The following is a 144,179-nucleotide window of genomic DNA, read 5'->3' on the forward strand; positions in this document are numbered from 1 at the left end:
ACCATTTAAGCCATAATTGCACAAGCTGTTTGTAAATAATTTCAGTGAGAAACCAAAAGTTTGTGAAAAAATTTGTAAAAAAGTGAACGATTTTTTGTTTTTAATCGCATTTGGCGGTGAAATGGTGGCATGAAATATACCAAAATGGGCCTAGATCAATACTTTGGGATGTCTACTAAAAAAAATTATATACATGTCAATGGATATTCAGAGATTCCTGAAAGATATTAGTGTTCTAATGTAACTAGCGCTAATTTTGAAAAATAATGGTTTGGAAATAGCAAAGTGCAACTTGTATTTATGGCCCTATAACTTACAAAAAAAGCAAAGAAGATGTAAACATTGGGTATTTCTAAACTCAGGACAAAATTTAGAAACTATTTAGCACGGGTGTTTTTTTGGTGGTTGTAGATGTGTAACAGATTTTGGGGGTCAAAGTTAGAAAAAGTGTGTTTTTTTTCAATTTTTTCCTCATATTTTATAATTTTTTTTATAGTAAATTATAAGATATGATGAAAATAATGGTATCTTTAGAAAGTCCATTTAATGGCGAGAAAAACGGTATATAATATGTGTGGGTACAGTAAATGAGTAAGATGAAAATTACAGCTAAACACAAACACCGCAAAAATGTAAAAATAGCCTTGGTCCCAAACGGACAGAAAATGGAAAAGTGCTGTGGTCATTAAGGGGTTAAAGTATTTAAAAAGTAGAGCAAATTCTTACCAGATTTAGCATTATTTTATATTGGTATTAAAACAGATTGATGGACTTATGTATGAAACACTCATATCATTTTGGCCTTTAACTGCATTCAATGTAACATCTTTAAACATATATTATCACACTAGCAATGATAATGAAGTTAATGACAAGCAGAAAAAAGATACAAACTTCATCCAAACAAATAAAGCCAGCCCTTTGTTACCACAAGCTATTTGCCTGACATAAATTTCCCAATAGAATGGATTAATGCATAGTTGAATCAATATGCTTTCAGACAGATGTTACATCAGTCAGCTTTCTCTGTTGGTCAATGTCTCTCTTATTTCCAGCATATGTCATCAGGGCATTGTTTTAATGTATTCATACCTGAAATTAATTTGACAACCTTACCATTAATGTTTAGCATGACAAAAACTGCAAGTGACTTAATATTTATACCATGGAAATATTAGTGTTAACTACATGAAGTTTTTGACTAAGAAGTCATATTTTTTTTATTCCAGTAGATTTTGATCCAGATGAGTTTGTTACAGTAATTTATGCTAAATTGCCCCATTACCAGTTAAGCAACATTGAAAAAATATATATGTTGATTGCATGCTCTATCTGAATCATGAAAGAAAAAATTTGGGTTCAGTGTCCCTTTAATATTTCATAGAAGACAGTAGGCACAACTTTCTATTTTTATTTATTTGTTGCAGATATAAGTACTCAGTGTTCTGAATGTGTTATAATATTGCGACTGTGCTTTAACAAATGTGTTTTATACGAATGTTACAGTGCGGTTGCAATAACATAAGTAAAACAAATTCAGAACAGTGAGAACTTATATCGGCAGTAAATAAAACTAAAAAGTTGTGGCAATGGTCTTCTATGAAAAAAAAAAAACAAGCCGAAAACAAAATACATGATTTTTAAAATTATGAAAAGACTTAAAATACATATTATAGCATTAAAAATTAAATACCCATAAATAAAACATTGTATATACATGTATAATATACTCACATCCCCATAGCTACTACAGATTTAATAGAAAGTTTAGTTTTTGTTCTTTATTAATTATGTGCAACGCAAAAAAAAATTGTTTAGTTTCGTTTTCATTAGTTAAATAAATAATTTGTTTCTGCAAATTAGTTTAGTTAACTCAAATCATTTTTTTGGATCTGTTTGTTTTTTCAGATCCATTCTTTATTAATATGCATTATTCTATTCTGAAGTTTAGAATAGAATAATGCATATTAATAAAGAATGGACCTGAAAAAACTATTTAACTAAACATAACTAATATGCTGGCGATTGCCGAAACAAAATTATCTAAAACCGCCGCTGCCACCCACATCACTGACACTAAATAAAACTATTAACCCATAAACCACCGCCCCCCCACATAGTCGACACTAACAACCTATTAACCCCTAAACCGCCGCCCTGCCACATCGCCAGCACTACCTAAACCTATTAACTCCTAAACCGCAGTTCCCTGACATCGCCGACACTAACTAAATCCCCAAATAAAGCTATTAACCCCTAAACCACAGTTCCCCAACATCGCCGACACTAACTAAAACTATTAAACCCTAAACAACCATTCCCAAACATCGCAGACACTAACTAAACCTATTAACCCCTAAACTGAAGTTCCCCGACACTAACTAAACCTAATAACCCCTAAACTGCCATTCCCAAACGTTGCCAACACTAACTAAACCTATTAACACCTAAACCGTAGTTCCCTGACATCACCAACACTAACTAAACCTATAAACCCCAAAACCGACTTAGACCCACATCGCCAACAACTAAAACACTAACTAAGCCTATTAACCCCTAAACCGCCGTACACCCACAAGTCCAACACTTACTAAACCTATTAATCCCTAAACTGCAAGCCCCCACATCGCAAAAACTTCAATTTAACTATATTAACCCCTAAACCTAACACCCCCCTAACTTTAACATAATTAAAATAGACCTAAATTAAAATTACAATTATTAACTAACTACTTATTTAAAAATAAATACAAACTTACCTGTGAAATACAAATAAAACCTAAGCTAGTAACAATATAACTATTTACTAACTACCTAGTTAAAATAAATACAAACGTACCAGTGAAATAAAAATAAAACCTAAGCACACACAATAAAACCTAAGATTACTAAAAATAAAAAACCTAACATTACTAAAAACAAAAAAACCTAAGATTACTAAAAAATTAAAACTACAATTACAAAAAATAAAAACACACTAAAATTACAAAAAAAACTATCATTACAAAAAGTAACAAACATAGGGCTAGATTACAAGTTTTGTTGATAAAAACTTGCGGAGCTAATGCTCCTTTTTTTTCCAGCGCACACTTTAAACAACGCTGGTATTACAAGTTTTCTGAATGGCTGCGTTAGCCTCAGAAAAGTGAGCGTTGAGCAAAATTTAGCTCCACTTCTACCTGTAATACCAGCGTTGCTTACGGTAGCGGTAAGCTGGAAAAACGTGCTTGTGCACGATTTCTCCATAGGATACAATGGGGCTGAGCTGGCTGAAAAAAAACCTAACACCTGCAAAAAAGCAGCGTTCAGCTCCTAGCGCAGCCCCATTGTTTCCTATGGGGAAACACTTCCTAAGTCTACACCTAACACCCTAACATGAACCCCGAGTCTAAACACCCCTAACCATACACTTATTAACCTCTAATCTGCCACCCCCAACATCATCGCCACCTGCATTATCCCTATGAACCCCTAATCTGCTGCCCCTAACATCGCCGACACCTATATTATATTTATTATCCCCTAATCTGCCGCCCCCAAAGTCGCCGCCACCTACCTACAATTATTAACCCCTAATCCGCCACTATAATAAATGTATTAACCCTTAAACTGCTGCACTCCCGCCTCGCAAACACTATAATAAATTTTATTAACCCCTAATCTGCCCTCCCTAACATTGCCGCCACCTACCTACAATTATTAACCCCTAATCTGCCGCCCCCAATGTCGCCACTACTATAATAAATTTATTAACCCCTAAACCTAAGTCTAACCCTAACCCTAACACCCCCCCTAAGTTAAATCTATTTTTAATAAATCTAAATAAAATTACTATAATTAAATACATTATTCCTATTTAAAACTAAATACTTACCTATAAAATAAATCATAAGATAGCTACAATATAACTAATAGTTACATTGTAGCTATTTTAAGATTTATATTTATTGTACAGGCAACTTTGTATTTATTTTAACTAGTTACAATAGCTATTAAATAGTTAATAACTGTTTAATAGCTACCTAGTTAAAATAATTACAAAATTACCTGTAAAATAAATCCTAACCTAAGTTACAAATACACCTAACACTACACTATCAATAAATTAATTAAATAAATTAACTACAATTATCTAAAATAAAATACAATTAAATAAACTAAACTATATTACAAAAAAAACAAACACTAAATTACAAAAAAAAAAATATTACAAGAAGTTTAATCTAATTACACCTAATCTAATCCCCCTAATAAAATAAAAAAGCCCCCCAAAATAATAAAATTCCCTATCCTAAACTAAATTACAAAGTAATCAGCTCTATTACCAGCCCTTAAAAGGGCTTTTTGCGGGACATTGCCCCAAAGTAATCAGCTCTTTTACCTGTAAAAAAAAGAAATACAATACCTCCCCCAACATTACAACCCACCACCCACACACCCCTACTCTAAAACCCACCCGATCCCCCCTTAAAAAAACCTAACACTACCCCATTGAAGATCACCCTACCTTGAGCCGTGTTCACCCAGCCGGGCATCGATGGGGCAGAAGAGGACATCCGGACCAGGAGAAGTCTTCATCCTATCCGGGCAGAAGAGGACATCCGGACCGGCAGACATCTTCATCCAGGCGGCATCTTCTATCTTCATCCTTCCGGAGCGGAGCGGAGCCATCTTCTATCCAGCCAACGCGGAGCCATCCTCTTCAATCGAAGTCCTAATGCTGCATGAAGGTTCCTTTAAATGACGTCATCCAAAATGGCGTCCCTCGAATTCCAATTGGCTGATAGGATTCTATCAGTCAATCAGAATTAAGGTAGGAAAATTCTGATTGGTTGATTTAATCAGCCAATTGGATTGAAGTTCAATCCGATTGGCTGACTGGATCAGCCAATAGAATTGACCTTGCATTCTATTGGCTGATCCAATCAGCCAATCGGATTGAACTTCAATCCGATTGGCTGATTAAATCAACCAATCAGAATTTTCCTACCTTAATTACATAGGTTACATAGGATATAGGCACTGATGCCTTAAGTGAATGACTAATGTTATACAAACAATATTACATATATGGTAATAACTATCACTAAGTGTCTTATTTAGAGCAATAGGTGCACACTCTAGTAAGTATATATATATATATATATATATATAGAGTAGACAAGAAAAAGTCTTAATGCATTTAGAAATAAAAGAGCACATAGAATATATAAGAGTAGATAAAGCTTTCTCTGATAACTAGGGTAGGAGTATAATAGATTCATAGCACAGACAACCAATCAAACAAGAGGGAGTGGAATAAAAGCCACACAGCTGATGCTGACAAGAAGAGTCTATGATTAAGGCCAATCAAGGCCGAAACATGTTAAACGTGTCTACCTGTCTGTGCCATGTTTTTTTAACTACAAGCTATGTTTCAAGCTGAAGAAATAAAGTCATATTTTAAGTTTTTAACCAGTGCCGTTTTTTTTCAAGGTTAATATTATAGTAATTTTATTTAGATTTATTTAAATTATATTTAATTTGGGGGGGGTGTTAGGGTTAGACTTAGGTTTAGGGTTTAATAACTTTATTATAGTAGCAGCGACGTTGGGGGCGGCAGATTAGGGGTTAATAATTGTAGGTAGGTGGCGGCGATGTTAGGGATGGCATATTTGGAGTTAATAAAATTTATTTAAGTGTTTGCGAGGCGGGAATGCAGCGGTTTAGGGGTTAATACATTTATTATAGTGGCGGCGATGTCCGGTCGGCAGATAAGGGGTTAATAAGTGTAGGTAGGTAGCAGCGACTTTGGGGGGGGGCCAGATTAGGGGTAAATAAATATAATATAGGTGTCGGCAATGTTAGGGGCAGCAGATTAAGGGTTCATAGGTATAATGTAGGTGGCTGCGGTGTCCAGTCGGCAGATTAGGGGTTAAAAAAAATTATTTAAGTGTTTGCGATGTGGGGGGGCCTCGGTTTAGGGGTTATTAGGTAGTTTATGGGTGTTAGTATACATTTTAGCACTTTAGTTAAGAGCTTTATGTTCCGGCGTTAGCCCATAAAACTCTTAACTACTGACTTTTAAATGCGGTAGGAGTCTTGGAGGTAGAGGCTGTACTGCTCACTTCTTCCAAGACTTGTAATACCAGTGTTAGGCAAATCCCATTAAAAAGATAGGATACGCAATTGACGTAAGGGGATTTGCTGTATGGAAAAGTCGCGGAAACAAGGGAGCGGTACACCTGTACCTGCCATACTCGTAATACCAGCAGGCGTTAAAAAGCAGCATTAGGACCCCTTGATGCTGCTATTTAAAGCTAATGCAGAACTCGTAATCTAGGCAAAAATTATCCAAAATAATAAAAATGATTCATTTTCTAATACCCCGTTAAAAAAAACACCCCAAAATAAAAAACCCTAATTTATAATAAACTACAAAGAGCTCTTAAAAGGGCCTTTTGTAGGGCATTGCCCTAAAGTTAACAGCTCTTTTGCAAAAAAATAAAAACAAACACCCCATAACATTACAAACCACCACCCCCCAAACCCACAAAATAAAAATAAACCTAATCTACCCATTGCCCCGAAAAGGGCATTTGTATGGGCATTGCCCTTAAAAGGGCATTCAACTGTTTTTCTTTTTCGTCCCTTTAAAAATAACAAATGCCTAATCTAAAAAAAAAAAACACCCCAAAAATAAAAAATAAAAAATTACAAAAATAACAAACGGAATTATCCAAAATAATAAAAATTATTCCTATTCTAATACCCTGTTTTTTTTTTAAAAAAAAACACCTCAAAATAAAAAAAAACGCCAATCTATAATAAATTACCAATATATTTCCCTAAAGTTAACAGCTCTTTTGCAAAAACCTAACTAAAAAAAAACTAATCTACACATTGCCCTGAAAAGGGCATTTGTATGGGCATTACCCTTAAAAGGGCATTCAGCTTTTTTTGGCCCAATAAAATAAAAAAAGCCCTAATCTTAAAAAAACAACAACAAAAAAACCTAACACTAACCCCAAAATTGGTACTCACAGTTGTTGAAGTCCGGCGAACGATCTTCATCTCAGTGGCGAAGCATCTTCATCCAGACGGCTCCATCTGTGTCCATCGCGGGACCGTCATCTTCTATCTTCATCCCAGCGGAGCGGTCAGTGGATGCGAGGAGGAGGAGGTCCAGGCAAAGGTCCATCGGTCTGATATGGAGGTCCTCTTCATGCGATCATCTGCCGCACACTGAGCATTTAATGCAAGGTATCCCTTTTATATTGGGGTACTGTGTCATTCTTATTGGCTGAAAAATTTAAATCAACCAATAGGAATTAGAGCTACTTAAATCCTATTGGCTGATTTGAACTGATTTTATTTATTATAGATTAGGGTTTTTTGTTTTTTGTTTTTTTTATAACAAGGTATTAGAAAAGGAATCATTTTTATTATTTTAGATAATTTTGTTTGTTACTTTTTGTAATGGTAGTTTTTTTATTTTTTAAAATTTTAGTGTTTATTATTTTTGTGATTGTAGTTTTAATTTTTTAGTAATCTTATTTTTTTTTAGTAATGTTTGGTTTTCTATTTTTAGTAATGTTAAGTTTAATTAGTTTAAGCTTAGGTTTTTTTTTTATTTCACAGGTAAGTTTGTATTTATTTTTAGTAGGTAGTAGTAAATAGTTATATTGTAGCTAGTTTAGGTTTTATTTTTATTTCACAGGTAAGTTTGTATTTATTTTTAAATAGTTAATAATTGTAACTTTAATTTGGGTCTATTTTATTTATGTTACAGTTATGGGGTGTTAGGTTTAGGGGTTACTAGTTTAATTTAGGTTGTTGCGATGTGGGGGCCGGCGGTTTAGGGGTTAATAGGTTTAGTTCATTTTTGGAATTTTTCGAGATTTTAGTTATGGTGCCGTTTCAGAAATTCGGATGCATTTGAATCTCCAAATTGGCAATAATTCATCCGAAAAACGAAATTCGTCTGAAACGAAATGCACATGTCTATTTATTAACAATGGAGATAGCAGACATAACAAATATATAGGCATTTTGTGGGAGTTTTATGGGCATTCCAAGGGAGCAACTTGTATTTTAATGGGAAAACATTGCTGTAAGTTTCTCATTTTAAAAGCACTGGAATCCATCTTGGATGCACCATTTAAGATATATCAGTCTCGCCAGCTGGCGATGTTGGCAGACTTTTACTAAAACTGCTATTCCTATCATTTCCTATGGAAGACACATTGAAATATCACACGTATTGAAAGTTAAAAATAAATGCGCTTGATCGAGCGCAATTCCGATTATCCTAGCTTTTTGAAGGTATAATCTAGATTTTATTAAAGAGACAGAGACGATTATTTTGCATAAGCCTTTTCCTTTACTACTCAACAGCCATTCAAAGTAACATAATACATTTTAAACATATAACATAGAAAGAATGGATATAAAAATAATGACAAATGAAAAGCAACGCTAACAGTTGATATTCAAAACAGACCAATCAGAAATGTTCCATATATTATAAATAGTTCACACACAATCCCAACTGCCTCTTTGATCTTTGGTGCTTGTAAAGGAAAGTGTGGAATTTTCGGAAATAAATCCAAAAACGAAAATGAAGAAAACAAACAGGAACCAGAAAAAATAACCAAAAAACTTGAAACATAGTTCATTTGGAGAAACTTGACTCGAAGGAAGAAATCTTGAAGAGGTGGAAGGTAGAACATCTGATAAGATCTGAAGCTGAATGGCCTTTTTTGAAGAATTCTGAAATTCAAAATCCGGATGAGGAAGGGCCTGGAGCTGAAAAAATACAATAACAGTCAATATTAAAACATAAGTAGGGTACGGGTATAGGGAGGGAAAATAACCGTCTCTGTTTCTTTAATAAAATCTAGATTATACCTTCACAAAGCTAGGATAATCGGAATTTTATTACAAGGACAGAGACTTATATTTTGCAAGTTTAAAGCTAACAAAATAAACATTAATCTAATAAACATTGAGGTAAAGAATGTATTGGTTTAAAATAAAATTGTCTAAATACAGAGTCTGAAAACCAATCTGCAGTGTTATTATTATTTTATTATTATTCTTTATTTATAAAGCGCCAACAGATTCCGCAGCGCTGTCCATGGGTACAAAGATAAAAGTACAGTACAATACAATATAGAAGACACCAAAGTTTAACAAAACAAATACAGGGGGAATTGAGGGCCCTGTTCCCGTGGGAACTTACAATCTAGATGGTAGGAGGGTGAGAAACAGGAGGTGGGGACTGCAAAGGTGAGAATGATGTTAGTGTGGAGTTAGATTGGGCAGCAGTTAGGCAGGTAGAATTCATTTTTTACTGATTTAGAGATAGGCTTCCATGAACAGAAAGGTCTTTAGGGAGCGTTTAAAGGAGGAAAGGTTAGAGGAAAGTCTAACATAAGAATTTCTTGAAGAGATGCTGATTTACAAAAAGCTTTAGAAGCAGCTGCACCTCTTATAGAATGAGAAGTGAAAGACTTATCTATTCCCGCTTCATTCATGACCCATTTTATCCATCTACTGATAGAAGTAGAAGAAACCGGAAGATGAGGAGGAGAAAAAGAAATCAAAAGTTGATTAGAAGAGGAGGTTCGAAAGGAGGAAATATGTTTCTCTTATTCTTTGAGACAATGTACAACACATAAAGAAGGATGATCAGAAAAATAAGGATAGAATATAGAAGAAGACATAGACTTGGTTCTTCTAGAAATATTAAAGATTACACCTTGAGGTGAAAACATTTTAGAAGAAAAATCTATAGCCTTGACATTGGAAACTCTTCTGCAAAATAAAAGACAAAGAAGAGAAGCAAGTTTACAGGTAAGCTGTTTAAGTGAAAGAGATTCATTTAAAGGCCAATTTTGAAAAAGAGAGAACATTAAATTAACATCCCAGAAAGAGGAATACTTAGCTGAAGGACGTCTCTTAATCTTTATAGATTTCAAAAGTCTGGAGACAGAAATATGTTGGCCAACAGGAGAATTGTTAATTAATTCATGGCCTGCCGAAATAGCAGATCTATAAACATTAATAGACCTATAAGCCAAACCCTCCTCATAAAGGGAAGAAAGAAAATTTAGAATTTCGTTTAAAGTAGCTGAAAAGGGATCCAAATGTCTTTGACTGCACCAGCTAGACCACCTAGACCAGGAAGATAAGTTAGATTTCTTAGTTCCTGGAGCCCATGAGTCTTGTAATAATGATCTAGCTGATGAAGAAAGACCCTCGGAAGCCCAAGATCCCCTGAAATTGTCCATGCAATAAGATGCAGAGAACTTTGAAGAACTAGGTCATGAAAATCTCCGTTTGGATCTGACAGGAGGTAAGGAACCGAAGGAAGAAGGATTGGAAATTGATATGACATCTACAACAGAGACGGGTACCAGGACTGGGTTGGCCAGACGGGGGAGATCAGGAGTAGCGAAATCTTTCTCCTCCTGACCACATTCAACACTCGAGGGATCATCGAGAATGGTCGGAAGGCATAAGATACTTGGCCAATATTGGAGAAATGCATCTATGGCTAGAGCTTCTGGATCCGGATTCCAACTGTAAAAGGGGAGAATCTGATCATTTAGACGGAAGCAAATAAATCTATCGAAAAGGGACCTCTGATAAGAAGTAATTTTTTAAAGAAATCTGGATGTAATTTCCAATCGCTTGAGTCTAAAATATAGCGGGAATCCCAATCTGCTGCAGTATTGGAGAGGCCCAAAATATATTCCGCTTGAATAGAAATATTGTTCCGAAGGCATTGATGAATAAAATTCTTTGTGATATCTGACAATTGTTTGGAATGAGTGCCACCCAAACAATTCAGATAACGAACAGCTGAAATATTGTCCATCCTTAGAAGAATTGAAATAGGAGAGTTCTGTTTGATAAAACTTTTGATTGTGAAAGATCCTGCTATAAGCTCGAGGCAATTGATGTGGAGTTTGCGTTCGGAAATGGACCATTTGCCCCCGGTTATTTGGGATCCACATCTTGCTCCCCAACCTGAATTGCTTGCATCTGAGCCTATTATAATATCTGGAGCTTTCCCAAATATAGCTTTGCCATTCCAGGCTTCTATATTGGAAAGCCACCAGATCAATTCTGTCCTGGCTTCTTCTGATAAAGAAATTCTGTGAGAATAAGAAAAACCCTTTCTTAAATAAAATATTTTTAATCTCTGTAAAGCTCTGTAATGTAAGGGAGCTGGAAATATTGCCTGAATAGAAAAAGACAGAAGTCCCACAATTCTTGCAAGAATCCTGATAGGGAAGAATTTCTTCTTTAAAAGGTGGGAAATTTCTAATTTTATTTTCTTTATTTTCTCCGAAGGTAAACGTAGGGTAGAAACTGTAGTATCGATTAAGAAACCGAGAAAAAACAACTTCTGGGACGGTATTAGAACAGATTTCTTGAAGTTGACTAGAAAACCTAAGTTCTTCAAAATATCTAAAGTCATCTCAAGATGAGTAGAAAGGAGAGAAGGATCTTGATTCATAATGAGAATGTCGTTCAAGTAAATAATTAGATGAAATTCCCTTAATCTCAACCATTCTACAACTGGTTTTAAAATCTTGGTAAAAACCCATGGAGCGGAAGATAAACCGAAAGGGAGACAAGTAAACTGCCAAATAGAATCTTTCCAAAGAAATCTGAGAAACTTGCGATGGGAAAAATGTATAGGAACTGTTAAATAAGCGTCTGTTAGGTCTAATCTTACTAACCAATCTTTGTCCATCAGACAATCTCTCAAGAGATGAATACCTTCCATCTTGAAATGATTGTACGATAGAAAGGCATTCAGATTTCTCAGATTTATCACTGGGCAAAGAGAACCTTCTTTCTTTTTCACAAAGAACATGTTGCTGAGAAAGGAGTCTAACATGTCTGGAGCCAGTTCTATAGCCTGTTTTAAAAGGAGATTGGAGATCTCTAGATCTAATAAATCTGAATCTGTTTTTGCAAAAACGATAAGTTTTGGAATTTGAACTTGAAAAGGAGGGGAAATAAAATCTAGAAGACCTGAAACCGCTTTTATTACCCAAACATCTGAAGTAATTACTTTCCAATTTTCTATGAAAAGGGATAATCTGCCTCCAACTTTGTGTGGAGAAAAATTAGTGCAATGTAAAGAAAATTTTTTTATCTGAGAACGATCTGGGACGAGATCTTGACCTTGAGAATCTAGGATTCCATGGACGTTGTCGTGAGGGGAAGAAATTTGAGAGTGAAGGGTTGGGAGGAGGATATTGTTGAAATTGTTGAAATTGAGGTCAGTTATTAAAGTTTGAATGACCGGGAAAGCAACCTCTTCCTTTCCCGGCCCATTCAAAAACACGATTGTTTGCATCAATCTCCGGGGTAATTGCAGTTTTTGAGGTAAATCTGGCAGAGGACGCTTGACTTTTAAAGTTGATCAGACTTTATTAGAGAGAGATTTTCTCAAGTAATGGTCCAGGAATTTAGCGACCCTTTTAGATGGTCTCCAATAGAAGATCTAGGGTGCTGAAGATCTTCTGGGTCCAAGTATTCTAAGCCTTCATTATCAAAAAGTTTAATTTTTGATTTCTTTATTGATTTTTTAGATTTTTTGAGTTTTTTGGCTCTTTTGGCCTTGGGGTAATAATCTGATGATGAACTCTCAGAAATTTCTGTAGAATAAATGGACTGCCAAGAATTCATATCTGAAATAACATCAGTTTCTAGATATGTGCATGGAGAAAAAATTTGGTTCGGTTTGGATCGATTCGGAATTTTTTGAATTTCGGTTCGGATCGATTCGAATTCTGAAAATTTTGAATCGATTCGGTTCGGATTTGTTTCGGATTCATTCGGATTCAAAGAAATTTGGCTGGATTCGGTTCGATTCAGTTCGGTTCGGTTCGGAATTTCGGTAAGTGTTAGGTGGGATTAGACTAGTATTATGTACTGTATATTAGGTGTAACCCATAGCAGAGTGATATTACCTAATATACTGTACAATACTAGTATAATCCATGGCCCTCCGAATTTACCGAATAAATCCGAACTAATTCGGATTTATTCTGTAAATTCGGCAGCATTTTAATTCGGAAATTCGGTTCGATCCGAATCTCCGAATTTGCCGAATTTTCTGAGTACTGAGTCAGGTAGTTCCCATGTAACTCTAGTTTTCTGCAAGGGCCTGTACCCACCCGTTAGCTCCATATTAGGTGATATCGGAGTGAGTGGAGATTGGGGTGAAGAAAGTTTTGGATAATTCCAAACTAAATAATCCAATGTATCGAATATGTGCCCATAAAGGGGCGATGTTTTACATAAGGGTGGTCTAAGGGTTTTGTTAATCCAACATATATAACTGGGTTTCAGAGCTCTTAAAATTTGGGAGTCTTTTGACACCCAGGCCTTTGCATCCCTCTTGCTATGCCAGTCTAATATGTGTTGTAGGTTTATTGAGTGGTAATAAGTTTCCAATTTCAGTACCCCTAGCCCCCACCACATAGTGTGCTATACATTGTAGCTGCGTTATAGCTGCGTTAATGCACAGTTTCATTCTACCCCAGATTAGAGAATTAATGGTATTTTGGAGTTGTTGAAGGTAAAGTTTTAATAGTGTGACAGGTATCGTCTGGAATATGGAAAGTATTTTCAGAAGGATCAACATTTTTATAGCTTGGATTCTACCCCACCATAATAACGGCTTGTCTTGCCATGTTTGTAGGGTATGCTGTATAGAGGTTTGTAATACTTTATAATTGGTGTTGAATAATTGCGATATCTTTGGGGTTAGTAGGATTCCCAAATACTTTAGGTGAGAGTGTTGTAGTTTGTAAGGGCATATATCCTTAAGAGATTGGAGTTCTTTTGGGGGCAGCGAGACATTTAGGATCTCCGATTTTTGTTTATTATTAAAAAGTTAGATAGTTGACCAAATGTGTCAAATTCATCCGTGAGTGCTGCCAATGATTGATTAGGAGATGTCAGTGTGAGTAAAACATCATCCACGAACAATGACACCTTGTAATGATTTGGGCCTATAGTTACCCCGTTATGTTCCAGTTAGCCCGGATATATGTGATGCAAGTGCTTCCATAATGAGCACAAATAGTATAGGGGACAACGGGCATCCCTGCTTTGTTCCATTTGTGATTGGAAAACTCTGAGACAATACAGCATTGACTTTTACCCTTGCTGTGGGGTAGGAGTAAAGATGAAAGATTCTATTAACCATGTTATTCCCAAAACCAAAGTGGTGCAGTGTGCGCCTGAGAAAGGCCCAGGCAAACCTATCGAAGGCTTTTTCCGCATCAGTGGAGACTAGGACTGTAGGAATTTTGTGTGATGTTACATATTCCACTATGTGCATGGTTCTTATTGTTTTGTCTCTGGTCTCCCTGTGCGGAATTAAAGCACGCCTGGGTCTAAATGGACAATAGATGGAGGACAGAGTTGATTCTTCTCGCCAATATCTTGGCATAGATTTTTATATCGGCATTTAGCAGCAAGATTAGGTGATAACTGCTTGGATTTTTCGTGGGTTTACCCTCTTTGTGAAGGACAGTGATATGTGCTTCTAAAAGCTGTGGAGACAAACAGCCTCCCTCATCTAAAGAGTTAAACAAATTTGTTAAATGAGGTACTAGGATTTGTTGGAATTGTTTAAAATATGTGTTGGATAAACCATCTGGGCCTGGACTTTTTTGGGTGGGAAAGCTTTTAATTGCTGTGATTGCCTATTGTTCTGTGATTGGTTCGTCTAGGGACTTGGCCAAAGCATCCGACACTGTGGGTAAGCAAGCTTCTCTTAGATAACCGTATGTGAGGGTAGGTTTGTGAAGTATCATCTGTGGGGATGTTGTATAGGGAACAGTAATAGTTGCTAAATGTATTTGCAATTTCTTTACAGTAAAAAAAATCTTTATTTGTGGTGTCTATCATTTTGTGTGTATAGTTTGCATATTGTTTTTTTTCTCAGTGCTTTGGCAAGTAGTGGACCTGCTCTGTTACATTCTGCAAAGTATCTTTTCTTTAGATAGTATGCTTTCCTAAGTACATCTCTAGCTAGAAGATTGTTTAAATATTTCCTGGCCTTAGTGAGATTGTTGGAGATTTCTGTTAAAGTTGGATTTAACATGTGTGCACGTTCTGCGTCATTGAGTCGGAGCAATAGTTGGGCATATTCTAGGTTATAAGACTTGTTAAGGATAGCTTTTTGCTTGATGAACTCCCCTCTAATGACAGCTTTGTGTACTTCCCAAACCACTGCTGGAGAGGATTGGGGGGGGCTGATTATGCTGAAAATAATCTAACTATGTTTTAGATATTTTATCTGAGATTTGGGGTTGCAGTAGAAGGGTTTTATCAAGTCTCAAACAAAAGTCTGGAATCAGTCTTTCAGGCCACTCAATGGTCAGTGACACTGAGGAGTGGTCCGACCAAGGGGTTGGTGTAATATTGGAGTCCCTAGCCAATGACAGTCCCAGCTGGTCTATGCAGATATAATCTAATCTAGAGTGTTGGTTTTATAAGGATATGAGGAGTACGATTTTTGGGTCGGGTGCTGAACTCTCCATAGATCTAATAGGGAGGCAGATCTAAGGCAGTAAGCTATTGTTTTGATAGTGCTCTGGGACTGTGAGCTTTTGGCCAATGAACAGTCAAGCTTAAGGTTGAGTGCAATGTTAAAATCTCCTGCTAGTATTGTGGTTCCTTTTGCTACTCCCAACAGTTTCCCTGTGATTTTCGTGCTTGACCTGTATTTGGGGCATATACATTTGCTAGTGTAATTGGCCTATTAAAAAGGTCTCCTACTAGTATCTACCTTCCGGATCAGAGTACGTGATGAGATTTTGGATGTGGACAGATTTGTGGAGTAGTATGCCTACTCCATTTCTCTTTTTGTGTGTGTGGGAACTAAAATGTCCAATTGGGTAGTGCTTAGACGAAAATTTAGGTTCTGCATTATGCTTCAGATGGGTTTCTTGGATAAAGACAATTTCACTTTTATGCTTAGAAAACCAACTGAGTGTGATCGACCTTTTTGCCGGGGAGTTCAGCCCTTTGGTGTTTTACGTCAATATTTTAAGGTTTCTCGCACTCATTTGGGCAGACATGAGGACTTATAACTCATTGTTATATAATACCTGGCTTAGTAATTTAGACAGTGAACCTCGTACCTCCTTGCAGACTATCTGAAAGACAATGTTAGACCTTACAATTTTTTAGCTACAGTTTCAATATTAACAACTATAACAGTGAAAAACAATAAAATAAAAATTACAAACACAACAATTGCATATATCCATATACAATACATAAAAATAATGGGGGTACTTCCCTGCTCACAATGAGACATGAACATGAGAGTATCTGCTACTTCATTTTGACTTTTTAATAATGTACATTCTAAATATAAGATAATGTTAAGCTATCTTGTAAAACATCTGTAGATTAAGTATACTCACACTGTCGGGCATATCAACAACAATTCTACTCGCTGCCAGAGTCCTAAGTAGGCAAGTAACAACATGGACTATTCTCTCCACTATGGAAAGAATACCTAGAAAAAGAAGATTGGACTTGTCTTTATCTGCCAGAGGGTCTCAGGTGGGGTTAGTGTCAGAGTCTCTGGAACTGGAGGCTGGTTGAGAACTTTTCCAATTCATTCTGGTCCAACTGCTTTGTGGTTTAGGATCACTTGGTGTATTTGTCGTTTTCAGGGATGCAGGCCTGTCCAGGGATGGCAGAGAGGGTTGGGGTATGCTGAGTTGCTTGCAGAAACTTTCCAAATCATCTGGGGTTCTGTAAGTGGTGATTTGTGAGCCTTGCAGGACTTTAATGCAAAATGGGAAACCTCATCTGTATGGGATTTTCAGATCTTGGAGGTGTAAGGTTAAATACCTTGCTTTTCTTCTTCTGTTCAAGGTGATGGTGCTTAGGTCAGCATACACCTAAATACTGTCACCTTCATACATGATTTGATGCATTTTCCTGGAAGCCTCCATTATTTTTTCTTTATCATAAAAAATTTGTAGCTTCAAAACTATATCTCTGGGGGGTTTACCATCTGGTGGCTCCAACCGTAAGGCTCTATAAGCGCTTTCTATGGGCATGTTAGGTGAATATTTAACTTGTAGCAGAAATTAGAACAGACTTTGTAGGTATTGAGGTATTTGGGTCGGGATTATTTTTTCAGATACTCCCCGTATCCTAATATTGTTCTAGTGCCCCCTATTGTCTAGATCTTCTAGTTGAAGCTGCATTTGTTGTATTAAAAAATCTTGAACATCAAGAGCTCTATTGCGCTGGTCAGTGTTGTTGTATATTTGATCTATGTCTTCTTCAAGGTGTGCCACTCTATCTCCTAATTCGGAGAGGTCTTTTTTCCCTTTGGTGAGGCCATCCTTGATCATTTTCCCTACTTGAGAGATAAGAGAAGCAAAGTCTGCCTTTGTAGGGAGGTTGTCGATGTCTGCTCTCGTAAGTGGGCTACTTACTGGTGGGTTCTGTGTAGTGGATTCTGTCTCCACAGGCATGATGTCTGAAATGGATGGTACTGAGTCTGGCATTTCAAGTACTTTGAAGAAATGATTACGTTTTGTTGACGCTAATGTGTGGCTCTTAGCTGGTTTATCTTGTTTAGATAACCTTCTAGAGGCCATTGCAATTCAAATATATAGTACTGGTCTTTTACCTTTTGGAGCGGGTAGTTATAGGTATGTCTCTTGTGCCCCTTAGTGTCTCCGCTGCTGGGTTCATTTAATTTTAGCTCCTCTCAACGTGTTGTTGTCTCTATTCATGCGCGGGTTATATTTGAGGGGCGACTAGCTTATATGAAGCTTGTGTGAGGCTGTGCTATGGCTTTAAGTGATAGCCAAATCTAGCTCATTTATCTGAGAATGTAGCTTTAGCCTCACTTGAGTTGTGTGGTTTGGCTCTGTTGTTGCGAGGTTCTGTTTTCATACACATCAGGCTTGGTGGATATAGTTATACATTTGTATTTATATCATCCCCCATTTGCGTTTCTGTAATCTTTAAATATTTGCAGGTTGCATTGGGAGACCCTTTGGCTATAATCCCTAATGCTGATGCCTGAAGAAATAGTGCTGTTAAATAAGTGTGGTGTGTACAAAGCAACCTAAAAGAAGGCAGAGGTGACTAAAAGTGAATAGCAATGTCAAATCGGATGCAATATTACCAGCAATGTGGAGTGGATCAAAAAAGAGACTGATGATGTCCTAGTCCTAATATTGAGCTGGTATGTAGAGGTGTAGACTTAGAGGTGTACAAATAAATTTGGTACGATCGACCTAGTCTTTGAAATACAGTTTAATACAATCACGAAATTGTGGATTAAAAATACAGTGGATAAAAATCGATGGATTGATAAAACTCAACAGACAAATAACAATATAAACAAATCACAATATAAAAAAAAATCACAATATAAAAATCATGGATCCATGATTTCTTATTCTAAACAGTATAAAACTTTTAATAGCAGAGAGATGACGTAAGACAGATGAGTACTTTTATAATATGGCTTGACAATTTAAAGTGGCTTGAGGATTGGAGTGACTCGCGCAATTATGCAGGAAGGGGACTGAGCTTACTCAACTCTTAACGCTGAGGTCAAATTATATACTAGGATATGTAGTACATTGAGTGGATTGCTTGTGGGTTGGTGGACCAGACTTGAGGCTGAATTAGAGGAAAGTAAGTGCTGACATGCCAACTTTAAACCTTGAATTGATTATAAACCTTTGTGTGTAAGTGCATATATATCAATCAAAACAAAAATGCAAAAAAAAATGTTTAAAGCACGTGCATACTCTTTGTGACTATTTAAAATGTATCCAATGAAATTAAGTCCAATATATTGTGTCCAATAATTGGGTCCAATGTAAGTGTATCAAAAAGTGAAAACACCAAATAAATATACCTGGAAAAATTAGTAAAAAATTAAAAATAAAAATCAAATAAAAAATGAAAAAAATTGAAAATTGTGGAAAAATTGTGAAAAAATTTAAAAAATTGGAGAAAATTCCTGAGAGCAAGTGTGAACAGTCAAGTGGACATCGAATCAAGTCAGTGAGATAAATCCAATGGTGAATGAGTAAATAAATAAGCAAAAAAAACAAGCTTGTTGTTTGATGGGGATAATTCTCAGGCTAGGTCCTGATGGCTTCTTGTAAAAGTTAAAATCGATAGTGTAGATTATAGAAATAAAGGAAACAATAATGGAAATGTGCTTACCAGCTTTTGTCAATGCATTTCGGCCCACTTTCAGGCCTTTATCAAGTCACTCCAATCCTCAAGCCACTTTAAATTGTCAAGCCATATTATAGAAGTACTCATCTGTCTTAACTCATCTCTCTGCTATTGAAAGTTTTATACTGTTTAGAATAAGACATCATGGATCCATGATTTTTATATTGTGATTTTTTTTTTTATATTGTGGTTTGTTTATATTGTTATTTGTCTGTTAAATTTTAACAATCCATCGATTTTTATCCACTGTATTTTTAATCCACGATTTTGTGATTGTATTAAACTGTATTTCAAAGACTAGGTTGATCGTACCAAATTTAATTGTATACCTCTAAGTCTACACCTCTACATACCAGCTCAATATTAGGACTAGGACATCATCAGTCTCTTTTTTGATCCACTCCACATTGCTGGTAATATTGCATCCTATTTGACATTGCTATTCACTTTTAGTCACCTCGGCCTTCTTTCTGGCGCTTTGTACACACCACACTCAATTGAATTCCCCAGCTAGGAGGCCTTTGTCCAGAGCTACAGGTGCAGCCCTTTGGCGCTTAGTCTTAAAACCATTTGAAATAGTGCTGTTACTGCTCTTAATGCATTTATAGAGCGTTTCTATTCCTCTGCCCTTTATTTATCTGCTGCATACATTTTTCTTTTCACCGGGCTTGTGCCATTGTGAACACAGTTCTGCCTTAATTTAAGATGTGTCACTTTGTCAGGCCTAGTGAAAGGGGCCGGTCTCTCACCTTGCTCAATGTAACTCTGACGTCTGTGACGTTAATCAAGCAGGAGTTGTTCCCATGTCTTATCTGAGTGGTCCGGTAGCTTATTCTCCGGTATGCGGTCTGGTTTGCACTCGGTGGGTGACTGAAATGTGGCCTGGAAGTACGTGTAGTTATGGAGCTTCACTTTTTAGCAGCCACATTTGGTGATGGCTGGCTCCGCCCCCTTCCCCTCTCCTTTTAAATGTTGCCATAGAGCCATTGGCAGTGTACCTTAGGCAAGAATTGAATGGAATTAGTTGTGTGTGCTTTCACTATATGCAGATGATCTATTAATTTATTTAAAAAATGCTAAAAAAAAACATTCCAACAGCCCTTAAGATCTTCAACCTCTTCAGTTCAATCTCTAGATATAAGGTAAATGTAGACAAATCAGAAATCGTATGGATACATAAAAACAAGGATAGCTTCACACAACATAATTTTAGAGAAGTAGAAAGTTTTAGATACCTTGGAATTAATTTACATAGAGATCCCAATATGTGGAATATGTGTGATATTGAGATTATCAGTTGGTAAGAACCATATCAACCTGTTATTATGTGCACAATGGTAGAGTCAGGAATTGCCTCTTGCATTGTGTGTGTGCTAGGGATGGGCAAATGTTTCTAAAAATTCAAAATTTAAAACAAATTTTGATACATTCGTTCGTTTGAATCAAATTTCGAATGTTTATATAACATTCTAACATTCTATTTTCGAATTTTCGTTTTCGAATTTTTCAATAAAATTTGAAAATATTTGTTTTAATAATAGAATGTTTAGCTATGTATTCATTCAATTTCAAAATGTAATATTCGAATTCGAATGTGACATTCGAATTTGAATGTGACATTCAAATTTGCAATAGTATTTCTAGTCTACAACTGTGTTTAATAAATGTAATATTCGAATGCCACATTCGAATTCGAATGTCACATTCAAATTTGAAATATTATTTTTAGTCTAATACTGTGTTTTAAATGTGATATTTGATTCAAATGTGATATTTGATTAAAATGTGAAATTCGAATTTGAAATATTATTTCTAGTCTAATACAGTACTGTGTTTTATAAATGTAATATTCGAATTCGAATGTGACATTCGATTCGAATGTGATATTCAATTCGAATGTGACATTTGAAATAGTGTTTCTAGTCTACAATTGTGTTTTATAAATGTAATATTCGAATTTGAATGTGATATTCGAATGTAACATTCGATTTAGAATTTGACATTCGAATTCGAATGTGACATTCGAAAACTGTAAATAACATTCGAAAATCGAATTTTTAAGAATATTCGTTATTATCAACATTCTATTATGTAAATAGAATTTCTACAATAACATTCGTTCTAACATTCGAATTCGGATATAAACACATTCGCCCATCCCTAGTGTGTGTATAGCATTCTTAATAAAGTTTATAGTTATAAAGACCTGTGCTTGCTCTCCTTATATAAATAAATAAAACAGTATAAACTTAATTACTCACCCTTTTTTTCATAAATAACCCCCAAATTGTGTCGCTGGAGTTTCTTCCCTATTTCATTAACAGCCAAAGTAATAATTATTAAATCTATTCTCTTCCCTCAATTACTATATATTATGAACAATCTACCCCTGTTTATTTTAGACAAGGATATCAAGATTTTTAATAGGGAATGTGCTAAATTTTTCTGGAGGAGGAATAGACATATGCTCTCTATAGCCAGACTTTCTCAGCTTGAATAATTCGGAGTCCTTGCATTTACAGATATTAGGTTGTATAATATCTCTATACTTGCTCGACATGGAGTGGACTGGCTCCTCTCAGCCAATTATTTAACCAACATAAAGATGGTGGAAAAGCTTATACAGCCTTTTTTCACTTAAAGCTATCTTACATTGCCCACATGCACAACTTCCTGGAAATATTAAAATAATGTCTAGTATTTACAATGTGGTTAAATCTTGGCAGCCCAACTCTGTTTTATATTAAAGATTAATTTTCACAAACCTGCTTTCTTACCAATTAGAGGTCATCCGGAATTTCAGCCTGGGTTCCAGTCCGAGGTATGTAATAGGTGGGCTGATAATGGTTTAACTATGGTAGTACAAACTCTTGATAGGGAGCTTAGTATGAGAACTTTTGAGAGTACAATCTGCCTAATAATAGTTTTTATGCATATCTTCAACTGCGACATTATATCCATAAAAAGATGCAGTCGGGATAGTGGTTGGAACAATTTGGTAAATTAGGTGATTATATTAATCTCTACAGGCAGGGGAATCAATTAATCTCATTATTATACAAAATTTTGCTGGCCAAACAAGGTCAGTTAAATTTGGAGAAGTTGTCTCTATATTGGATTAAGAATTTTGAAGATGTTGATACTGATATAATCAGTAAAGGTATCAAGTGGGTATGTGGTGCTCTCCTCTCCTCTTCTTGGAAGGAATCTCATTTAAAGCTTCTCAATAAAACGTATATTACACCGAAAAGACTAGTCAGATGGTCGCAAAACTATCAAGATTATTGTTATAAATGTCACTCTCCTGCAGCGGACCTACTCCATTGTTTTTTGGATTGGCCGAAAATAAGACAGTTATGGCAGAAAGTCAATTTCTGGCTAAATAAAAATATAACGGATTATTTTGTTATAGAGCCAAAAAATTTTTTTTTCTTATATCAGACCTCTAATATGCAGAGCCATAATTTGATTAATACTGCTATTATGATTGTACAAAATCTGATTTTAAAAAATTGGAAAAATTGGAAACCTCCACCTTTCGGACTGTTTATTGAGGCAATTAAATCACAGACTATGTTTGAACAGCATAATATATCTAATATACAAAATCGACAAATACATTCGGCTAGATTACAAGTTGTGTGTTTAAAAAGCAGCGTTAAGAGGTCTGCTTTTTAACGCCCGCTGGTATTACGATGTCCGGTTCGGCAGATTAGGGGTTAAAAAAATTATTTTAGTGTTTGTGATGAGGAAGGGCCTCGGTTTAGGGGTTAATAGGTAGTTTATGGGTGTTAGTGTACTTTTTAGCACTTTAGTTAAGAGTTTTATGCTACGGCGTTGTAGTGTAAAACTCTTAACTACTGACTTTAAAATGCGGTACCAGTCTTGACAGGAGAGGGTGTACCGCTCACTTTTTATCAGACTTGTAATACCGGCTCTATATAAATTCCATTGAAAAAAGAGGATACGCAATTTACGTAAGTGGATTTGCAGTATTTCAAAGTCTGGCCAAAAAAGTAAGCGGTACACCCTCTCCTGCCAAGACTGGTACCGCATTTTAAAGTCAGTAGTTAAGAGTTTTACACTACAACGCCATAGCATAAAACTCTTAACTAAAGTGCTAAAAAGTACACTAACACCTATAAACTACCTATTAACCCCTAAACCGAGGCCCTCCCGCATAACAATCATAATTTTTTTAACCCCTAATCTGCTGAACCGGACATCGCCGCCACTATAATAAACATATTAACCCCTAAACTGCCACCCTCCCGTCTCGCAAACATTAGTTAAATATTATTAACCACTAATCTGCCGTCCCTAACATCGCCGACACCTACCTACATTTATTAACCCCTAATCTGCCGCCCCCAACGTCGCTGCCACTATACTAAAGTTATTAACCCCTAAATCTAAGTCTAACCCTAACCCTAACACCCCCTAACTTAAATATAATTAAAATAAATCTAAATAAAAATTCCTATCATTAACTAAATAATTCCTATTTAAAACTAAATACTTACCTATAAAATAAACCCTAAGCTAGCTACAATATAACTAATAGTTACATTGTAACTAGCTTAGGGTTTATTTTTATTTTACAGGCAAGTTTGTATTTATTTTAATTAGGTTGAATAGTTATTACCTAGTTAAAATAAATACAAAGTTGCCAGTAAAATAAAACCTAACCTAAGTTACAATTACACCTAACACTATACTATAATTAAATTATTTCCCTAAATTAAATACAATTAAATAAAATTATCTAAAGTACAAAAAAAACACACTAAATTAAAGAAAATAATAAACGAATTACAAGATTTTTAAACTAATTACACCAAATCTAATCCCCCTAACAAAATAAAAAAGCCCCCCCAAAATAAAAAAAGCCCTACCCTACACTAAATTACAAATAGCCCTTAAAAGGGCCTTTTGAGGGGCATTGCCCCAAAGTAATCAGCTCTTTTACCTGTAAAAAAAATTACAAATCCCCCCCAACATTAAAACCCACCGCCCACACAACCAAGCCTACTCTAAAACCCACAAAATAACCCCTTAAAAAAACCTAACACTAACTCCTTGAAGATCACCTTACCGGGAGAAGTCTTCATCCAACTGGGCCAAAGTCCTCAACGAAGCCGGGAGAAGTCTTCATCCAAGCCGGGCGAAGTGGTCCTTCAGATGAGCAGAAGTCTTCATCCAGACTGCATCTTCTATCTTCATCCATCCGGTGAGGAGCGGGTCCATCTTCCAGACATCCGACGCGGATCATCCTCTTTATCTGACGGCTAAGACTGAATGAAGGTCCCTTTAAATGATGTCATCCAAGAAGGTGTCCCTTCAATTCCGATTGGCTGATAGAATTCTATCAGCCAATCGGAATTAAGGTAGAAAAAATCCTATTGGCTGATGCAATCAGCCAATAGGATTGAGCTTGCATTCTATTGGCTGATTGTAACAATCAATAGAATGCCAGCTCAATCCTATTGGCTGATTGCATCAGCCAATAGGATTGAACTTCAATCCTATTGGCTGATTGCATCAGCCAATAGGATTTTTTCAACCTTAATTCCGATTGGCTGATAGAATTCTATCAGCCAATCAGAATTGAAGGGACGCCATCTTGGATGACGTCATTTAAAGGAACTATCATTCAGTCTTAGCAGTCGAATGAAGAGGATGCTCCGCATCGGATGTCTTGAAGATGGACCCGCTCCACGCCGGATGGATGAAGATAGAAGATGCCATCAGGATGAAGACTTCTGCCCGTCTTGAGGACCACTTCGCCCGGCTTGGATGAAGACTTCTCCCGGCTTAGTTGAGGACTTCGGCCTGGTTGGATGAAGACTTCTCCCGGTAAGGTGATCTTCAAGGGGTTAGTGTTAGGTTTTTTTAAGGGGTATTGGGTGGGTTTTAGAGTAGGGTTGGTTGTGTGGGTGGTGGGTTTTAATGTTGGGGGGGATTTGTAATTTTTTTTACAGGTAAAAGAGCTGATTACTTTGGGGCAATGCCCCCAAAAGGCCCTTTTAAGGGCTATTTGTAATTTAGTGTAGGGTAGGGCTTTATATTATTTTGGGGTGCTTTTTTATTTTGTTAGGGGGATTAGATTAGGTGTAATTAGTTTAAAAATCTTGTAATTTGTTATTATTTTCTGTAATTTAGTGGGCTTTTTTGTACTTTGTACTAATTATAGTGTAGTGTTATGTGTAATTGTAACTTAGGTTAGGTTTTATTTTACAGGTAACTTTGTATTTATTTTAGCTAGGTAGTTATTAAATAGTTAATAACTATTTAATAACTATTCTACCTAGTTAAAATAAATTCAAACTTGCCTGTAAAATAAAAATAAAACCTAAGCTAGCTACAATGTAACTAATAGTATTTAGTTTTAAATAGGAATAATTTAGGTAATGATAGGAATATTTATTTTGATTTATTGTAATTATATTTAAGTTAGGGGGTGTTAGGTTTAGGGTAAGACTTAGGTTTAGGGGTTAATACATTCAGTATAGTGGCGGCGATGTTGGGGGTGGCAGATTAGGGGTTAATAAATGTAGGTAGGTGGTGGCGACATTGGGGGCAGCAGAGTAAGGGTTAATAAATATAATGTAGAGTTTGGGGATGTTGGGGGCAGCAGATTAGGGGTTCATAAGTATAATGTAGGTGGCGGCGGTATCTGGAGCGGCACATTAGGGGTTAATAATTATAATGTAGGTGTCGGCGATGTTGGGGGCAGCAGATTAGGGGTTAATACATGTAGGATTAGGGGTGTTTAGACTCGGGTTCATGTTAGGGTGTTAGTTGTAGACATAAATTTTATTTCCCCTTAGGAATCAATGGGGCTGTGTTAAGGAGCTTAACGCTGCTTTTTGTATGGTGTTAGACTTTTTTCAGTCGGCTCTCCCTGTTGATTCCTATGGGGAAATCGTGCACGTGCACGTTACACCAGCTCACTGCTGACTTAAGCAGCACTGGTATTGGAGTGCGGTAATGAGCAAAATTTTGCTCAACGCTCACTTCTAGACTTTTAACGACGGGTTTGTAAAAACTCGTAATACCAGCGCTGTAGGTAAGTGAGCGGTGAGTATAAACTGCTTGTTAGCACCGCATAGCCTCTAAGGCAAAACTCGTAATCTAGGTGATTGTTTTTTCAATAAATAGCTTAAAATTATTCAGACCTACCCTATATCAATACATACTCACTAAACAATTCCATAGGTCTGTCTACTTTGAAAGTTTAATATTACGTGAAATATTCCCATTATCTTGGTATTAAAACATGAAGAAGGAGCATTAGGGACGGAGGAGGAGAAGTGAGAGATGGTTCATTAGGGAGGTAAGGGAGTGTTTTTTCCCTTTTTTCCTTTTTTTTCCCTCCTATCTCACCTATTTATTTAAATAAATAATATAGCTTAAGTAACTGTTAATTATGTATGATTTATGCATGTGATGTATGTATGTGCAAATTAATTACATATATTATGTTCTTGTAAAAGACTTTTTACCTATAATTTTTCTTATTATTTTTTAAATATAATATAAAACCCCAGCAAGGTGATGTAAAAATGCCAATTATTATTATTATTATCAGTTATTTGTAGAGCGCCAACAGATTCCGCAGCGCTATAAACAAAGGGGAGTATAAAACAATTAAGGGATAAAGTGGGAAGAGGGCCCTGCCAAGAGTTGCACTGTTGTAATCCACTCTTAAGAAGGTGATCTACAAACAGCTGGGCTCTTAGGCTTACATGCTAAGGGGGTTCAGGGGATAGCAATGGAGGAGTGGAACTGGTATAAAGTAAGGTTAGCATAGGTTGTATGCATCCTTGAACAGCAGAGTCTTTAGGGAGCGCTTGACGCTTTCAAAACTTGGGGACAGTCTTGTGGGGCGAGGCAGAGAGTTCCACAAGATGGGAGCCAGTCTGGAGAAGCCCTGTAAACGGGAGTGCGATGAGGTAACCAGAGAGGAGGAGAGTAGGAGGTCATGAGCAGAGCGAAGAGGACGGGAGGGAGAGTATCTGGAGACAAGGTCTGAGGTATAGGGGGGAGCAGTGCAGTTGAGGGCTTTGTATGTCAGAGTCAGAATTTTGTGTTTGATCCTAGAGGCAAGAGGAAGCCAGTGAAGGGATTGGCAGAGAGGAGCAGCAGATGAAGAGAGACGTGTAAGGAAGATGAGTCTGGCAGAGGCATTCAGTATGGATTGTAAGGGAGCTAGGCGGCAGGTGGGGAGACCAGAGAGGACAGAGTTGCAGTAATCAAGGCGGGAAAGAATGAGAGAGTGGATTGAAATCTTAGTTGTTTCTTGTGTAAGGAAGTGTCTAATTTTGGAGATGTTTTTAAGGTGGAAGCGGCAGGTTTTATCCAAGGACTGAATGTGAGGAGTGAAGGAAAGATCGGAGTCAAATGTGACCCCGAGACATCGGGCATGCGGGGTAGGGGTAATGAAGTTGTCGACAGTTATAGAGATATTGGGGGTGGAGATTTTGGAAGAAGGGGGGAAAATGAGGAGCTCAGTTTTGGAGAGATTTAGCTTGAGGTAGTGGGAGGACATCCAGGAAGAGATGTGAGAAAGACAGTTAGTGACACGGGTTAGCAAGGAAAGAGATAGGTCTGGTGCAGAGATGTAGATTTGGGTGTCATCGGCATACAAATGATATTGGAAACTGTGGGACTTAATTAGGGAGCCTAGTGATGATGTATAGATTGAGAAGAGAAGGGGACCAAGGACAGAGCCTTGCGGTACTCCAACAGAAAGTGGTGACGGGGCAGAGGAGGCCCCAGGGAAGGCACACCAATGCACACCGGTTTATTTTTTGTTTAAATGTGAATGTAAACATGATCTGTCTGTATAAATTCTGTGTCGCCTTGCAAGGCATGGATTCTGTGTCATGATCACTTTGCTGGTTATAAATAAATATTAAAAAAAAATGGTATATGGTCTAGAAAACAAACATACACAGACTTGATGAACTTGATTAAAAAAATATACATAGTTTAAAGGGGAAAAGTGATATGATAGAAACTTTTAAGTATATTTAGGGCTTAATAAAACTGCAGCTGAAAGTATTTTTCACAATAAATATCAACAGCAGAACAAGGGGTCATGATCTCAAGTTGAAGGGTAACAGGTTTAAGAGTAATTTGTGAAATCACTTCTTCACAGAAAGGGCATTGTAGGGGACTTCCAGAATGCCTGACATCAGCATAAGGCTATCCTACAAACTAAGCTTATACAATATAGAAAATATGGGCAGAGTTGTTGGGTCTATGGTTATTATTTTTAATAAAAATCTACAGTATGTTTCTCTGTTTCTCTTATTAGAATCAGTAAACAAATTTATTTTTTCAATTCATTCTTTTTTTTTAGCAATAATAGTACAATATATGTGGGGATTTTTACACAACTAAAATATTTTATTAAAGGATTACTTTCTGTTATAATTTTTAAGCTAAATAACTAACATATTAAAGTTAATAAACATTAATTAAAACCTACTGACCTATATTTTCTCCAAAACGAAGTTTCATAACGTTCTAAAAGTTATATCTTTTATTCGCCGATGATGTCACGTTATCCTGCCCACTATTTTCAGCACTGCATGTTCAAAATACTTAAACCAATAACTTTGTGTTTAAAGCTCCATTTTGAAACCTAGGTATTGAAAATGGATTGGTACAGAGTAAAGGATACCCACAGAGTGGGCTTGGAAAACAATTAAATTTGCAGACAAGATTTCTGACATACGGTAGAGATATGTTAATGAAATGCTATTGATAAAAAGCATATTTGGGGTAGTTAGTTAGTAACAGGCATAGAAAATATTTACTTACAGTGGCCCTTTAAACTTAACTGTAAAAAAAAAGAAAATTATATTAAAAATAAATATTATCTAACACAAAAGGGCTGTATCATTAACCCTCAGCAATGATTTTTTTTCTGTAATTTGAGATTTATCTTTGAATAAAAGGAAGTAAATATGTAAACATTTCTACTTTAAATCCTGCAAGAGGAAAAAAAAAAAAAACAAGAAAAATCTTGAGCTTAATCATCTGCACAGTTTGTTTTTTTAAAAGCGAAGTGCATTTCCTTGAACTCTTTATTTGTTATAGCGCTGTTGATTACAGTGTTCTAACACTAACTTTCTAATAATGCTTTTAAAAAAAATAGTGTTTTGAAGGTTAGGTTCTACATAGATTATAAAGAACTACCTTCCCCATATGCCTCTGGATATATCAGGATTTCTTTAAAGTGGAGTTAGCAATAGAGAAAAGAGAGTGAGCTCAGGTTGACATGTCAGAGGAGAAAAAAAAATGACCATTTTAAGCTAAAAATGGGCTGGCTCCTAAGCTTTACATTCCTGCTTTTAAAAAAAAAGATACAAAGAAAACAAAGAAAAAATAATAATTGGAGTAAATTAGAAAGTATCTTATAATTGCATGCTCTATCTGAATAATGAAAGGAAAAAAATTGGGTTTAGTATTCCTTCAAGCAAGAAAGCAAGCAATGCAGGGATGATAGAAAAAACAAAAATCAGATTATATTTTAGCCAGGAAGATGGGTTGTAATATGTAGAGAGGAGAGACATGGATTATTTTTTATATGCTGGTTAAAGGGCCATAATACCCAAATGTTTAAACACTTGAAAGTGATGCAGCATAGCTGTAAAAAGCTGACTAGAAAATATCTCCTGAACATCTCTATGTAAAAAAGAAAGATATTTTACCCCAAAAGTTTCTCAGTAGCCACCTCCCATTGTAAAGGATTTCTAAGCAGCATTTTAGTGTGTCTGTCCTGGGACAGCTTAGGGGATGAGCCTTGTGAACTCTCATATTATTTCACCAATCAGGTAAAGGAAGCTTACTATGAAATATCATGAGAGTTAAGTCAAATCTCATGAGATCACAGTAAGAGTTCATGACCTCAGCACTGCTGATGCTGATTGGCTGCTGTTCATTTCTTCATTTCTTTTTTTTTTTTTACCTGCAGCTAGGAGCAGGTGAAGTATAACTTTTTACACAGCACTTACTCTGCTGAGCTGAGGAGATTGTGAGGTGAAATATCTTCCTTTTTTACATAGAGATGCTCAGGTGATATTTTCCTGTCAGCTTTTTACAGTTATACTGCATCAGTTTCAAGTGATTTATCATATGAGTATAATGTCCCTTTAAATGAAGAGGAGTAGAATATGAAAAATTACAGGTACAGATGAAATATGGGTTTTCCTTTGCATGCAGTAGGTTTCATAGCCCAAGGCATGGTCCTCAAGGAATGCAAATAACCATTCTGGCAATCTTATTCTAAAGAGCTTATTAGAAGCTAATGTAAAAATAAAATTATAGGACAGATACCCCATAAAGTGTAACTAGACCAGTGATGAGTTCCACAATACAATTCTCTTCTGGTATGCATGTTAAAGAAGATTAAAGGGACAACTACAATAGCATGTTACTGCCGGTCTTTTGTTATAAATCTTTATTAGTGGCAGTTGGTGAAGCTCCGCCTCTTCACATTGAGCAGAGCCGTCTTTTATCTTAATTACGTTAGTTTTTTTTATATACTGTATATAACTTGTAGTACGCACTTCAATTTAGTGTGCACAAGACGGCGTGGGTGCTATACATGTTGCAGTGTTACGTAGAGCTTTTTAAATATGTTATGTAGCTTTTAAACTGTGCAACAACAACAAAACAAATTGAAAAATATAATTCATTTGTTCTGTGTGTTGTGTGCTAAACTCCAGTGCAACATAATCCTGTGAAAAAGCTAGTAATTTCACTGATATGTAAATGTGCAACACTTCTTTTACTGAGTGCTAAAATACATGTGCTTCAAAATGGTAGCACCCAGTATGAAGAGGTGGAGCCTCTCCAACCAGTACTTCTAAAGGGTTAAAATAATAAAATGCCTCTAAACACAGCTGCTGCCAAAGGGGAGGCGCCTCATAGGGTAATATTGTCTTGTACATGACATGAATTAAATATAAAAGGAATCACTCACGTGATATAGAGCACCACAGGTAGTGCTCTTGATGCAAGCTGCATTATAAACCCTCTAGCTAGGCTAGCCTCCGGTTCTGCTTCAGCTTATTTAAGTCCATGGTCTTGGCCTCCAAGCTTGTCCCAGGACAGACCTCTTACTGATCGGTGATATTGCTATAAACCAGCAGATTCTTGCAGCAGGATAGAAACAATAGGAAAAAACGCGGCTTCATCAGGCTATCTATAGTGAGTAGTAACTATACTTATATAATTGTACACAGCAGTTTGATGTCCCCTAAGGAAGGGAAGATTAAACAGAAATTGATAATTGTGTTCCCATGAAATGTAATAGTTCCAAATTCTAGAGAACAGAGCTGTTGTCTTTTAGCATATGAAATACCCAGAATAAAACTTTTTTTTAAATTCAGGGTAATAATAACCTGAACCCTAAAGTAGTAAGTGGTTATGATCCTAGACTTATAGTAAAATAAACTTACATAAAGGAGAAAATATCTTGAGGATGAGTAATTGCTTTTTTTTAGATAGATTAAATAAATCCCCAGAATATGTGATATTAGGAGAATTTGCACTCAACTGCCAATACCCCCCCCCCCCCATTAAAAAAGGAAAACAATCAGATCTGATATACTGTGTCTGACTCTGTAACTATGACAAACAACCACAAACAACAGAGGTAATAGTTACACCGTCAAAATAGTAGAAAATCCAACTTCCAATCAGATTTCAGATACAAGCTAATTCCGCTGGTGGATGGTTAAAAGCATTAATAAAAAAGTTTTTTTCATATGTTTACCCAATATGAATGTAAGAAAGTTCAGGATTTATCATATATAAAACTTGGGATGGCTAATTAATTTAAATAGAAAACTAGGTGCATTTTAAATATATTGGGATATTGTCATAGGCAAAAAGAAGTTCTTTTACAGATAGGATAGATATACAGTAGGTTAAATCTAGGGATGGACGAATGTTTTGCAACATTCGAAAAATGAAACTAATTTTAACACATTTGTTCGTTCTAATCGAATTTCAAATGTTTACATAACATTCTAACATTCGATTTTTGAATGTTTGGTTTCAAATTTTACGATTACATTCGAAAATATTCTTTTCGAAAAAATTAGAATTTATATTTGTAATAGTATTTCTAATGCTTTCTTTAAATGTAATATTCAAATTATGCAATATTCGAATTCGAAAAATTTGAATTTATATGTTTGTAATAGTATTGCTAATGCTTTCTTTAAATGTAATATTCAAATTATGCAATAGTCTATATAGAAACATTCTAAATGATATATTTGTATCTATTATGTATCAATTTACTAGATTCTCTCCCTACCACATGAACTATTGAACTTCTGAATAGTATTTGTTAAATAGAATGCTAAATTTCGAATGTGGACATTCGATATAATTATAAACATTCAAATTTATAATTCGAATTTCGGTAATAACATTCGTTATAACATTCGAAATTCGGAAATTTACACATTCGCCCATCCCTAGTTAAATCCTGTGTGCACGTACATTTGCAGGATGTTGATTTAGCAAAGTTCTTGTGGGGCAAAATAAACATAACACAAAGCAAAGTGTTAAATGAAAAAGTTGGGGACAGTAGAAAATCAATTATCTCTATGTAATAATAATTTAATGCTTGCATTATCAAACTACTTTATTACTGTTTCATACAGAAAATCTTATTTTTAATAAGAATAGGGTCAATAGCAATCCTTTAGAAAATGTTCCAAAAAATTCACCATTAAACTTTATGGAATTTTATAGATAAATCAATTGCTATGCTTTTCTAAAGGAATGTGATAGACCAAAATACAGTACCCATGTCTAAAGCCAAATTATAATGAGTATTTAGTAATTATTATTTTTATTTCAAAAAACTATATTCAAGCTCTAAACAGTTATAGCATTGCAAAATCAATAATAGCTTTCTGTGTATTAAATAATAAAAACATATGTAATAAATAAATAAATAAATAAATAAATAAAGAAATAAATAAAGAACCAATTCATAGAATAGTGCACTTACTCATATTAGGTCTTAAATGTAAAAGGCATTTTTTTTTTGCTGCAATTTATGTTATTGTATTGCTATATTCTATAAGTACAAAACTACTGATGCATTCATTTAATACTTTAAAACAGCTGTAGATCCTCTCTGCTTTGCTAAGCAAAAATCCTTTCCATTGAATTTTGTTTAATTAAAATAATAGCAATTTTTAAATGGTTAATCTTTAATCTTAACACTAAAACTGTGAGTAAAAGTTGCATATATGTGGTAAAAAGTCGCCTTGGATATCTTTTTGCTTCTGATGACCAAACATAAATTGAGAATTTTGAGTTTAAAATACTTATACACATAATCATATGCAGACCCTTTAATCAGAAGGAGGCAGTCCCAAAAAAATGGAGTCACCTAAAGTATGGACAGTGTGATCTACGCACTGCAATACCCAAATAAGGTCTAGATTACAAGTGGAGCAATAACTGTAGTGTGCGAGTGATATGGGGTATTTCTCGGCTCTTTGATATTTGATAAATCAACTGAAATATCTTGCAGATTATGAGCTGAATGTGAACACGTTCACTTGAGCGCAATTGAATTTAACGATAATTGGGTTAGCGCCACTTTTGAGCTCTTTTTAATTAGTAAATAATTAATAAGGAATTATGAATATTTCACATTCCAATGTTCTTCACATAGAACAATATGTTCTATTTATTCTTAAAGGGACAGTAAATTCATAAATAGACATTCATGATTTAGACAGAGCATACAATTTTAACATCTTAACGTGCCAGGCATGTCCTACAAAAAGTGTCAGTTAATGACCAAGGATGTGTCTGGCATGTCCTCTGGGGTTTCAAGCACTGGAAGCAATCGTGATCACTTTCAGGATATTGCAGTGATGCCTCAATATTGAGGCATTGTGCTATACCCTTTTTAAGCACACCGATGCAGAGAGGCCCTCTCTGCATCGGCAAGTGATGGCGCAGATCTTTGGTGGGTGGAAGGTATACGAGGGAGGCGGGTGGGCAGCCTATCGCTGGAGCAGTTCCTGTTCCTGGCTCATGTGCATGGCAGTTATCGGGAGCATACACGGGGGTTGGGCACATACGTATGGGGGGCGTGCCCACGTTACACACAACTTTTAAGGTAGGAGGGACAGAGAGAGGAAGGGGGAATAACTTTTGGGAAAGGGATCTAGGAGGGGGAGGGGGGAGGATATTGAGGGACCAGCTACACTACAGAACTTTTTTGATTAAGCCCAAAAAATGCCTAAAATTTAGCAAACCGGGTACTGGCAGACAGCTGCCAGTACCCAAGATGGCGGCAAATAGGTAAAGGGGGGAAAGTTTAGAAAGCTGTTTAGGGGGATCAGGGAGGTTGGGGGCTAAGGGGAGATCCAACTCTGTAGTATATATATATATATATATATATATATATATATATATATAAAATAATAATAATAATAATAAAAAAAGCCTTTTAATTTAGTACTGGTAGTCTTTCTGCTACTATTTAAGATGGCGCTGACAATTGTGAGATGGGGGAGGAAAGAAAGCTGTTTGAGGGGGCTCAGGGAGGGATCAGGGGTGTAATGTGTCAGGTGGGAGGTTGATCTCTACACTAAAGCTAAAATTAACCCTACAACCTACCTAATTAACCCCATTCACTGCTGGGCATAATACAAGTGTGGTGTACAGCGGCATTTAGCGGCCTTCTAATTACTAAAAAGCAATGCCAAAGCCATATATGTCTGCTATTTCTGAACAAAAGGGATCCCAGAAAAGCATTGACAACCTAAATAAAAAGAGCGAAGCTGTCAACCTGAAAATAAACAATAGCGTAATAGTTTGTTCTATGGCTAATTACCACCTAAGAAGCAGCCTCTTTTTGCTCAACATGTGCCTTTCACAGAGAAGAACTGTCCTGGAGCATATTAGTCTGATCCTGACTTAACAGTACAGTCCAGCCCTGAAATACCAGGCAATCCCTCTCTGAACGAGAGAAATTGCAAAACCCCAGACGTACATTTCGGCCTAGTGTGGACCTCATCAGTGAGGTGCAGCCATATCCCTCTAGGCACACTGAGCAATGGGTACAAGTCTGTATTTCCTTATCACGCTTAAGGAGACTTCCCTAAGAGTCATAATTTGCATAAATAAAGAGAGAAGCACTCAATGTGAGAATGAACAATAGCATAATAGCTTTTCTATGGCTAGTTACCACCCAAGAAGCAGCCTCTTTTTGCTCAACATGTGCCTTTTACAGAGAAGAACTGTTCTGGAGCATATCAGTCTGATCCTGACTTAACAGTACAGTCCAGCCCTGAAATACCAGGCAATCCCTCTCTGAACGAGAGAAATGGCAAAACCCCAGACGTACATCTCGGCCAATCTCTGAACAAAACAACGAAACCCCAGATGTACGTTTCGATCTAGTGTGGGCCTCGTCAGTGAGGTGCAGCCATATCCCTCTAAGCACACTGAGTAATGGGTCCATGTCTGGATTCCCGCATCACCCTTAGAGAGACTTCCCTAAGAGTCATAATTTGCATAAATAAAAAGAGAGAAGCGCTCAACCTGAGAATGAACAATAGCATAATAGCTTGTTCTATGGCTAGTTACCACCAAAGAAGCAGCCTCTTCTTCTTCAACATGTGCCTTTCACAGAGAACAACTGTCCTGTAGCATATCAGTCTGATCCAGACTTAACAGTATAGTCCAGCCCCGAAATACCAGGCAATCCCTCTCTGAATGATAGAAACACCAAAACCACAAACTTACATTATGCAGGAATTCAGACGTGGACCTATTGCTCAGTGTGCCTAGAGAGCTATGGCTTCACCTCACTGACAAGACTCATACATGGCCGAAATGTTCATCTGGGGTTTTGCCGTCTCTCTCGTTCAGAGAGGGATTGCCTGGTATTTCAGGGCTGGGCTGTACTGTCAGGATCAGACTGATATGCTACAAGAAATTTCTTCTCTGTAAAATGCACATGTTGAGCAAAAAGAGGCTGCTTTTTGGGTGGTAGCTAGCCATAGAACAAGCTATTATGCTATTGTTCATTCCCAGGTTGAGCGCTTCTCTCTTTTTATTTAAGCATTTACAACCATTTGTGCGATACTTGCACAAGCTGTTTGTAAATAATTGCAGTGTGAAAATTAAAGTTAGTGAAAAAGTTAACGATTTTTTTTATTTGATCGTATTTGGTAATAAAATGGTGGCAGGAAAAATACCAAAATGGGCCTAGATCAATACTTTGGGTTGTCTACTACACAACACTAAAGCTAAAATTACCCTACAAGCTACCTAATTAACCCCTTCACTGTTGGGCATAATCTGTGCCATAATTGCACAAGCTGTTTGTAAATAATTTTAGTGAGAAACCTAAAGTTTGTGAAAAAGTTAAGAATTTTTTTTATTTGATCGCATTTGGCAGTGAAATGGTGGCAAGAAATATACCAAAATGGGCCTAGATCAATACTTTGGGTTGTCTACTAAAAAAAAATATATACATTTCAAGGGATATTCAGGGATTCCTGACAATTCCAAAAAGAGAATAGCAGCACCACCAACGTTTTAAAGTAAAAAATATTTATTTAAGCCAACATAATAAAAAGACAATGTTTTGTTTTTACTTTATATATACTCACTGGCCAATTTATTAGGTGCACTTTGCTAGTACCAGGTTGGAACCCCTTTTGCCTTCAGAACTGCCTTAATTTTTTGGGGTTTAGATTCAACAAGGTGTCGGAAACATTCCTTAGAGATTTTGGTCCATATTGACATGATAGCATCACGCAGTTGCTGCAGATTTGTCGGCTGCACATCCATGATGAGAATCTCCTGTTCCACCAAAACCCGAAGGTGCTCCATTGGATTGAGATCTGGTGACTGGGGAGGCCATTAGAGTACAGTGTACTCATTGTCATGTTCAAGAAACCAGGTTGAGATGATTTGAGCTTTCTGACATGGTGCATTATCCTGCAGGAAGTAGTCATTAGAAGAGCGGTACACTGTAGTCATAAAGAGATGGACATGGTCAGCAACAATTCTCAGTTAGGCCGTAGCATTTAAATGATGCTCAATTGGTACTAAGGGGCCCAAAGTGTGCCAAAAAAATATCCCCCACACGATTACACCATTACCACCACCCTAAACCGTTGATAAAGGGCAGGATGGATCCATGGATTCATGTTGTTTATGCCAAATTCTGAATGTCACAGCTGAATGTCACAGCTGAATTCGAGACTCATCAGACCAGGCAATATTTTTCTCGTCTTGGAAAGTAGTGGAAAACAGCCGAAATTCCACAGAAAAGGATGCATATATGGCACTTTAGGCCCAGATTAGTAGGTAGGAGTTACCAGAAAGGGTTAAAACATAACCTTTATTGAAATAAAATAAGTTAAAATAGGGTCACAAACAATTTAAAAGTCCAAGATATTAGCAATGCAATCATGTATAAGGGTGGTATGAGTGGACAGTATATAAGGCTTTGATGTAAGTATAGTCCTCAATATCACCCTCAACTGTCTAATTGCACAAATAGTCTCCTCCTCACGTCAAAAAGTGTAGAAGATCAATTACTATACAGATACTGAGAGTGAAATACATGTTTACATAAATAATTCTGGTAAAATAGTGCATAAGTATGTGGTGCTAGGATACATGTGTCCGACAATACTGTAATAGCATGCCAGTGAGTAAGTAGAAATAATGAATATCACATATTGTAGAAGTATTCTCCAAATGTGTATGATATAAGATCAAAAAAATACCCTTCTATCTCAAAATAACACTATGTAGTGTATATGATAGTGACTTCCTCATTAATTATAGGTTGTGATAACACAAGTGTATACTGGCATTCAATGATGGAACTGTGATCCCAGTATCTGTGTTAGTGGTCAAATGTGAGAAAGTTAAAGTGATGACCAAATAGTGAAACTGATTATAATGATATCGGTAAGGACGCTCTGAAAGCTCATAAGTAAAATGGTATATACATATCAAAAACTGTGTGCAAGTGTTCCAGCAGTGTAAAGTAATAGCATGCTGGATTTATTGAACTAATGCATATGAATAGAAAAGTGCATAAACCTACTACAGTTGAAATAGTATTCTCTTATACGACTGGCTGGTGGTCTTACAGGTGAAAGTATTAAGGTGTTGGATTTATGATGCTTAAACTCATATTTGATCACAAAGGTGATAGTGAAAACAATAAATGCGCTGTCAGAGCCAACAGGTATAGGAATGTTGCTATTAATAGTAATTTGCCGGTTATTGTGTGATATAAAATAAAGATGTGCTGTGTAGGAAACATTGATACCTAGGGGCCTAATTATCCTTGTGCGAGTGAACATGATCTGATATTGCGGATCATGTCCTCTGCACATCGATAAATGCCGACAGCATACGCTCTCAGCATTTATCACTGCACCAGCAGTTCTTGTGAACTGCTGGTGCAATACCGCCCCCTGCAGATTTGCGGCCGCTAGCAGGGGGTGTCAATCAACCCAATCGTATTCGATCGGGTTGATTTCCTGCAATGTTTGTCCATTGCCTCAGAGCAGGTTATGGAGCAGCGGTCTTTAGAACGCTGTTTCATAACTTGTGCTTCCAGCGAGCCTGAAGGCTTGCCAGAAACACGGGTCATCAAGCTCCATACGGAGCTTGATAAATATGCCCCCTATGAGTCACGCTGCATGAACCAAGTTCTGTTCTCATATAGTTGATCACATCCGTTAACTGATAGTCTAGTAATATGCAGTATTTGCGTGCTGTATATATTATGCTTTGAAACGTATTGATTGACATTAAATTGCCATGTCAGTTTCAGAACTGTGAAAGTAACATTGGTATGAGCGTTCTCAGAGCCGATGAAATAATTGAAATGTTGCTCTCTTGAAAAAGAACTCTCAGCTAATATCATAAAATGGCCCTCGGCTGATGTCATAAAATGGCCCTCAGCTGTTTCCTGGTAATCTTACACTATTAAATATGTGTTACTGAGTTAATATACTGGTTTATCATATTAAAAACAATGATGTTGTTAAGCAAGAATTCATCAGTATAAGAGTCAGTTATGTACACTCTATGATATGGGCTAGTGAGCGTCTCGTAGCAAGTCTATAATAATAGAGTTACAAGAAAGTATTATCTCAAAAGGCAAAGTGGTTATTGCCTGTGTAGTTTTTTTTATGTAAATACTGAATAGCTTGTGTTCCATGTAACTGCAGTAGCTTAGTGATAGTATTATCTGCCAACATAAGATCTTCAGCAAGTTTATGCGAACTCTATAACGGTTAGCAGATCAAGTTTCAATGAAAATCCCTCTTAGAGCTGTGAGATTAGTCATAAATTATTAAGTTAAATCGTGCTTAAACGGCCGTTTGTGCACGCAACATAGATAATAAATTATTAAGACAATCTCTAGCCTGGCTTATAATGCTCACTTAATCTATATCTGGCAATGTTTTTCTTGTATTGTCCAATTTTGGTGAGCCTGTGTGAATTGTAGCCTCAGTTTTCTGTTCTTAGCTGACAGGAGTGGCACCCGTGTGGTCTTCTGCTGATGTAGCCCATCTGCTTCAAGGTTCAACGTGTTGTGCGGTCAGGGATGGTATTCTGCATACCTTGGTTGTAACGAGTGGTTATTTGAGTTACTTTTGCCTTTCTATTATCTCGAAACAATCTGCCCATTCTCCTTACCTCTGACATCAACAAGGCATTGTCGTCCACACAACTGCCACTCACTGGATGTTTTCTCTTTTTAGGACATTCAACGTTCAAAGTCACTTAAATCCACTTTCTTCCACATTCTGATGCTCGGTTTGAAGTTCGGCATGTCGTCTTCACCACGTCTAGATGCATAAATGCATTGAGTTGCTGACATGTGATTGACTGACTAGCAATTTGTGTTACCAAGCAATTGAACAGGTGTACCTAATAAAGTGGCTGGTGAGTGTATATGCGTGTAATTTTTTTCCAATTTTCAACCAGCTCATATCCTCCTTTAAAGGGAAATTAAACACTCTAAAATGGTAATATAAAATAATAAATTGTATATACTGTATATATAAAAAGAAAACCTCTACATTAACATTCATTATTTTTTTCTCCCCTTTTTCAGTAATTCCATTCTGAAATTGTGAGCATTTCAGATCATGTTAGAAATAGAAGCATGGAACACTGTTTAATTACACACAGCCTTTATCTGCACATTCTAGTGACCTATTTATAACTGTTCCTAATTGGCCACAGCAGAGAAAGTAACCTAAGTTACAGCATGGCAGCTCCTATTGTTTTATAGACAGTAAGGGGGGTAGTTATCAAGCCGTCAACCTCAAATACGCTGGAATTCCGCAGTGTATTTGTGGCGAGGCTGATTCGCCTTAGTTATCAAAGGCCAAAGACCGGCAAAAGTAGAATTTTGTGACGTAAACTTCGATCCGCCGGACTCCGTCCAACACAGATCGATTCTTATGTCACTCCAGATGTTCCGCATACAAGTACGGCACAATCTCACTACTTTTGCTAGTTATCAAAAAACTAGCAGGTATGCTCGGCACTTTTACGACCCAGCGTACCTGGTTTTCAAACCGCCAGCCTGGAGGCGGCAGATCCCATAGGAATCAATGGGAGTCTGACTATAGCGAAAGTACAAGTTCGCTGCTGACAGACATCCCATTCATTCCTATGGGAGCTGTCTGCACCTAACACCCTAACATGTACCCCGAGTCTAAACACCACTAATCTGTCCCCCCTACACTGCCGCAACTAAATAAAGTTATTACCCCCTAAACCGCCGCTCCCGGAGCCCACCGACAGTATAATAAATATGTTAACCCCTAAACCGCCGCTTCCAGAGCCCACCGCAAGCTACTCTATACATATTAACCCCTAAACCGCCGCTCCTGGACCCCCGCAACCTATAATACATTTATTAACCCCTATCCTGCCCCCCACTACACCACCGCCACTGTAATAAAATTATTAAACCCTAAACCTAAGTCTAACACTAACCCTAACACCCCCCTAACTTAAATATTAATTAAATAAATCTAAATCATATTTCTATTATGAACTAAATGAATCCTATTTAAAACTAAATACTTACCTTTAAAATAAACCCTAATATAGCTACAATATAAATAATAATTATATTCTAGCTATCTTAGGATTTATTTTTATTTTACAGGTACCTTTCAATTTATTTTAACTAGGTACAATAGTTATTAAATAGTTATTAACTATTTAATAGCTTACCTAGCTAAAATAAAGAGAAATTTACCTGTAAAATAAAAACTAACCTAAGTTACAATTAAACCTAACACTACACTATCATTAAATAAATTAAATAAACTACCTACAAATAACTACAATTAAATACAATTACATAAACTAACTAAAGTACAAAAAATAAAAAAAGCTAAGTTACAAAAAAATAAAAAATAAGTTACAAACATTTAAAAACATATTACAACAATTTTAAGCTACTTACACCTAATCTAAGCCCCCTAATAAAATAACAAACCCCCCAAAATAAAAAAATGCCCTACCCTATTCTACATTAAAAAAGTTCAAAGCTCTTTTACGTTACCAGCCCTTAAAAGGGCCTTTTGTGGGGGCATGCCCCAAAGAGATCAGCTCTTTTGCCTGTAAAAGAAAAATACAACCCCCCCAACATTAAAACCCACCACCCACATACCCCTAATCTAACCCAAACCCCCCTTAAAATAACCTAACACTAATCCCCTGAAGATCATCCTACCTTTAGTTGTCTTCACTCAGCCGAGCCACCGATGGAACTGAAGAGGACATCCGGACCGGCAGAAGTTATCCTAAAAAGGGGCGCTGAAGAAATCTTCCATCCGATGAAGTGATCCTCCAAGCGGCGCTGAAGAAATCTTCCATCCGGGCGAGGTCATCTTCCAAGAGGCGCTGAAGAAGTCTTCTATCCAGGCGAGGTCATCTTCGAAGCCGGGTCTTGAATCTTCATCCCGCCGACGCGGAACATCCTTCTTTCCCAACGAACTACCGACGAATGAAGGCTCCTTTAAGGGACGTCATCCAAGATGGCGTCCCTTCAATTCTGATTGGCTGATAGGATTCTTTCAGCCAATCGGAATTAAGGTAGGAAAAATCTGATTGGCTGATGGAATCAGCCAATCAGATTCAAGTTCAATCCGATTGGCTGATCCAATCAGCCAATCAGATTGAGCTCGCATTCTATTGGCTGATCGGAACAGCCAATAGAATGCGAGCTCAATCTGATTGGCTGATTGGATCAGCCAATCGGATTGAACTTGAATCTGATTGGCTGATTCCATCAGCCAATCAGATTTTCCCTACCTTAATTCCGATTGGCTGATAGAATCCTATCAGCCAATCGGAATTGAAGGGACGCCATCTTGGATGACGTCCCTTAAAGGAGCCTTCATTCGTCGATATTTCGTCGGGAAAGAAGGATGTTCCGCGTCGGCGGGATGAAGATTCAAGACCCGGCTTTGAAGATGACCTCGGCCGGATAGAAGACTTCTTCAGCGCCTCTTGGAAGATGACCTCGCCCGGATGGAAGATTTCTTCAGCGCCGTTCATAAAGCTCTTAACTACTGTACTCTAAAGTACACTAACACCCATAAACTACCTATGTACCCCTAAACCGAGGCCCCCCCACATCGCCGCCACTCAATTTAATTTTTTTAACCCCTAATCTGCCGACCGCCACCTACGTTATCCTTATGTACCCCTAATCTGCTGCCCCTAACACCGCCGACCCCTATATTATATTTATTAACCCCTAACCTGCCCCCCACAACGTCGCAGCCAGCTACCTACAATAATTAACCCCTAATCTGCCGACCGCAAAGAGCCGCCACCTACATTATAGCTATGTACCCCTAATCTGCTGCCCCTAACACCGCCGACCCCTATATTATATTTATTAACCCCTAAAAATAACTACAATGAAATAAACTAACTAAAGTACAAAAAATAAAAAAGAACTAAGTTACAAAAAATAAAAAAATATTTACAAACATAAGAAAAATCTTACAACAATTTTAAACTAATTACACCTACTCTAAGCCCCCTAATAAAATAACAAAGCCCCCCAAAATAAAAAATGCCCTACCCTATTCTAAATTACTAAAGTTCAAAGCTCTTTTACCTTACTAGCCCTGAACAGGGCCCTTTGCGGGGCATGCCCCAAAGAATTCAGCTCTTTTTCCTGTAAAAAAAAACATACAATACCCCCCCCAACATTACAACCCACCACCCACATACCCCTAATCTAACCCAAACCCCCCTTAAATAAACCTAACACTAAGCCCCTGAAGATCTTCCTACCTTGTCTTCACCTCACCGGGTATCACACCGATCCGTCCTGGCTCCGATATCTTCATCCAACCCAAGAGGGGGCTAGACATCCATCATCCGATGGCTGAAGAAGTCCAGAAGAGGGTCCAAAGTCTTCATCTTATCCAGGAAGAAGAGTAGATCCGGACCGGCAACCATCTTCTTCCAAGCGGCATCTTCTATCTTCATCCGATGAGGACCGGCTCCATCCTGAAGACCTCCACCGCGGACCCATCTTCATCCGGCGACGTCCAACTGAAGAATTACGGTTCCTTTAAGGGACGTCATCCAAGATGGCGTCCCTCGAATTCCGATTGGCTGATAGGATTCTATCAGCCAATCGGAATTAAGGTAGGAATATTCTGATTGGCTGATGGAATCAGCCAATCAGAATCAAGATCAATCCGATTGGCTGATCCAATCAGCCAATCAGATTGAGCTCGCATTCTATTGGCTGTTCCGATCAGGAAGGAAGATCTTCAGGGGCTTAGTGTTAGGTTTATTTAAGGGGGGTTTGGGTTAGATTAGGGGTATGTGGGTGGTGGGTTGTAATGTTGGGGGGGGGGTATTGTATGTTTTTTTTTACAGGCAAAAGAGCTGAATTCTTTGGGGCATGCCCCGCAAAGGGCCCTGTTCAGGGTTGGTAAGGTAAAAGAGCTTTGAACTTTAGTAATTTAGAATAGGGTAGGGCATTTTTTATTTTGGGGGGCTTTGTTATTTTATTAGGGGGCTTAGAGTACAAAGTTACCTGTAAAATAAATATTAATCCTAAAATAGCTATAATATAATTATAATTTATATTGTAGCTATATTAGGATTTATTTTACAGGTAAGTATTTAGCTTTAAATAGGAATAATTTATTTAATAAGAGATAATTAATTTCGTTAGATTAAAATTATATTTAATTTAGGGGGGTGTTAGTGTTAGGGTTAGACTTAGCTTTAGGGGTTAATACATTTATTAGAATAGCTGTGAGCTCCAGTCGGCAGATTAGGGGTTAATAATTGAAGTTAGCTGTCGGCGATGTTAGAGAGGGCAGATTAGGGGTTAATACTATTTATTATTGGGTTAGTGAGGCGGATTAGGGGTTAATAACTTTATTATAGTAGCGCTCAGGTCCGGTCGGCAGATTAGGGGTTAATAAGTGTAGGCAGGTGGAGGCAACGTTGAGGGGGGCAGATTAGGGCTTAATAAATATAATATAGGGGTCGGCGGTGTTAGGGGCAGCAGATTAGGGGTACATAGGGATAATGTAAGTAGCGGCGGTTTACGGAGCGGCAGATTAGGGGTTAATAATAATATGCAGGGGTCAGCAATAGCGGGGGCGGCAGAATAGGGGTTAATAAGTGTAAGGTTAGGGGTGTTTAGACTCGGGGTACATGTTAGAGTGTTAGGTGCAGACATAGGAAGTGTTTCCCCATAGGAAACAATGGGGCTGCGTTAGGAGCTGAACGCGGCTTTTTTGCAGGTGTAAGGTTTTTTTTCAGCTCAAACAGCCCCATTGTTTCCTTTGGGGGAATCGTGCACAAGCGCGTTTTTGAGGCTGGCCGCGTCCGTAAGCAACTCTGGTATCGAGAGTTGCAGTTGCATTAAATATGCTCTACGCTCCTTTTTTGGAGCCTAACGCAGCCTTTATGTGGACTCTCAATACCAGAGTTATTTTTATGGTGCGGCCAGAAAAAAGCCAGTGTTAGCTACGCGGGTCCTTACCGACAAAACTCTAAATCTAGCCGTATATTTATAATAGAAATATTATTTAGATTTATTTAATTAATATTTAAGTTAGGGGGGTGTTAGGGTTAGTGTTAGACTTAGGTTTAGGGGTTAATAATTTTATTACAGTGGCGGCGGTGTAGGGGGGGCAGGATAGGGGTTAATAAGTTTATTATAGGTGGCGACGGTGTAGGGGGGCAGGATAGGGGTTAATAAATTTATTATAGGTGGCGACGGTGTAGGGGGGGCAGGATAGGGGTTAATAAATTTAATGTAGGTTGCGGCGGGTTCAGGGAGTGGCGGATTAGGGGTTAAACTATTTTTTTATTTGCGGCGAGGTGCGGGATCAGCAGGATAGGGGTTAATAACTTTATTATAGAGGGCGACGGTATAGGGGGGGCAGGATAGGGGTTACTAGGTATAATGTAGGTGGCAGCGGTGTCCGGGAGCGGCGGTTTAGGGGTTAATACATTTATAAGACTTGCGGCAGGGTCTAGGAGCGGCGGTTTAGGGGTTAATACATTTATCAGAGTTGGGGCAGGGTCTAGGAGTGGCGGTTTAGGGGTTAGTAACTTTATTTAGTTGCGGGGGGCTCCGGGGGCGCCGGTATAGGGGGTAGAACAGTGTAGTTTAGTGTGATTGCTTAGTGACAGGCTAGCAAGAAAGCTGTCAAACAGCCGAAGAGCAGCGAGATCGGATGAGTGATAACTCTCACAGTCCGCTGCTCATCGCCCCGCAGCTTTTTGACAGCTTTTTTTGATAACTTAGGCGTATTTTTTCAGGTCCGCGGCGGCGATGTGAGGCGAGCTTAGGCGGGCGTATTGGGCCGGCAAAGGCAGGAAAGTTGACACGTTGATAACTACCCCCCTAAAACTTTAAAAAATATCATCAACATATTATTCACTGTAAGAGCAAAAAAAAGTGTGGAACTCATTACCAAAGGAGGTAGTGAATGCCAATACCTTAGATACATTTAAAAATGATTTGGATAGATTTCTGTCAAGAAACAGAATTCAGTGATATGATTGCTTGTGTTAAATGGGTCACCTTTTAATTGGATTAATTTAAGCTCAACCAGAGTTTTTTTGTAAGAATATTATATTTGTATAGGTTGAACTCGATGGACGTCGGTCTTTTTTTCAACCGTATCTACTATGTTACTATGTATGTTACTATTCACAGACTAATCTTTTCTTTGAATGCATCATTTTATCTAGCATTTATTTTGGGCAAGATTACAAGTTGTGTAGCAAATCTATTTTTCGCAATTAGCATGTGTTATGTTTTTTTCGGATTTAGGGTTGCGCAGTTATTACAAGTTGCAAAATAACTTATTTTGCACGCTCGTTAACTCATGTAATCCAAAAAGCCAAATTGCATGCGCCTTCATGTATTCCCCAAAGACAAATATAATTTTTTTTTTTAAAAAAAAAAAACCTAATCTGTTGCGCAAAGCCCATGACATATTCTTGAAAAGTGTACTTCATGTACAATGTGAATATTTCATATTGCAAGAATGTTTTCTTAATGGCATACGTATGTTCTATTTATTTGTAAATAAATATTTCTCTATATATGTGATGATTTTTGGACAGATATATCTATTTGTAGCGAGATATGTATATGAATATATATATATAGATATATATATGTCTAGATATCTATACGTGAATATCTCTTTAAAAATCCCTCTGAGATATTGTTTAATGCACATAAGATTGTAATGTGAAATATTTTCATTATCTCCATAGCTAAACATATCTCCATACATATAAATCCATGTTTCTCTATGTATGTGTATGTATGTCAATGTAAAATCCCTGCGTCTGCTTTTTTTTTTCTAACACCCAAAATCTCCTTTCTTTGAGCCCTCATAACTTTTTGTGTGCAATATTTTTTTAAATAATTTTTATTAGTGTTAATATGAGTGTAACTGTACTTTGTAATGTATTTTTGAAGTGTTTTGTGAAAGTTTTATGTTGCGGAAAACTGCTAACTACAGCTCTTTGAGTGCGGAAAGGATTGTTGCGTAAAAGGCGATAGCACGAGGATAATAGTGATTTTTCAAAAACGTAATATATACGCAGTAAAAACTTTTACCACGTGACTTCTAATCTTGCTCTTCTTTATTTTAGATAAAACATCTCACCAAATTAGGAAATAATATATTATTGAAAAATTAACTAAATAAATAAACAAAAATAAATTTTCAAAATATTAAAAGTTAATAATGGAATTAGGGAAACATGTTCAATATACCTATCATACAAATATTTAAACCCTTAACAACCACAAGGTTACAAACCTCCTCCCTCCAGCAGGTCTTCTAGAATAGCGCGGTCTTGGTGCTGGCAGTGAGAGCCGCGCTATTAAAAAAGCAAGCTCCATTAAAAGTCATTAAGGATTTAAATGGCTTTCAGTAGACATGTGCATGGCGAAAAAATTTGGTTCGGATCGATTCAGATTTTTTCGAATTTCGGTTCGGAGCGATTCGAATTCGGAAAAATTTGAATCAGTTCGGTTCGGATTTGTTTCGGATTCAGTTGGATTCAAATAAATTTGGTTCGGATTTGTTTCGGATTCATTCGGATTCGAATAAATTCGGCTGGATTCGGTTTGATTCGGTTCGGTTTGGTTTGGAAATTCGGAATTTCGGAGTGTTAGGTGGGATTAGACTAGTATTATGTACTGTACATTTGGTGTAACCCATAGCAGAGTGATATAACCTAATATACAGTACAATACTAGTGTAATCCATGGCCATCCGAATCTACCGAATAAATCCGAATAAATCCGAAGTAATTCGGATTTATTCGGTAGATTCTGCACTATTTTAATTCGGAGATTCGGTTCGATCCGAATCTCCGAATTTGCCGAATTTCCGAATCGGATCAAACCAAATTGCACATGTCTAGCTTTCAGATTGTTGAACACTTATCAGAAACAGCAAACACGAACATTCACCTCATTAACCCATCTTGGTTTTCTGTGATCAAGAAACATTATTCTTTAATAATCTTTTTATAAATTTTTAAAGAAACTCTCCATAATTACAAATTCCACAATTTGTAGGTAATTAACCCACTCAAAAACAACATTCTTTCAAACTACTACTAAATACAACGCCAAGATACAGTCCAGTGAAGTGTATCATACTTCACTGGCTCACAATTCATAATCCCAATATTACCAAATCATTCGGGCGCCAGGACCCGGGGAGAGAAGAAAAAAAAAAAAAAAAAAAAAAAAAAAAAAAGGGGGGGGGGGGGAAAGGAGAGGAAGGGAGGGGGGGAAGAAGAAGGGAACATGCAATGACACCCCGACTTGCCATAACCTTATTCAGATATCCAGGCTCTAGGAAACCCTCCTGCTTGTATTTGCTGGAGAAACCACTGGGACTTCTTAAAGGCTGCCACTATTTGCCTCTGGGTAGTTAAGGGGAGAGATATAATCATTAGCTTCCATTTAGTAAAAAATAGTCGTAATTGCTTGTTGTTACCACCTTTTATATTATGCTGATCCAATATTATTTGATACTGAGCTTTCCTGAAAAATTCAGAGAGCTTAAGGTCCCCCCTATTCTTCCAGTTGGTAAAAATCACATTCCTCCCTACTAATATCATTGTATTCAGAAATTTATGGTTAATTCCGGGTTTAGTGTACTGGAATAAGAAGAAGACCTCGAGCTGTGAAAACTCAATCTGGACTCCCATAACCTTATTACACCAATAATTAACTTTCCTCCAAAATTGCCTGACTTTAGGACCACAGACAGTGGATTAAGTCTGCCTTGTCTTGTCTGCACTTAGGGCAATCCCCTGAAGTTGCACTACCGCTCCATTTGGCTACCCGGGCGGGGGTAAAGTATGCCATATTGAGTAATTTGATATGGGATTCGTGCCAGGTAACTAAAGTCGTTGCTTTCATTGATAACCTGACACTGATGGTAATCCGCTCTTTCTCCACTAATGGTGTCACCTTACCCCATTTTCCAAGTAATTTATGTATATGGATTTTCCCTTGAAAACCAATTAAAGTTTTATACACATGCGAAATTCTATTAAATCCATCTGTATAAAGTTGAATTACTTTACCTAGTTCTCCCTTTTCTAGATCCATTCCTGTTTCAGTTCTTAAATTCGAGATCCAGTGACTTACTTGCAAGTAAGCATAAAAGGATGACCCTGCTATGTTATATTTGCCTTTCAGCTCTTCAAAGGACCTTATTACTAACTTGTTTTCCTGACATAGTTGACCCAGTGAGTGTAAACCCGCTTGCGCCCACTTCGAAAAGACAGACATGTTCAGCCATGGCGAGAAGCTTGGGTTTCCTATTAGCGGTAGAAACACAGACTTACGAAAGTTAGTTTTAGATCCTATGCACACTTTCTGCCATGTCCTCACAATATCTTTAATAGTGACATATTGTGCTATGTTAGCAGGTAATTCTGTCACTGGATTGTGTAAAATAGCTTTTAAGTCAAAGGGGGAGATCAGGTGCGACTCCAGGTCATACAATGTAATAGATCCCCTCTCAGTGATCCAATCCAACGCATACTTACATACAGCTGCGTAGTTATAAAATTTGTTGTTTGGGCATGCTAAGCCTCCAAAGAGTTTCGGGAGTGTTAGAGTTGCAAATGCTACTCATGGCTTTTTCCCTTGCCATATAAATTTATTAAACGTCCTCTGTAACAATAGAATATCTTTATTATATAAGAGCAATGGAAAATTTTGGAGAAAATATAGCAGTTTAGGAAATACAATAGCTTTTATCAGCATAATTCTAGCCGAAATGCTGAGTGGTAAGTTAGACCAGGTTTGGACTTTTTCTTGTATCCCCTTAATACATTTAGGAAAGTTCAGTCCGTACCATTCTCTAGGATTTCTACTTAGGTTTATGCCCAAATATTGGATACATAAAGTTTCTTGGAATGGATGGCTTATTACCTGTGATGGTTTATGTATCCATAATAATTCTGATTTACCATTATTAATTTTGAAGCCCGAAAAAGAACCAAACAACTTGAGTATAGCTAAAACTTGAGGTATGGACCGGACCGTATCACTTAAAAATAATAAGAGATCATCTGCAAAAAGTGATACCACCATATCCTGTGAACCTATTCTGATCCCTTTCAGCTCCTGTCTTAAATAGATTGCCAGAGGTTCTAAGGACAGATTAAAGAGTAGAGGGGAGAGCGGGCATCCCTGTCGTGTCCCTCGCCCCAAAGGAAATCTTTCTGATGTTTCGCCATTCACTATGATGGCTGATAGTGGGTTACTGTAAATTCTCTGTACAAACTGCTGGAATGCCCCTAGCAGGCCAAATCCATCCAATGACCTGAAAAGATGCTCCCACCCAATCGAGTCGAATGCCTTTTCGGCATCGACTGTAAGGATTGCCATATCAGGTTTGGAATGCGCAGCCTTGTACGTTTTATTTGCAAAGTAGTCTAGTATCAATTGTACTCTTCTTATGTTCTTAACTGGATTGCGTCCTGTCATAAAACCTGACTGATCTGTGTGTATAATATAGTGGAGACACTTTTTGAGTCGGTTGGAAATAATAGTCGTCATCAACTTGTAGTCCTGATTCAAGAGGGAAATAGGTCTGTATGACGCAGGGGAGCTAGGATCCTTTCCCTTCTTTAAAATCAGAACCACATTCGATGCTGTGAACAGTGGAGATTGTGGATTATTCCCACTAAAATAGTCATTAAACAACACCTGTAAGAGAGGAAGGATTGGCTCGCGTAAGAGTTTATAAAATTCAGCTGGCAGGCCATCCGGGCCTGGAGCTTTGCCTCCTTTAAGATTGGTTATGGCGTCTGATATCTCTTTCAAAGTGATTGGTTCGTTCATCATTTGTAAGTCTTGTTTTGAGATCTGTGGTAGCTTAATCTTCTGCCAGAACTTCTCTTGTCCCTCCTGATCTACTACTCTAGGGGAATATAGCCTTTGATAATAGTCTAGAAAGATCTGCCTAATTTCTGAACTCTTAGTATACCTTACATTCTGAAAATCAATGGCTGAGATAACATTTTTCTGTTGTCTGATTTTTGTAATTTTAGCTAATATCTTTGCTGAAATACCTTGATTCCCCCCAAAAAAAGCTTTCTGCTTCTGATCCTCTTCTACCATCTTTTGTTTGAGAAAGAGATCACGTTCCCCTCTAGCCTTTCTATATTTGTTCCAATTAAGTGTCGAGGTATCTTGAATATAGTGCGCATATGCTTTTTTAAGTGTATTGGCAAGTTGTTCCTCTCTCTGGTCCCTTTTTCTCTTCACCTTAATTAAATATGATTTTATTTCCCCCCTCAGGACCGCCTTTGCAGTTTCCCAGAGGATTTCGGGCTTGTCCAGGTAGTCTTTATTATGGTTAATAAATTCCCTCCATCTTTCTTGTAGCCATGACCTGAATTTAATATTCTGATCAAGGTTTTGTGGAAAATAAAAACGTGCATTGGTACTCCGTATGGGAGCCCTTTGTTGTATTTCTAGTGAGATAATTGCATGATCTGATACCAAGATTTCTTTGATATCTGCTTTCATGTCATACTTCATCAGTTGGTTAGAAACTAAAAAGAAGTCTATCCGAGAGAAAGATTTAAATGACCTGGACTCGCACGTATATCCCCTCTGATCTGGATGTTGCAGTCGCCACACATCTTTAAGAGCTAGTTTCTGGCAGAATTTGTGTAGGATCCTAACTTCCCTAGTCTTTTTATCCGTTGACCTGCTATTAAACCTGTCTAGAATATGAGAAAAGGTCATATTGTAGTCACCTACAATTATTATATTTTTACCCACAAACTGAAAGAGTTTCAGACCCAATGCATCCCAACAATCCCTATCGGTTTTATTGGGGCCATAAAGATTACAAAAAACGTATAGATTTTTGTTTATTTCAATTTCTAGGATTTGATACCTTCCATCAGGGTCATTATACGTTGTTATAATTTGATAGTCTAAGTTCTTATTAAGAAGTATAGCTAATCCTCTTTTCCTCTGACTGTATGATGTAAATAGAACCTCTCCTACCAATTTGGATTGTAGTTTAGCTGCCTCTACCGGGGGGAGGTGGGTTTCTTGGATGAAAGCTAAATCTGGTTTATGGGAGCCCAGGAGCTTTATCCTAACTTTACGTTTAATAGGTGAGGAGATCCCTCCTATATTCCAGGACAATATATTAAGTTTATTCATTCTTGTTCATTTATCATATCATATATTAGGTTATGGCAGAGAAGGGGGGGGGGGGGGAAAAAAAAAAAAAAAAAGGGAGAGAAAAAAAAAAAAAGGGAAGAGGGGGAAAAAAGGGGGGGGGGGGGAGAAAAAGATAGACTGGGTCCTAACAGGGATCCTCGGGTCCTGGTCATCAAAATAGTAGGACAATAAAACTTAAACTTAACACTCAGCTGGCTAAAACAATTGACATATTTCGATATTTGTTTCAGCATATACCTAAAAAAAAAAACAAGATTAACAAGAAAATTATACAAGCAAACTAAGCAATGGAGCACCATAGACATAAAAAAAACAGCATTCTCATCATTAAAGCTGGCATTAAACCAATTTTTCCGTAGTCTCGTCTAAGGCATCTAATAACATCACAAGGCCCCATTCCTTATCCTTTCTGGAAACCCTTTGCCCACTAATCAACCTAACACAGGGCATAAACAAAAACATGGCAAAAAAGAAAAAACCATCAACGTCCGTAGACCTAATAGCAACGACAATCTTAATATTGAAAAAAAAACATCTTTCCAATAAAAACAGATTACTGTCTTAGATACCTAGTGATCTTACTGTATTCCATTCTTATGACAATAGGCTTTAATTTCCTCCACTTTCAAAAATGTGAGTATGAAGCCATCCTTCTCCAGCACTATTTTGGCTGGATAAACTAGTCTAGCCTTCAAATTAGCATTAATCAGTCTGGGGCAGTATGGCGCCATTTCTCTTCGCTTTGATTGAGTTTCCATCGAAAAGTCTTGGAATAATAATAATCTCGTTTGGCCTATCTTAATTCCATTGTTCTTGCGGTACAGTCGCAAGATATGGAACTTGTCTTGGAAATTTAAAAACCTTATTATTACTGGTCTAGGTTTATAGACAGGATCAGATTTATCCCGGGCTGGTCCTAATCTGTGTGCTCTTTCTACTGGGATCACTAGATTTTCTATATGGCTGCCAACCATTTGTGGGAGCATAGTAGAGGCGAATTTTAAGAGGTCAGAATACTCAGCCGTTTCAGGGAGCCCAATAACCCTAAGGTTATTGCGGCGCGACCTATCTTCCAAATCTTCAATCTTGGCTTGTAGTGTATGTAAGATCTTATCCTGTCCCTCATTTCTCTGTTCCTGATTGGAGAGTTTATCCTCCACATCAGAAACTCTTGATTCTAGCTCCAGAAGTCTAGGGGAGAATTGTTTGACTTCTGTTGATAGATTACTAATTTCTTGTTTCAAACCATCAAACTGGGGCATTAATAATTCAGATATTTGGTTAAGTAATGCTGCGGTATCAATGCTGCTAAGACTTATATCACTACATACTTCCGGCTCGCTGTTCTTGGTCTTTTTGTCCTTCTGTCTGGGTGGCATCGCTGGTGAATTAGATTTAGAGTGAGACATATATTTGTCCATGGGTGAGGAAATTTAGAAGAATCGAGATCCAGTGCACTGTGTAAAAAAAATAAGACCAGAGGTGTCTAAAAGTGAATCTGTGATATTATAAAATATATAGAGAGTGAATAAAGTGTGTAAATAGTGAGGAAAGGAGTGAACAAAGATAACAAAAAACTCGAGAAGAGGGGGAGAGAAATGCAAGAAGACCCCCACGTAGTTACCCCAAGTATCGATTAGTGAGTGCTTTTTATCGCGTCACCACCCAAAATCTGGACCTATAATTTCAAGACCTCCTGGCGCCGTTGTACTAGATCCCCAACAGTTTTGTCTGCAGCCTCGATTAATTTCTGAAATTTTAACAATCAGCACAGAAACAAACAAGGAGGAACAACTCTTAGGGAATTGTGTTATCCTGTGCCCACCGGGCCGTAATTTTACAACTTCTAAGCACTATTCCTAAGTAGCAGTCGACCAAGCACTTATTCTCACTTATGAAGCTTATGACCTGTTAACCTATGACTGTGCCTTCCACCAGCATTAAATGCAGATAGCTTTATCTCTCCTCTTCTCCTTAAAAATGGAGAGGGTGTTCAACCAATAGAGGGGGCTTTGTCAATACCTAATAGCCCCTAGATTACGTATTCGAAACCTCTAATTGGGTACATACTGGAAACAACCAAGTACACATATTCCACATCTGCAAAGCCTATAGAAGGTTAATTTGTATTCGTAAGGATATAACATATATCATTAAGTAGCAATCAGTCCAGGTAAAGACAATATCCCATAAAGTCTATCTGGTCAGTCCAGCCTCCCAGGGTAGGGTGCCTGGGCTCACACCCCAAACCTGGCCAGATATTGGCCCGCTGATAAAGGAATAGACTCTGAGTCCAGTGTGACTTCACTTATAGGTTAGGTATGTCAAAATGGGCCAGTAACCCTACTCCTGGCTGGTTTGAATGATTTGAATGGGGTCTGTGTCACCCAGTGCTCCACATCCAAAGATGGAATTCCCAGCTCCTGCTAAGACTTGACCAGCCCTTATCAGCCTGTCATATCCCACTATGTTATAGGGGAGTCCCTCAGGGGCCCTGTAAGAAGGTGAGGCCCAGCAGTCTAGCTAAAAGGAGATTTCAACTGCAGCCCCCATCTATGCTCCACAATTTTTGTGCCCTCTTATTATCGTACCCAGGCTTGAGACATATGGGCAACACACTTATCTTATGGTTACCTATCCACAAGAGGACCCTCTTTTCCTTGTTTTTATATAGGGTTGTACAGAAATATTCGCCTGCTTATACAGACTTCTTATCCAGCCTGTTTATACGACTTTTTATCCTCCAGCCTTGAAAGAAAAAGTTAATAATTTTTTAGTAGGCAGCCCTGGATAGTTATCAGTCCCGCTACAAGTCCGGGTCACTGCCACTCTATAATCACTGAAAAGGCAGGCAGGGTTCTTCAAGTTTGCAGAGATGTATTAAATATGGTAGTTATGCACACTCTTCATAGTATTGGCCTTACCTGAAGCTCCCAGCAACGCCACTGATATATTACTCACTGTCCACTCCTATGTCGCCTCGAAGCTGGTGGCTGCAGTGACTCAACGCCCGCCCTTTTCTCGGCTGCTGTTCCGCTGGGTATCGACCCTTTTGTATACCGGCCAGTGTGGTACCACCAACAGGGATAGTATCTGCCTTTGTCAGGGAGCGGCACCTACAACTCCTAGCGACGCTCCTCCGGGGAGTTAGCCACGGCTATGTTGTGTGCCGTCTATAAGCACCTCTGTTGTTTTCGATACAGCTCCACCATCTCTTGCAGTCCCGCAACTGGTCCGAATCACTGCAACTCTATAATCACTGAAGAGGCAGGCAGGACTCTCGAACTTGCAAAGTTGTAATAGATGGGGCAGTTATGTACATTCTTCGTAATATTAGCCCGACTTATAGCTCCCAGCGAGGACAGCGAGGTCAACGGTTTACTACTCACTGCCCGCTCCTGTGTCGCCTCAGGGAAACTGTAGTGGCTCAGCGCCCGCCCTCTTTCTCGGCTGTCGTTCCGCCAGGTATCGCTCCTTTTGTATACCGACCAATGCTGCAACCAACTGGGATAATAGCTCTCTTTGTCAGGAAGCGGCTCCTACAACTCCTAGCGACGCTCCTCCGGTGAATCAGCCCCGGCAATGTTGTATGCCGTCTATTGGCGCCTCTGTTACTTCCGACGCAGCTTCACCAACGCTAGCTGTCCGCTTCTTCCCAGTCTCCACCAGTTACTTAACAGTCGATCTCTGCCGGTTTCTGAAACAATTACTCGACCCTCACCTCCGGACCTTACATCTGCTCTTGACAGGCTTGTGCGGGGTGAGTGTTGCTTGTTCCGGTCTTGAATCGTTGCCGGCTCTCTTAGAATAGCTGCGGAAGGGTAAGTCATTAATCGAATCCAATGCTGTGCCCTTGCCGATAGAGCCTCTAGGCAGGATTTTGGCTTCTCGGGGGCAGTAGTTATATTCCGAATCCGAGGGTTTTCGGATTAAGGAATCCAAATGCCTGGGGTCGATGAAACGCTGCTCTTTTTCCTTAGAGCATGCAGCGAGCGTGTTCTCTGCTAGCTCCTCCCCAACCGGAAGCCTATTCCAATGAGCAGAGCAAGAAACATTATTAGTTGTTCCGGGTCTTATTGTGGGAAATGGAGATCAAATCTCGTGGCAGCTATCAATCTTGGTCGTGTTTGACACAGGAAGATTCTGATTGCTGTGTTTAAAAAAAAACTGCCAATCCTGTTTTTTGTGGGGTTTTTTGACAATGAAAGAAAAAATCAGAAAGATTGGAATCTAATGGAATCGGTCACTATGATAATAATGCAAGTTATGATTACCTGTCAGCAAGTATCTGCTGATGGTGTATAGAAACCCAAGTCAGGGTCAGATTATGAGTGGCCCGATATAATAGTTGCTTGCAAGTGATATTGGGTTTATCGCAAATGTTTAAATTAATAAATATGAAATTAAAGTTGTTTTCATGCTCTTGATGTTTTAGATATCTCCATGTATGTCCAGAAATCTTAGGATTCATTATCAATGATGTAATTTCATACTTTTCCTGAAGCTTAATAATTGAATTTATATAGCTGGTCCAGTGTGTGTAATGTTAATGAAAAAACAAAGCATACGGTACAAAAGAAAATAACAACTAAAATTACATAGTTGTACAGATAAATACTTAAAGACTTTTTTGCTCATATGTTAACTGTGCTCGAAGTAAAAATGTATTGCAGCCATCTAATGTGCATATTACAAGTTGAAAGTAAAAAGGTAGCATGCAATTAATAGACTGATGTGTACTAACTTCAGGACTTTGGATATTATGGCCTCTATTTAACAAAGTCTGGCGGACCTGATCTGACAGTACGGATCAGCTCCGCCAGACCTCGATGAATATGAAGAGCAAAACGCTCTCCATATTCAGCATTGCACCAGCAGCTCACAAGAGCTACTGGTGCAACGCCGCCCCCTGGGCCGCCAGCAGGGGGGTGTCAATCAACCCGTTCGAACTCAATCGGGTTGAATTCCGGTGATATCTGTTCGCCTGCTCAGAGCAGGTGGACAGGGTTATGGAGCAGCGGTCTTTGTGACCGCTGCTTCATAACTGCTGTTTTTGGCGAGCCTGCAGGCTTGCCAGAAACACGGGGCATCAAGCTCCATTCGGAGCACCACATTAGACCAACGGAGATGCATTAGACCAATTGGGATGCCAAGTTGACCCGTCAACACTTCGAAGAAGCTTGATAAGGAATGGTCCTTGTGGAAGGGTATGTGTGTGTGTATATTTAAAAATAAAAAGGACGTTTTCTATATAAAGAACATAGAAATTTCTAATATTTCTATTTAAAACACATTAAAAATAAATAAAAAAGATATTGCATGTTTTAAGGTAATTGACTGGTAAGGGCTCAAAATTTTATATATATATATGTGTGTTTTCAGTGCCCACCTCTAATATTGGCACCCTTGGTAAATATGAGCAAAGAAGGCTGTGAAAATGTTTATTTATTGTTTGAGCTTTAGATTTTTGTTAAAAAAAAAATCACAAAACTATTCTGCTCTCATCGATATCAAACAATTGCAAACACCCCTATGAATTCATATGAGAAAAATATATTTTAAGTATATTCCCATTGATATTTTTTTTTTTTTTAGTACACCTAGGTGGCTAGGAACAGGAAATTGTTCAACCATGACTTCCTGTTTCACAGTGGTATAAATATGCGGTAATACATAGGCCAAATATACTTAGTAATTCATCATAATGGGTAAGATCAAGCAATATAGCTGTGATGTGCGGCAAAAGCTTATTGACCTTCAAAAAATGGGAAGTGGCTATAAGAAAATATCAAAAGCTTTAAAAATGCATATTTCCACCATCAGGGCAATAATAAATAAGTTCCAGTCAACTGAAAATGTTATGAAGAGGACATGTGTTGATATTGTCTTAATGCACAGTGAAGAGGATGGTTTGAGTGGCCAAAATATCTCCAAGGATCACAGCTGGAGACTTGCAGAAGTTAGTTGCTTCTTAAGGTCAGAAAATCTCTAAAACTACTATCCAACATCACCTGCATCATCACAAGTTGTTTGGAAAGGTTTCAAGAAAAAAGCCTTTACTTTCAAACAAACTCAAGCATCTTCAGTTTGCTAGACACTACTGGAACTTCAAATGGTTTCAGGTTCTATGTTCAGATGAAACCAAAATAGAGCTTTTTGGCAATAAATATCAAAGGTGGGTTTGGTGCATAAAGAGAGGTAGCCATATGGAAAAGTACCTCATGCCCTCAGTTAAAGTGGTGGCTCATTAATGTTTTGAGGCTGTTTTTCTGCCTGATGATCTGGGCATTTTGTTAGGATACATAGAATTATGTACTTTATTAAATATCAACAGATATTAAATGAACACCTTACTGTCTCTGCCAGAAACCTTAAAATGGGCTGTAGCTGGATCTTCCATCAGGACAATAATCCAAAACATACATCACAAATCAACACAAAAATAGTTTACTGACCACAAAATCAAGGTCCTGCCATGGCCATCCCAGTCTCCTGACTTGAACCCCATAAAAAACCTGTGGGGTGAACTGAAGAGGAGATTCTATCAGCGTTGACCTCAGAATTTGAAGGATCTGGAGAGATTCCGTATAAAGGAGTGGTCTAACATCCCTTGCCATGTATTCTCCAACCTCTTCAGGCATTACAGGAGAAGACTCAGAGCTGTTATCTTGTCAAAGGGAGGTAGCAAAAAGTATTGATTAAAAGGCTGCCACTAATTATGGCACAAATATATTTAACACCGATTTTTTATTTTTGGATAAACCTGTGTTGTGTTTGCAATTGTTTGACATACATGATAGAGTATTTTTGTGTATTTTTTTTAACAAATGATCAATAGTTTAAACAATACAGACAATTTTTCACAGCCTTCTTTGCTCATATTTACCAAGGGTGCCAATATTAGTGGAGGTCACTGTATTTGTGTTTATATGTGTATATATATGCATGTGTGCACATACATATTTACACATAAAAACACACAAATACCTATATACAAATAAATATAGATATAAAGACATGTACACAAACACATATTTAGACATGTACATACATAGGAGTCCTTCCTGGTCAAACACTTTGCCATAAACTATATCCCTTTTCAACAGTTTTTTTAATATTATTGATATATTTATATTAAAAAGTGTATATATGTATATATTTATTTTAATGTTTTTGATGTGTTTTATAGAATTTTTGTTTAAGTCCTTTCAGTTTACTTCGGCTCTGAAGTCGAGCTAAATATTTTAGTGCAGTTGTGGCTTTTTCTCCAGTGCAAACTAAAACTTTCAACTTGAAATACCATTTAGCGTGGTCGAGATATCCATTAAAAGTATAGGTTGCAATTGAGCGATGTTCACCCCACTAACTCTTCTCTGATTAACATGCTTTACCATGGACTTGTAATATCAAAGTTGCATGCTAATGGTAGTGTGGTCAAGTGATATTAGTTAACATGTGCATCTTCATTAGTGCACCACTTGTAATCTGGGCCATAGTCTGTATCATGTGCAACATAAACTTTTAAAGCCTTTATAGAAATAAACAAATAAATAAATAATTTCCTAAAATTATTATATACTCCATAGCTAAATTTTAATGAGTGCTAAAGCATTATCAAGAAACAATTTCTACTAAATTGTAATGCCTGTAATGGATATTTGCCAATGAAAATTTAAAGAAAATCCTTATCCCCTTTTCTTTCTTCTCCATCTATACTCTTCCAGTGGTTTAAGTGCTATTTGAATTGTGTTTAATATTAAATGTCTGTAAATACATACATACATACTTATGTACACACATATAAATATATATATATATATATATATATATATACACACAGTCATGGCATCCCTGCATTTCTGTCAGATGATGCACCACAAATGCAATTACAAATGTTTAGGCATTCTCATGTTTATTTTGGTATGACACAGAAAAGTGGAGGAAAAAAAAGCCAAATCTGACACATTCCACGCAAAACTCCACAAATGGACTGGACAAAATTATTGGCACCCTCAATTTAATATTTGGTAGCACACCCCTTGGAAAAAATAACTGAAATCAATCACTTCCTTTAACCATAAATACGTTTCTTACACCTCTCTACTGGAATTTTGCCAACTGCTCCAGGTCTCTCAGATTGGAAGAGTTTCTTTTTCCAACTGCTGTTTTGAGATCTCTCCACAGGTGCTCTATGGGATTGAGATCTGGACTCATTGCTGGCCAGTTCAGTACTCTCCAGAACTTTGTCTTAAACCATCTGGGTGCTTTTTGACATGTGCTTTGGGTCATTGTCCTGCTGTAAGACCCATGACCTCTGATAGAGACCCAACTTTCTGACACTGGACCCTATATTACACCACAGAATTCTTTGGTGGTCTTCAGATTTCATTCTTTGCTGTTTTTTCTCTTCTCCATAATCAGTGTGGCACACAGAGACACACAACAGAAAGGTTGAGTACATTTTTCAAAATTTTAACTGGTTGCCGGTGTGATTTCTATATTGTCAGCACCTGTTAATTGATACAGGTGAGTTTAATTACAAATTACAGGACCATCACAAACTTAAAATACAATTATTTCTTATAATTTTGAGAAGGTGCCAATAATTTTGTCCAGTCCATTTTTTGTGTTTTGCATGGAATGTGTCAGATTTGACATTTTATCTCCACTTTTTTGTGTCATACCAATACAAACAAAAGAACAACAAAAATAAATAAACATGAGCATGCCTAAACATTTGTTTTCCGGGCAAAGTGTTGCATTATCTGACAGAAATAATGGGGTGGCCATGTCTGTATGTGTGTGTGTGTACAAAATTGCATATTATTATTATTATTATTATTATTATTATTATTATTATTATTATTAAAATTGTAATAAACAAAGTTTAGAGTTTTTTTTTATTTTACATTTTTATAATCCTTATAGTGAAAGGAAAAGGGGTGTATTTTCATATTAAAAGGACAGTCTACTCCAGAATTTGTATGGTTTAAAAAGATAGATAATCCCTTTATTACTCATTTCCAAGTTTTGCATAACTAACCCAGTTTTATTAATACACTTTTCACCACTGTGATTACCTTGTATCTAAGCCTCTGCAGACTGCTCCCTTATTTTAGTACCCTTGACAGACTTGCATTTTAGTCAATCAGTGCAGACTCATAAATCACTCCATGGGAGTGAGCATAATGTTATTTATATGCCACACATGAACTAGCGCTGTCTAACTGTGAAAAACTGTCAAAATGCACTAAGATAAGAAGCAGTCTTCAAGCTTTTTGAAATTAGCATATGAGCCTACTTATGTTTAGCCTTTAACAAAGAATACAAAAAGAAAAAAGCAAATTTGATGCTGAAAGTAAATTGGAAAACTTTTTTTAAAAATTGCATGTCCTATATGAAGCATTAGAGTTTAATTTTGACTAGACTGTCCCTTTAATAAGGTCCTTTGGGTATATTTATATAACTTTGATCTACCCATAGGGGGTTGAATAAGACTGGTGAAATGAATGCACATGTATTCATGCCAAGCAATCAATATTACTAGAGTAAACACTTGGCTATTCCAACCTATATAGGGGCTATATTTAAAGAGAGTGTTCAAGGCTTTACATCAAGGTGTCTTGGGGATCTCTTTCCTTTGATGACTGTTATAAGTGATAAGAGACCACCAGCCTGTGAAAAAGGGGCAACAATGTGTGTGTTTCTAATTTTGTAAAAAAGCTGTAAACATTTATACCATCAACATACACACAGTTTAAAAAAGAAATTTCAAGCAGTGGGTCGTGAGGGTTTCCTGGCCTTAAATGGACAGTCAACTCAATTTGTTTAATCCCTTTATTACCCATTCCTCAGTTTTGACCAGAAAACATGGTTATATTAATCCACTTTTACCTCTGTGATTACCTTGTTTCTAAGCATCTTCTGACAGCCCCCTGATCACATGACTTTATCTATTGACTTGCATTTAAGCCACTTAGTGCTGTGTTGTTAGAATCCACGGGCGTCAGCACAATGTTATCTATATGGCTCACATGAACTAGCTTACTGTGATGTGAAAAGCAAATACAAAGTATGTTGACTGTCCCTTTAAGAGATGAAGGGGCTTTTAAACTTGCCTCCAACTCCATTTTTCTGCCTTCAGCGGGGGCGTATGTTGGCCTAGGCAAACAAGGCACTTGCCTAGGGCAGCAGATTGGAAGGGAGGCATTTTTGTGTCTATAATTTTAAGAAGCTTGCAGTTATTTTAGAAGTATTATACAGGTATATAATGGGAGATTTTGCCCAAGGAGGTACATTCAAGGGGAGTAAAATAAGAGAGTGCCCATCAGTTTAGAGGTAATGCAGAAGCTTTCATTTATTTTGCTAGCTATTGCCTTTAGTACTGTTGGCTTTCAGCACTCAGTATTGTGTTTGGGGAAGTATTGCTTCAAGAAATCTGTGTTTGGAGGGTTTTATGTATACTGCAGCAATAGATAGATATGTGTGTATGTGTATATGTTTGTGTGTGTGTGTGCATGACCACGTGACCACATGTATGTGTATAACTCTTTGTGTGCATGTGTCTATGACAATGTGTGTGTGTGTGTGTTTATTTATATGTGTGAGCGTGCCTGTGAATGTGTGTTTGCAAGCACTGGTGAACATTTACTTTGGAAATACCATAAAAAATAAAATAGAAAAAATCACGTTACTCCATGACTAAAAAATATTATGTGCAAAAAGGCCTAAAACCTGGACGGGGGGCAGCAGAATTTTCAGTGCCTAGGGCAGCACAAAACCTAAATATTCCTCCCAGCACTTCCGAGTTTCATGATAGTGGTTATATTTTTGGTATCCCCAGATTCCTCCTAAAGGCCTCAAGTGCTATTATGCAAAATATTTTTTTTTATCTTTGAATCCTAGCATTTTTAAATTATTTGACAGTATTAATATTCTAATATTTGAACATTAAGCAATATTCTATTATAATTATTATTATTATTGTAACAGTAAAACGTATGTAACATTGGAAATATCAAATAAAAAATAAAAACATTTACTATGCAGAATTTAGTAAATAATAAATCTAAATACAGGTTTCTAAATTAGCCATTTTTTATTTTTAATATTAATTTTAAATATATTGTTATTGATTTTTTTTTTAAACTAACTATTACTATTTGCTTGACTGAGCACTTTTCTTGGCTTATAAAATCAGTTCCTAATAACATTAAACAGTATAATAAGATCATAAAATACTGTATAATGCACATAATATGGTTTAGGAGCACTTCTGTATTGAAAATGAATGAAGGAAAGACTATTATTAGGCAAATAAATGATGTAATATGATTTGCTGTGGTTACTAAAGTCTAAGCTTAGAGGAAACTGCTACTGAATGCAATTTAACCTAATTTCATAAAATCCTTAAAAGACAGTTTTTAAAAACAAATTATTTTACTTTTTTGAAAACTTGTGGAATGCATGCCTGTTAATTTCACATTCTTTATTTATTTATATATTTGTTGGACTCTTTTGACTTGAAAGGTCTCTGGTTTTATAAACTTTTTAAAGATGACCACCATGCTTTTTTAAGACTTTTTCTATTATAAAACTTCATATAATAAACACAAAGGGGTAGATTTATTATACTACAGCGAAACATGTCCGCTCGACATGCTGTTGGCATTTAACATTGGACAGCCGCCCCCTGCTCACTGGTGGCCAACCGGCCGCTAGCAGGGGCTGTCAATCATCCCGATCCCATACGATCGGGATGATTGACAGCCCCTGCTAGTGGCCGGTTGGCCACTAGTTTGATTTCAATCTGCCACCTAAAAGGACAGGTAAGGAGCAGTGGTCTTAACTTACGTTTCCCCATAAAGTTTTTATACTAATTGACTACTCTAATTGCTCTTTCTTTTTGGTCAATTCTTGTCCTTAATGGATCATTAATGTGTTTCCTATAGTACATTTTACCTGCTGGAGTGTATTTAATTGTTTGCAATGGTCCAATTTACCTTTATTTGCTTTTTGAAATAGCTACTTTTGCCCATTGTTTTCCCACCTACATTGAAAAATGAGTAACAAATGTTTTTTCTTTAGAAATAATATGTAAATTAGAGACAATACCACTGATTGACCTCCAAAAGGGGGGCATGATAAAGTTCGATTTTGTATTTGAAATAGATGCTTGTGCTTATTCAAACACCCAGCCATTATTAGCTTTTCAATAGTAATATAAATACTTGTAGGCTTGGCCTATTGTTATAGCCATGTCCTAGGTGATGGTTTTAGTGAAATAAAACATATATTTCAAATACAGAAATAAACATTTCAACATTTGTCCAGATCTCCAAATCTCTATGTTTTTTTTTACTCATCAGATGTTTAGCATTTAATTCCAAGACAATGGGGCCTATCTATCAAGATCCGGATGGAGCTTGAGGGCCCGTGTTTCTAGCGAGCCTGCAGGCTCACCAGAAACAGCAGTTATGAAGCAGCAGTCTAAAAACGGCTGCTCCATAGCTGTTCCGCCTGCTCTGAGCAGGCGGACACACATCGCCGAAAATCAACCCGATCGAGTATGATCAGGTTGATTGACACCTCCCTGCTGGCGGCCGATTGGCCGTGAATCTGCAGGGGGCAGCGTTGCACCAGCAGCTCGCAAGAGTTGTGGGTGCAATGCTGAATATAGAAAGAGTATTGCTCTCCGCATTCAGCGAGGTCTAGTGGACCTGATCCGCACTGTCAGATCAGGTCCGCCAGACCTTTGATAAATATCCCCCAATATCTTTTCCAATCCACCTACAATACAGTTATGGGTGCTTTATGCACAAATAACTACATTTTTTTTTATTAGTACCTCTTGAAACATCCTTTCCCCTTTAGGTTAAAAAACAATGGAATATGAATTGTATTCTACATATATGTAAAAAAAAAATCACTCATTTAATGCACATTTTAAATTGCATGTGTTTTAACAATTGCCAAGTGTGGGAAACATTGCAACAATAAATAAGGGGAAACCTTTGTGGTTTTCATACATCTCTGTAGCAGCCTATCAAACAATATCATAGATGTCAATCCAAAAAGTCATATTGGTATAGTTAAAATTTGTATTGATTTTTCTATAATATAAAAGGGATCATATCACTGCAGTTTTTTCAATTGTTGCATTATTGCTATCCAAGATGTGAAAATTGCAATATCCTTATTATTTCTTGCAACAATATACAAGTCTCAGTAAGTGTCGTGGGCATGACTGTGTTGTGTTATTACTGCCTTAACATTTGATTTCAATTTCCCCTGTAAAATATTGTACACAATGTGAATGGGATACTTACTACAAAGCCCCCAGCGCTTCATCCTCACTCTTACTAATTTCATTTGTAGTTAAACTTCTATCCCTGCAATGCACACTTACTCATTAAAGGACCACTCAATGCAGCAGATTTAAATAATTAACAAGTACATCATAAAAATACAATGCAAAAGCACTTACTCTGTTTTTCATATAAGCGTTATATTTTGTTCTGAAAAAAAAAAAAAAAATTCTCCCATTTTCCAGCCCCTGTATTATGTGACTGACATCAGCAAATCACAGACTAGCATACATTTACCCTGTGAGCTTGTGCACATGCTCTGTAGTATCTTGTTCCTAAGATATTGGGCGCCATGTACTAAGCTTCGAAGTGACCGTCCGTCTGTATTTCCGCGTCAAAATTCGCTCACGATCTGCTTCTCGTATGTATCAATCTGCGATCTGCTCGAAAAACCACTATTTTCATCAGCGATCGTAATTTTACTCAACTCATCGTTCCGAAGCCTTTTTCCACTTACTACATGTTCAATCGCACGTAAATTTGCTGTAATCGGAAATTATGAATGTTACAACTAATCCTCCCGCTCCAACTTTCACTGTAACTTCGCGTGATTTGCTTCACAACCATTTAGGTAGCGAATACAATAGAAAACTATAGGGGGTATCAACCTGACGCCAGGTAGAAGTACTTAAGTGAAAGGACTAGACTACTATTGTAGCATTATTGGTTTTTGGATCAGTGAATGAAGATGGAGACACTTTTACACATGTTTCTTTTCCGATTAATTCAATTACGAGGAAGAAGGGCTATACAGGCACCGGTTAACAACTTGCAAAGAAGGAGAGGTAGAAGAATTAGAGTCCCTAGAGTTTTCCTTCCACGTATGGGTTTGGAAAGCATTTCTGATCAAGAGATTATCCAGAGATTCCGTTTGGACAGAGAAGCTATTATGCAACTTTACAATGAAATAGCAGAATACCTTGAACCAATGACAGTGCGTTCACAAGCCATACCCGGACTATTAAAACTGTTGGCAGCCTTACACTTTTTTGCCACCGGTTCATTCCTTGCTGTGTCAAGAGTTATAATTGGCATCAGCGTCACTAATTTTCTCCCAAATAATCTTCTTACGAGCGCCTGGGGTTTGCTTGACTCGACTACCATAAATATTGTCATAATATTCGAGTACTAGATCAACAAGTACAACATTCTGTTGATGCGAGAAGTTAGGGTTGCGAGTCTTCTTAGAAGTAGCAGAATCTCCGGAGCAAGCCATCTTGTCAAAGTGAATACCGAAAAGTAAATAAACAATATTCTAAGATTTCTGGGAAAATGCACATTCTTATACATGTCAGCAGCCAGACATTGCCGCTTGTCTGGCGATTATGACACCTAGATCGTCACGTGGGTAAAGAACTAAACCAATCAGGTCGCAGACTGCTTCTTAACTTTGCTCTTTCGCGCCGAACGAAGTTTCAAAGTTATCAATAATCCGATTGTCTTCGACACACAATAGACGCGAAATTTTATGGCTTGGTTTTTAGTACATTCATGTAACGAAGTGCCATCCGCATGGTGCGAATGCCGGCGGGTTATTTCGATACGGTCTGTGCGAAAAAATTGACGCCTTAGTACATGGCGCCCATTGTGAATATAAAATGACAAAATTTCATAATGGAAGTAAATTGGAAAGTGTCTTAAAACTGCACGCTCTATCTGAATCATAAAAGTTTATTTTGACTTGAGTTTCCCTTTAACCAGGTATCCTTTGAAATTCACATGTTGCAAAGATAACTTTATCTAAATGAACTCCTTAAAGGGAAACTGAACCCAATTTTTTTTCTTTTGTGATTCAGATAGAGCATGAAATTTGAAGCAACTTTCTAATTTACTCCTATTATCAAATTTTCTTCATTTGGTATCTTTATTTGAAATGCAAGAATATAAGTTTAGATGCCGGCCCATTTTTGGTGAACAACCTGGGTTGTTCTGGCTGATTTGTGGATAAATTCATCTACCAAAAAAAAGTGCTGTCCAGAGGTCTGAACTTAAAAAAAAGCTTAGATGCATTATTTTTCAAATAAAGATAGCAAGAGAATGAAGAAAATTGATAATAGGAGTAAATTAGAAAGTTGCTTAAAATGGCATGCTCTCTCTGAATCACGAAAGAAAACATTTGGGTTCAGAGCACCAAAGAGGAAAGTGTAGATATTTCTAGAATTCAGAGAATATTGCATTGATGTTCATTTAGAGGAAGATTTGTTTGCAGTGGGAGGAAATACCAACATTTAGGAGCATAATTAGATTGGTCATTCCAATCAAAGAGGGTCGGGAGATAAGTAATAGTGTCCATTCCACAGCAGCATGTAATCATCCCTCCCAACCATCACATATTCTGTAGGATTGTCACAGGTTCAGAGGTATGGCCTACTTCCTTCTCTCATATCCTAAGTGTCTAAAGTTTTGATGGACTAACAGAGCCAAGTCCACATCCTGCCCAGACACAACCAAGCCACCCACAGGCACACCCGTAACTACTCTATTCCACAAGTAACTCTGTTATTCTCATGCATAGCCTATAAAATACTGGTGGGCCATTGCCACCAAACCTTTGATCTACCACATCCCAAAAATCATCCAGGAGATGTTGAGTGTTTTGTGTAATTTCAAATCTTACAGTGCTCTTTAATAGCTCCTTGATTACTTGTTTAAGATATCTCTCAATACAATGCTTTTCCAGTGCTAATAAAGGGCTAGATTACAAGTGGCTTGCTAACGTTAGCACACACACACGATATTGAAATATTGCGGCCATGCTAACTTGCTTGCATATTGAAAGCAAATGCACACCGCCAAACACAATCTAAATTTGTGATTGTCAGGTTAGCACGACTAATGGCCTTGCATAAAGGGTAAGGGTTATAATTTAAGTTGCCCTAAACACAACATAAATACATTAAAATAAGTGTTACACTCATATATACACAATCTAATAAAAATATTCATAAAATAATAATTTTAAAAGTTATATGGGTTAAAAGGGGTATGATAAATTACAAGCTATTTGAATGGAAAATAATATATATATATATATATATATATATATATATATATATATACAGTCGTATGCAAAAGTTTAGGCACCCCTGACAATTTCCATGATTTTCATTTATAAATAATTGGGTGTTTGGATCAGCAATTTCATTTTGATCTATCAAATAACTGAAGGACACAGTAATATTTCAGTAGTGAAATGAGGTTTATTGGATTAACAGAAAATGTGCAATATGCATGAAAACAAAAATAGTCGTATATATACGACTGTATATATATATATATATATATATATGTATACAGTATATATATATATACAGTATATATATATATATATATATATATATATATATATACATACATACATATACACATAAGCAAATACAGAATACACACATGTATACAAATATATACACATGTATATGTACTTTGAAGTACTTTCCACTCAAATAGCTGAAAACAACTATCAGTATGAATCATGTTTTTACCGTGTTGTTATCGTAAACATTTTACATTACATTGTTCTTCACTTGGAAGTTTTAAAATAATAATAATAATTAAAAAATAATATATATATATATATATATATATATATATATACAGTATGTATATATATATATATATATATATATATATATATATATATATATATATATAGGTATCCAAAACACCGGATCTTGCCCACAAAGGAAAACTGCCTGGGTGCAACTTTGTAAAGAATAATACCCAGAAAAAATGCACTCTCAGGTCTTTCACAAACAAGTTACTTTTATTCCTGTAACGTTTTCGGAGGTCTTGCCTCCTTTATCAGCATAGTTAAAATACAATCAAATCAATACTTAAATAGTGACATACTCCCTCAAAACCACTTCAAACAATTAGACTCACTGGCGCCAAAACATCGGTGTTGGACCGCATACTGCGTTCCAATAGCACTATGTGCCGGAAGTTGTGCGCCACTGTACTTCCGGTTGTCAAATCTTAGCCCATAATCACTCGGCTTCAAAGACAAATAACAAACTAACTATAAAAAAATAATGTGATGTGTTATATGTTCTAAGTACAATTAAATTTAAAGGTACTGTGCAAAACAAGTGTATATGTGCAGTGAATAATTAACATAACGGCCGCTCATTGTCATGGCAACGCAAAAAACAATGTACCCCTGTCTTAATGCAGGGACAAAATACTAAATCTACCGATCTTCAAAAATGTATCACAGAGTATATCTATATCGGTATTGTGACCCGCTAAATCACATATACATCTGTTATCTATAAATGTAAATAGAGGATAAGTTAATCTTGGGATCTGTTTCTTAGGGAAGCAAGATAATACGCTGCAATGTATAAGCCTCACTTTGTTACATTGTGTATCAGACACAAGGCTACCCTACATCTTTTTTTCTTATTTTCAATATCAAGTGTTGGAATTGAATTATTTAACTGTGATGTACTGCCCTTAATGTGTGTATAACATTTATGTTCAAACCAAATGTTAGTGATTTCCTGTTAACTCGAACTAATTAAATGCATGCCCTCACTCAGTTGGGCTATAAAAAGGAAACACTCTCAACATGATGCCCCCCTTTTTTTTGGGTGTTCTTGGGGGAGAAAAAAATGCATCATTATTATCCCTTTATTCTAAGGGGGCTATACATTATAAGCATACTCTACTTCCATACTGATGCTAACAACGCTCCCATTCTAGAGCCACTCTGGATACCAATCACACAAAGTGTATATGAACATACTACTAAGAAGATCCAAAAGAACATATAAAAACAATTGATATAAAGGTCCTTCTATTCACTGCTATAGTTCCCCTAAGGGAGTGATTCAGCTCTAAAAGTCCAAAGTTCGCATATATAGAATACCAGGAGCACCAAATTATTTTTTCTCTCTTCAAAATTGCTTGCTCTTTAATTTCTTTTATGTATTCTTCAGTAACTGTGGTCTCAATCTCCTCTCATGGATTAACATGGCCTGTAGATCAAATGCCATATATGCACTGTATTCCCATGGATAAATAGCGATCCATATGCTATTCCTGCTGTGGTATTCCTTCTTGGTCCTCGTCGGGAGTGTCTTTACCTTCTTTAGAAATATTAGGACCAAGTCCCCACACTGTGGATTACTATCCAAACTCAAGTGTAGTGTAATGACCTATAGGCTCTGTGTGTTAAAGAACTGGTAACTCCAAGGTACCACTACCTGACTTCCACACAGGTATTAGAAATACCAAAGCCTCCTAAACCTGGTGCTGTATGCCAACATGGTTAGGCGGTCCCCTATGTCAGGACATAGGGGACCGCCTAATTTAAGATTTTTCCAACCACTTCAATAACAAAATTGTACTCCAGCAGAAATTAAATCAACTCTCGACATACTACCAGTTTTCCACCCCCTTAAAAGCTAGCAATCATCCAAAGCCCACATAGCCAAAAATGTAGCTCCACTTCTCTTCTCAATCTACAAGTCATCATTAGGTCCCACAGGTTTCAATATCATTTGTATGCCGATGACACCCAAATCTACCTCTCTGCCCAGACCTATTTCCTTCCTTGCTAACCCATTTCACTAACTGTCTTTCTCGCATCTCTTCCTGGATGTCCTCTCATTACCTTAAGCTAAATCTCTCCAAACTGAGCTCCTTATTATCTCCAGCCCCGTCTCTTTCTATAACTGTTGACAACTCCATCATTACCCCTACCCCGCATGCCCGATGTCTTGGGTCATTTGACTCAGATATTTCTTTCACTCCTCACATTCAGTCCTTGGCTAAATTCTGCCGCTTCTACATCTCTAAAATTAGACATTTCCTTACACAAGACACAACTAAGATTTTAATCCACTCTCTCATCCATTCCCGCTATGACTACTGCAACTCTGTCCTCTCTGGTCTCCCTAGCTGTCGCCTATCTCCTTTACAATCCATAATGAATGCCTCTGTCAGGCTCAACTTCCTTACTCATTGCTCTTCATCTTCTGCACAGCTCTGCCAATCCATTCACTGGCTTCCTCTTGCCTCCATAATAAAACACAACATTCTCACTCTGACATACATACCCCTCAACTACACTGCTCCCCACTACATCTCATACCTGGTCTCCTGATACTCTCCCTCCTGTCCCCTTCACTCTGCTCATGACCTCCTAATCTCCTCCTCTCTTGTTAACTCCTCACAATCCCCATTTACAGGACTTCTCCAGACTGGCTCAAATTCTTGTGGAACTCTCTGCCTTGCTCCACAAGACTCTACCCTAGTTTTGAAAGCTTCAAGTGCTCCCTAAAGACTCTACTGTTCAGGGATGCATACAACCTACACTAACCTTTTTTTATACCAGTTCCTCTCCTCCATTGCTATCCCCTTGAACCCCCTTAGCATGTAAGCCTAAGAGCCCTACTGTTTGCAGGTCACCTTCATAAGAACTGACTACAACAGTGAAACTCTCGGCAGGGCCCTCTACTCATTTTATCCCTATAAATGTTACCTTGTATATTGCCTATGTATATAGCGCCACGGAATCTGAATAAATGATAATAATAATAAGTTATGTATATCAAATGTTTCAATATATAGAAATTTCCAATTAAATGTATATACTGCATATTTTAAATAGCAAATAATTTACACTATGTATAAGATTGCAGGATTAACACTAAAATGTAATGTATCCCTATTTATCTGAAATATATATATATATATATATATATATATATATATATATATATATATATATATATATATATAGCAGCTTGAGGATTATAAATGACCTTACGCACTCTCTGATACAACTTTACCGCTCACATGAAAGTGAAAGATTACATAATTGCTAAACATGACTTGGAACTGATGTGGAACATTTAGAATTGCATTAGTCTACTAAAGAGTGATATAGTTTTTTTGTATAATGATGATAATAATAATAATAATAATAATAATAATAATAATAATAATAATAATAATAATATTAAAAATGATAATAGTAATAATAATAATAGTCTGTCTGTAAAGTACAGTCTAAAACAACTCAATCCAACTTGTAAGCATTCAAAAACTGAAAATAAGTTAAAACCTCTTTATGAAATTCTAACTTTTAATTTAAGCATAGAACATATTTTTTATACACTTGTAAGCTTTTCGAATGAACTCAGTATAATATTAGCTTCTGAAATTTCCAGAACAGTTCTCAGTTAGGAGTTTGACTACCAATAACTTAAAGGGACAATAAACTAATTGAGAGTTTAATATAAAATGTTTATTTATGCCTAATAAAACAACATTATAATATATTTTCATTATTTATTTTTCCCTCTTTTCAATTGTTAAAATGTAGTTTTAAGGAGCTGGAATTGGACCCTGCTTAATTCAAAAGGCAACCCCTGCTACATATATTTTCTTAATTGGTTTTAATGCATAACAACTATAAAGTTATACACTTTATACTAACATAACAGCTGTGTCTAAATTTGATGTCCACAGACTCAATCACAGATTTGTTCCTCAAAATTAAGTGTTGGATGGAGTTTGGCTATTAAAAAAAGATGTTTGTTTTAAAGAAAACTTTATACTTTGCTGATATGTAATTCTATAGAAAGATAACAAAACTGTCTAGTAATTACAAGATGTTCAATTTTACTTTAAAGATATACTATCATTTATTTGAAAGAACAAAATCTAAAGATTTTGAATATTGTTTTGCATGAAAAAAATGTGAAGTAAAACGTTACTAAATTTAGATTGAATCTAATAATTATTAATATTTTGCTTCCTGCTAATGCTCATTGGCTGATTGCCACTTTCTACTAATGCTTATTGACCAATAGGTACTTGATGCTAATGGTCATTGGTTGATAGGTACTTCTTTATAAGTCAATGAAAATTAGTAGGAATATTCACAGCTGATACTATGAAGCTTGTTTAAACAGCTTTTTCATATTGATTAATTCAATAAAAATAGCAACATGTTTAATATCTGCTATTTGAAATGGATAATAGAATATTTTTACTTGTATTGTCTCTTTTACCTATGTTTCTAAAACAATGATTTCTCTCAAGGAGTGATCAGTTACAAGAGTGAAACCCATTTGAAATTACATTATGCCATTTTTAGAGTAGACCTATGAATCACAGGCTGCGCGCGCCTCAATGGTGAATCCAGTTTGTAACATAAGCATTTCTGGGCCTGCAAGATTCTGTAGGAAATATTGCCAGTGCTTTACACCCCTTGGTGGAATTTTCTAAATGCAGATTTTACCTTGAAAACAATGCATCTCACAAAAGGTGTTCCCTGAATTGAAAAAAAAAATAAAACACTGTGAAATTGCTTATAATACAAAATTCAAAGTTTTTCTTATTGTAAAACAATATTCCCAGCCCCTGCTTGTGGGCTGAACAAAGATGATCCAGGCGGGTCTGTGGGGTCTGCTGTATACTCTAAACATTTTCCCTATACAGGTTTATAATCTAAAATAAAACACATGGTTATGAAAATGGAGGTGACTGTAGGTACTATACACTAAAAAAGATAATCTGATTTATATTGGCTGCAGTATTTAATTTATAAAAGCATGCCCCATTCAGAGAACTTATTTCATTTTACAGGACAGTCTGTAGAGAATCCCAGAACAAAATTCTGTGCCAACCCCAATTCTAAAGTGCAATCTCCATGTCTCACTATCATTACGTTTTAAATCAAACACCCACAGAAGCACCTAAAAACACAACACATGCACACACATACAAGCACCCATAGGCATCCACATGCAGATGATTACACAGGCACCCATTGACACCCACATGCACATACACACACTCTGCCATCTTCTCTTGCAGACCACATTTTTGAAGCTGGGTGTGGCTAAGAAAGAGAAGCATCATGGCGAAACTGCCCACAGTCACACCTTCTATCAAAGCAAGACAGCTTATGTTCTCACTGCGTATCTGCTGTGTTAAGTTAATCTTTACTCTTCCCTGCAACTAGGAAGTCAGTGACACAGTCACTCCATACATCAAGTCCTCCTGCTCTCTTACAGTACTATGTTACATCTGCACCACAAGAGGTTATAGATATGGTTTAAGTGCCTCTGTCTCCCCAGCAGCTGCCCTGTTTGCCCCACCCCCATCCTAAAAACTGCTCTTACTTTCTATGGGAAAACAAAATTTGCAGGTGATTTCCTGCAAGTGTCAGCATAGTTCTTCACATTTGCTCTGGTGAATTTAGATAATCAGACCCACAGTATTACCACAGTAATAATAATAATTAGTACTACAGTAATAATAATAATTAGTGCTTGTTCCCAATGGTATGTTACTTCCAGAATGTTTCATATTTAATGTAGAAAAAAACTGCTTTAGTTTGATTATTTAAAAATTATTTTATTAGAATGTTTCAAAATTGTATGTTAAATGGACAGTAAAGTTCAAATTAAACTTTCATGATTTAGGGGCGTGTCCAGGCAGTGGCCATGTACGGCTGCAAAATAAATAGCTCCAGGTGAAGTCTAAACAATCCACTGATTATCTAAGATGCCTATTAACATCCAGTTAAGTTTTCAGTCACAATGAATGTATTGCTACACTAGGAAAATAATTATGTCTTTACTGGTGTTCCTATAACCCTTGGACTCTGAACTGGGCCTCTGAGGACTCTGGCAGAAGCCATTATATGATACTTCAGTACCCCCATGGTTTTCCAGGTAAAGCAGTCAACACTCGACTGTATTCTCTCTTTCTCACCTCTTTAGTGCCCACATTTCCAGGAAGATCTAATACTTCGGAGGCTGCCTAAATTGTGCTTTTCTCAACATACCGAAAACATGGAATACATAGCCAGGTGGGAAACCGGAATCCTACAGCTCCTAGACCAGCACTACAACAATCTTAAAAAGTTGATCTCTGGGGTATTGGAGACAGCTGAACAGTCTCCACAAAGTGATTTGATCTCATTGGAACAGCGTTAAACTAGTAACCTGCACGCATCTGAAGGAGCTGCTCCTGAAGAAACCGGCACAGACAGGCTTAAAGTGTCAGCAGTAATGGCGGTCTCCCTCACCCCAGTGAAATTCAGTACCTCAACCTCATCTTAAGACACTGCTGGTAAAAGACCCCTCTAGTCATCAACATAAGGATCAGGCTAACTTCCACACTACTTGGTTGTCTACTGTCCATAGCTTGGTAGAACTTTGTATTTCAGGGCAGTATATGAAGACCAGAGGCATATTAAAGAAGAAAAGCTGCTCATCCTCTAATATATTCGGGACCTTTCTAATGCCTCACAATCTTTTCTTCCCTGAGACACAGAGAATCAGGTTCCTCATAAACCAAGAATATTGTGAATCAATCCTCAAAGATGGTGTAGGTTAGACTTACAGTTATTCGCCACTATGTGCCTGATAACTCATTATATAAACGAGAAACTCATTATACAGCAGTATAAACTAAATAATGTTTTATTATGCTTTAACACCTTGCATTATCGCTTATTTTTGCAGGTATACAAGGTTTTTTTTTCTTGTTTTTTTTTATTTCTAAAACAGTTTATATCTGATCATTAAACGTAGGTTTAGTATGTCAAAACAGACCTGCCACACAGTTATTCTTAGGTGTAGTATTAATTTGTTAATGTTTCTTATACCAATAACTCTATTGTGTAAAGCCACTTGTTCCAGTAATAGGACATTGCATTGCTCTTTACTTCACAATCGTCCCTGTCCTGGGACACAGAGAAACAGGTTCCTCATGTTAAGCCCAGAGTAATGCAAGTTAACACACAAAGTTGGTGTAGGTTAGACATACAGCTGTTCACCACTATATGCCTGAGAACTCCTATATGCCTCAGGAATTATTATAGAATTTGTTTGTTACCATGTTAAAGGACATTGCCAAAATATTGTTTTGTCGAGAGACTCTTTATACAGCAGTATGCACTAGGCTCTTACACCATCATTTACAGTTGCAGCTGCACATATTTAGGTTTTGTATGCCTCTACAGACCTGCCATGTGGTTACACTTAAGTGTAGTTTGAAATTGTTATTGATCCTTATACTAATAATTCTGCTATGTAAAACCAACTGATCCATTTTTAGACAATACCCTTTGCCCATGCTGCTGTGCTGCCTGCGGTCGAGGTGGTCTAGTAACATTCCACATGGGTGTCTCTCTCTCTATATAGTAGTCTTTGATGGATCCCTCACACGAACAGTATAAACAGGATGCCTTGGACCACTTACATTAAAGTAAATAATAGAATCACAGTGATAAATACATCTTCTAATTAGTAACAAAACTATATATTTTCCCAAACAGCAATACCCTCTATAAACTATTTTATGCTATAAAATAATTATTGGAATACCACAGGGTTGATGAGTTCAAAAAGAGACCTAGCAGTAATTCAGTACTCATATTCATGTAAAAGAGATTTATTGCAAAACGAATATGGGGTCACTTCGGCATATAGAGATACTGTCCTATATGCCTCAGGAATTATTATAGAATTTGCTTGTTACCATGTTAAAGGACATTGCCAAAATATTGTTTTGTCGAGAGACTCTTTATACAGCAGTATGCACTAGGCTCTTACACCATCATTTACAGTTGCAGCTGCACATATTTAGGTTTTGTATGCCTCTACAGACCTGCCATGTGGTTACACTTACGTGTAGTTTGAAATTGTTATTGATCCTTATACTAATAATTCTGCTATGTAAAACCAACTGATCCATTTTTAGACAATACCCTTTGCCCATGCTGCTGTGCTGCCTGCGGTCGAGGTGGTCTAGTAACATTCCACATGGGTGTCTCTCTCTCTATATAGTAGTCTTTGATGGATCCCTCACACGAACAGTATAAACAGGATGCCTTGGACCACTTACATTAAAGTAAATAATAGAATCACAGTGATAAATACATCTTCTAATTAGTAACAAAACTATATATTTTCCCAAACAGCAATACCCTCTATAAACTATTTTATGCTATAAAATAATTATTGGAATACCACAGGGTTGATGAGTTCAAAAAGAGACCTAGCAGTAATTCAGTACTCATATTCATGTAAAAGAGATTTATTGCAAAACGAATATGGGGTCACTTCGGCATATAGAGATACTGTCTTATAAATAATAATATTTTTACATCCTGATCTATTCGAACCTGTTTGGTCCTATAAAACCTATTCTGGTATACTCCCTAAAGCCTCAGTTTACAAGATGTGGGTTATCTAAATCCACAGTTTATTTATTTGTCTGTTAGAATGTATAGTCCTAAAGTTCCAAGAGTGGCCCTATATATTATATTTCTACTGCATGTCCCCTATCAAGCTCCCCTATTGGTAGCAGTTAAAGGTCCAGGTCCAAGAGAGGCCATTGTTTTTCTTATGGGGAATCTATACTCTATATGAGACATGTCAATTGAAAATAGGGGTTAACTGTATTATATTATAATGAAAAAAAATGTTTAAGAAGGTTCATCACTTGAGACCCAACAGTGGTCTCTCTACCTATTCTACCTTCTATAGATTTGCATTCTACCTGTTGTTAGGGAATCCAAGAGTGGCCCCATATATCAGCCAGGAGGTATACAGTTTATATGGGCAAGTGTTATTTCTATGTATATTCTTAAAATTTGTCATATAGACTTGTACTATACTTTTTATTTTCCTATTGGTTATATGTTCTGTAACAAACTGTTTGTGGATCCTCTAATGGCAGTCTGTATGTATGCCCTGATTTAAACCTCAATAAAAATATATATATAAAAAAAAAAAACCTTTCATGATTTAGATACGGCATGCGGTTTTAAACAACTTTCCAATTTACTTTTATCATCAAATTTGCTTTGTACTCTTGGTATTCTTAGTTGAAAATTATACCTTGGTAGGCTCATATGCTAATTTCTAAGCCCTTGAAGGCCACCTCATATCTGAATATATTTGACAGTTTTTCATAGCTAGATGGCATTAGTTAATGTATGCCATATAGATAACATTAGACAAAGTATATTATATAACAGTGTTGGTTATGCAAAGCTGGGGAAAGGTAAATAAAGGGATTATATATCTTTTTAAACTATACAATATTTGGTGTTTACTTTATTTCATTATTTAATTTAAGCTGACATTCTAATTAAATAAAAACATTTTGGACCAGATTGCAAGTGGAGCGCTAAATATCGCTTTCAAGGAAGTGCTAATGTGCGCTGGTATTACAAGTTAACAGCAATTGCTCGTGGTAGCAATAACCAGACACTTGTAATGGCTGGTTAATTATTGCACGCCTGCAAACTTGCAAATTTGCCTATTTGCGGGTGCATGATAATTTAGCACTCCACTTGTAATCTAGCCATAACTCTATCCTCATCTGGAGAGGTACAAAAGGAAAAGTATAAAGGGGCTTAACACAAAAGTAAAAAAGAGAAAATGTGTTGAAACATAAAATATCAAAGTGAAACCAAGCATTTTATTTTTACTCTAGAATGCCCAATAATGTGTGTTCATTCCTAGCTTCTAAAACATTAATTATTTTGATGTTCTTTCTTCATTAGTATATTCCTTTTACACAATATGCAACAGACTTTGTTTAATACAAACATTTAGAAAAAAAAAATATTGAGTAGACCCACACCATATATTTTAGTTTTCATTTAGTTAAGTGGCTGTTGCTGTGAACAGCAGACACCCCTTCAGTAGAAATTCTCTTTTAATCATTTGCAGTGATTAATTTATGTTCATTATTGTGCTTTTTGTTTCATGACTACCAGTGCTCCTACTGTGAATATCTTTAATGACCCCAAAATGGAAATTTGTTTTGAAAACATGCCTTATACATTTTTACTTATTATATAATTAGAGGTCACTTATCTGTCAGTGAATTTATAAGAATACTATATGTATAATATTTTTTATTTATTTAATAATGTGTACTGTTTACACATTTATCATATGTGAAAATGCAATTTAATGGATAGAAATGCCTTGTTTATGTCTTCTGTAATAAATGTGTCTTATGAATTAAATATTGACCACGTTTATTGAAAGAACACAGGGTGCTTTTGCCCAATGGTATCAATTGTCAACTGCACCATAGCTAAATCACAAACACATATTTAGCTGTCAAATAATATCCTATTAATGATGTCACTTATGTAATAATACCATAGGTACATTTGCAAAGTTGCATAACATTTGAACATGAGCATGGCATCTTAGACTTAGGAAATGCATTGGTTCTGTATTTCAACCCTCTCTAGAATAAAAGACAGATTTCTGTAAGAATGGGAATATTGGTTATCCCATTACAGCTGCAAAATATGAATTCCTTTTGTCTAAGCAATATTATGGATGAGAATAATGCTCAGTACATCTGTGTCTCTAAAGTGGCAGAAGACACAAGTCCAAGAAAATGTCACCTCTAAAAAGGTCTACCTTAACAAATTTTCAAATTTTATAGGCATTCAGCCTGTTAACAAGCTGGTGAATAAAACAAATCTTAATATTTAATAGAGCTTCTGCTAAAGAATAGCATAATCTGAGTATGAAAGAGGAATTAAATAGTAAGTTTGAATGTAAAGCAATGCAGTATGATGGCAGAGGAAAATTAGAAGCAACACTGAAAATTGAATAAAGCATATAAGTGAAGTAATTATGCAATAAAATAAAAGGCTTAGGTGATAAAAAGGCTTGTGGACAGTCTTTAAAGGAGGTTAGTAAAAGACTACTGTATGGGTTGCTACTGGACAGGCTACAGGATGGGTTGCTACTGGACAGGCTACTGGATGGGTTGCTACTGGACAGGCTACTGGATGGGTTGCTATTGGACAGGCTACAGAATAGGTTGCTACTAGACAGGCTACTGAATTGGTTGCTACTGGACAGGCTACAGGATGGGTTGCTACAGGACAGGCTACTGGATGGGTTGCTAAAGACAAACTGCTGAGAACCAAGACCTAAACTGATTGTTGTTGAAACTAGAGGCTACAGCTAAAGACCCAGGTAACAAGCTGCTACTGAAAACCAAAAGAGAATGTTGCAACTCAGAAATAGAATCTCAGAATAGAAAACACAGAAGCTTCCAAATCGCTGATCAGAACAACTGAGTGTCAAGAAAATACCCTTCTGTTCTTTAAAGTTTTTGTAATCAAAACCATTACTTCCGGGGGCGGAGCCTACAGCTGTTGCGGAAGGTCATGTTTTGGAGGAGTTACTGATTCTCACCGGGCTTTACAGACTATTTTTCCCCAAAAATTGAATTTTAACAGCAGAGTTTTGAACTACATACTCTTAAGAGACCCTGGGAGAGTTTGGGGGCATAACTCGCAAAGGTGATTCTTCCTATGCTCTTCAGCTAAGCGACGTGAAGACGGACTGCATGGCCTGTGCCAGGCCTCTGTTCACCTACACTGCTAAGGCTGCTGCACCCCCCCCCCCAGGATTTGAGTGATCCTGGGTTATAAGTAGTGAAAAGGGCTACTCTACCTATACTAAGCTATATTGCTACGGACTGCACATAAAATCGAGCCTGCAGCCACATATAAACTTTGAGGATAACACGCTTGGAACTGCCATAGAGAGGAGGGTGCTCGAAGACGCACTGAGCCACACATTTAGTTCTTGACATGGCGGTTATGGTGCAAGGATGGGAAACTTCAATGCTAGAAACACTTTGTTATCACTTCCAGGCACTAGAACAGGAACTGACTTTTGTTCTGTCTGATGCCTTTATTGGCTACCCCCCTGGGCCAGATCCACAGTATGTCTCAACCGGGAATGCCACCAAAAGCCACTACTCTTTTGACCCGCTAGAGGAATCCAAGACCCATTGCAGCAGAGAGGGGACCGATACTGTCGACCACGCTCCCCTGACTTCAAACTTACCCACTGCGACTCTGCTGGGAGAGGGGACTCTTGGTCGGGAGTCTCAAACGCCTATGGAGCATGAGGGAGATGCAACACATGCACAGAGAAGGCAGCCGTACCTTGCTTGTGGAGAGTGGAGTCCTAAGAAAGCCGATAGCAAGGCCGGGATTGTGTATCTCATTGCCGGTCCTAGTGATCCTGGGACACAGATATCTGGGCTGATGGACACATTTAAGGATCCAAGGGGCAATAATTCCACTCCTATACTGATCAGTGGGCTTCCCACAGATCTGGATAATACCGCTTTAAAGGTCCCCTATACTACTGATGATCTCATACAAAGTAACCTTCTCAGCTCTATACCCCCTTTGCGACAACAGCTAACTGCCATTTTCACTGTCAATAGATTAGGGATTGGCTAAACTCTGACCTAAAGTATGATTCTGCTCCTTCCAGGTTCGAAACTACAGCTGGACGGACATTTACTATAAACTTATTATAATGAAGGACTATCATTGCATTAATCAAGGACTATCAGTATACAACTCACTTTTGTCAGTTAACCACTTCAACATTCACATATGTATGTTTACATAATTTAGCCCTGTCTGCATATGTCTGTTTCTACAATATGTCCTTATATCTCCGCAAAATAATTATCACTGCTACAGCTTATACTGTTTATTATTTAATTTGTATAGTCTGATTCAGAGGGACTAATTTGTAAAATATGAGAGATAAATTTTATATTATCTAAGCCATGAGGTATTCCTCTTATATGGAGCAATAAATAAAAGTAGCCCCCATATGTATTTTTATATTTCAAAGCTGGGATTGCCTATGTTTTTCTCTACAAGATATGCATGTGTCGCCATAAGAACGTCATTTTAGTGTAATGTGGGGCTTGCTATGTTTTACTTGGCTTTAGTGCTATAACTGATGGTTCTTATTATTATTAACCATATGTAATTTGAGTGACTGAACTTTCAGTTAAGAGAGACTTTTACTAATACTATTTTACAGTCAGGAGTATTCTTACACTATGGCGCTGAACATAGGAGTTGTTTGCAGCAAATATTTATGTTAGTATAATACGTGGCTTAATTTTATCCACTAGTCCTTAGCGTTATAACTGCTTTGGTGTTCTAGTTAACAAACAGTTTCTAAATTCGGGTTACTTGGCTGCAGGTCAAGGGAGATACATCTTACTAACTGAGTTATTTTTTTTTTTGCATATTGGAACCTGTTCTGGGCCATTGAGAATAACTCTCATATGCTTTCTTTGTATTTATACTTGCCTTATATGACGGTATTATATTCTATAAAATGAAGCAACAGAACTGTTCTTTCAAACTAGTTCTATGGGTCTAATGGTGGCCCTATATATTTTATTGTATTCCTACTACATACCCCCTACTATGCTCCCCTAGTTATAGAAATTAAATTTTTAGAAGATGCAATACCTATAATACATTCATTGGAAATAGGAGATAACTAGATTATACTATAGAGACAAAAAAAAAAAAAAAGATTTTATCATTTCAGACCCAGGAGAGGTCTCCCTGGTCCCTATCTACTATATCCTCTGTTGATTTATATTTTATATGTTGTTAGAGGGTACAGGAGTGGTCCCATGTGTTAGTCAAGAAGTACAAAATTTGTTTGGGCAAATGTTATGTCTACTTACCTTTTTTACAAAATGCTATATAGAGTTGTGTTGTACTTTTTCTCCTCATATTGATTTATTATAACAAATTTTCTGTATAATTTTCAAATGTTACAGCTTGTCTGTATGCCCTATTTCATACCTCAATAAAAATATAAAAAAACAAACAAAACAAAAAAAACAATAGAAATTAAAACCATTACTTCCATTCTTAATGCAATTATTACAACAAAACATTGAGCACATTTTTCACATAGGTGTTCTTGGATTGCAACAAATGGAATAAATAGAGAATAAGGATCTAGCAAAGAGTTAATTCAAAGTCATTGTGTCCATGTAGTATCCATGTAGTATCCAGTGGGAGGAAGGCAGTTGATGCTATACGTCCGCTGTTTGCCTGTACTATTACACAAGGACTACCTTGTGATATGCCAGACCCTGCTCTTGCACAAGAGCAGTGTCTGTCAATCATCCCAAATGAGCGAATGACCACTGATTCTTGCAGGATCTGCTGCTTAGTACATGGAGTCCATTATGCTTTAAAAATCTATTTAAACATTAAAATAAATTAGACTGTATTTTATTTTTATAACCAATTTGTTATAATGGTTTCATAATGGTTACTACAGCTGTTCACAACATTTGTAGGAATTATTAGCATTTGTTATGTTTATATACAGTCTTATAATGGGTGAAACCACTTGCTAGCAAATTGTCAAAATATTAAGGTCCAGATTATAAGTGGAATCCAATATATACACATATTGACACATAAATATATAAATGTATATAAGCATAAACAAATATATTTACTGGGAACACTCAGTTCCCATAGACAACAATGTAAAGTTACTTTTCAGTGCCGTTTTTCTTCTAACAACCCACTCCCACCAGTTTTAGACCCCAAAAGTGCAGTTGTTGTTTATTTTAAAAAAATTTAAAACATTTTAATAAAAAAACTACAATGCCCTCTATTTTGAGGGCATTTGGGGTACTTTTAGAAAATTAACCAGAGATCAGATCTCATTCTCTGGTTAATTTTCTGAGTGCTAATTGCTACCGGGGTACATAGGGGTAGCAATAACCAGCCACTTGTAATGGCTGGTTAATTATTGCGCACCCGCAAATGGACAAATTAGCCTGTTTGCGGCGGCGCGATAATTTAGCACTTCACTTGTAATCTAGCCCTCTAAGTTTTTAATTTAAAGAAAAAAATAGAAATAGTTGAATTATATGTAGTTCTCACTTGCATGTATAAGATTTATTTTTATTCAATGGAAATGTTAAGTAAATCTAAATCCAAAATACATATAGTACCAGATTAAAAGTAAAGTGCAACTGATAATCTGCGGTGCATTAGTTGTTGGTTAAGATGTTTACCCAAACTATTCTAATGCATCTGTTGCTTAAATAGTGAGCCCTATTCTTTCAAAGGAAGCATTAGTAGCGCACTCATTGTTTCATAAGACGTCGGTTACATTTTACACTTGAACACAATCTGCAATAGTGCTTGTTCTTTTAACCTAGGTATAAACTGTTATTTCTCGCTTCCATGCATTAAAAAATATGGAAGGTGTATAGCAAAGAACTTAACCAAAATATCCACTACTTGACCAACATTTTTACTTTGCACTTCAGCATTATCCAACATAAATTTTAATTAAATCGATTTTTTGGAGGAATTTTTTTTTGAGTTACATACCTACGCTATACAACATGAATAGTGTAGCGCACAGTATACATATGGTAATACTAGTACAAAAAATGCACTTTCACTCAACTTTTAATCTAAACCTATCATTTTAGAAACAAGTTGCACTATTCATTGTTTTAAAATATATAGGGATTAAAAAGATTTATAAATCTGTGCAGACATTATCTTATGGTGTCCCTAATACTACTCAATGAAGAAAATAAAAAGATAAAGCAATAGAACTGAATTTCAAATAAGCCAATCACAGACTAGTATACATATACCCTGTGAGCTTGTGCACATGCTCAGTATGATCTTTTTCCCCAGAAAGTGTGTAGATAAAAAGACTGTGCAAAATTTGATAATGGAAGTAAATTGGTATTTAAAGACTGTTCCTAATATTAGTAAAATATGACAGGATTGGATAGCGGACGATGGACACATTAAAGGACCACTCAATGCCGTAGAATTGCATAATAAGGGCATAATAAAAAGACAATGATTTAACACCTACTCTAAATTTCAAATAAGCAGTAGATTTTGACATTAGCCAATCACAGACTAGTATAAGTATACCCTGTGAGCTTGTGCAGTAGGATCTTGTTCCCCAGAAAGTGTGAATATAAAATTTGATAAAGGAAGTAAATTGGAAAGTGTCTTAAAACTGCATGCTCTGTCTGAATCATAAAAGTTAATTTTGAATTAAAGGGACAGTATACTACAAAATTGTTTTTCCCTTAATGTGTTTGATTTGCTTTTTTAAGGCTTATTTGTGTATATGAATTAGCTGATTTTGTGTTTTGAAGCTACAACCTAATAAAATGGGTTGAGCTTGTAGGTATAATCAGATCTGATTACTTTATCACATTGTGTACATATACATGCTTCTTTATCTTATATCTGTCCATAAACCAATCACCAATACTTGGAGAGAACAATGGAAAAATAACATTTTATTACCTTATCTCTTCTATAACCCACTGGGAGTGTAATTTCTTCTACTGGCTGTGTTAATACAGCTTGGCCTCGTGGCCAAAAACTTTCAGGATGGGTGGGGATACCACAGGCTAAATAAACTAATTTAAATGCCAATATAAGGGTAAAGGAACTACTTGTAAACAATTTAATAGACTCCAGCAGGTAAAGTGGATCATTGGGAACAAATTAAAGGAGAGACATTTTTGAGTAAACTGTCCCTTTAAGTGCCCCTTTTTATATATGCATGTTTTTTGTTTTATAACCGTAATTGCTTCAACAAATTTATTCTTTTACATGCTCTACTCATTGATGTTTCATTTAATACAATGTAACACCCATAAATATGTTCATAGCCAGGAATATGCTTTCGTTAATGGAACAGTTGATTTTTTCAGGTTGCATCAAATTGTTTAATCTCTTACAAATTACCAATATGACCTAATAATCATCAATAAACATTTAACAAAAAAGGGCAGATAGATCCGAACTATTGAAAATGCGGTTGTATTTATAAGAAATAGCTATTATTAGAGACATTGAAAGCAGCGAGTAATTTTAGTCTATTTCCAATGGAATAGTCATGTAGAGTCTAAAAGAATCACACTATGATTCCATATTCCCCATGGCTTTCAATAAGTATTAGAAAAAAAATCAGTAATGCAATATAGTTTTCCTAACTTAGTTTATGTCTTGGTTTTGTCTGACTTCGACTTTTGCTCAAATATAATTGCTGAAAAAAATACAAGAGAAAGAGATGCTACTAACAAACCTCTGCTGCCCTCTTTTGGTCAAGGTGAATAATCAACACAAATTGTATCCATTCAGAAACTAAACTAGAATATACTAATACATATTCAAGCTTTCTTTTTCTATTTGTTGATGTATTTTATAAAATGCTATGCAATTAAAATTTTATGTCTTTAAAAGTACATTAAAAAAAGGAAATTCATATAGCTATAAAATTTTGTAAACAAGCATAAATGATTGCTTAAATATAAAGGTGTATTTTAGAAAGAGAGTTATTTGTATATTTGTTAATATAATTTATTTTATAAATGTGCATTTTTACAGAAGCAGATTTGCCAACTATTTCAAAGTGTACACTAATTTGAATAAATGGTGATGCCACAGAAAGAAATGTACTATAATATAGACACTGGTTCCTCCCTTGTTTCATTTATATATGAATCTAAATATATATTCAGTATATATATATATATTTATATATATATATATATCAGTATACATGCAGATCTGCATATGTGAATTAATATACATACATGATTCATTTAAGGCATATATAATATAACACTTCACACTTAGCGCTAGATTACAAGTGGAGCTCCACTTTGTAAAGCCAGTGCACGATAATGTGCACTGGTATTACAAGTAAATCGCAATTGCTTGGAAGCATTGCGCTCACAAGAGTGCGCTTCCATATGCTCCTATGGGAGCCTCGTTCTATCACAGGTGGCATCAGAACCTCACGCAGCGAAGGGGGTAATAGCACAGCGATGGGCAGCATTTTTAAATAGAAATGTATATACACATATTAACACATAAATATATATGTATATAAGCATATACATATATATTTACATTGAGATCTCTGAGAACACACAGTTCCCATAGACCAGCGGTCGCCAACCAGTGGTCCATGGACCACTGGTGGTCCACAACAAGATGTTGGTGGTCCTTGACACCATCAGCAGGAATTAGTCTCCTCTGATGGTGTCACCCTGTCATGCCTCAACTCCCTACAGTGCCTGGCTGGGCATCAGTGAAAATGGAGGAGGAGTTAAATTACAATCTCCCTACTCATTAGGAAGTATTCTCTCAGTTTTGTCATTCAGTTAGTTAATTCCAAAAAATAATTCTTAAACATGTAAATATATACATAATGTAAACTTAGCTATGGTTATACTAGTTATGTACAGTATGTTTGTTTGTGTATGTATATATATATATATATATATATATATATATAAATAACAATTATTATTATGTTAGTGGTCCACGGGATTCAAAATTGTGAGTTTAGTGGTCCCTGAGGTCCGAAAGGTTGGCGACCCCTGCCATAGACCACAATGTAAAGGCACTTTTCAGTGCCGTTTTTTTTTCTAACACCCCCCTCCAACCAACTTAAAATGCCCTAAACGGCCTAGTGCAGTTATTTTTTATTTTAATTATTATTATTATTTATTATTATTATTTAAATAAAAAAACTATAATGCTCTCTATTTTAAGGGCATTTGGGGCACTTTTAAGAAATTAACCAGAGATCTAATCTCTGGGTAATTTTTGCAGTGCTAATTGCTACCGGGAGCTCGTGGTAGCAATAATCAGCCACTTATAATGGCTGGTTAATTATTGCGCTAATTTAGCGCTTCACTTGTAATCTAGCCCTTAATTGTTTGTGTGATATAACAATCAGGATTGTTTTCACCACAATTGCACTGGCAGTTAATTTAACTACAATTTAAAGAAAAATAAAGCAGATTTTAATCACAAGGCTTTTCTGTAATTGTGCAGTAAATTACTGACCAAGTGTTAACGCTTTCTGAATATACTAACTTACGGCTAGATTACGAGTTTTGCGGTATGGGGGAAAAAGCAGCGTTAAGGCTTTTTTTCACTACCACTGGTATTACGAGTCTTGCAGGTATTTCTGTACAGCACACTTTTTTGGCCGTAACGCAACGTAATTACAACAGCTTTCAAAAAGTCCTTTTCAATGGGACTTCCATAGTGCCGGAATTACGAGTCTGTCTGGGAGGCCAAAAAGTGAGCTGTAAAACCTATACTGTCAAGATCCATACTGTAAACTGAAAGTCAGTAGTTATGAGTTTTGCGCTACAAAGCTGTAGCATAAAACTCATAACTAAAGTGCTAAAATGTACACTAACACCCATAAATAGGGTGACCATATTGCAGCTTTAAAAAGGGACACATATGAAAAATACATATGTCAGGGTTCTTATACAAAATATTTCTTTAAACAGCCTTGAAAACAGCCTTGACATGTATTTTTCATGTGTCCCTTCTTAAAGTGGCAATATGGTCACCCTACCCATAAACTACCTATTAACCCCTAAACCGAGGCCCTCCCGCATCGCAAATAATATTTTTTTATTAACCCCTAATCTGCCGCTCCGGACATAGCCGCCACTATAATAAACATATTAACCCCTAAACCGCCGCACTCCTGCATCACAAACACTAGTTAAATATTATTAACCCCTAATCTGCGGCCACCGCCGCCACCTACATTATACTTATTAACCCCTAATCTGCCACCTACTAAATTTATTAACCCCTAAACCTAAGTCTAATCCTAACCCTAACACCCCCTAATTAAATATAATTAAAATAAATCTGAATAAAACCTACTATCATTACCTATATAATTCCTATTTAAATCTAAATACTTACCAGTAAAATAAACCCTAAGCTAGTTACATTGTGCCTTTCTTAGGTTTTATTTTTATTTCACAGCTAAGTTTGTATTTATTTTAACTAGGTATACTAGTTAGTAAATAGTTATTAACTATTTACTAACTACCTAGCTAAAATAAATACAAATTTACCTGTAAAATAAAACCTAACCTGAGTTAAACTAACACCTAACCTTACACTACAATTAAATACATTACATTAATTAAATACAATTACCTAAATTACAAAAAAAAACCCACACTAAATTACACAAAATCAAAAAAGAAATTATCAGATATTTAAACTAATTACACCTAATCTAATAGCCCTATCAAAATAAAAAAAGCCTCCCAAAATAAAAAAAAACCCTAGTCTAAACTAAACTACCAATAGCCCTTAAAAGGGCCTTTTGCGGGGCATTGCCCCAAAGAAATCAGCTCTTTTACCTGTAAAAAAAAATACAAACAACCCGCCAACAGTAAAACCCACCGCCCACACAACCAACCCCCCAAATACAATCCTAACTAAAAAAACCTAAGCTCCTCATTGCCCTGAAAAGGGCATTGTTAATGGGCATTGCCCTTAAAAGGGCATTTAGCTCTTTTTCAAGTGTCCAAATCCCTAATCTAAAAATAAAACCCACCCAATAAACCCTTAAAAAAGCTTAACACTAACCCCCGAAGATTCACTTACAGTTTTTGACCCGACATCCATCCTCAACGAAGCCGGCAGCAGTCCTCAACGAATCGGCAGAAGTCTTCATCCAACCGGGCAGAAGTCTTCATCCAGGCGGCATCTTCTATCTTCATTCGTCCGGCGTGGAGCGGGTCCATCTTCAAGATATCCGGCGTAGAGTATTCTCTTCAATCGATGTCTTCTTCCGAATAAGGTTTCATTTTAAATGACGTCATCCAAGATGGCGTCCCTTAGATTCTGATTGGCTGATAGATTTCTATCAGCCAATCGGAATTAAGGTTGAAAAAATTCCTATTGGCTGTTGCAATCAGCCAATAGGATTGAGCTTCAATCCTATTGGCTGTTCCAATCAGCCAATAGAATGCGAGCTCAATCCTATTGGCTGATTGAAACAGCCAATAGGATTTTTTCAACCTTAATTCTGATTGGCTGATAGAAATCTATCAGCTAATCGGAATCTAAGGGACGCCATCTTGGATGACGTCATTTAAAGGGAAACCTCATTCAGAAGAAGGCATCGATTGAAGAGGATGCTCTGCGCCGGATGTCTTGAAGATGGACCCGCTCCGCGCCAGATGGATGAAGATAGAAGATGCCGTCTGGATGAAGACTTCTGCCTGGTTGGATGAAGACTTCTGCCCGGTTGGATGAAGACTTCTGCCGCATCATTGAGGACTTCTGCTTGCTTCGTTGAGGATGGATGTCGGATCTTCAAAAACTGTAAGTGGATCTTCGGGGGTTAGTGTTAGGCTATTTTAAGGGTTTATTGGGTGGGTTTTATTTTTAGATTAGAGATTTGGGCATTTGAAAAAGAGCTAAATGCCCTTTTAAGGGCAATGCCCATCCAAATGCCCTTTTCAGGGCAATGTGGAGCTTAGTTTTTTTTAGTTAGGACTTTATTTGGGGGGTTGGTTGTGTGGGTGGTGGGTTATACTGTTGGGGGGTTGCTTGTATTTTTTATTTTACAGGTAAAAGAGCTGATTTCTTTGGGGCAATGCCCCACAAAAGGCCCTTTTAAGGGCTATTGGTAGTTTAGTTTAGGCTAGGTTTTTTTATTTGGGGGGGCTTTTTTTATTTTGATAGGGCTATTAGATTAGGTGTAATTAGTTTAAATATCTGAAAATTTCTTTTTTTATTTTGTGTAATTTAGTGGGGTTTTTTTTGTAATTTAGGTAATTGTTTTTAATTAATGTCATTTATTTAATTGTAGTTTAAGGTTAGGTGTTAGTGTAGGACAGGTCAGGTTTTATTTTACGTGTAAATTTGTATTTATTTTAGCTAGGTAGTTAGTAAATAGTTAATAACTATTTACTAACTAGTCTACCTAGTTAAAATAAATACAAACTTGCCTGTGAAATAAAAATAAAACCTAAGATAGCTACAATGTAACTATTAGTTATATTGTAGCAAGCTTAGGGTTTATTTTACAGGTACGTATTTAGTTTTAAATAGGAATTATTTAGTTATTAATAGTAGGTTTTATTTAGATTTATTTTAATTACATTAAAGTTAGTGGGTGTTAGGGTTAGACTTAGGGTTAGGGGTTTATAACTTTAGTATAGTAGAGGCAACATTGGGGGCAGCAGATTAGGGGTTAATAAATGTAGGTAGGTGGCGGCGATGTTGGGGGCGGCAGATTAGGGGTTAATAAGTGTAATGTAATTGGCGGTGTGTCGGGGGCGGCAGATTAGGGGTTAATAAGTGTAATGTAGGTGTCGGCGATGTTGGGGGTGGCAGATTAGGGGTGTTTAGACTTGGGGTTTATGTTAGGGTGTTAGGTGTAAACATAAATTTAGTTTCCTCATAGGAATCAATGGGGCTGCGTTACGGAGCTTTACGCTCCTTTATTGCAGGTGTTAGGCTTTTTTTAGCCGGCTCTTCCATTGATGTCTATAGGGAAATCATGCACAAGCACGTAAAAGCAGCTCACCGCAGCTTTCAGCAGCGCTGGTATTGGAGTGCGGTATGGAGCTCAATTTTGCTCTACTCACTTTTTGCCTGCTAACGCCGGGTTTTTGTAAACCTGTAATACCAGTGCTGTAGGGAAGTGAGCGGTGACAATAACTTGCAAGTTAGCACCGCACCCCTCATAACCCAAAACTCGTAATCTAGCCGTTTGTTGGTTTCAGTTGTTTTTAAATAGCCAAACAATGTAGACTTGCTGCTTTAGTATATAAAGCTTGCCACTGTTATTTGTAAGAAGAATGTGCATTGTTTTTTTTTTTCTTTTCACCTCTGCTAAGGTATATTAGAAACATATAACTATTAGGGTTAGATTTGTGAAGTCTGCATTGTGCAATTCCAATTAAATTAAACTTTCTTGATTCAGACAGGCATGCAATTTTAAACAACTTTCATATTTACTTTTAGCATCAAATTTGCTTTGTTCACTTGGTATTCTTTGTTGAAGGCTAAACATAGGTAGGCTCATATGCTAATTTCTACAACCTTGAAGACCTCCTCTAATCTCAGTGCATTTCGACAATTTTTCCCAGCTAAACAGCACTAGTTCATTTGTGCCGTATATATAACATTGTGCTCACGCCTATGGAGTTAGGCATGAGTCAGCATTGATTAGCTGAAATGCAAATCAGTTAAAAGAACTGAAATAAGGGGTAGTCTGGAGAGGCTTAGATACAAGGTAATCACAGAAGTAAAAAGTATATTAATATAACAGTGTTGGTTATGCATAACTGGAGAATGGGTAATAAAGGGATTATCTATCTTCTTAAACAATAAAAACTCTGGAGTAGACTGTCCCTTTCAATGTATTTTTAATGTACAGATTGTAATGCCTTAGTATTTGAAAAAAGGTTTGAGTATGTGAACCCATGTAAAAAGACAATGGCAAGATCGGTATAGACCTAGTGTATGATGTTGTATCCTGAAGACAGGTTTAGTCGCTAAGATACATCAGGTTATTATTAAATACATTTCCCTCACACAGATAACTGCTGGTCCTCATTTGACTGCAAATTACTTTCCAGGGATATAAGATACATTTCTTTATGTCTTGTTTCTTAATGCTACATTAAACACTAAGGGCTAGATTACAAGTGAGATTACAAGTGGTGCGCTGTGTAGCACTCCTACTCGAGCAATATATTCACTAAAGGTAAGCTTTTTGCTCACATTGGGTAGTGCACGTATTGCAAATTGAAAGCAAAAAAAGCTGAACCTCGAATATTGTAACCATGCTAATGTATTCCTCCATAGACTTAAATGGAGTAAGAAAAGTAAAAAAAAAACTAAAAAGAAACCTAACACCCTTCTCACGTGCTAACCTCATCACGTTTCACCAAAGTGCGCTAACCAAACAAGAAATATGAATATTCCATATTCCAATGGTATTGGTAAAATATATACCTATATCTATACCTATATTTATAGAGATGATTATAATTAGGTACAGATATATGATAATTACAGATTTATATAGGAATATCTATTTAAAAATACTGAGAACATATTCCCCTACGTGATGAACATTGGAATGTGATATATTTACAGTACAAACACAGTTAAACATTTTATTAAATATGAATATTGCATAAATATGTTTTTTTATGTTTTCAGCTACTTGACTGCAAAGGCTCAAATTCACTTATATGTATGTCTATATATGTATACATTTGTATTTATGTGTTTATATGTAAATATATGTCTGGAAACACACATATAAATACATATGTACTCCATGTTAAAGCCCTTTGCCTGCCTTTTTTTCTGACACCTGAGACCTCATATCTTTGTGACCGTATAACTTTTTATGCAATTTTTAAAAAAATATTTTTATTAGTGTTATTATGAGTGTAACTGTACTTTTAAATGCACTTTTGATGTGTTTTGTGCAACTTTTTTGACTTGCGTAACAGTTAAACAGAGCTCTAAAGTCGCTCTATCCCGATGGACGTTAAATTGAATTGCTCTCAAGCTAACACATTTACTTTGAACATGTAATACACACGCTAATTCCGGCACGCAAACAGCTGCAATAAACCCCTCTTTGCTTGCATGCCACAGTTAGAGCGCCACTCATAATCTAGCCCTTAGTTAATTTTAGAAGCATTGTATTGGGTGCTGCCATTTTGAAATCTATCTTTCACTACATTCCAGTACTGATTTGTATGCACATGTGCGCTAACTCAACTTGAGTTACCTGCGTTGTAATTTAGGGTAAATAATGGCCGCACCCATGATTAGAGGAAGGTGCATGAAATATATTGTATTCCTTTAATGCATTATATTGCCTATTTTAAAGGGGAAAAATATATATTTTTTATATCTATGTTTATTTCTAATGAAACATAACTTTAAAGATATATGTAATTAACACATCAGTGTTTTTTTCTTTGATGGGAAATTAATTCTAAAACTTGACATAAAACATCTGTTGTTTATGTTTAAAATAAAGTATGGAAATACATTTTTGTTGTGTAGTTAAAGTAGTATAAAAAAGCGATGTGCAAGACTATATAAGAAGTCAACTAGATGGTCAAAGACTTAAGGGCAGAATGTGAATTAGTAGGTGTTAATTTTTGTCAGCTAGCTAGATTGTTAGAATAAAAAAGGTGCTAATAGTATGCAGCTGTTCATGAGTCTGCAAGAACATAAACAGGGAAAACTACCAAGATGAAGAAAAAGAGAATGATATAAAGGAGTTGTCTATTTAATCCCAGAGAGTGTTGGAAACACAGAACAGATGTTTTGTTTCAACTATTGATCGACAGTAGGTGCGCTGAATCATGCAACCTGATCCAACCGATAGCCAGTTTCCATCTTCTTGCAATAACGCTTTCTGTACAGTACACATAAAGTTCAGTTAAAAATAAAAAGATTTATGTCGCCACATGGTTGTTTTTATGGACAGTATAAGTAAATCATAGTTAAAAAGAAATACATGAAAAATAGAAAAAGAAATGTGGATTAATCTAAAATGTATTGTTTTATTGTTTAATACTATAGTTGTATAAATTGTTACATTTTTAGTTATCATAACTTAGGTTCCTATAAAAAAAACACTAAAGTTAAAGGGACGTAAAAGGGGCAATATGAAAATACAAACACAGAGATTACGAGTTTTGCGGTAACAGGGGTGCGTTGCTAACGCTTAGTTTCAGCTCACCGCTCACCTAAAGTAACGCTGGTATTACAGGTTTTTTTAAACCTGGCGTTAGCCGCAAAAAAGTGAGCCTAGAGCAGAATTTAGCTCCACATCTCACCTCAATACCAGCGCTGCTTACGGTAGCGGTAAGCTGGCTAAACGTGCTCATGCACGATTTCCCCACAGGAATCAATGGTGCTGATTCAGCTGAAAAAAACCTAACACCCGCAATAAAGCAGCGTTCAGCTTCTAACACAGCCCCATTGATTCCTATGGGGAAATAAAATTTATGTCTACACCTAACACCCTAGCATGAACCCCAAGTCTAAACACCCCTAATATTACACTTATTAACCCCTAATCTGCTGCCCCCAACATCGCCAACACCTACATTATATTTATTAGCCCCTAATCTGCCGCCCCCAATGTCGCCGCAAACTAACTACATTTATTAACCCCTAATCTGCCGCCCCCAACGTCGCCGACACTATAATAAAGTTATTAACCCCTAAATCTAAGTCTAACCCCCCCTAACTTAAATATAATTTAAAGGGACAGTCTACCATAGAATTGTTTTTGTTTTAAAAGATAGATAATCCCTTTATTACCTATTCCACAGTTTTGCATAACCAACACAGTAATATTAATACAGTTATATTAATCCAATAGGATTGAGCTCGCATTCTATTGGCTGATTGGAACAGCCAATAGAATGCAAGTTCAATCTTATTGGCTGATTGGATCAGCCAGTAGGATTGAACTTCAATCCTATTGGCTGATTGCATCAGCCAAAAGGATTTTTCCTACCTTAATTCCGATTGGATGATGTCATTTAAAGGAACCGTCATTCGTTGTGTAGTCATCGGTCTAGATGGATGCTCTGCGTCGGCTGGCTTCAAGATGGACCCCCTCCACTCCGGATGGATGAAGATAGAAGATGCCGCCTGGATGAAGACTTCTGCTCCTCTGGAGGTCCACTTGTGCCCGGCTGGGTAAATACGTCTCAGGGTAGGGTGATCTTCAAGGGGGTAGTGTTAGGTTTTATTAAGGGGGGGATTGGGTGGGTTTTAGAGTAGGGTTGGGTGTGTGGGTGGTGGGTTTTAATGTTGGGGGGTATTGGTTTTTTTTTTACAGGTAAAAGAACTGATTACTTTGGGGCAATGCCCCGCAAAAGGCCCTTTAAGGGCTATTTGTAATTTAGTGTAGGGTAGGGATTTTTATTATTTTGGGGGGCTTTTAATTTTATTAGGGGGATTAGATTAGGTGGAATTAGTTTAAAATTCATGTAATTATTTTATTTTTTCTGTAATTTAGTTGTTTTTTTGTACTTTAGTTTATTTTATTTAATTGTAGTTAATTGTAGGTAATTTAGGTAATTATTTTAATGATAGTATAGTGTTAGGTGTAATTTTAATTTAGGTTAGGATTTATTTTACAGGTAAATTTGTCTTTATTTTAGCTAGGTAGTTATTAAATAGTTAATAACTATTTTCTAACTATTCTACCTAGTTAAAATAAATACAAACTTGCCTGTAAAATAAAAATAAATCCTAAAATAGCTACAATGTAACTATTAGTTATATTGTAGCTAGCTTAGGGTTTATTTTAAAAGGTAAGTATTTGGATTTAAATAGGAATAATTTATTTAATTGTTGTAATTTTATTTTGTTTTATTTAAATTATATTTATGTAAGGGGGGATTAGACTTAGGGTTTGACTTAGGTTTAGGGGTTAATAAATTTAATATAGTAGCGGCGACGTTGGGGGCGGCAGATTAGGGGTTAATAAATGTAGGTAGGTGTCGGCGATGTTAGGAATGGCAGATTAGGGGTTAATAAAATGTAACTAATGTTTGCGAGGCGGGAGTGTGTCGTTTTTGGGGTTAATATATTTATTAAAGTGCCGGCGATGTCCAGTCGGCAGATTAGGGGTTAAAAAAAAATTTATTTAAGTGTTTGCGATGTGGGGGGGACCTTGGTTTAGGGGTTAATAGGTAGTTTATGGGTGTTAGTGTACTTTTTAGCACTTTAGTTAAGAGTTTTATGTTACGGCGTTAGCCCATAAAACTCTTAACTACTGACTTTTAAATGCGGTATCAGTCTTGACAGGAGAGGGTGTACCGCTCACTTCTTCCAAGACTCGTAATACAGCATTAGACAAATCCCATTAAAAAGATAGGATACGCAATTGACGTAAGGGGATTTGCGGTAAGCTCGAGTCGCGGAAAAAAGTGAGCTGTACACCTGTACCTGCCAGACTCGTAATACCAGCGGGCGTTAAAAAGCAGCGTTGGGACCTCTCAACGCTGCTATTTAAGGCTAACGCAAGACTCGTAATCTCGCCAATAAAATTTTCGTATTACACTTTTGCTTGTTTATACCTATGCTTTTAACCTCACAAATGATTATATTTTTACTTTTACCATTAATAAACTACTGTTTCAGAATTGAAGAAGGCAACTGAGCCAGTCAGGGGTGATGTGTGTAGCCACCAATCAAAAGCTATGTTCAGCTCTGGACCAGCAATGCATTTCTGATTTATGTCTCTTGTTATTGGTTCATCAGATGTGGTTAGTTAGCTCCTAGTAGTGCATTGCTGCTCCTTCAACAAAGTCATTTGGAACCTTGTTTAAAGGGACAGTCTACACCAGAATATTTATTGCTTTAAAAGATAGATAATCCCCCTTTATTATCCATTCACTAGTTTTGCATAACTAACACAGTTATATTAATACACTTTTTACCTCTGTGATTACCTTGTATCTAAGCCTCTGCAAACTGCCCCTTATTTTAGTTCTTTTGACGGATTTGCATTTTAGCCACTAGTGCTGGCTCCTTGGAACTCCATATGCATGAACACAGTGTTATCTATATGAAAAATATGAAGTAACACCCTCTAGTGGTGAAAAACTGTCAAAATGCTCTGAGCTAAGAGGAAGCCTTCAAGGGCTTAGAAAATAGCATATGAACCTCCTAGGTTTAGCTTTCAATTAAGAATACCAAGAGAACAAAGCATATTTAGTGATAGAAGTAAATTGGATATTTTTTTAAAAATTGCATGCACTATCTGAATAATGAAAGTTTGTTTTGGACTAAACTGTCCCTTTATATCTGTGTTCTGTCTGAATTATGAAAAAAACATGTTTTATGTGCCTTTAATTGAATATGACAAATTTCTTTTTTAAATTAAGTTATTTGGGAAATTATTCATTGCAAGTTTGTTTTTGTTTGTTTTTTTCTCTTTTTTTTTTTTCTAGACAGTTCTGTTTCAGTATTTCATCTTATAAGACTGGGACCTAAATGTAGCTTGATTCTTTCTTTGGATGTTGTGACAAAGTTTACATCACAAACTATGTGAAGCAGAAAAACACTTCAGCACACTGACCTAGAAATGCACATTACCCAAGGACCACTGCCCAAGTCCTCAAAGAATACATGAAAAATAGTAGGCGGGTAACAGCAAATTCAATATAAATTTATTATATTAGACAAAAAAGAAGGTGACGTTTCTGGACCTTATCCCTTAATCATACCATGTCTCCCACAAACAACTGAGTGATTTATATACAGGTGTGCCACTAGGTGGTGCTAGAGAACATTTAACCCATTATTTCTATATATTACAATTTAACCATTTCATTAGTAACATTATTATTTATTTATTTGTAACCAACAAGTGGTATTGTAGGAAAAAGAAAAAGAAGAAGACAACGTAACAACAAACACCACGCAGGGTGTAATAATATGAAATACAATTGGTAGAATTGTAAGATACCCCAGCATACATCAATGCACATTTGTCAAGTACTATATCAGTTTATAATGAACATGTTTGTATTCGGGTCTATACAACACTTTTATAAATTGCATTAAATACTCTTCCATATATTCAATGACTCATTGATACCACAATGTTGGGATTTTTATCTTTATTTAAAGACACACTTAGCCAACCTACACCAAACTTTACCAAAAAGACAGACAAAAAAAAAAAAAAATAGGAAGAAAACAGAATGAACTAAGTGCCGCCAACTATTGCTCTATCCGAGTGCTATCCAATCAGAAGGAAAGTCCCCTAATAGGGCCAAATCCATGAAACTTTCTGAGCTCAAAAAGGGAAAAAGAATAGATTTTTGGATTTTTGGATACCAATTGGGTAAGATTTAATTATAGGCAGCCATCCAAATAAGAATTGTTTAATTTTTTTCTCTTTAAGAAACCTAGTATGATAAGATTCAAAGATGATCTGATTTTGGATTTCTTGGATGACAAACTTTAATGAGGGGGCTCGCTTTGCCTTCCAGTTTTTAGCTATTAGATGTCTTATTAATAATATTATAGTATTTAGTATAGTCACACCTAGAGGAGAGACCGGGATCTGGGTATTTAACAAGAATATATTCTCTGGCTCTAGGGTAATATTTAATTGATAGTGCTTATTGAACCAAAAAAACAACTTCTTCCAGAGCTGTGAGATCTTTGGGCAATACCAGTACATATGCACCAGATCTGCTGCCACCGATGAACAACGTGGGCACACAATATCTACAAAGACAAGAGAAGACAGATGCGCCACATGGCCCAATATTGTTTGGTCCAGATACAAATTGATAGGTGTACAGGGATTGAACTCACATTTGTATAAGCACCTCAATTAATGCTATGGAGACAGTCTGGGATCTCTTACAGTCACCCAGGGGACCAACCTCCAGTATTGGTATGATGTCTGTAGCAAAACGACATAAAGAAACACAGGTGCCTATATGGCCTAGTATTGTCTTGACACAGGTAATCAATGTGATAAAATTAAATGGTACTCACAATAGTTGTAGCATCTCCTTTGATGCTATAGAGGCAGGATGGGATCAATATAGTCACCCACCAGACTTATACTAAGGCCCACTGGATACAGATGGAAGTCAGGAACCACCAAATATCATTTTTAGCAGGTATATCCTGATTATTACACTTATGAATACTCATATGATTTGCTTGAGTCTTTATTTTTATTAGCAAATATTACTCACTAATTATCACTTCAGTACCCCCAGTCCTCATATGCCCCTCCTCCTCATGTAGATATCACACCTGGGTTTAACACCTTCTCTAGTTCTCTATCTACAATAGCATTGTAGTCCTTACCCCTATATAGTCATTATAGAATTATTACACTACTTTATAGATATCACATTGAGATAGACATCCCTATGAGTTTTAGATTCACACTCACACATCAAGTTAGTGTTATCATATAGTTACAACCCCTACCAAATTGTATCTGGTTATTTAGAAGAGGATTTTTGGCTCACTAGCTAAATTGATTTCTCTGGATCTGGCCTATGTCACTTCATTATTTATTTACTCACAACCATATACATTTAAATTCTTTTATTATTATCACTTTCTTTCAAATTTATTATTATAGGATCATATTATCAGTAATTCCGTCACTTATGTTTTCCCTCCAGATGATAGTAATAGAATAAAATTTTCATTTGTTAGATTCTTTTCAGCTATCAATAGTACCACACATTTATCCCAGCGCGACTATCATTATAAAAAAACATAACATATATATTTACTATTAGCGAGCACCTCTCTTAAAGGAGAAAATCAGCCGTGACAGGATTATGTTCCCAGTAATTTAGATACATATATTGTTATTGTTTTACAGCTTATCACATAGAGACTATGCAGCCTAAGTCGATACTTTCTTCAATACTCCCAGTCACTCAGATATATGTATTGTTATAGTTTTTGGCTTATTGCATAGAAATCATACAGCTATCTCTGTCAATATGAATAACAATGGTTTAGGATCGTTATGGCTCGTTTTTAATACCGGTCATATTTGTATCACTTATCATGTGTTATCAATAACATTGAGGCATTTGAGAATGTCAATATCTAATACGCCCCCTACGAACGTAAACAAATATTGTTATGCATTGTCTAGTCTTGTTGACAAGCGTCAGCATCTTGGGCTGGTACTACATCTGGTCCGCCCCATCATGCCCCTTTTTTTCTATCAAAATAACTACTTGCATCCAATTACTTGGTCAAACGTCAGAGCCAATGGGCGTACACTCAAATCTGTTGGCCGCTATTGGCTAAGAAAGTTTTTTTTTTTTTTTTTTTTTTTAATTTATATTTTTATTGAGGTTGCGTAGATTATACATTTTATATTAGACATCATAAAACATAATTAACATAAATAAAGTAGCTCTTCAAGATAACATAGTACAAAAGCAAAACATTGCAATGGTTGTTTATGAGTCAGAAATTTGAACCTCTTTTTTATGTTATTGCTTCAGGAGATTCCTCATTGACTCAAAGGGTCACTTTTGGACCTGTATAAACTAATATAGACAATACTGAGGAAATTAGCTTCTAGTATGGTCACTTTTGGACCTTAGCTTAGGAGGGTGGGGGGAGGAAATCAGCAGACAAAAGCTGCTCTGCAAAATGAAGGAGGGGGGGAGGAAAATGGGCCATCATACATTACTCAATATTAGATACAGGATGGAGTATTGTCTAGTAAGAGTCCAGCACATAGAGTTCATTTACACCAAAAACCATACCAATGTGTATAAGTAAGACTTGGATTGTAACGGGGGGATCAATGGAGTAGGGAAGTGAGTGAAGTAGTATTACTCTTATAGAGAAGGGAGCTTTCTTTGCTGTTGCATTCAATATAGAACAGTAATGTAACATAAGCAGCTGCCATCAGAGCTTAGATAGAAACCAGGAGCATATTGTGAAATAAAAAACAAGCGACTTGTACCTCTAGTTATTATATATCCTTATATGTGCATTTCCAGAGCACTTACCACTTATCAACTAGAGGGGTGATTCTGAAAGTTTTGCAAGGTGTGAAGGAATATTAAAGACTATTTAAGTCTAGGGGAGCTTGTCGTCAGTGCTACTGTAGGGAAACATGCAAGGGGGGTCTTTTGAAGGTGGGAATGGAAGTCTATTTGGTGTAAAAGCGGATGAGAGCCACTACTAAACATGAGGGGCGTATATCCCAAACCATTCTAGTTGCTTATGGTGTGTATGTGAAATATCTAAGCGGTTAGAGTGAACAATGAGACCCCATACTCTAGCCTCTCCTGTGAATTTTAATTTTCGGGGGCAATCAGTAGGAAAGCTAAGTGTGGTTCTAAAGATGTATTCTAAGGGTGCAACAAAAAAAAACAATAAGGGTGTGTGTAGACTTATATTAGTAATCTATATGCTCCATCTAATAGTAGGCTTGTGTGCAAAATAATCAATTAGTTCCCCATCTAATATTTGCAGGGGTTTTTCTCAAGGGAGTCACAACTAGATTAAGCAAAAATATGTTAGGAGGTAATCTTCTAATCCCTCACAAAATAAAAAGCATGCAAGAATCAGCAAACCAATAACATGGTATTCTCTGCTCCAGCTGCCCCTGTAATGCATAAGAAGCTGAACGTAACTCCATTTGTTACACCTAATGGTGCATAAAATGAAATAACTAGAGTAGAGATAAAAAAATAATAAGTAATAAGAGTGTATAAAAATCCAGATAGGCTGGCCGTGAGTTCCATCTTATGAATATACATGTAAGCTAAGCAACCGGTTCTGTACTAAGTTCATACAATAAATTATCCCCTATAAAGGAAACTTATAAACAATTACGTGTTCATGTAAAGAGGTCAACTACTAGCCCACCACATTACCAATACATATCAAGGCAATAACCAGCTAATATTCAACGAACATATCTAAATAAACATGAGCAAACACTAATGTCCAGTGGCACATATCTAAACAGACGCTTATTGTGCGTTATTCTCTCTTCACTGTGTCTAACCCACACCGGATCGATTCAGAAGTGAACCGCTTGTATTCAGGCCCTTTTCTTCATTGGTGGCAGCACAGATATCTAAGGAGAATGCCCGAAAAACCTCAGCTGTAATCCGCTTCAGGGAGATAAACACAATAGTCACCTTTTTCTCAACTTGGGAGTTTGGGGCAGAGTGTTTGTGCAAAAACTCAGGATGTCCCGCGCGGGAGCCGGCCGCATCCCCCGACCAGAACACCGGAGGTGAGAGAGATAGCGCCTTTGTCTCAGTTATGGCTGAAGTGGAGAAAGGTGGTTGGGAGGGAATCAGGCGCTTCGAGGCTGGGAGCAGGATGACATTCAATCTCCATGATTCCCGTGGAGTCACAAAAGAGCGGTGCGGGTAAGTTGCGGCAACTGTCTCTGAGCTGTGTACATAGAGATCAGGAGTGGAATCTTCTGGTGTGTATGTATGAGCCTCCGGACAAACAGCTAAGGTCTTGAAAGTAGGAGGGTTGTGTTTAGCTGGCTCAGGAGGGCTATGAGTTTCTCGTGAGTGCCAAGCGCCATCTTTTGTGCGGGCTTCCAGTATGCATGCTGTAAGTTCAGCGAACTCTGCGTCCATCTTCCGACCCAGATCAAGGAGGATAGCCTTCATAGTTAGTTGAAAGTCCTCCGTCCTATAAGTTAGCAGTTAAGCAGGCCTGTTATACCCGGAAGGCCGGGGTAGGGGGGTTAGAGAGAAAAATACAGGCCATCACCTCACTTAATTCAAGATAGAGAGCCTAACTCCAGGTTGATAAGTCTGTGCATGAATATTCCGTAAGGAGGGAGCTCATTCAGTTAACCCTCGTGGGTTGCGAATCTGCTAGGCTTGTTAAAGCTGTAGGAGATGCGGATGACGGCCTAAAGTCATTGCTGGCTATTTCAGGTCCTGGGCAATTTTCGAAACCCTTCTTAGGTCAGTTCTGGATTGCAAAATAAGTAGCAATAGATTGCTGTAGTTAGCGGATGGGTTAATGTCTAAATATCTAGTAAAAGTTATGAATTAGATAGAAAGTCCCAGGAGCTTCATGAAAAGCGACCGATCATGGCCACCTCTTAGCCACGCCCCGGCTAAGAAAGTTTTGATTCACAACATATAGCGTCTAGAGAGATATTAGCAGATTTGTATAGTGGCGTATCTGTGATCATGTTGAACATTTAAAACATTAGTATTATTTTTATATATAATTTATGATAATCTCATATACTCCCGACAATTTATTGTCTAAATTCACATTCCCTTTTGCAAGTTTTTTATATATTACTCGCGCCAATCATATAACCGAATTCTACCTGAATGACATGTCCTTCTAAGACATGCGCAATGAGTTTTTCAACACGCCAACCACTTAGCCACTATAACAGTGTGTCAACAGCTTCAATGTTTTAATATTTTACTTTTATATAGATCTAGTTGCAACTAAGTGTCACACTATCTAAGAACTACACGATCTACCAAGGTGGGCTTTATTACGTTTATTTAATTTGATTAATTCCATTAACAAACACTGTGGGTGTCTATTTGATAAAAATGCTCATGTCTGAGAGGTTATAGTCTGTTTATATATGAAATAGTGGATATACATTATGGTTTTATATATATATATATATATATATATATATATATATATATTAGGTGGATTTATATTTGTACACATTTAGTTCTAAGTTATGAAATTGCCTTAGACCAATTGTTGTATATTACTAAATGCCAGTCACCAGTGAGATGTAAGTCCATTATCTCATTAATTTTTTGAGATGTATTATGCTGAGTTTTATAAGCAAAATGTCAATGTTAATGAGATATATGTTGCCTGAGTTTTTATTATTTTATTATTTATTTATTTTGTACTGATTTATTTTATTCTGTATATGACAGAGGTTGTATTATGTTAACTGCAATATAATTGGCCAATAGGGCTTCAATGGCCACTTAGGCCCCTCCTGTTACCATTTGTTTTGGATTAAGATTAATTAGATATATGGTGTATATATAGCAAGTGTTCTCAAATGTTTTTATGAAGTCTGATGAGACAGCCTAGAGCTGAGAATCGGGTTGCCTTGTTTTTACTATTTTAATAAAACTATTTTATATCCTGAACACTTGCTATCATCCTGTATGCTTGCCTTCTATCCCTCTGGTTGAGAGGGGAGTTATTTCCTGGGTCCTCTTGACAACTGGTGGTTCCTGACTTCCATCTGTATCCAGTGGGCCTTTGTATAAGTCTGGTGGGTGACTATATTGATCCCATCCTGCCTCTATAGCATCAAAGGAGATGCTACAACTATTGTGAGTACCATTTCATTTTATCACATTGATTACTTGTGTCAAGACAATACTAGGCCATATAGGCACCTGTGTTTCTTTATGTCGTTTTGATACAGACATCATACCAATACCGGAGGTTGGTCCCCTGGGTGACTGTAAGAGATCCCAGACTGTCTCCATAGCACTAATTGAGGTGCTTATACAAATGTGAGTTCAATCCCTGTACACCTATCAATTTGTATCTGGACCAAACAATATTGGGCCATGTGGCGCATCTGTCTTCTCTTGTCTTTGTAGATTGCTGCTTTGGATCCCGGCCTGGATCTCTACAGATAGCTGCCTTGCTCTTCACCTCAGTGACTCTTCATTTTTATTTTTATTATCAGAGACTATTACACTATATGATTATATTTTATTTATATAATTTAGTGCATTGATTAATCAATCTCCATTGCGAGGGATTGTTCATTGAGGTCTAATTACCTGCTTATTATTATTGTACATTTTTATCCTTGTCTTTCTCTTAGGAGGTTGTGCTTTATATCTATCTTGCTGCTACAAATGTTATATTAGACTGTATAGTCTCTGCACCAGCATTCCATCTTTCTCTTATGAGGTTGTGTTATATATATTTATATCTTGTCTGCATTAATGGTTATAGAAGACTGACTAAGTCTATCACTTATATACTTATTAGGATTATAGATTATCCACCATTAGGGCGCCCCCTCCTTTGTTGTTGTTTGTAATTGTATCCGTGTTTATATCTGCCAAATAAGGTAACCAAGAATCACAGGTATTATTCAATAAGAGTAGAGTTTGTTTGGCAAGCATTATGTCATACATCAGGGATACAGATGTGTTTCCAGCCCTGAAGATTTTCATCCAACTCTTAACCTCAGCCCACTCACCTTCCCTGCTGACATCCCAATTCCATTCCTATATATAATGTCTAATTTGTAAATACGCATAAAAATTATTACTATGAAGACCAAACTTATGCCTAAGATTCTCAAACGATAATATATACCCCTCAGCCAAAAGAAGCTGTTGAATGACTATGAGGCCCTTTCCAGCCCAGGTCTGAAATTCTAACTGGTGAATCCCTGGGGAAAAGTTTACATTACCCCTTATTGGCAAGAACTCTGAAAAGGAAAAATCCATTTCTAGTATAGTACACAACTTCTGCCACCCTATTACCACATTCTTTAATGACACAAGACCAGTAATATTTACCGGGAGTTTCTTAACTGGCAATGTAAAATGGCTTTTAGAGAAAAAGGGTGAGACAGATAGCTTTCCAGATCAATGGTAGAAAAAATATTAGCATCCGACAACCAATCTATAGCGATCCTAGCCAAAATAGTAATATTATATAAATAAATATTAGGTTAGGCCAGACCTGCCATTCTACAGGGTTGCATTAATTTTTTCAATGAAATGCGCGGTTTCTTATTTTTCCATATAAATTTTGAAAAAGACGTATAAATAGCTCTAATATCACCAGTAGGGATCAAAAGAGGAAGATTTTATAGAAGGTATAACAAGCGTGGAAAGGCAATTGTTTTAATTACATTCACCCTTGCCGTTATTGACAACGGGAACTCCACCCACGCTTCCAAGTCAGATTTAATTTTCTCAATAAGAGGGACAAAATTAATATTGTACCAAGTTTTAGGGTTGGAATTAAGATATATACCCAAGTACTTCAATGTAACTACTTCTTTAAAAGGTAACTTTTGTAGACTATATCCTGACCTTTTTATCCACATCAGCTCACTCTTTTCACAATTAATTTTATAACCTGAGAAAGAACTATATGTCTCCAGACATGTTAGGATGATTGGGATTTCTTGAGATGTATTCTCAACGCATATCAACAGATCGTCTGCATATAAGAGAGTTTTAAGATTGTGCTCCCCAAGACCAATCCCCTTGATAGAGTTTCTTAGCCAGATTGCCAGTGGTTCAATAGCCATATTAAAAAGTAGGGGTGACAGTGGACACCCCTGTCTCGTTCCCCTACCAAGCTTAATCTGCGGAGAAAGAACCCCATTAATTAACAAATATGATATTGGGTGTTTGTATAAATTCTGTATAAATTGAGAAAACTGATTTTTAAATCCAAATTCTGATAGTACTCTAAAAAGATGTTTCCAAATAATAGAGTCAAAAGCTTTCTCAGCGTCCAGTGTGATAATAGCTGAGTCAACTCTACTATAACTTGGATTTTTCTCAGAATTCCACACAAAACCCAGGTAATTAATTACTTTCCGGATGTTCTTAGATGAGTTTCTTGTCATCATGAAACCTACTTGATCTGTATGAATGAGCTTGTCAAGGCATTTAGAAAGTCTCTCTGAAATAATAGCCGTAAGGATTTTATAATCAGCATTCAAGACTGATATTGGTCTATAAGAAGCTAATTCCTCAATAAGTTTATCTTTTTTCAGAATCAATGAAATATTTGCTGCTGAAAAAAATCTAGACAGCTCCATATTCATGCTATAATAACTATTGAACAGTTTCTCTAGTGTGTATTTAATATCATCCGCTAATATTTTCAAAAATTCTCCCGGAAGGCCATCAGGGCCAGCAGCTTTATTTAATTTAGCCTTATCTATGCCCTTGACAATCTCTTCTACTGTAATTGGACTATTTAATGCCTTCAATTCTGTTTCAGATACTTTCGGCATCTCAATGTCTGCCCAGAAATTTTCCTGATTTAACACATTAATACCTGGAGTTGTATAGAGCTTCTGATAATAGCTATAGAACGCTTTACTGATATCTTCCATCTCTGTATATATATGCTTATCATCACGGATAGCAAGAATATAGTTCTTTCTCTTTCTATTTCGTACCAGTCTTGCAAGATATTTCATCGAGGTACTGTGGATGCCACTATAGAGAAGACTAGTCTTTAACTCTTCTTCTTGTGATTTGTTTTTCAAGAAAATATCTCGTGCTTGCCTAGCTTTGATATAATTATCCCAATTAGTGTTCCCTTGCTCTGCAACAAACTTTCTGTAAGTATTTCTCACCTGGTTAGAAAGTTGTACTTCCCGAGCATTCATTTTTTTTCTTTTTATACAGAGATATGCCTTAATTTCCCCACGCAGGAAAGCTTTCGAATCTTCCCAAAATGTCTCTATTTTATCGTAATAGACACTATTGTAACCAGAATACTCTTTCCACTTCTGTCTTAGCCACTGTGCAAATCCTACATTATTAGAAAGATATTTAGGGGAAAAAAAGCCGTATTTTTGTCTGCTGAGAGATGGAATCAAAAGAAACCGAAATAATAGCGTGATCTGAAATCATTATATCATTTATGCAAGACTCCATTTTTAAAACAGATAAGGACTTAGCAATTAATAAAAAGTCTATTCTTGAAAAGGTTTTGTGAACTTTAGATTCACATGTATATGTACGAGAATCCAGGTTCTTTACTCTCCAGATATCTACTACCTTTAACTTGTGGCAAAATCTCTTGAAATATTTAGCTTGTTTATTATATTCTACAGAGTTTCTTGACCCATGTCTCTCCAATTCAGGACACAGTGACATGTTGAAATCTCCTCCAATAATCAAATTTTGACTAATATAAGGAAACAGCTTAATCCTCATTTTTTCCCAAAATCCGATAGAAAACCTATTTGGGCCATAGATATTGCACAGTACTAGTCTTGTGTCATTAATTTGAATGTGTACTAAAATATATCTTGCATTCTCATCTCTTTCTATATTCACCACTTTATATGTGAGATTTTTATTAAAAAGTATTGCTACCCCATTTTTCCTAACCGTGCAGGGTGTGGCTAAAACCTCCCCCACCCATTTAGATTTAAGTTTTGGGATTTCTTTATCTTTAAGGTGCGTTTCCTGCAAAAACACTATGCTCGGGTCTAATTTACCCAGTCTTTTGATTATTAGTTTACGTTTAATAGGGGATGTAATCCCTCCCACATTCCAAGATAAAATCTTCCTATTACCTATAGGTATCATCTCAACACAGACTTTATTAAAATTCCCAGATCCCTGCCATGCAGATCACTCCACACCAGGTGGCATATATATCAAAAAATTAAGAAGGAAACTGAGGAAGGAAGCCAACAGCGGAGAGGGAAGAAAGAAGGGGAAAAAAAAACAAAACAAAAAAAAAACACCCCACCACAACATCCATACACTAAAACATTAAAAAAAATATATTAATCCTAACTAACAGCGACATCCTGACTAGTGGAGACATCTTTATAACAATTCCAAGGAAAGAAAACCAAAAACACTTCAGGACATATACCATAATCTGAAAATCTTCAGAAAGAAGCATAAAAAGCTAAATTCGGGCCCCTAACACTGTTTCGAATGAATATAATTCTTCACCTCTGAGACCTCAGCAAAGGTCAGCCTACTGTCTCCGTCCTCTACTATGATCTTAGCTGGATAGATCATCCAGGCACGCAGTCCAGACTTAATGAGTTGGGAGCAGAACGGGGCCATCAGCTTCCTCCTCGCTGCTGTCTCAGAGGAGAAATCTTGGAACAATAAGATCTTACGATTCCCTATCATAAATGGGGCCCTTTTCCTAAACATTTTAAAGATTTCCACCTTATCTTGGAACTTTAAGAGCTTGAAAATAACCATCCTATCTTTTGTCCTACCATTTACCGGGGAATTTCTTGGGCCCACTCTATGGGCTCTTTCTATAGATAGAGGTATTTGCTGGGGGGGGGAACCCTAATGCTTTGGGCAATATAACTGCTGTGAATTGCATAAGATCTTCAAATTCAGGGGACTCAGGCAGGCCTACAATTCGGATGTTATTACGCCTTGAGCGATCCTCAAGATCCTCAAGGCGTAAATTGCAAGGTATTAATTTTAATCTGTACATGGACTCTGTCTTCTAATATAGAAATTCTGTCCTCTGCCTCCTGCATTCGTGAGGCAAATTGTCTCACCTCAGCAGATAAGATATTCAAGTCGGCGGAGATAGTCCCCAACTCTTTTTTTATACACTCAAATTGGGGGGTAAATATTTCTGAAAGTTGGGAGATCAATGTATGAGTTTCAACAGAGATATTATCAGGCATATTTTCTGCACTGGCATCTGCCAGTTTAGATTTTTTATCCTTCTTAACAGGCATTCTAGGTAAATTAACCTTTCCTTGTGTCACAAATTTTTCCATGTGTCTATAATACAGTGAATTAGTATTATTCTAATAAATGTGTTTGAGAGAAAAAAAAAAAAAGGGAAGGGGTGTAATTAAGGGACACAGCGGTCCTGCCTAAAACCTTAAATATTGAAGGAGTGTGAAAAACAAAATAAAGTGAAAAGCCGGTACCACAACCGGAAATACTTAAATGAATAAAGCAATAAGTGAAATTATTATACACAGCAAACAAAGTGAAATTTAAATTAAGGCCTGATACCCGGAGCACTCTCTGAAGCTACCTTTATCTGTACTCAATTACCAACAAACATTAGTCACAATGTGGTTATTGCCCTTTCCCTTTGAGACCCTTGCCTAATACTCTTGCATAGTGGGGCATTTTTACAATTTATTCAATACAACACAGCCCTCTCATAAGCCTACCCAAAATCAACCCACTCACAGGTACTATCTAATGATACAGGCTATCTAGAATTCCTAGTATTGCTTTAACAATTTTTCAACCTATATATGCAATTGACTTAATCACAGAGTAGGTTCATTATTTGCCAATATAACCCTATTTGACAAAAACATTTTTAGCTAAAAATTAAGCTACCCTAGATATACTCGGGGGCACATATAGAATACAGTTAGCCCATCAACTAATATTGTCCATACCAAGACAGGGAAGTCTTTAGAGAAGATATTGGTCTTTTTGGCGTGACGTTAGCAGGACTTTAGCCTTCCTTTTAGCCTTTATCTTCTTTTTTTTCTCTTTTTTTTTTTTGGCCCTAATTACAGGACACAGTCAGATTTCCAAAAACAAAAAAGGCCCCAGATTATAGCCTGTATCAACTATCCCAGTAAACCAATAGGACTCATTAAAGACTAGCGGCCAGAATTTTGAAGAAAAAGTACTTGCTTTTGCCGGACTCCTGTCCTTCCACGCTGTTGCGGATAAGCAATATTCTCTGTGAATCAGTTTACTCCCAGTCCCCCCGTAGAGAACACAGGATGAGAGAGAAAAAGCTGTAATTTCTGTGACCACAATACACTGCTGACAAGTATACTGCCAGAACCCACACACAGCACTCTGCAACCTGCTTCAGCCGCTCTCACCTCCTCCACTACGCCTGTATTCTCAGGGGTTTGATATATTTGAAACAGGGAATCCAGCAGGTTGTAGCATAAATTACTCATATAGATCATAAAAGTACTTAAGCAAGTAAAAAAACTTTTTATGTCATATTTTTTACCAGTATGGGGGTGATAAAAGACTGCCCCTTTGGTCATGTTACTGCAACAAGAGCACCCCAAACAGGGGTAGTTTTTTACTTGCTTAAGTACTTTTTATAATCTATATGATCAAGTGCCCATGTGGTTGGGTTTACATAGGTGAATCGACCATGGCTGCCAAGGATAGAATCATCGAGCACAAGAGTAATATTCGCACTGGCAACACTAAGGCCCCTTTAGTAGCCCACTTTTTAAAGGCAGGAAACTCTATCAGTCAATTAAAATTTCAAATTATAGATAGCATCAGTATTCCATGCAGAGGTGGGGACAGGGAAAGTTTGCTCAAGCAAAGAGAGTCCTATTGGATATATGAGCTTGAATGTCTTGAACCAAAAGGATTAAACAAGGACTGGGATCTTTCTGTATTTTTATAAAATATTTTTGTAAAATATTGTTTGTAAAATATTTTGACAATGTACTAATTATGAATATGAAATTTGTTATAAGTTTAATACAGTGGATTTGGGTACTGTATCTTGCTGTTGTACATATTGTGAGTGATTAATAATGTTACTAATGAAATGGTTAAATTGTAATATATAGAAATAATGGGTTAAATGTTCTCTAGCACCACCTAGTGGCACACCTGTATATAAATCACTCAATTGTTTGTGGGAGACATGGTATGATTAAGGGATAAGGTCCCGAAACGTCACCTTCTTTTTTGTCTAATATAATAAATTTATATTGAATTTGCTGTTACCGCCTGCTATTTTTCATGTATTCTTTGAGGACTTGGGCAGTGGTCCTTAGGTAACGTGCATTTCTAGGTCAGTGTGCTGAAGTGTTTATCTGCTTCACATTGTGTATAACCTTTTTCCTACACAGAAATGGAAGCAGCAAGAATCACTACTTTAACTAAGGGCTCAAGAGATTTTCTGAAAACTGCTCCATCTGAACACACAGCCCAGGAATATATGAAACTATCTAAAAAGAATTTGGCATTTAACCTACATGCAAACACTTTGGCTGAATACCACCGTGTTAAGCGAATCCCTAGAGGATTACGAATGGGAGCAAGACCTACATTGATGAAAGATAATCAAAATTATTGCAACAGATTTGAACATACATTAAACAAATGTTCAATGGATATTATTGTTTTGACCGTAGAGTGCCTGAATCAAGAGATTGAAGAGCAGAACGCCAAATTATCCGAAATGGAAAGTTATCTTAAAAAATCCTTACCATCAGATGAGCTGGATAAAGTGCTGCTGGAAACTAATACCAAGATAGCAGAGCTCAAGAAAGTGATTGAGGAAAGGAAACGTACAAAGTTCGCTCGTGATGAGCAGGATTACTCCTCCGGTAGAGTTTACAGGTGGCGCTATGACCCAGAGGGTGCCTGGCGGAGATACACGTTGCATACTCAAAGACGTCAGAGCCATGGGCTGACGCATAGCAGCAGTAGTACTGAGTCGCAGGATACCTCGCCGGGGGAGTCAGATCAGGAAAGAGACATGGCGGACGTAAACACCGCCGGCGGCAGTTCCAGCAAAGATGTGAAGAAGAAGGCAACCAGGCAGCTATGGTCAAGACGTGGACACTGAAAGAGGTCACTAGAGGCGTTGAAGCACCGAGGGTAAGCTCTTGCACTATGGGCTATAATGATGGGGCCACCCTTATAGAAAATCAGCGTAATAATGTCATTAACATCTCTAATTACGAACTGTCTCAATCTGAAATGGAATTACTTAACAAAGGACTTTCCTTTTGTCCGGATAAAAACTGTAATTGTTTTCAACTACAAAAAGACCTATTTAGGTTTATAAGACATTTGAAACTTAAGACTTTAAATTGGGCTGAGAGCTCGGCCCCTGCTAATGAGAGTCCAACAATTCATTTAAAAGAATTGGGTCTTAGAAATAAAAGCAAATATAACCCTAACATAAATAATCACAGTATTGGAACTTATACTTCTTTAGTTCAAAGGGATATTGCTAAACTCCAGATGAAAGTTGAAAAATATAAAAATATGGGTAAAAACTTTAAACAAAAAGGTAACAACATTTCAGCTGACCAGCATACAGCACTACAGAAATTACAAAATCAATCTGACATTATTCTAAAGAGAGCTGACAAGGGCGATGCAACAGTTGTGCTTGATAGAAACAGTTACATTAAGGAGATTAGAAATCAACTTAACAATAACTTAGTATATAAAAAACTTAACTACAACCCTATATTTTTGCTACAAAAAGAAATTAAGCAGATAGTTTTAAGAGCAGAGAATAGGGGGTTAATCAGTAAAGATGTTGTTTCTTTTCTAATTGTTGACAATCCCTGCACTCCTGTGATATACGCTCTTTTTAAAGTGCATAAGAGTGTTACCAATCCCCCCGGTCGCCCAATTGTGGCCTCCACTAATTCTGTATGTTCTCTATATTTTTAGATAAAATCTTGCGCCCCTATGTTGAACTCTCCAGTTCTTTTGTTAAAGATACAGGGGATTTCATCTGTAAGTTAGACTCCCTTGACCTGCCCACTAATAAATTTATAATATTTAGTTTAGACGTGGAAAGTCTTTACACTAACATAAAACACACTAGCGGGATTGATGCAGTGGACTCTTTATTAAGAACTGATAATAAATATACTTCGGTACAAGTTGATTTTTTCGTGCAGCTTCTCACTATTGTATTATGTCGCAACTATTTTCTCTTCCAGGACGACTAATTTCTTCAACTCCAGGGTACAGCCATGGGTTCCAACGTCGCCCCCAATTACGCAAACATTTTCATGAATTTTTATGAAGAGAAATTTGTTTTTTCAAATGCTCTATTTGTTCGGTTTGGCGCCACTTGGTGGCGCTATATCGACAATATTTTTGGTGTTTGGTTGGGCGACGTTGGAACCCTGGAATCTTTTGTGCAAGATTTAAATTTATCTACTAATTACATCAAATTTAAACTCACCTGGAGTGAAGAACAGATAGACTTCCTGGATGTGAGGGTAATTAAAATGGGCAATGGTTTCAAGGCTGATTTATTCCAGAAAAAACACAATTTATGCTTACCTGATAAATTTATTTCTCTTGTGGTGTATCCAGTCCACGGATCATCCATTACTTGTGGGATATTCTCATTCCCAACAGGAAGTTGAAAGAGGACACCCACAGCAGAGCTGTAATATAGCTCCTCCCCTAACTGTCATAGCCAGTCATTCGACCGAAAACAAGCCAAGAAAGGAGGAACCATAGGGTGTAGTGGTTACTGTAGTTTAAATTTAAAAATTACCTGCCTTAAAATGACAGGGCGGGCCATGGACTGGATACACCACAAGAGAAATAAATTTATCAGGTAAGCATAAATTGTGTTTTCTCTTGCAAGGTGTATCCAGTCCACGGATCATCCATTACTTGTGGGATACCAATACCAAAGCTAAAGTACACGGATGAAGGGAGGGACAAGGCAGGAACTTAAATGGAAGGAACCACTGCCTGTAAAACCTTTCTCCCAAATATAGCCTCCGAAGAAGCAAAAGTATCAAATTTGTAAAATTTTGAAAAAGTATGAAGCGAAGACCAAGTCGCCGCCTTGCAAATCTGTTCAACAGAAGCCTCATTTTTAAAGGCCCAAGTGGAAGCGACAGCTCTAGTGGAATGAGCTGTAATCCTTTCAGGAGGCTGCTGTCCAGCAGTCTCATAGGCTAAGCGGATTAAGCTTCTTAGCCAAAAAGAAAAAGAGGTTGCCAAAGCCTTTTGACCTCTCCTCTGTCCAGAGTAGACAACAAACAAAGCAGATGTTTGACGAAAATCTTTAGTAGCTTGTAAGTAAAACTTTAAAGCACAGACCACGTCCAGATTGTGTAACACAAGGATGGAACCACAATCTCTTGATTGATATTCTTGTTAGATACCACCTTAGGTAAGAACCCAGGTTTGGTACGCAGGACTACCTTATCCGTATGAAAAATCAGATAAGGAGAATCACATTGTAAGGCAGATAGCTCAGAGACTCTATGAGCCGAGGAAATAGCTACCAAAAATAAAATAAAAAAGAACTTTCCAATATAAAAGTTTGATATCTATGGAATGAAGAGGTTCAAACGGAACTCCTTGAAGAACCTTAAGAACCAAGTTTAAGCTCCATGGTGGAGCAACAGGTTTAAACACAGGCTTGATTCAAACTAAAGCCTGACAAAATGCCTGAACGTCTGGAACATCTGCCAGACGCTAGTGCAAAAGAATAGACAGAGCAAAAATCTGTCCCTTTAAGAAACTAGCTGACAATCCTTTTTCCAAACCTTCTTGGAGAAAAGATAAAATCCTTAGGAATCCTGACCTTACTCCATGAGTAACCCTTGGATTCACACAAATAAAGATATCTACGCTATACCTTATGGTAAATTTTCCTGGTGACAGGCTTTCATGCCTGTATTAAGGTATCAATAACTGACTCGGAGAAGCCACGCTTTGATAAAATCAAGCATTCAATCTCCAGGCAGTCAGCCTCAGAGAAATTAGATTTGGATGGTTGAAAGGACCCTGAAGTAGAAGGTCCTGTCTCAGAGGCAGAGACCATGGTGGAAAGGATGACATGTCCACTAGATCTGCATACCAGGTCCTGCGTGGCCACGCAGGTGCTATCAGAATCACAGATGCTCTCTCCTGCTTGATCTTGGCAATCAGTCGAGGGAGCAGAGGAAACGGTGGAAACACATAAGCCAGGTTGAAAGACCAGGGTGCTGCTAGAGCATCTATCAGTATCAAATTTAAATGTAGAAATATTAGAATCAGGTATCTTTCCTGAGTCATTAACATCACCCACTGACTGAAGCTCTCTTTCCTCAGCTTCTGCATATTGTGAGGCAGTATCAGACATGGTTCTTAAAGCGTCAGTATGCTCTGCATTTTGTCTCACCCCAGAGCTATCTCGCTTACCTCTAAGTTCAGGTAGTCTGGCTAATACCGCTGACAGTGTATTATCCATGACTGCCGCCATGTCTTGTAAAGTAAACGCTATGGGCGCCCTAGATGTACTTGGCGCCATTTGAGCGTGAGTCCCTTAAGCGGGAGTCAAAGGGTCTGACACGTGGGGAAAGTTAGTCGGCATAACTTCCCCCTCGTCAGATTCCTCTGGTGATAAATTTTTTAAAGACAGAAAATGATCTTTATTGCATAAAATGAAATCAGTACATTTGGTACACATTCTAAGAGGGGGTTCCACCATGGCTTTTAAACATAATAAACAAGGAGTTTCTTCTATGTCAGACATGTTTATACAGAATAGCAATGAGACTAGCAAGCTTGGAAAACACTTTAAATCAAGTTAACAAGCAAATATAAAAAACGGTACTGTGCCTTTAAGAGAAACAAATTTTGTCAGAATTTGAAAAACAGTGAAAAAAAATGCAGTAAATCAAACTTTTTACAGTGTATATAATAGGCTAACAGAGCATTGCACCCACTTGCAAATGGATGATTAACCCCTTAATTAAAAAAACGGATCAAAAAAATGAAATAGACGTTTTTTAACAGTCACAACCAACTGCCACAGCAAGCTGTGGCCCTACCTTCCCCAATAAACGACTTTGGAAAGCCTTTGGGCCCTTTAGAGATGTCCTATAGCATTCAGAGGGCCTTTGAGGGAAGCTGGATGTCACAGTTTGTAATTTTAACTGCACCAACTGTAACTTTTATACTACAACAGTGGAAATTGTTTCTAGTCAAAAAGCCAGCCATGTGGAAAAAACTAGGCCCCAATAAAGTTTTATCACCAAAGCATATATAAAAACGATTAAACATGCCAGCAAACGTTTTATATTGCAATATCATAAGGGTATTACCCCTGGGAGTAAGCATGATACCAGTCGTTATTAAATATTAAATCACTGTATTCAGGCTTAACTTACATTAATCCGGTATCAGAAGCATTTTCTAGTGTTTTCCATCTCTAGAAAAAATTATAACTGCACATACCTGATAGCAGAATAAACTGCACGCCATTCTCTCGCTGAAGTTACCTCATCTGTGTAATCCCCTCAGACATATGTGAGAATAGCAATGGATCTTAGTTACAACCTGCTAAGATCATAGAAACCTCAGGCAGATTCTTCTTCTATTTACTGCCTGAGATAAAATAGCACAACTCCGGTACTATTTAAAAATAACAAACTTTTGATTGAAGAAAATAAACTAGCTATATTTAACCACTCTCTCCTACAACGTCCTAGCTTGTTGAGAGTTGCAAGAGAATGACTGGCTATGACAGTTAGGGGAGAGCTATATTACAGCTCTGCTGTGGGTGTCCTCTTGCAACTTCCTGTTGGGAATGAGAATATCCCACAAGTAATGGATGATCCGTGGACTGGATACACCTTACAAGAGAAATTACATGATGTATCTGAATCATGAAAATTTAATTTAACCTGAGTGTCCCTTTAACCAGAGGTCTGAGTTTGCAGTGTTTACCAATGCACAAAACCCAATTGCAACCTCACAGCTACATTTACTACCCACTTGTAATGTGAGTAGTTTTCAGGTGTGCATGAAAAGGCGCATTTTTGACCCAATCCGAGCACACGGGAGCGTTGTGCTCCAACTGTAATCTAGCCCATTATTGTTGTGCTTATAGGCATTCCATACATTTAAAATATGGGTAAAAAATGTAGCATAATTCTTTGTGAAATTGTAATATTCCCTATGGGAGAATAAAACATTTTCAAAAGTCATTGTGAAACTCAAGAAGAGGGTTACCAATCTAAAGGAAAGAATAGAGATTTTTATAATTCTTTGCAATGGGATTTCAATAGCAAATTAAGTATTAAGTACAAAAAAGAGAAAAAAGTAAGGGTCTTGAATAGCACGCATTCCTATTATATATAGTAATAACGTTAAGACATAAACTTTTATTCAAATTATATTAAAACAGAGAGATACCCCGTCCCAGTTACCTAACACCCACACACTTAAAAATCGTGGGTCACTCCCCTGTATTCCTGTCCGATAACTGGAAGCGTCGGATTCAGGTGTCAGGAGTGACCAACATGGTAAAAAATAAGAGCAAAAACGTTTTCGTCCACCATACCGGCCTTTTTCAATGTTTGAAAATTATGGACAAACAGAAGTGACACAATCGACTGCCTTTTAAACCCTAATGCTCCTTCCCCAAAACCAATCAGAGTAGTGCATGTGTAACATGCCTTCTCTGAAGCCGGTGTGAATACCTTGCCTGAGGGGGCATGAAGTGTAATGCCTATTCCGATTGGTGTGGGTAATGCACAGGGGCAGCTGTAATTGTGAATGGCTTAAACTCGTCATAGATAAACAAATGTCACACAATGTAAATATTTACAACTTGTCACATAAGATATTACAATCTGCACTGATACTGAAGATGGCTTCAGCGTAAAATACCAAGCCATCATAATCAACTGCCTTGTAAAATCAGTGTATATGTCATAAGTGACATCCATATCAGAAAACTGTACTATGATAATGGAGTGTGTTATGTAGTGACCAACTGTAAACTATCAGTACCTACCCCTAGTTTTCACTTTATATTGGGACTAGTAGCGTCACTAGTACTATACTAATACACATCCCAGTCTGTACAGTGATTTGCATAAGTTTATCATATGTAGAATAGGTTTCAATATTATCCCATTCTGTTATAACCACTACTGGTTTGTACTAAGAGATGATATGTTAAGGATATACAGGGAACAAATATTAAGTGGCTGTTATTAAATATCAGTTCTAAATCTAGAGCAAAATTTATAGACCCTGTATCCCATTGTGTGTAACCTCACTGATATCTTACATCATTACAGTGTCACTTCCATTTGTCCATAATTTTCAAACATTGAAATAGGCCGGTATGACGGCCGAAACGCGTTTGTTCATATATATATATAATAGGAATGAGTGCTATTCAAGCCCTTTACTGTTTTCTCTTTTTTATACTTAATATATAGCCTTAAAGGGGCCGCACCACATCTTCAGCGTGTCCTATTCTTCCACTTTCATAGTGCCAGCACTCTCATTATTATTTTTTTTAAATGAAGTATTGAGCCAGGGTTATCTTTAATACAGATTACAGGTATTTTGTTTAAGATTATAATTGTCTTCTTCCTAAAGACCTTTATCTCTGGACAAGATCACTTATTATGGATTAGGTTCCCAGACTTCCAGGTAGTCTCCAGCATAAAAATTATAATTTTCAAATATCTCACTTATCAAATTATATTAATTAATTAAATAGAATGGTAAAATAGAATGGTAGCCTATATTAGGCTTTCACAAAGCTTATTTCACACATGTTTAGTTGGGTGCAAAATAAAAAAGTGACTGCATTAACCTGTTTTAATGAGAAGGTACAGCATTTCATACTAGCAAATACGTTTCTATACTGCTCTTCATTTTGTATCTGATCAAAACCTCTCTTGTGACTGAGCAATTACTTCACTAATGAATTAACAAATATTGATTGTACCAAATTTAGTAGCAATAGGCCACTGCATATCTCTAATATGTATCACCTAATGTGCTGGTTACAAATATAGTCTATATCTAAGAAGATATAGACTGAAAGAATGCACTTAAGTAGCACTTCCGTTCCTGGAAATAATGTTAATAATGGTATGAAACTTAAACAACCACTAGGAGCCAACGGGTTGAAAGGAAAATGAAAACATAACTTTTATTAACTAAACACCAGATAAAAATATAATGTGTAAATGTGTGTACTTTAAAAACACATAGCAACTCTAAAAATAAGAGTGGCTCTGAGTATCAGGTAGATTAGTTATCTTGGACTAGAAATATTTGTTGGATTGTATAAATACTGATTAATGTAAACCTATCTAACTGGTAGTTTACTTATCCCCTACAGTATTGTACACCACTATAAGGTTCAAGATTCCCTCTTGCAGTTATTACTGTATATAATTGAGTAATCGTATGTGGGAAATGGATACAAGATTTGTATCAGTGAAAAATACTAGTAACTAATGTACTGAAATATGTTTACATTTTCCACTATCGGGATAAATGAGTCTCTATTTAAGGACCATTCACTCCTTAAGTTGGATTACTAAGTCCCTGATAGTTATAAGTTCATAATACAGATTGAACTCAATATTTCTTTATTATCACTTCTGTTACAACAAATTAAATTGTTGGTATGTATATAAAGTAACAGTATATATTTTTTCACTGTTCCATTTCATTCAATGGAGTATCAGACTGGCTCAAATAGCCTAAATATGTATATTAATATATACTGTATAATTAAACAGTTATTGCAACAGGAGTTTTTTTTAATGTAAATAACTCAAGTTTGTATCTGGCATGTATGGGTGCTTGGTGTACTTTAACACAATTGGTCTTGAAAGTTTGGAGTTTGTGTTTTAGTTAGTAGTGGTGTTGATATTTCACCAGTTTTAATACTTCAGTAATTTATACTTTGTGGCAAAAGTTATCTGGCTCTTTCTATCAGTTGATATATCTAGTCATCTGACAGGCTTTCAGTGTCTTGCTTTTGAAATATGCGGCGTTCACTGAACAGAAACCAGCGTTTTGAATATTTTTATAGATATCTTTTGGATATTATATTCTAGGCAGCCCACATGTTTACGTATCTACAGTCAGGTACTAGTTGCTGAAGTGCAAGCTTAAGTGGCCAGTATAAGCGTCTAGCCGTTGTACTTAACAGTATCAGAAGATTATTTTATCTTTAGTTTGTTCTAAAGCATCCGTAGTAAGCAATTAATCGTTATAGCTTGAAGACGTGTTTAAGATGCATATAATTGTGTTGTCAAGGTAAAGTTTAACACTACCAGTACCAGCGCCTAGCTTCTATACCTTTATAATATCAATAGAAGATTTTTTTGGTATATGTTAAACCTGCCAAAATACGTGACTAGCGATTATAACTTTCAAATATTGTTCCGTGATTTGCCATTAACACTTGTCACTGACTCGCCGCTATAGCCTTATGATATCACCATATATATATATATGACATGGTTATTTAGATTTATATAAGAAAAGGCTGGTTTCGGCGGTTGGCGGTTATGGCTGTTATAATATTAGCTTATAGATTGCCTTTAACGTTTGCCACTAATAGTTTAGAAATAATGCCTGAAATCTTGGTAGTAATCTAGTCCAAGTTTGCCACTTTATCAATATATTAATTTAAGTTAGCTATGTGCTGTCTAAGCTTGGCATTTATATTATCATTCTCTGCTGTTCTTTAGCTTTATTGTGCATTTATTGTGCTTAATATCAATCGCTTAGATTTAGAGTTCTGCGGTAGCCATCAAAACCAGCATTAAGGGGTCCTAACGCTGGTTTTTACCGTATTTAGAGTCAGTCAGGAAAGGGTCTAACGCTCACTTTCCAGGCGTGACTTTTCCATACCGCAGATCCCCTTACCCAAATTGTGTATCCTATCTTTTCAATGGGATCTTCCTAACGCTGGTATTTAGAGTCTTGGCTGAAGCGAGCGTTAGAACTCTAACGACAAAACTCCAGCCGCAGAAAAAAGTCAGGAGTTAAGAGCTTTCTGGGCTAACGCCGGTTCATAAAGCTCTTAACTACTGTGCTCTAAAGTACACTAACACCCATAAACTACCTATGTACCCCTAAACTGAGGTCCCCCCACATCGCCACCACTATAATAAATATTTTTAACCCTTAATCTGCCGAATGTATTAACCCCTAAACCGCCGCACTCCCACCTCGCAAACCCTATAATAAATTTTATTAACCCCTAATCTGCCCTCCCTAACATCGCCGCCACCTAACTTCAAGTATTAACCCCGGGCCCTAATCTGCCGACCGGACCTCACCGCTACTCTAATAAATGTATTAACCCCTAAAGCTAAGTCTAACCCTAACCCTAACACCCCCCTAAGTTAAATATAATTTAAATCTAACGAAATAGATTATTTCTTATTAAATAAATTAATCCTATTTAAAGCTAAATACTTACCTGTAAAATAAACCCTAATATAGCTACAATATAACTAATAATTACATTGTAGCTATTTTAGGATTTATATTTATTTTACAGGCAACTTTGTATTTATTTTAACTAGGAACAATAGCTATTAAATAGTTATTAACTATTTAATAGCTACCTAGTTAAAATAATTACAAAATTACCTGTAAAATAAATCCTAACCTAAGTTAAAATTAAACCTAACACTACACTATCAATAAATTAATTAAATAAACTACCTAAAATTACCTAAAATTAAATCAACTAAACTAAATTACAAAAAACCTCCACTAAATTACAAAAAAAGAAAAGATTACAAGAATTTTAAACTAATTACACCTACTCTAAGCTCCCTAAAAAAATAACAAAGCCCCCCAAAATAAAAAAATGCCCTATCCTATTCTAAAATAAAAAGTTAACAGCTCTATTACCTTACCAGCCCTTAAAATGGCCTTTTGCGGGGCATGCCACAAAGAATTCAGCTCTTTTGCCTGAAAAAAAACAATACAATACCCCCCCAACATTACAACCCACCACCCACATACCCCAATCTAACCCAACCCCCCTTAAAAAAACCTAACACTAAGCCCCTAAAGATCTCCCTACCTTGTATTCACTCAGCCGGGTATCACCGATCTGTCCAGAAGAGGGTCTGAAGTCTTCATCCTATCCGGCAAGAAGAGGTCCAGAAGAGGGTCCGAAGTCTTCATCCTATCCGGCAAGAAGATATCCTCCAGAGGGTCCAAAGTCTTCATCCAGGCGGCATCTTCTATCTTCTTCCATACGGAGCGGATCCATCTTGAAGCAGCCGACGCGGAGCCATCCTTCCTCACCGACGTCCTAAGTCCGAATGAAGGTTCCTTTAAATGACGTCATCCAAGATGGCGTCCCTCGAATTCCGATTGGCTGATAGGATTCTATCAGCCAATCGGAATTAAGGTAGGAAAAATTTGATTGGCTGATTGAATCAGCCAATCAGATTTAAGATCAATCCGATTGGCTGATCCAATCAGCCAATCAGATTGAGCTCGCATTCTATTGGCTGATTGGAGCAGCCAATAGAATGCAAGCTCAATCTGATTGGCTGATCCAATCAGCCAATCGGATTGAATTTGAATCTGATTGGCTGATTCAATCAGCCAATCAGATTTTTCCTACCTTAATTCCAATTGGCTGATAGAATCCTATCAGCCAATCGGAATTCGAGGGACGCCATCTTGGATGACGTCATTTAAAGGAACCTTCATTCGGACTTAGGACGTCGGTGAGGAAGGATGGCTCCACGTCGGCTGCTTCAAGATGGATCCGCTCCGCTCCGGATGGAAGTAGATAGAAGATGCCGCCTGGATGAAGACTTTGGACCCTCTGGAAGACCTCTTCTTGCCGGATAGGATGAAGACTTTGGACCCTCTTCTGGACGGATCGGTGATACCCGGCTGGGTGAATACAAGGTAAGGAGATCTTCAGGGGCTTAGTGTTAGGTTTTTTAAGGGGGGTTTGGGTGGGTTAGATTAGGGGTATGTGGGTGGTGGGTTGTAATGTTGGGGGGGTATTGTATTTTTTTTTTCAGGCAAAAGAGCTGAATTCTTTGGGGCATGCCCCGCAAATGGCCCTTTTAAGGGCTGGTAAGGTAATAGAGCTGTTAACTTTTTATTTTAGAATAGGGTAGGGCATTTTTTTCATTTTGGGGGTCGTTGTTATTTTTTTAGGGGGCTTAGAGTAGGTGTAATTAGTTTAAAATTCTTGTAATCTTTTTTTTTTTTTGTAATTTTTATGTTTGTTTTTTTTTTGTAATTTAGTTTAGTTGATTTAATTGTAGGTAATTGTAGGTAGTTTATTTAATTAATTTATTGATAGTGTAGTGTTAGGTTTAATTGTAACTTAGGTTAGGATTTATTTTACAGGTAATTTTGTAATTATTTTAACTAGGTAGCTATTAAATAGTTAATAACTATTTAATAGCTATTGTACCTAGTTAAAATAAATACAAAGTTGCCTGTAAAATAAATATAAATCCTAAAATAGCTACAATATAATTATTCGTTAGTTTATTTTACAGGTAAGTATTTAGCTTTAAATAGGATTAATTTATTTAATAAGAATTAATTTATTTTGTTAGATTAAAATTATATTTAATTTAGGGGGGTGTTAGGGTTAGGGTTAGACTTAGCTTTAGGGGTTAATACATTTATTATAGTAGCAGTGAGGTCCAGTCGGCAGATTAGGGGTTAATAAGTGTAGGTAAGGTAGCGGGGACGATGGGGGGGGCAGATTAGGGGTTAATAAATATTATGTAGATGTCGGCGACGTTGGGGTCAGCAGATTAGGGGTTCATAGGGATAATATAGGTTGCGGCGGTGTCCGGAGTGGCAGATTAGGGGTTAATAATAATATGCAGGGATCAGCGATAGCGGGGGCGGCAGATTAGAGGTTAATAAGTGTAAAGTTAGGGGTGTTTAGACTCGGGGTACATGTTAGGGTGTTAGGTGCAGACTTAGAAAGGGTTTCCCCATAGGAAACAATGGGGCTGCGTTAGGAGCTGAACGCTGCTTTTTTGCAGGTGTTAGGTTTTTTTGCAGCTCAAACTGCCCCATTGTTTCCTATGGGGGAATCGTGCACGAGCACGTTTTTCAAGCTGGCCGCTACCGTAAGCAACGCTGGTATTGAGAGTTGAAGTGGCGGTAAATTATGCTCTACACTCCATTTTTGGAGCTTAACGCAGCCCTTCAGAGAACTCTAAATACCAGCGTTATTTAAAAGGTGCGGGGAAAAAAAAACACGAGTAGCTAACGCACCCCTTCTAACTCAAAACTCTAAATCTAGCCGTATATTATTTAGATTGTCACTACCGGGTGGTATAATTATTTGTTAGAAACATATATACTTGTTATTTGCCCTCTACACAATTAACTAATTTATTATCTTTTTTAATAGCTTGTACCAAACGTATTATTTTTAAAAAAATAGGAAATATTATTTTGATTATCTAGCATAAACATATTTTATATAAATAAGGATATGTAAAAGACACAGACAAACAGACAGAAAGATAGATAGATAAACAGATAGAAAGACCGTAAGAAAAATATAAATCAGGGTAATACACATAGATAACAAAAAGTTTTTGTACAGTACAATCATTTTAATGGTACTTAAAAAAACATGAAATTTCATTTAAAAATATTTATTAACGTTTTAAAGGGACACTGAACCCAATTTTTTTATTTTGTTATTCCGATAGAGCATAACATTTTAAGCAACTTTCTACTTTACTCCTAATATAACATTTTCTTCATTCTCTTGGTATCTTTATTTGAAATTCAAGAATCTAAGTTTAGATGCCGGCCAATTTTTGGTGAACAACCTAGGTTGTTTTTGGTAATTGGTGGATAAATTCATCCACCAATAAAAAAAAGTGCTGTCCAGAGTTTAGAACCAAAAAAACTTTGATGCCTTCTTTTTCAAATAAAGATACCAAAAGAACAAAGAAAAATTGATAATAGGAGTAAATTAGAAAGTTGCTTAAAATTGCAAGCTCTATTTGAATCACAAAAGAAAACAATTGGGTTCAGTGTCCCTTTAAGTTTAAAAAATGTATCCCCTAAAAATGACTTATTTGCTTTTTTTTTTTTTTTTTTTTTATATATTTTTATTGAGGTAAGATTTGGCATACAAATATAGCATTAAAACATTCCATAAATATCATCATTAGAAACATAATACAAGGCTGAATATACAGTAAGTATGATGTAAATACAAGCGTTATTAATATGATCAACTAATAGGACAACAAAATGAAAAACGCTTACAATATTATGTAGGAATATGTCAGACATGCCATTGAAAAATTGCGCCTCCTTTATTATTTAAAGGGCCACTCTTGGACCCCCGACCAAATGGGATTTTTGCTGCAATAGGAGGCTGCCTGCAATAGAGAAGACCACTCATGGATCTTATTCTGTTTACCTCAGTTTTTTAAGCTTTAAAGTATTATAGCTATAAATTTGAAACACAAAGACACACATAGATAAAATAGGCTCAAACAGCAACCAATTGAACAAGAAACATCTAAAGTTGGGATATTGTTAAAAGGAAATCTATCTAAAATTCAGGGGGTCCTCCACATCTGGGGTATAAGGGAGAGATAGACTAATGGTAAGCTAGCCCAATACAATTACTGAAAAGATATGCAGGGATTGCCTTAGGTTTGTAGTGTGGGTTATATGGCTCGCAGTTTAGAGCTAGGTTGTTAGAGTGTTAAGGTGCGCTAGACTTAATAGGTGATATGTTATCTGACTGGTACAATTATGAGGGCAACAGGGTTTGATAAGCTCATAATAGCTGTGGGGTTCAAGAGAAAAAGGCTATAAAAGTGCACCAATGCCAACTGAGAGGTATAAAATAGCTTAACTAAATGTTAATCTGTCAGCCTCAGTCTCTCTATGAAAGCCCTATGAGCAAAAAACTGTAGTGTTTTGATATATCCTACAAGTGCATAAGTTTTCCCCTTCAATTTAATATGCACCCTTGAATAATCCTGTCAGCCGTTTAGGAATCTGTCCTGGGTTTAACCCAACTGCTAGCGTGAAAGGTAAAACACACGCTAGCACACTGAGAAATAACCAGGACGTGACCCACTCAGGAAACAAATAATATAAAAGTTATTTTAAGCAGGTTAGCAACAGAAGAGTTAACGTACTTTGAAGTAGATATGAATCAAACAGAAAACAAAGTTTCTTTAAGCAGGTTTGAAGTGAATAAAAGAAACTCCCCTTAAGCAGCTTAAGTTCTCTTTGGCAGCTTGTAAAAGTAAATGTCCCTTTAAGCAGGCTTGCAACAGACAAATGTTAATGTTCACTTTAGCAGCTTGTAAAAGTGAATGTCCCTTTAAACAGGTTTGCAACAAACAAATATAAATGTTGACTTTAGCAGCTTGTAAAAGAAAATGTCCCTTTAAGCAGGTTTGCAACAAACAAATGTAAATGTTGACTTTAGCAGCTTGTAAAAGAAAATTGTCCCTTTAAGCAGGTTTGCAACAAACAAAAGTTAAATGCTCACTTTAGTCAGGACAGTAGAAGACTCAGACAGGCAAAGGAAAAATATATATCCAGGAGTTAGTTTGAGGGTCCAGGCAAAAGCAAGGTCAGGCAGGCAATAGTCGGTATCCAGGAGTCAGAAGAAGGGTCTAGGCATAAGCATGGTCAGGCAGGCAATAGTCGGTATCCAGGAGTCAATATAGATTATAGGAAGGCTTTGTCAGGAAGGAATAAATGAGTACTCACAGCACCGGAGATAATTAGACAAACGGGCACCGAGAAGATCTCCCGCTGAAGTTTAAAAGACAGGAGCGGTGACGTCATCGGAGGGAGTGTCGGAGGACGCGTCACATTGCTAGGCAACGTGACATCATTCACAAAGAGAAGATCCGGGAGCCGCGGCGACAAGGCAATGAACGGTAGGATCATGACAGCACCCCTCCCCTCAAGGACCCCTCCGGGGGACAGGACCAGGTCTAGTAGGGTGAGACTTGTGGAATCCCTTTACCAAGGCAGGAGCGTTCACTTGATGAGCCGGCTCCCAGGATCATTCTGTGACTGGATAACCTTTCCAATGAATGAGATAATACAATTTCTTGCCACGGAGTTTGAAATCCAGAATGTGGCTGACCTCAAATTCAGGTTGTCCATGAACAAAAAGAGGTGGAGGCTTGGAAATAGGTTTAGAATACCTATTAGACAACAAAGGTTTAAGAAGAGAGACGTGGAATACAGGATGGACTTTGAGAGTCTTGGGTAAAGCTACCAGGTAGGCAGTGGAACACACTTGACCCAGTATTCGGAAAGGACCCACATACCATGGTCCCAATTTAGTAGAAGGTTGTTTGAGACGAAGGTGGCATGAAGAAATCCAAACCTTGTCACCAGGGCGAAACTTGGGAGCCTTCTTCCGTCGAAGGTCTGAAAAGAACTTGTAACATTTAGAAGCTTTAGAAAGGATAAGATGTATACTCCGCCAATAACAAGTTAATCTTCGGGCAGAAAGATCAGAAGCAGGATTTTCCGTGGAAGAAGTATGCAAAGGAAATGTTCTGGGTTGATATCCATAGGCCGCATGAAAAGGAGAGGTCTGAAGAGAGGAATTATGCCGTGCATTATGAGCCAATTCTGCTAATGGGAGATAAGAAGTCTAGTTAGAGTGAAAATGATCCACATAATGTCTAAGATATGTTTCAAGGCACTGGTTAACCCTTTCGGTCTGGCCATTGGATTGGGGATGATGTGAAGTAGACAAGGAAATTGTTGTTCCAAAATGTTTACAAAGTGATCTCCAAAACCGGGAAACAAACTGTACTCCTCTATCTGAAACAATATCCAAAGGAAAACCATGTATTCTCACAATATGCAGAATAAAAAGTTCAGAAAGTCTTTTGGCAGATGGTAAACCGGGTAATGGAATAAAATGAGCAGTTTTAGAGAACCTGTCGACCACCACCGAAATAGTGTTGTTTCCAGCTGAAAGAGGAAGGTCAGTAATAAAGTCCATGGATACATGAGTCCAAGGCTGATGAGGTACACGTAATGGTTGAAGTAAACCTGAAGGAAGTTGACGAGGAGTCTTGTTAGTGGCACATTGTGTGCAGACTGAAACATAATCTTTCACATCTTGAGAGAGAGTAGGCCACCAGACATGTTGTTTGAGATTTCGAGCGGTGTTACCGATGCCAGGATGTCCATAGAGGGGACTATCATGAGCCCAATATAGGATCTTGGAACGAAGACGTTCAGGAATGAAGAGTAGACCATCAGGAGGTTTACAAGACAAAGGAAGGTTCTTCTGAGCAGACTGTAAATCTTGCAAGCAAGAAGTTGATAACTGGGCTATGACTTCATGAGGTTGGAGAATGGTACCAGAGTCAGGAACTGAAGTATCTTGAAATTGTCTGGAAAGGGCGTCGGCTTTAATATTTTTAGAACCGGGTATATAAGACAAATTGTAGTGAAAACGTGAGAAGAATAAAGACCAACGTGCTTGCCTGGAATTCAATCGTTTGGCTGTTTGGAGATAAAGGAGGTTTTTATGATCTGTGAGTATGGAAAACTGCAAAGAAGTACCCTCCAGCCAATGCCTCCATTCGTCCAGGGCCATTTTAATGGCAAGCAACTCTTTATTGCCTACGTCATAGTTCAATTCAGAAGGAGTGAACTTCTTGGAGAAGAATCCAACAGGATGGATTTTTCCAGTATCAGGTATTCGTTGGGAAAGAACAGCCCCAGCAACAACAGAGGAAGCATCAACTTCCAAGATGAATTGAAAATCTGGATTTGGGTGACGGAGAATAGGTGCAGAAGAAAAAGCTTCTTTGAGAGACTCAAAAGCTTCAACAGCCTCAGGAGGCCATTCTTTACAATTTTGCCCCTTTCTAGTGAGAGTAGTAAGAGGAGAAGTAATAGTCGCAAAATATTTGATGAATTTCCTGTAATAGCTGGCGAAGCCCAGAAAACGTTGCAGAGGTTTCAGAGAATCCGGTCTAGGCCAATCCAAAATGGCAGAAAGTTTAGTAGGATCCATTTCAAATCCAGATTCAGATATTACATAACCCAGAAAGGGTATGGATTTTTGATGGAAAGAACATTTCTCCAGCTTAGCAAACAGATGGTTTTCTCTTAAACGTTGAAGTACCCTCTTGACGTGGTGCACATGATCTTGGTGGTTTTGAGAAAAAATCAGGATATCGTCAAGGTATATAATGAAAAAGATATTCAAAAAATCACGAAAAATCTCATTCACAAAATGTTGAAAAACCGCAGGAGCATTACATAGCCCAAAAAGCATGACCAGATACTCGTAATGCCCAAATCGAGTGTTAAAAGCCGTCTTCCATTCATCACCCTTGCGCATACGGATAAGATTGTATGCACCACGTAGATCTAGTTTGGTAAATATGGTGGATCCTTGAAGATAAGTAAACAATTCTGGAATAAGGGGTAGAGGATAACTGTTCTTGATGGTAATTTGATTTAGTCCTCTGTAATCAATACAGGGTCGCAGTCCGCCATCCTTTTTTCCTACAAAAAATAAACCAGCCCCTACAGGGGAAGAGGAGGGTCGAATAAATCCTCTAGCCAGATTGTCTTTAATATATTCTTCCAAAGCCACGTTTTCGGGTCTGGAAAGTGGATAAGTTTTGCCTCGAGGATAAGTAGCCCCAGGAAGGAGATCAATGGGGCAATCAAAAGGATGGTGAGGGACTTCCGGTAGGCGGCTTCCTAAGATGGCCACAACTTCACAAGGCTCCGTGACCGAAACCTGCTTGTGAGTGGAGTGTGGGAGAATTCTTAGCCATCCAAACCTCCCTTGGCAATTATTGTGCCCGGGAAAATCTCAGGATCAGGATATTTCATCGCCTGGCCTCCGAGAAGGGACTGAAAAGTTGAAATTGGCCTTTGAACATACAGACGTGCAACACAAAATGGCGCACATCGCAGAGGCTCTAATAGATATCTTCATGCCAGCATTGAACTCTCTAACAACTGCTATGGGGGAACTCCTCTGTGACATACAAGAGCTCGGCACACCTGAACATACCAATACAAGATCTGCATGCCTAAATACACCTCGGCAGAATGCAACAACTAATCGGAAAGAGGGTATTCTTGATAGCGCTGCTATGGAGAAGATGAAGGGATCACGCTACCCTATCTTTCCACCCCAATCAGATAACCTGGCTACGTTGGAAGTGGAGACACTGGACACCATGAATATCTCACACACATCGACTTACCCCAGGCTTACTTTTATGGTAACGTACCAGACCTCAAGATCCCTGACCCTCGGTGAGAGTGAGAACGTAGGCGGCCCCACAATCTGTGCTTCAGGTTCCCTTCAGTTTGACTCCCGGACCGGCAATTTGCCACCATGCCCAGCTGACATGCCTGAGCTGTGCCTTAGCCGGATGGAGGGGAGCGACACCGCAACTACCGAACTGACCGATGCTGGCACTGTGCCATGTCTGCGGGGAGAAGACAGCAGCTTCCTGAACCATGCTGCACAATGGAGCGACCGGGCTGCGGCTGAAGTTGTCCAGACGCAGGAAACCACTTTACAGAAAGTCCTGAAATTGGACTTGGGCGATGTCGGCTGTTTTTTTTTATTCTGCCGCACTTAATTCTCCCTGTGAAGTTGCCTCTCTCCCCTTCGCAAAACAATCGCTTCCTTCTGAGGCATGTCTGCCACGCTCCACTCCGTGTTGGGATCGGATGATCAGTTTATGGTCACAGACCCATCTACCAGCTGACTATGCAACGAACTATGCAACGAACTACTATGTGAACAGAGGCTTTCGCCTACCCTTGTACATCTGTGTAACTTTCAGCACCTTTAATTGCCCAGGTACATTTGTTCAATACCAGCAAATCTAAGAAACCAATAGACAGCGGATGCCCTATCTTGTTTTCTAAACCTGATTATATATGTGCTTTTGTCCTATTTATCCTCACTTATACACAGCTTCTTATATGCTTAAAGAATTGAGTTTACTGTACCCACTAGCAAGCATAATTTCTTAACTCATATATGCTTTGGTTGCCCCCAGAAATGTGTTATGTGACAGGCGCAATCCACCTCTAATGTAATTTTAGCCCTGCATTTATCATCTAGCAAAAGCACATTTGAGATGACAATGTGAATATAGCCAATATTACCTCCCTCAGACACAGCCGGGAAACTAAAGCACCCCTGAAAAATAAGTAAAATTAAAATTCAAATACTCAGTTATATGGGTTGTTTGTCTCTAAGTGGGTGGGGGCCCACATATGTTATATCATACAGTTATATCCTCTCCTTTAAATGTTGGCCCACAGTTTATTGAAGATAACAATTTATGTGTGGCAGTTGCAGATCACTCTCAATGTAACTTAATCTTGCCTCTATCCTCTAGCTAAACTGTATATGAGCTGACAATGTGAATACCACCAATCAAATCTGGGTATTACGTGTGTTGTTGTTATATGTGTGATTTGTTGTAGAATTGCTGTTTTAGTCTTGCTCCCTAACTGACAACACATAAAACGCCGTACCCATTGTAGGCTGAATTAGCCAACCTAAATATATCCCTGTAGTTTAGGGACTCTCACATATTCATATGTAATGCAGTAGAAATGGCTGTTTAGTCTCAAGAAGGCACATTGCCTTGTGAAGCGCCTAATATGAATAACCCACATATGCTCTGGTTGTCCCCAGAAATGTGTTCCCACACATGATGTGACAGGCGCAACCCGCCTCTAGTGTTATCCTAGCCTTGCACTTATCTCCTAGCAAAAGCACATTTGGGATGACAATGTGAATATAGCCAATATTACCTACCTTGGACATAACCAGGAAACTAATGCATCCCTGAAAAATAAGTAAAAATTTGAAAACCCATTCAAATACTTAGTTACATAAATTGTTTATCTTTAGAGTGGGTAGCGGCCCGCATATGTCACATCGCACAGTTATATCTTAGCATTTAAATGTTAGCCCACTGTCTATTGTGGATAACAATTTACATGTGTCAGTTGCGGATCACTCTCAATGCAAATTAGTCTTGCTTTCATCCTCTAGCTAAAAATGTGCATATCACCAATATTACTTCCCTCAGACAGATCTAGAAACCTAAAACACTCCTGGGAAAACCCACTTGGACATTAAATTATATGAATAATACCATTCTACACGGGCTGCAGCCTTTGCATATCATGTCCTACAGTTATATTTTCTTATTTAAATGCTGGCACATGGTTTCTTAAGGGTGGGCTATTAGATAAAACAATCAAGCTCTTATTATAGCTATCCCATATAAATGCCTGTGCGGCCTCCAGTAATGCGATACATATTCTAAACCACTTGCAGCACAATATATTTGCGATGTCCGCAATTCACCCTTATGGTAATATAACCTTGCCCTTATCCTCTAGCAAAACCACATTTCAGCTGACTACTAGACAGGATAAATTACTTATTGAATCCAGCATGCCTCTTTAAGAAGTCTATCATTACGTGGGTTTTGGCGGATCCTTTGCTAAATCAAATGCATAAGCTTGTTTGTTTTACTTTGTTTAAGTTTACACTATTGAGTAACATATTCATAATCAACTCGCCTACACACATGCAAGGAGATGGCTCACCTATCAAGTCATAAGGTCAACTGGGGTTAAGTTTAGAATATGTGTTTAGTTAAGTTTTTTTTTTTTTTTTGTTTGTTTGTTTATGTTTAGAGGGTGGGGGGGTTCTGGGTTTAGTTGGGGATGAAAATGTAAAATAAGGGAGCTGAACATATGTAGATAACAAGCCTGTAAATTGTTGTAGGTATCCTGGATATCTGTCATGTACCGATCTTTGGTATTTCTGCTATATCCTGAACAATGTTACCTCTAAGTAGATTGTATGCCATGATAATGTCTGAAATTGTTGAATGATGTATCCATGTGTTGGCTCCCAATAAAAAGAATTTAAAAAAAAAAAAAGGACGGTGAGGAGGAAGACGTTCAGCCTCTTTCTTGGAAAATACATCCACAAAGTCATGATAAGGCATAGGTAGAGAGTCCGGAGTTTCGGTAGTGAGAGCGATAGTAAGTGGTAACTTAGTAATCCTTTGAAGACAATTAGTCTGGCATGCTGATCCCCAGGAGGTAAGTTCACCATAAATCCAAGAAAAAGTAGGATTATGTAATTGGAGCCAGGGAAGTCCCAAGATTATGGGAAATTGAGGAGTAGAAATGACATCAAAACATATTGTCTCCAAATGAAGAATTCCAACAGAAAGAAGTAAAGGTTTAGTAGCAAACTGAATGTATCCGGAACCCAAAGAAATAGAATACCTTTTCTTTAATAAGGGTATTGTGTGCGAAGTCACAAACGTGGAGTCAATGAACACTCCTCCAGCACCAGAGTCAATAAGAGCTTGGGTATGTATCTTACTATGTCCAAATTGAAGGGTTACTGGAACATAGAGTTTCTTGTATAGGGAATGACTACTCTTTTGGCTTAACTCAGTTCCCTGGACAAAAGTTAAGCCCTGGCTTTTACTGGTCTGGTTGGACAATCCCTCAATAAGTGCCCTTTAAAGCCACAATACAAACACAGACCAAGAGAACGTCTTTTCAAGCGTTCAGTCTCAGTTAATTTTATGCTTCCCACTTCCATAGGTTCAGCTTAATCAGGAGTAGGAGAGGCAGGAGTTACTGGATTAGAAAAACGAGGAGCCAAACGAAAAGGAGTTTGAGTTGAAGGCCTCTGAGTTCTATCCCTTTCTTGTTGACGTTCACGAAATCTGGCATTGAGACTGATACAAAGATTTATTAAAGCTTCTAGGGATTCTGGAAGTTCCCGATACACCAATTCATCCTTTACGGAAAGCAGCTCTTAGTGCTCCCTGATTCCAAGTAGTTTCAGAGGCAAGAGTGCGGAACTCAATAGCATATTGAGAAACTGGTTGTCTACCTTGTCGTAGATCTAAGAGAGTAGCTTCAGCAGCAGAAGATCTTCCAGGTTTATCAAATACATTTGAAAATACGCCGGCGAAACATGTCAGGGGAGGTTGGGAGTTAAAATGGGCTCCTTATAGAAAAAAAATTTGTTTTAATATCAGGAACAACTTTGATTTAGGGTTATAATTGGTAACCAACTTTAACAAAAAACTGCAGCGTAATATCGGTACTTTATTGGCACTTTATTTAGTGATACAGCTAATACTTAAAATAACAAGTCAGACTTAATGGCTTATATCTAGTACTTATAACGGCAGGTATCTCTGCACACATATATACCGATACTTAGCATTAATGTGGGAAACCTAACTTGGCAGAATCAGTTTAAAAGGTGGTTACAATATTACCGCTAGCAGTCATAGACATAATATTGGCTGTCAGTTACTGTCAGTTTACTAGCGGCGGCGAATTGGCTGCAATATAAGCACTGAGTGTCCTCATCGACACGTTTATATTAATATTTTTTAGCTGCTAAGCGGTCAATAATCATAAAAACTGTGATTCTAATAGTGCTAAGTCACTGGTGATAGATCTGTACTCATTTGCAGCGCGAGAATAATGCTGCAGCAAGTGGTTCCTATACGATTTGATTAAAAAGTCACATAGATTGAGCCTGATAACATTTACTAGCAAACTTTATATAAGGTCCACATATATTGAGTACTACAGTTTAACTAATGATTGAAATTTACTCGATCTATACTTAGCTTCTTAGAATCCAGAGTACTAACAGAACTCTGGTGATTAACTTTGTGTACTACCTTTAGCTTCATAAACAAGCCATATCAGCAAACCCTTATGCTATGTTATAACAGCTGCAGCTAAAATCTAATGGTTTACCTACATTAGGAATAATTCAGAGAGCAAATAAATCAGAAATATACTGTAGCAATTTTGATAACAGCCTGAATCTAGAATATCTAGACTTAGTGACAAATACACTGATGAGACCCATACAATGGTGTTTATAAATATATGATGAATTCACTAATTCAGTGTTATTTATTAGCTAACTGAAGAACGTTATCCAATACAAATCTTTTAGAAGAAAATATATACATACTGCTAGTGAGATTTTGATATTAGCATTATGGTGCAACAATAGTTAACTTATTACACCCTAAAGGGGTTAACATTGTAAAAGCAACCTAAATACACCGAACCTCATATTCAAGTACATGGTATACCACAAGATACCATAATCACTACTCTACAAAATCTGACATTAGTTTCAGTAAACTAACTGGAATTATGAATGTCCTAACATTCTTTTAGGTTAACTCCCACTTTTATTAGAAATGGATAACTCAGAGAGTTGGCAGAATTCTAGTCGAAATATATATTAATATTTATTTTATAGCAGCTACCTATTTGGTTTATTATAGCGCTATTTCATATTCCTATCAAAGTTGACTCATTCCTGGGTTTTTAATGTATTATCTGTTCCATTTAATTTTAATATATAGTCCAATAAAAGTTATGTTTTAATTTAATTCACTGATCCGCATTCCTGAAACTCAGTAAACAATTCCATATTAGGGAATTAGAGTGCTAATCAAGTGTACATCAAGTAGTATAGGATCATTCTTTTCTAGTAAAGGTGATACCCAAGCCAAAGCTTTTCCTTTCATTAAGGAAATGAGAAATGTAATTCTAGAAGAGGGTGTAGCAAAAAGGGTAGGGCTATTTCGGAAATGAAGACGGCATTGATTCAGAAAACCCCTACAGTCTTCAGGATTCCCATCATATTTGTCCGGAAGAGGTATCCTGGGACTCAGTTGTACTTGAGACTGGTTGTTAGGAATCGAAGGAGGTAATGCCTCAATAGGATTAGGATTAGGAGGTGTAGGAGCAACCAAGCTCTGTAACAATGTAGTTATTTGATCAAGTTTGGAGTCCAGGGATTGTAAGTGAGTAGCTTGAGATCCCAGTAGTTGTCCCTGGTGGGCCACGGCCATGGATAATTCAGTGGGGTCCATTTATGGCCCGTTTGTAATGTCAGCCGTTTAGGAATCTGTCCTGGGTTTAACCCAACTGCTAGCGTGAAAGGTAAAACACACGCTAGCACACTGAGAAATAGCCAGGATGTGACCCACTCAGGAAACAAATAATATAAAAGTTATTTTAAGCAGGTTAGCAACAGAAGAGTTAACGTACTTTGAAGTAGATATGAATCAAACAGAAAACAAAGTTCCTTTAAGCAGGTTTGAAGTGAATAAAAGAAACTCCCCATAAGCAGGTTTGCACAAACAAATAATAAAGTTCTCTTTGGCAGCTTGTAAAAGTAAATGTCCCTTTAAGCAGGCTTGCAACAGACAAATGTTAATGTTCACTTTAGCAGCTTGTAAAAGTGAATGTCCCTTTAAACAGGTTTGCAACAAACAAATATAAATGTTGACTTTAGCAGCTTGTAAAAGAAAATGTCCCTTTAAGCAGGTTTGCAACAAACAAATGTAAATGTTGACTTTAGCAGCTTGTAAAAGAAAAATGTCCCTTTAAGCAGGTTTGCAACAAACAAAAGTTAAATGCTCACTTTAGTCAGGACAGTAGAAGACTCAGACAGGCAAAGGAAAAATATATATCCAGGAGTTAGTTTGAGGGTCCAGGCAAAAGCAAAGTCAGGCAGGCAATAGTCGGTATCCAGGAGTCAGAAGAAGGGTCTAGGCATAAGCATGGTCAGGCAGGCAATAGTCAGTATCCAGGAGTCAATATAGATGATAGGAAGGCTTTGTCAGGAAGGAATAAATGAGTACTCACAGCACCGGAGATAATTAGACAAACGGGCACCAAGAAGATCTCCCGCCAAAGTTTAAAAGACAGGAGCGGTGACGTCATCGGAGGGAGTGTCGGAGGACGCGTCACGTTGCTAGGCAACGTGACGTCATTCACAAAGAGAAGATCCGGGATCCGCAGCGACACGGCAATGAACGGTAGGATCATGACAAATCCCTTCTGTGTGCAGAATAACAGCAGAACTGCAGGACCAGCCTGCACAACAAAAACAGAACAAGCATAGAAACCAAACCTGCACATCATTAGTCCATATAATTCAAGCTAACAAAGGTAAATCCAGTACAGTGATAGAGTTGGATGACACCTCTGAGAAAGGAAACGTCCCAAAGTTCAACTAGATGTTAGTGTCAAAATGATTATGGTGTAACATGGTGCAACCTAGCAGAAAAGTCTTTCCCAGCCTGCTGCAACGGCAAATAAGCTGCATGGAAGAATGTTATGGGGCATTTACCTCCGAACAGCTCTCAACTCCAAAAGTCCCACTTAACCTGCAATAGTTTTCAGAGGAAATGAACCACCGGGATCCCACTTATGGAACTGTGAAATTGCTAGGATAAGCGCACAATGCACCAACCCAGCCATAGGAAGACACGCTGCTTGTAGGCTTTCAACGCTTTGATCTGTTTTCTGTTCTGGAAAAACTTGTATGTTGTATCTTGTTCTTGTATGAGTAAAGGTTTCTTTTGCTTTACTTACATTTAGCTTGGGCTTTTCGAGCGCAGGATCAGTGAGCTGAAAAATAGCAAAGAGGTTCTCCAAAGTGAATCCTGGACAGCTCGACAGCTCCTCGTGTTGGAGCGTAGGTACTTCAGCGCAGTAAGTCAATTTCTCCAAAGGAGCATCAGTGGCCGGCAGTGGGCGTCGGGGCCCCGGGACGCCACCACCCTCACATCTCACCCCACTAGACCTGACTCGGCAGGATTGCTGAAGCGGACCAATGCCACTACTTTCTAAGGTTGTGACCAGCGTGTCCTCCAAAGCTGCATGGTGCCTATCGATTAGGCTACGTAGCTCCTCAAAAAAAAATGCAGGGACCTCCATAACAAAGGGCTTAGCATAGGCGTTAGGCAGATGCAATTGGTTTGCTTGCAAGAAGCATTAGCGGTGTCTCATCACGAAATGTGTTCTTACCACGCTGCTATAGTTCCAGGGTTATAAACTTTCTTAAATGAAGCACTCACAGCGCTGCTTAACGACAGGACTAGATGTCCCGCTGGGGGGGTATATAGAGGCCTAGATCTTGTACCGGCTCCGGGCGCCAATGCCATCAGCAATTCTCGTGAAGCCAGGTTCCTTAGATGCGGCTTTTAATATATAGTTGAGCTCTCACAAAATTTTGGTGCAAGTCAATGGAATAGGTGGTAGATATACAAAGTTTGTAATGAGAAGCTGTAGCAGCAAGTAGCAATGCGACCATTCATGGCCGCTACCCGGAAGTTCCCCCCTTATTTGCTTTTTTGAAATTGCAAAAGTACCACTGCTATTGGTGTTTTCAAATGACCGCCAAGTTAAAGGGATATAAAACCCAAAAATTCTCTGTCACCATAGAGATTCAGCATGCGATTTTAAACAAATTTCTAATTTACTTCTATTATCAATTTTTATTTGTTTTCTTTGTATCTTTTGTTGAAAAGCAGGGATGTATGCTTAGGAGCCGGCCCATTCCTGGAGCACTATATGGCAGCATTTTCACAAGAATGTTATCCATTTGCAAGAGCACTAGATAGCAGCACCTTTTCCTGCCATGTAGTACTTCAGACACCTCTCTCTTCAACAAAGAATACCAGGGTAATAAAGCAAATCTTATAATTGATGTAAATTGGAAACTTTTTTAAAATTGTATATTTTAGGGGCCGATTTACTAATGTGCGGGCGGACATCGATAAATGCCGACAGCATACGCTGTCGCCATTTATCCTTGCACAAACATTAGTAAAATGCTTGTGCAACACCACCCCCTGCACATTTGTGGCCAATCGGCAAGCAGGGGGTGTCAATCAACACCCCCTGCTTGCTGTCCGCCACTTACGCTTATGATTGTTTACAACCGCTGCTCTTCAGGCGGACCAGTGGTTCAGAAGCAGCATCCACTGCTTCATAAATCGAACCCTCAGTCTGAATGACAAAATAAAAGTTTTGGGTTTCATATCCCTTTAATAATCCTATACGTTTTGCTCTCTTTAGTTAAAGGGTTTTTATTTTGCAAAAAGAAAATGCTCAAAAACGTTGCAGCATTTAATTATTACACTACATCTTGTAGGTAATAATAATAATAATTTGCAATTTATATAGCGCTTTTCTCCCTGTGAGACTCAAAGCACTTTACAAATATACCAACATAAGACATAAAAGTTAGGAGTTTCTGAAGGTCAGATAAGCGGACTGAATGCCTGATGGAAGAGGTGGGTCTTTAGCTTTTTTTTAAAAGTCTGTAAGGACGGTGCCTCTCTGATTGCACATGGTAAAGAGTTCCAAAAAGTAGGGGCAGCATGGCAGAATGCTCTGGAGCCTGAGTTTTTCCTTATTCTTGGCACTGAGAGGAGGGATGTGTTGGCTGACCTAAGTGAACGGGATGGGATGTAGGGTATCAGGAGCTCTTTCAGGTACTGCGGGGGCCTTGGTTGTTTAAGGCTTTGAAGGTCAGCAGGCCAATTTTAAAATATGTTCGCCATTTAATTGGAAGCCAATGCAGGGAGTGGAGAACAGGTGTTATGTGGCAGGAGCGAGTTTTGATTGGTAAATATTCTTGCTGCTGCGTTTTGTACTGTCTGAAGGCGATGGAGTTCTTTTTTTGGGACGCCCAAGTAAAGTGCATTGCAGTAATCTAGCCTAGAGGATACAAATGCATGGATTAATGTTGGCATATCATCCGGTGGAATTAAGTGTTGTATCCTGGCTATGTTTTTCAGATGAAAGTAGGCAGATTTTATTACGGAGGAAATCAGCTGTTTAAAAGATAGTCCAGCGTCAATCAACACTCCGAGGTTTCGTACCTTTGCTGAACTAACGAGTTCAGAGCCTCCAAGCTCCAGGCCAGTTGGGTGATCGTGGGATATTTTTTATGCTCGGGGTCCCTTCACCAAGAGTAACTCTGTTTTGTCCGGGTTCACTTTGAGACAGCTAGCATTCATCCATTCGATGAGGTCTGTTAAGCAACTGTTTATGCGGCATGCTGGGTCTGTAGTATCTGGAGCAAAGGAGAAGTAGAGTTGTGTGCCATCAGCATAACAATGATACCTTAGGCCATGTCGGTTAATGATGTCCCTCAGTGATAGTAAGTAAATTGCGAATAGCATGGGAGACAGGATAGATCCTTGTGGAACTCCGCAGGCCAGTTCTGTTGGTGCTGATGAGCTTGATCCTGATATTACTCTCTGTGATCTACCAGAGAGGAAGGATTTAAACCAGTTAAGGACTATGCCTCCTAGACCACAGATGTACTGCAAGCGCTCTATTAGAATCCTATGGTCAAGGGTGTCAAATGCAGCTGAGAGATCCAGGAGGATTAGAATGGAGTAATCACCTTTGTCTCTTGCCATGAGGAGATCATTTAGCACTCAGACTAGCGCTGTTTCAGTGCTGTGGCAGCATCTGAAGACTGACTGGAAAGGATCGAATATGTTTAGGCGTGATAGATGGGCTTCCAGTTGAGTTGCCACTACTTTTTCAATTGTTTTCCCCAGAAATGGGAGGTTGGATACTGGTCTGTAATTAGTCATGCAGTCTGGGTCTAATAAAGGTTTCTTTAGGAGTGGTTTTACCACAGCTTCTTTTAGAGGATCTGGAAAGTCTCCTGTTTTTAATGAACACTGCACTATTTTTGTGAGGACTGGGGCGAGTGTTTCAATGCATCCAGATATGAGCTGAGTTGGAGCAGGGTCTAAGTCACACGTAGTAGGGTGCAACTTTTGTATGGTGTTTTTAACTTCTTTTATATCCACATTTGTAAAAGTGGACCTTAAACTGGGGTAGTCTGGCATTCCATTGTAGTGCTTCTGGTGTGTAACTGTTTGGCCTGCTGTGACAGCGGTTCGGATTGAGGAAATCTTGTCTCTGAAGAAGTTCGCAAATGCTTCACATTTATCCTGAGAAAAGTTGGTGGGGCTAAGCATGCATGCTTGTTTGCAGAGCCTTTCTACTGTGCAAAACAGTTGCTTGGGTCTATTGTGGAGAGTGCAATTTCGCGTGATAAAAATGAAGATTTTTTCTGAGTTATCTTGGATTGATATTTATTTAGATGTTTGGTAAGAGCTGCTTTATCCTCTGGATCATGTGTTCTGCGCCACTTTCTCTCGAGCTTACGTCCTGTTCTTTTCATTTCTCTGATGGAGCTATCAAATCACGGTGCATTGTTGTAGGTTTGGACAATGTGTATGCGAGATGGTGCAATGCTTTCTAGGGTGTCTCTCATGGTTTTGTTGTAGAGTCGGATTAAGGAGCTGGGGTCTTCGCAGGTGCCCATTAGTTCACTTAGATCCATATGTGATGCTACATCCAGTGGTGTCACCCCTTTTAATGAGCGGTGTTTGACCAGGTTCTGAGGCTGGTGTCTGGTTGTTTGTGATACAATGGAGAAGTGAATGGAGTGGTGGTCTGACCAGGTAACTGGGTTTACAGTTACTGGTGACACTTCTAGTCCTGACTGAAACACTAGATCAAGTGTATGACCTTTTCTGTGGGTGGGAGTGGTGACGATTTGTGTAAAGCCGAGTGTACTCATCAAGCTGAGGAGATCCTGCCCAAGCAGGGATAGGGTGTTGTCAATCCAAGTGTTGAAGTCTCCTAATATAAGCCATCGGGGTGTTCAAGGATTAAGCCAGCCAAAAGGTCTGGGAGTTCCTGAAGAAATCTCTTCCCATCTCCTGGGGGTCTGTATATTAGCAGTATTCTGAATCCTGTCTCTATTGAGAGGCTGGCAGCTACACATTCAAATGATTGGGTTTTGTGGACTGATATTGGTCTGGGATTTAAGGATGATTTTGCACAGATCATAACTCCGCCTCCCTTGCGATCTTGTCTCGGGCGGTGAAACACTTTGTAATTGTCTGGAATAGCTGCCTCTAGAATAGGCCCTGCATTTTCATCTAACCATGATTCTGTGATGCATGCTAATTCGCATATTTCAATAAGGTCGGAAATAATAGCTGTTTTGTTCTTTATTTATCTGGCATTGCATAGGATTGCTCTGATAGGACAGTCTTGGGATTCTGAGTTTTTGCTCTGTACTTTGGAGACAACGTGTCTTCTAATAGGGATCACACAAAGAGATCTTCTTGATTTGATAGTGCGGTTTTTGTGGCTTTTAGGTTGGATCACTTCAATTGGTCTTGCGGGTGGACAGGGTGGTGGGGCAGCTGTGATAGTGTCAGGATATAGAACTTTAAATTTTGATTTTCCACCACAACAGCCCCTGTCGGTCCCTTTGAAAATGCTGAGTGATTTTAGGGTAGCCACAAGTGAGGGACTGAGTGCTGCAACCGCTTTTTGGGGTCTTAAGGAGTGCAGATGTGAGGGCGTATAGGTGGTCATTCCCTCTGCAGTGAAGGGTTTAAAATAGCTTCTAGTATTTGTAGGAATGTTAGCAGTGGGGGCTGGTTACATTGCCCTGCCCTATAGAATTCAGGCCAGAGTGAGGTGTGAGATTTTGCACTTCAGGCTGCATTGTAGATAACAGATAAGAAAGCATGTAGGGGTTTTAAAACCAATATATTTTAGTAAAATAGATTTAATCAATTAGTTTTTCTTGTGTTTAGAAATAAAATCTGAGCATTGCTAAATGGATGATGAAATCCAAAACCCAATTTGTGCATGGGTTGAGTCTTTTTTATTTTTTTTTAGTTTAAGTGTACCTTGTTTGTGGTGTTCACCTGAAGGTATCTCTTTCTGGTAGTAAGATGGTCCAGTGGGAGTATATTTCCATCCGTTGAGTATCTCACTTTAGTAATGTCATCCGT

Source organism: Bombina bombina, chromosome 2, assembly GCF_027579735.1.
Source record: "Bombina bombina isolate aBomBom1 chromosome 2, aBomBom1.pri, whole genome shotgun sequence".
Taxonomy (NCBI): domain Eukaryota; kingdom Metazoa; phylum Chordata; class Amphibia; order Anura; family Bombinatoridae; genus Bombina; species Bombina bombina.